At 37.9% G+C, this 135,174-nt stretch overlaps 4 protein-coding genes across 17 annotated transcripts; 1 reads left to right on the top strand and 3 right to left on the bottom strand.

The window, feature by feature from the left end:
* Positions 1-14,003: 14,003 nt before the first annotated feature.
* On the bottom strand, positions 14,004-41,842 carry fah (fumarylacetoacetate hydrolase (fumarylacetoacetase)). The gene is made up of 14 exons (XM_007258155.4): positions 41,649-41,842; positions 40,098-40,208; positions 38,238-38,359; positions 36,237-36,286; positions 34,644-34,734; positions 27,431-27,528; positions 26,332-26,384; positions 24,617-24,716; positions 21,309-21,439; positions 18,439-18,514; positions 18,194-18,240; positions 16,446-16,547; positions 15,923-16,040; positions 14,004-14,446 (listed from the first exon to the last, which is right to left on the bottom strand). Exons 1-14 carry the CDS (start codon positions 41,820-41,822, stop codon positions 14,370-14,372), a joined length of 1,350 nt encoding a protein of 449 aa, XP_007258217.3. The 5' UTR covers positions 41,823-41,842; the 3' UTR covers positions 14,004-14,369.
* Positions 41,843-43,887: 2,045 nt separating this feature from the next.
* Positions 43,888-65,267, bottom strand: zfand6 (zinc finger, AN1-type domain 6). Of its 9 annotated transcripts, none has more exons than XM_049465471.1 (9): positions 65,184-65,202; positions 63,409-63,452; positions 55,426-55,542; positions 53,696-53,853; positions 52,049-52,133; positions 49,982-50,070; positions 46,453-46,599; positions 45,148-45,252; positions 43,888-44,133 (listed from the first exon to the last, which is right to left on the bottom strand). In XM_049465471.1, exons 3-9 carry the CDS (start codon positions 55,440-55,442, stop codon positions 43,985-43,987), a joined length of 750 nt encoding a protein of 249 aa, XP_049321428.1. In that variant the 5' UTR covers positions 55,443-55,542; positions 63,409-63,452; positions 65,184-65,202; the 3' UTR covers positions 43,888-43,984. The 9 variants fall into 9 exon arrangements, 8 of the variants coding, with proteins under 8 accessions (XP_049321428.1, XP_022525217.2, XP_049321429.1 ...); XM_022669496.2 differs by lacking the exon at positions 65,184-65,202 and adding an exon at positions 64,101-64,322; XM_049465472.1 differs by lacking the exon at positions 55,426-55,542 and having other exon boundaries at positions 65,184-65,267.
* Positions 65,268-66,989: 1,722 nt separating this feature from the next.
* Positions 66,990-88,382, top strand: mthfs (5,10-methenyltetrahydrofolate synthetase (5-formyltetrahydrofolate cyclo-ligase)). Its single transcript, XM_022669494.2, has 3 exons — positions 66,990-67,366; positions 70,098-70,362; positions 85,553-88,382. Exons 1-3 carry the CDS (start codon positions 67,256-67,258, stop codon positions 85,774-85,776), a joined length of 600 nt encoding a protein of 199 aa, XP_022525215.1. The 5' UTR covers positions 66,990-67,255; the 3' UTR covers positions 85,777-88,382.
* A 28,393-nt stretch (positions 88,383-116,775) lies between these two features.
* Positions 116,776-127,074, bottom strand: LOC111188806 (SH2 domain-containing protein 4A-like). 6 transcript variants are annotated; one of them, XM_049465477.1, is made up of 6 exons: positions 126,885-127,074; positions 126,586-126,647; positions 119,966-120,056; positions 119,052-119,185; positions 118,717-118,927; positions 116,776-116,987 (listed from the first exon to the last, which is right to left on the bottom strand). In XM_049465477.1, exons 1-4 carry the CDS (start codon positions 127,021-127,023, stop codon positions 119,163-119,165), a joined length of 315 nt encoding a protein of 104 aa, XP_049321434.1. In that variant the 5' UTR covers positions 127,024-127,074; the 3' UTR covers positions 116,776-116,987; positions 118,717-118,927; positions 119,052-119,162. The 6 variants fall into 6 exon arrangements, 2 of the variants coding, with proteins under 2 accessions (XP_049321434.1, XP_049321433.1); XR_007424796.1 differs by lacking the exons at positions 126,586-126,647; positions 126,885-127,074 and adding exons at positions 121,037-121,109; positions 122,846-123,111 and having other exon boundaries at positions 116,776-118,927; XR_007424795.1 differs by lacking the exons at positions 126,586-126,647; positions 126,885-127,074 and adding exons at positions 121,037-121,106; positions 122,846-123,111 and having other exon boundaries at positions 116,776-118,927.
* Positions 127,075-135,174: the final 8,100 nt, after the last annotated feature.

Here is a 135,174-nt window from a genome sequence, read left to right as displayed (position 1 = left end):
AGTTAGTTCATGACTTTTGCGCTTTTGAGCCACGCAAGGCATATTTTTTACCCCCCTGATACCCATGACACACCGACACGAACTAAATTAAGCAAATGGATTTATCAAACAAGAAATCAAATAAACAAACAAACCAAAAATCAGAACAAAAACAACAAGGAAACATGGAGTACTGAAAAAAAAAACGAGAAAAAGCGAAGATACAGTACATGACAAGGGAACACAGAAACAAAGGGGCTATATATATGGATGGAAGGAGACAGGAAACACCTGGGAACAGGTAACAAGGGGGCGGATCTACAAATAGTCACAAGAGGAATGTAAGGCTGGAAGAACTACTTAACTAAGTAAAGAAAATAAATATTTTTAAATGAGTCGCAAAGACCGTCACAAACGTTATTATGAAATGGGCTCTCATCACATCAGGAACGACCCAGAAAAAGGAAGACTGAGAGTTTCCTCTGTTGCACAGGATAAGTTTGCCTGAGTTACCAGCTTCAGAAACCGCAAGTTAAAAAGCACCTAAATGCTTTTGTTGGTTTGTTTTACACTTTTAAGTTACTACATGATTCCTTATGTGTTTCGTCAAAGTCTGGATCACTTCAGTGTTCATTTATAATGTAAAATTAATTTACAATGTAAATGAAAATCTTTGGAAGTTTGTCTGGGATGGTAAAATCACTTGAAATGTTGTTTACTGAAAGGCATTTGTAAGCACTGACCGGGAGCAAACCTGAGTTTTATTGCTTCTCCCAAGTTCGCTATTTGTTTCATCATTCAGTCTCTTTTCAGACTTTCTCTCTTATTCTCTCTCTCTTTCTCTCTCTCTCTCTCTCTTCACTTCCTTCCTTCCTGTGGCCTTAACTCAACTGAGCTCCCAGCTTCAAACGAGCCGCTCTCTTTCCAGCGGTAGGCAGCCCCCTGATATCTCCCACCTAGGTGCAAAAATCCTCCAACCCCCTACAGCAAAAAGAGCTCCACAGTAAAGAGGAAAATGAATCCACTCAGCTCCAGAGTGGGGTGAGGGTGAGGTGGGGGTGGGGGGCGGGGGGCTCTGACATTTCACACTGGTGTGGAGCTGTGGTGGCTGTTCAAGCACAGGGCTAATTAAAGCATCTGGCTTCTTGATATGCGGGTGAGCGTTTTACGGCTAACCTCGGTGTCTGAGCTAATCAAGGCTCCACGCGGTGCGGCGCTTGTGAACTCCACAGCACTCTACAGAGAATTCACACCCTGCATTAAAAACAGATGGTGGGTTTTCACTCATCTGTCAAACAAGGGAAGACTGTAGTGGCATTAGGAGTAAATAAACTTACCTAGATAGGCTAGCCTGGCAGTTAGCACAGCAATTAACATGTTGAACATGTGTGTAATTAGCTGTAATTGTTAAAGATTCTGTCAGAATGTGTTATAATGTCAAGAACAGCTGGTAAATTACTGTAAACACTCCAGAGCCGGGTTATAATTAATGGGCTTTCGGGGCTTTAGCCCCGAATAATTTTCCTGTAGCCCCAAATCAGCTGTATTGTATTATTAATGAGGAGACAGGCTGTGTAAATGAAAAATCTCTTAACGTGAATCATGGAGACAGTTCAAGGATAAAGTTCCGCCTTTCAGGAGAAACATACCCAGGCAACGCCTCTGATGTAGGCACTGAGTGGTCTAGCGGTCTAAAGTGCTGCCACTATGATCAAGAGATTTAAATCCCAGTCATGCAGCTTGCCCGAGAGAGCACAATTAACCTTGCTCTCTCTGAGGGTGGGTACATGGCGCTTTCGGTTTCTTAATTATTACTGTATAATTAGCACCCTTTCAATCATCTTTTTATCAAATGCCACATGCCCTGTCATACAGATGAAGTCTTAACTCTTATAAATATGATGAATAGTCAAAAGTTTTTTTTTTTTTTTTAGGTTTTGAGGTTTAGATAATGACCCAGCTAAAATGGAAAATGGATTAAAATCCTTTACAATATCTTCCAGTCTTCCCTGAAAGTGCAGACTGACTCACTAGGCTTCAACCCTGCTGATGAATAGCGAAGTTCTGTACGTGAAAGTATTTAGCGGTTGACGCTCTCGCTCCTTCTCTTGAGGCCCTCATATAGATGGTCTAATTTCTGCCAGCTGCTTTCTTACTTCTTCTATCAATGAGTGTATTTGTTTCCTCCTCGGTGGAACGATTAATCAACTTAAGAGGGCCTCAGGTTCCCCTGCCCCGTTCAATTCGTTTAAACGCCCCGTGTCATTTTCTTGGCAGGCCTGTTGACGGTTCACTTAACCCCGGCCAGAGAGTTTGTTTGGATTATAAAATGTGTTTGGAAGTCATGTTGGGGAACATATGCAGATGTGGAGTTTTTTACGTCTCCAGAAAGCAATATTCACGCAGAGCCACTCTGTTTCAAGGAAAGAAAGGAAAATTGAAGAAATATGGATTTGTCGTGAGAAAAAGGTTGCAAACAGACATGACATATTAAGGGTGGAGTAGTTCAGGGGTGGGTTTCCCGAAAGCTTCGTAACGCTAAGAACTTCGTTAACTCATACTTAAGATTGATCGTTAATTAAAGAGTGTTTCCCAAACCCGTGCGTAACTAAAGTACTACGTAAACTCACTCGCAGATTAACGAGTGCTCTGACCCAGTCGTTATTCTTAAGAGCTTCTTTAGGGGATCTCGACTTGCAGTTCAGCACCTTAAACACCAGGGACCGCCAATTTTGAAGAAGAAAAAATATTATTTCCGTGGTTGAACAATTATATTATATTACTATTAATTATAATCAATTATATTATTATATAATTATCAATATTATTATATTATATTATATTATATTATTTTATGTTATGTTATGTTATGTTATGTTATGTTATGTTATGTTATGTTATGTTATATTATATTATATTATATTATAATGCCAACTTTGTCTGTGGCTTGTAGTATAACTGGGCATATTGGAATTGACCAATCAAACCCACGAATAAATCATTAAAATCCAGATTAGCGATGCTGGAGTTCTTGACATTAATGCTGCAAGAAATGCAATCAGTGAATTCCTGCAGATGATGCTCACGGTTTAAGCAAAGCTGCAAAGTAGGTCCGGTGCAGGGGACGCCTGCGGTGTCTTTAATCCCACCTATACGTATTGTAAAGGGTATCGGTGAATGTGCAGGTAATATTTAATAATATTCCTTATTCAGGTGCTTCTAACCAACATTGTGGCCGTTCATCTGGGCAAACTCTGGGGTGTGTCAACTCGCAAATATATAAGTACCAGTCAAAAGTTGGACACGTCTCATTTAATTATTTTATTTTTTATTTTTTTACATTGGCGATTAATATTAAAACCATGAAAACGATTAATTGACGCATATGGAATTGTCTAGTAAACAAAAAGTTGCATGGCCTTCACAATCCCCTGACCTAAACTCAACTGAGTGATTTAGGATGAGCAGGAGCCTCATAGAGTGTATATAAAACATATTTTTATATACGTATAAGTATATTATTTATATTATTACGTATATATTATTATATTATTTTTATATAATTTATTTTTTATATATTTTATATTATTTTTATATAATTATTCATAATAATAATAATAATAATAATAATAATAATAATAATAATAATACATTAATATTACTATCAATATTACTATTAATAATATTAGTATAATATCTATTAATATAATATATATTAACTATAATAATTTTAAAAAAGTAAGAAAAGTTTAATGTTTTAAAATAGATTAGATTTTTTATTATTTATTTAGTCATATGTATCTTTAGGAGTATTTTATTAATGCCAAAGTACATCCTTTTGTAATTTAAATTTCAGAATATGTATAATGTTGATGATTACAACACAGTTCTACGTTTTTATGGTCTAATAGTGAATAAATACTGCATATATGCAGTTGAATCGATATTTGTGGATCGATTGAGCGCGCTGTGTCGGAGGAGGAGTCAACAAAGACGTTCTTTAAACTTGTTCGTTAATTTTCACTTTGCGAAGCTCTTTGGGAAACACTCGCAGAACTGGCTCGTTCTTTACTCACGTCATTCGTTAGTTCGTTCGTTATTCCCTAAGATTGATCGTTTTCGGGAAACCCACCCCAGTTCAATATTACTAAATAATTCAGTTATTCATTATTATATTACTTTATAGAATTATTTATCAAGTTTAGCCCAAAATATTCTGCTGTTTAGGTTTTACTCTTTTGCTTTATATTGCATGATCTACAATAAATGATCTACAATAAATATTAACATGGTTAGCTTTTAACCAGTATAGATAAAAACCTTTTTTTCAGCCTGGTGGACTAATCAGCATCCTATACAAACATTAATGTAATACATTGATCTTAATTAATCTGCTTTAATTGCTGATTAACCCTTTCAGACCTGAATTATGCTCCACTGATGAGAAAAATACATGAACATATATGAAAAGATATGAATGCTACCTGTAATGCCACCTTAAATGTTCTAAAAATACATATATATTTAATTAACTTTTCATAGGAAGCCTTTTTATTTTGCAAACCATTCCTAAGCGTTCAAACAAACATGGTTAAATGTGTTCTAAATCACATAAAGTTAGGTCTCCCCTAACTTAAAATCTCAAGTTTTGAGGTTGTAAGGTGACAAAGTTCAAGGGTATGAATAGTTTTGCAAGCCACTGTATTCCAATTTTAAAGATTGAACATCTCTGCCTGAAGGAATATAAAACAGCTCTTTTTTCTTTATGTTCTGAGTTCACAGATATTAATAGGAATCAGTTCTCCTTAATTTGCTGACATTTACAGTAGGAGCTGAGCTTGCGTCAGCATTTTTCCCTCTGTTGCCGAAAGCTGTGTTTGACTATGGATTTCTTTTATGCCGCTGTCGTCTGGGAGACGTAATTGATTAGCAGCGTTTCGGAACAACAGCGCACACAGACCTGGATGGCTTTAATATTGCATGCTGTGTGTTCTCCAATGCACAGCAGGACCATTGTGTGAAAGGCAGCAGGAGCTCTTCAGTCAATAACTGTAAACAAGCCAGGCAGAAATGCGTTCGGTCCTTCGGCTCTAATTCACTGTGAAAATCTGAATTATTGCACCTGTATTTTATTTTATCTAACCAGTAAGAAATACCTAAGGTGTTTGTACTAGAAGCTAAGACTGTGAATATGGCTAACAGTGAATGTAATAATAAGATAGTAGTAGCATTTTCTCTTCTTAGCTGGAAAATACATATTTACTGTACTTTCAGTATTTGTTGCACTATAAGGCACACCAGATTATAAGGCCCACTTTTAATGAAGGTCTATTTTCTGGTCTACTTTCATATATAAGGCGCACTGGATTATAAGGCACATTATGTGACACTAGTAAGGAACAGGGGTGTCGCCATGTTTTCCTTCCAATTCAGCAGGTCTCGCCGCTGGGTGATGGGGGGGAGGCAACTAAGTTAAGTAAAGCTAAGTTAAGTAAACAAACCTGTAATTCTAAGTCAAACAAGTGCTGGATATTAATCTACACAGATTTCTCTCCTGAAAACAGTTTATTCGGGTGAATAAGGCACATCCGTTTATTTACAGTAACTCTAGATTTCTAGATTTTTCACTAAGGCTGGGTACAGCAGCATTAGCATTAGCATTAGCAGCTAACCGCTCAGTAAAGCTCCCATGGCCATCCAAGAATCCTTTTATTGCTTAGAACTTTTTAGGAAACCCAGCCCTGCTTTGTTGGAATAGAGTTAAGAGAGTTAAGAGAGAATTAAGCATGCAGAGAAACATGTAAAATGTACTGGTGCATTTTAATATTTAAAATAAAAAATTTATATCATTAAAAAGTTATGTTATTTCAGTAATTTAATTCAAAATGTGAAACTCGTATATTATATAGATGCATTACACACAGAGTGATCTGTTTCAAGCTTTTATTTATTTTATTGCTGTTTAAGATTATGGCTTACAGCCAATGAAAACCCAAAAATCAGTGTTTCAGACAATTAGAATATTATGTAAGACCAAAAGTACCAATTGGTCTCATATAATATTAGATTTTTTTAATTGGCTGTAAGCAATAATCATCAAAAATAAAAGAAATTAACGCTTAAAGTAGATCACTCTGTGTGTAATACATCTATATAATATGAGTTTCACCTTTTGAATTGAATTAATGAAATAAAATAACTTTTTGATTATATATATATATATATTTTTTTTTTCTTTTTTTTTTTGAGATGCACCTGTAACTAACATGCTGGGGTTAGGTTTATGCACTCGGCAGCCATCTTTGCAATGTCAGGTGGCAGTTATATGGCAGTTATAACTCACAATCTGTTTGGTCTAATTACTATTACAACAACATATTTTAAATCCTTGATAATATCTGACAAAAAAAACATAACTAGTTTGTAACATTTGACTCCATAATGCACAAGAAACATGATTTTCCAGTTTAGTGTGGCCTCATAGAGGTGGAGCTTCCCACTTGTACACTGACCCTCCTCAACTGGCAGTGTAATCAGTTCACTGATTGGTTCTTTTTTATTTTTTTAAGGGCAGGACTTTATCCTTGAATGGATGATGGGTTGATCATTATGAGAACTCCCATTTATATCTGAACCTGTGATTGGTCTCCTTGTTAATAACGTTTTTGGCCCATATTCATTAGAAGAGATGTTAACAAACATTTAGACATACAGTAAAGTAAAATACAGTGTCTTTCTTTTCATTCTTCTCTTGATCTTTCTCCTTCATGCAAGTTTAAGGTTATATCCACCGTGAGCTCTCCACCTGCAGCATGCACCCGGGAACATCAATAACAGAGTGAGAGAGAGAGAGAGAATGAGAGAGAAAGAGAGAGAGAGAGAGAGAGAGAAAGAGACTCAGTCTCAGCCTTAAATGAAACCATCTAACTCTCCCCATGACCCTAGAAGATCCATGCCACCTAAGTTCATCACCATCTGTTCACACATTAAACCCCAATTTCCTACCAAGACCCAACACACACAGTGTGTGTGTCATCCTTACTGTGCCCAAATTTAGACTGAGACACACAAAAGTTTTTAGACACCTGCTTATCCATTGTTTTCTCGGAAATCAAGGGTATTACTGGGGAGTTTGTCCTTACACATCTGAGAAGGCATTAAACTAGATGCTGAAACTTTGCCGTGATGAGGATTTGATTGCATGCAATACAATAATAATACCTTTAATAACTGTGATTCCAGCACCTATATCTGTGCAGAGTAAAGCTGTTTTAACACTGAACGCTGAAACATTGCGCTTTTACAGTGTTTTTAATAAGACTTGCAGCGCAGATGTACACATAGTAAACAGAGTCGTTTGACTGTGAGCAGTGAACACAGCACAGACAGCGCATGTGAACAACATGGAACAAAAACAGCTATTGTTCATAGCTGTGGTAATTAGCGTTATCTGGCTAATAGATCAGATTAAACTGTGCCTAATCAGCAGTTTAGCTCAAACAAAAGGAGTATATTTGATAGTTGGTTTGTTGTTTTCACACCTGCTCAATCTAACCACACTGAGGGTACAAACGAATCAGTCTGTTTGTACCAGCCCAAATAAAGCTGGTTTGAAAAGGCCCCCCAAAAAAAGACCATTAAAATATTTTTTCCGGATTTAGCTTAGCCAGTTGTGATCCTTGTGCCATTGTATCAATGTCCTAAAGCATTTTCACGCTCATTTTTTGTGCTTGCTCTTTTAGTTTAGTACGTTTGGTGTAGAAACAAGTGTGTTTTTTAGTCCAGGAGTTGTCCAGAGTACCAAGCTTTGGTCCTCCTGAAATTAGTGGTCTGGTGATCAATTTGATTCCACCAGACTCTGAGTCGGATTGCTGCAGGTGATTGGTTCATTATGTGACGTGACTGCTTTCACTTATCGCGTTACCTTCCGTTTTCATCAGTATATCCTAATAAAGCACAGTGTGATAGGACTTTAGCCCTATCTGGACCGGATTAGTTTCTCAGGGGAACGTCTGTGAAAAATATTTCACACTTCTACTCAGTGATAAAACTCTTGCATCCGGACTGCAATTGAAAAAACAGGATGACGAGTGAGTTTTTTGGATTTCTCGGTCACATGACATCACGTTCAGTAGCTCCTCCATTTCCTCTTACTGTTGTGTTTACGTGGATAGCTATTTTATTAAACGCAAAGTGACGAAACTCAGAGATGTGAGTCCGGACGGGACTAAAACTACCAGGGGTCAGCGATGAACAGTAGGTAATTGTGTCTGTAACTTTCTCAGAGAAAAAACACATGCATGGTAATTTCAGATGTGAATAAAATCACAGAGGATCCCAAATAAAAGAGAAAATTATCCCAGGACCCCCTGAGAAACTAATCCCATCCAGATAGGGCTTTTGTGTAGTGAGTAGAGATATTGGAAATGGCAATAGCCTTAATTGTTTAAGAAGTGGGCTTGGGATCAAACAATCTCAAGTCCAATCCCTTGGACTTGCAGGAATCTCTACCATTAACATTCCCAACTGTGGTGCCCTTGGGCAAGTGACCTAATCCACAGTAGTGCTCCGCTCTGGATGCATGTTTGGTGGACATTTTTGGTGGAGTACCTGTCACACTATATGCCGCAGGAAAGGTGACCTTAGTCATTTGGCTTTTGTTGGCTGGCCAGTTCTCTAATATGCGAGATATATCAATGTGCCTAACTATGGATGAACTGCTTCTCTGTGACCTCCAGCCTTGGTTTAGCCTAAAGCACCGGAGAAAAGTAACTAATCACTCTTTCAGAGGCTTGTTTCTGAAATGCAGGCAAAAGTTACTTAATTAAAGTGGCCTCCGGGCAGCAAGAGCAAACTCTGGGTTACAACGATGGGAGCTGAGAGCGGAGGAAGCAGTTTGTTGGCAGTTGTTTGTGTAATTGTCAGTCTAAATGTGGTCCCAGTGCGCCTATACCTTCTGTGTGTGTAACAAAGCGATGGATTGCTGGATCATTATGGGCCATTCAAACCCAGCAGGTGAGTTTAAAGTGGAGACAGGCCAATCGATCTAATGATGCTGCTTTTTGCACACTCACTCACTCACACACACACTTCTGTCCTCTTGTTTAAGAATTTTAAATCGACAACACACACCAAACACACACCAGTGCAGTGCATACAAGTGATCACACAGATACACTAGGCCTGTATGGATTAAAGTATTGGGACTTTTACTCATTTCTTCTAAAAACCAACTGTCCAGCGAAAACCTTCTACTAGATTTTGAAGCCTTAGTGAGGTCATCATCATACCAACTCATCCCTGACTCATCCCAAAACTATTGAATGGAGCATCATTTGAGCTCCAGTGAACCTAGTTCCCATTTAGCCCATGTCTTTAGGTCAAGACTTAGCTCACTGTAGCTCTGGCTGTATCTTTAGGGTCATTGTCTTGCTGGAAGGTGAATGTTCTTCCCAGTCTCAAGTCTTTTGCAGCTTCCAACAAATTTTCTTCTCAGGATTGATATGTATTTAGCTCCATCCATCTTCCCATCAACTCTAACCAGCTTCTCCGTCTCTGCTGAAGAAAAGCATCTCTACAGCATGAGGCTTCCACCACCATGTTTCACAGTGTGAATGGTGTATTTAGGGTGAGGAGCAGTGTTTCCTTTTTCCGCCACATGTAGCGCTTTGCATTGAGGCCAGAAAGATCAACTCTGGTCTTATCTGACCACAGAACCTTCTTCCACATGTTTGCTGTTTTCCTACATGGACAGATTCTACTGATCCACCTGAGCTGTGGATTTCTGCACCTCCTCCAGAGTGACCATGGGCTTCTTGGCTGCTTCTTTGATCAGTGCTCTCCTTACTTGATTTGCCAATTTGGGTGAACGTCTTGCCATGACTTGGTAGGTTTGCAGTTGTAGAATACTTTTTCCACTTTTGGCTTATGGATTGTGGAACAGTGCTCCCTGAGATGCTCCAAGCTTGGGATATATTGATTTTATAACCTAATCCTGCTTTAAACTTCTCCATAACTTTATCTCTGACCTGGCTTGTGAGTTCCTTGGTCAAATTCTCTGCTGTGCACTGAGCGTGCACACGCACACAATATTACAGCACTACTTCTGCTGTTAATCAGCCATTGTCCACTGTTCTGTCTACAGAAGCTAGTCACTATGCTGTACTAGCACTGTCTGTGTTTGTGTCACATAATTAATGTTACAAAATAATAAGCATTATGATGAGACAGGTTATGGCCCATAGCTAATATATCCACTGTGTGTGGGCGGCCAATTAGCCATGGATATTGGATTGTTTTTTTTTTCAAAGAAAAGAGCAGGCTGTTCAGTTCCCCTGAAGAGTTGATACATAGTTTTGAGTAGCTTCCTTCTTTTTAGCTATTTAATTTTGATGGGATAATGGAGAATGCAGCTTTGGGAGGAATGTTTGATAATATGCCCAACAGTTTAATCTTCTTTATATTCTAATCTGCTGAAAAGATGTTTAAAATGAAAGTAACTTAACTGTCCCTGTACATCATTGTTTGTGTCTCACTCCTCGTGGGAACTGTCCTGAATTTAATTTACGTTCTATATTTGATTTTAAAGGGGCAGTGTGGCTGGGTTGGTTGGCTGATCAGCACCCCTACAACTCTGATCCTAGAATAACCCCTGATGTGTGCATTTGCACATCTATGTCAGCAATAAATGCAACAAAAAAGCATCTAGTGCAGCTTTCTGGTTGTAAGCTAGATTACGAGGGCAACTAAGCTTAATAAGCTTGAACTGGGCAGTTGAGACACACAAAGCACCACACTGTTAAGATAAGAACGCCCCAAAGGAATGACAACTGGCACATTGACTGGTTTATTCCATGTTACGCCCAAAACACACCCTAATAGAATTAGTACATGCCTTTTGTACGTTTCGTGCTGCGTAAGGCATATTTTTTGCGCCCTCACGATACCCGACACATGAGACACTCTAAATCAGGTCGGCAATTAAGTTTGGCCACGGGCCAGATATTTCCCAAGCCATTATGTGGTGGCCACAAAAAATATATCTGTTTTGGAAAATGAAGTATAATGTGATGAAGTGCTAGTAGCTCTTCGGCCCAGAGGGTTGTTGAACCCGATTGCAGAACAGTTGATCTCAAAGCAGGTAAACCCAAGAAGAAAGGAAAAAATAAATAAATAAGCACACCACTCCCCATGGAGGATCGAACCGGTGTTGTTAGGGTCGTGCTCCAATATACTACTGCTGCTCCGGCTAGTGAATTGGGACATAACTGGGAAAAAAATATTATATATAGATAAGGAGCCCAAGAACGGGCTGAAAACGAGTCATGCTGAGCACGACAGAGAGACAGGGAGTCATGTAAACAAAAGCTCGCCAGAGAAGCATTTAATATATATATATTTTTTTATTATCATTCTTTATAGTTCTAACAACCTCTTGGGCCAGATGTTTCATGCTTGTGGGCCACATCTGGCCCGTGGGCCGCCTATTGCCGACCCCTGCTTTAACTCAAGCTTTATGATGCTCAATTGAACGGTGCGCTATAGATTGCTAAGAAAGGGCCACTAGTATGGTGTCCAGTGACTTCTGCCATGTCCAATGGAAACTACAGAACGTAGAACTGACCAAATTAAAAAGATCAGCTTTTGGTTGAAGACAAAAAGTGTTAAAACATTCACTCAAACGTTTATAGAGCTGCTCTGACCATTTGTGTTAGCCTGTAGAAAGCTATAATAGGACCCTATGACTGTTTTATATAGAAAAAAAGGCATAAGTGGAGATCACATGGGCAAATTAAAAATTTAATAATAAGCAAAATACAAATCTATATAGCATAAACATGTTTTGGCTTGGCTTGGCCAATAGCGTTTAGAGTAAGAAGGACACTGTGAATGTAAATTTTGCTGAAGTGTTCTTTAATTACAGTAAAAGAGCTTATCTCCATTCACATGGGGACAGTGCACTTGTGAGGACTTTTGAAACAGGCAGAAAGGAAGAGCATTAAAATCGGCTTAAATCAAAAGCATGAAGGGCTTATTAAACCTGAGGCACTCAGAGAGAAGTGTCTCGTTCACGAGGACAATGATGAAGTCACTTTAAAGTCTGACCTGTTCAAAAAAGGGTAAAGCTGAATGAAGCGCTCTATCAATACACTACTCACTGAACTGCATTCATTACTCAGAGGCTTTGATGCACAGGAACAGTTGTTTTTAAGAGAGGTGAGGGGTAATTACTTTTAGCGCTTAGTTTAAATAGAGACATCATTGTCTGACCAACTCAATATTATTACATGACCGATATCAAGTATATATTTATAGTTTAAACTGCAAATTTTGTGGACAATTGAGATTTTATTTTTATTAATTTCCCGACTCATCTACATCTGTGTGCATCTACAGTGTATCACAAAAGTGAGTACACCCCTCCCATTTCTGCAGATATTTAAGTTTATCTTTTCATGGGAAAACACTAACAAAATGACACTTTGACACAATGAAAAGTAGTCTGTGTTCAACATATAAATTAGAAGTGTAGTAATGTAAATTTATTCTTCCCTTAAAATAACTCAATTATACAGCCATTAATGTCTAAACCACCGGCAACAAAAGTGAGTACACCGCTTAGTGAAACTTCCTGAAGTTTGGACTCATCAAACCATAGGATAGAATTTCAGTAATCCATGTCCTTCATTGACATGTCTTCAGCAAACTGTGTATGGGCTTTCTTGTGTACAGACTTCAGAAGAGGCCATCCTTCCGTGGTGACAGCCATTCAGACCAATTTGAAGTAGTGTGCAGCGTATGGTCTGAGCACCGACAGACTGACCCCCCCTGTCCTTCAATCTCTGCAGCAATGCTGACAGCACTACTGTGTCTATCTTTCAAAGACAGCATTTGGACGTGATGCTAAGCTTCAGTGCACACAGCTTCTTTGCACGTCCAATGCGAGGTCTGTTCTGAGTGGATCCTGTTCTTTTAAAATGCTGGATGATCTTGGTCACTGCGCTGCAGCTCAGTTTCAGGGTGTTGGCAATCTTCTTGTAGCGAAACAATTTGTCTTTAAAGATCCTCAGAGAGTTGTTTGACATGAGGTGCCATGTTGGAACTTTCAGTGAGCAGTATGAGAGCAGTGTGAGAGAGCTGTACTACAAAATTTAACACATCTGCTCCCTGTACATACCTGAGACCTAGTAACACTAAGGAGTCACATGACATTTTGGAGGCAAAATAACAAGCATTTAGGGGTGAAGTCTCTTAGGGGTGTACTCACTATTGTAAGCTAACTCACAGCTAACTCAATGTTACTGTGTTATCTAGCTTGCCACAGCTAGCTTTCCGCTAACCTTAGTTCTCTCCCCGGTAATGTAGCTCGCTGCCAATGTTATTATGTTAGTATGTTAGCTAGCTCTCTGCTAACCTTAATTCTCTTTCCAGTAATGTAGCTAGATAACTCGCCGCTAACGTTACTATGTTATCTAGCTTGCCACTAACCTTAGTTCTCTTCCCGGTAACGTAGCTAACTCGCTGCTAATGTTATTATGTTAGCATGTTAGCTAGCTCTCCGCTAACCTAAATTCTCTTCCCAGTAATGTAGCTAGATAACTCTCTGCTAATGTTAGTATGTTAGCTAGCTCCCTGCCAATGTGAGTTAGCTCGTTGTTAACCTTAGTTCTCTTTCTGGTAACGTTAGCTAACTCACCGCTAAAGTTAGCATGTGCTTTCCTATCTGCATTAAACGCACCGTTTGAAACTTTAATACCTACATCAAAATTACAGTAAATTTAAGACATTGTAAGACATTGTAAGTGCTTTCACCTTAAACCATTTGATATTAAATTACTTAAAAAAAAAACAATTACAAAAGCAGATAAAACTTACTCTTAAACATAGACTTGGCTGAATAAGGTACATAAGAGGCCTTATAAACATTTAAAATGTTAGAAAACATTTTAGAAATAAGGCTTTTAAAGTAGTCAAAGCCAGTTTTTCAAGCTTCTGTCAAGAAGACAACAGAGAATAAACGAAAAAAGAATTCAGTAACTTTTATTAGCTGACGCTGGGTAACAAACACACAAATAAACATAATACTGCTGTAGGTAAAACACACACACACACACACCAACCACAGACTCAAACACACACACACACACACACTCTGCACTGAGAAACAAGCTTTGATATATTTAAAAAAAATGAATCATTAAAAAGTGGAAGCTTAATAAAAGCAGCTGGCCTTCAGTTCTGAACTCAGTGTTTGGCCTCCGTTAAGAGAGATTTTAAAAAGGTCATGAATATTTAAACATGACTGATAAGACTGAATCTGGTGCAGGATGAGCCCTGGAGGTTGTGTGATGGATGGAGGGATGGACAAAGAGAGGGAGAGAGGGTTAGCATCACTGTTGCAGGGCAGGAATGATTTTCCCCTGGCACTGACCAAAACCAACACGGTAACCCCGGCCTTCACAATAACCTGGAGAGAGAGAGAGAGAGAGAGAGAGAGAGAGAGAGAGAGAGAGAGAGAGAGAGAGAGAGAGACAAAGAGAAGAAAAAGCAAAGAGAGAGAAGCAAGAAAGAAGGAAAGGGAAAAAGGACAGAGCACAAGTGAGGGAGAAAGAAAGAGACAGAAGTCAGAAATATGCATAAAAGGAAGAGAAAACAGGAGAAAGAAAAATAAGTAGTGTGTGTGTGTGTAAAAGAGAGAGAGAGAGAAAGAGAGAACGAAAAACAAAGAGAAGCAAAAGCAAAGAGAGAGAAGCAAGAATGAAAGAAAGAAAGAAAAAAGGACAGAGCAAAAGAGAGAGGGAGAAAGAAAGAGACAGAAGTCGGAAATTTGTATAAAAGGAAGAAAGAACAGGAGAGAGAGTGAGAGAGTGAGAGAGAAAGAACAAAAAACAAAAAGAAACAAAAGCAAAGAGAGAGAAGCAAAAAAGAAAGAAAGGGAAAAAGGACAGAGCAAAAAAGAGGGAGAAAGAAACAGACAGAAAAGTGCATAAAAGGAAGAGAGAACAGGAGAAAGAAAAATGAGCAGTGTGTGAGAGAGACAGCGAGAGAGAGAGAGCGAAAAACAAAGAGAAGCAAAAGCAAAGAGAGAGAAGCAAGAAAGAAAGAAAGGGAAAAAGGACAGAGCAAAAGAGAGGGAGAAAGAAAGAGACAGAAGTCGGAAATGTGCATAAAAGGAAGAGAGAACAGGAGAAAGAAAGTGAGTAGTGTGTGTATGTATTTGTTTGTGTGTGTGTGAGAGAGAGAGAGAGAGAGAGAGAGAGAGAGAGAGAGAAAGAATGCATTAAAATGAAAAACGGTTTACATGTGTAGTAAAGAACGGTGGTAAAGTACAGTAAGAGTTACAGCTTCACATTCACAGATGGTCGGTCAATACAGCTGTAAATCTGCAGCCAAACCATTCAGCGAATCCTGAGTCCTCACATTAACTTCTCTACTTTAACACAGATTGATTCCATTTGATTCTTTTACTCTTATTCCTGAATACACAAAAATGAAGGTATTTGTTCCTTTACAAACATTAATCTGGCTTTTTATGTTTCTTTGGAATTATTGACTTCTTTTTGGCAGAGTGGCCAAAAGGAAAGGTTTGTTTTGTTTTCATGTCAGACAGTGAGGAAAACATGCATATGTGTCTTTTTTCATACAGTGTATTCGTCGCTTCCAATAAAAAAAAACCCCACATATCTCCATTTTTGTCGATTTTTAGTTTACTACATAATTTGAACAGCTAAACTGTCCATTACACTATGCCAAAATATCTTGATAAATGGACCAATAGAAACTCTTTAAAATGACCTGAAATAAAGTATTTTTACATTGAATTCCATTGAAAGTTTACAATGTTTTTTCTCGCTCCTGTAAAATTGCTGTTTTGGAGATATTTGAAGTATTTTTTTGATTGGACAGCGACGATATACACAAACACACCTTTCAGACCCCCCACCTGTAATGGTGACCTCATCTCCGTCTTTGAGGAAAGTCCTGCTCTCTCCTCCACCCAGATCAATCGTCTTCGAGCCTCTCCATGAGAGCTCCAGCATGGAACCAAAACTCTCAGGATCCTACACACACACACACACACACACACACACACAGGAGTCTTTAACATACAGAGTATATCTATCCATCTATCCATCCATTCATGCATAAATTGTAAAACTATGTTTTACAATATCTGGTTCGAAATAAACGGATGGAAACACTACATTTGTAAGTATGAAATCTTAGAACATTAGTATCTCTTCTTAGGACTTCAGAGCAGAACCATGGCAGTAGGCCATCCGACACTCAGCTAACATCATTGTACACAGTGTGAGTGTTTGAGGACAGATCTGATATCTGTTCCAGGTACAGGGTGTTCTCACTGGCTCGTTTTGGGAGCTAGAAAGAAAAGCATGGATCACCTGGGATTACCTAGAGCTGTTTTTTTTTTTTAGAACAACCTCTAAATACAAAAACAAACTCACTGGTCCACTGATGGTCCCGGATGCCAGAAGATCTCCTGGACGGGCATTGCAGCCGTTGACTGTGTGATGGGCCAGCTGCTGCTTCATTGTCCAGTACATATACTGGGGAAACACACAGTATTGATGATTTAATAAAGCTAGTGCATGATTATAGACACACACAGGTATTAACCTTGTTAACTCCTTGTAACCACCATAGATCATGGCTTTTCCCTTATTGGTGTAACTTAGGGTTAAACTTGATACTACACTTTCAAATGTTTGTGGACACACCATTTACAAGCCTTAGGGTTGGGCTGGGCAAAATCCTACGAAGAGGCAAAAGCCTGTGGCTGGGCAGAAGCATGTGGTTGGGAAGAAGCCTGTTACTGGGCAGAGACTTGTGACTGTGAAGGGGCAAAATCCTGTGAAGGGGCAGAAGCCTGTAAATGGGCAGAAGCCTATGAATGGGTAGAAACCTATACCTCAGTAAAGACCTGTGGCTGGGCAGAAGATTGTTGCTGAGTAGAAGCATGTAAAGAGACTAAAGCCTGTGGCTGGGCAGAGGCTTGTAGCTGGATAGAAAGCCTGTGAAGAGGCAAAAGCCTGTGGCTGGGTAGAGGCTTGTGGCTGGGCAGAAACATGTGGCTGGGGAGAAGCCTGTAAAGAGGCAAAAGCCTGTGGCTGGGCAGAAGCATGTGAATGGGCAGAAGCCTGTGAAGAGGCAGAAGCCTGTGAAGAGGCAGAAGCCTGTGGTTGGGCAAAAGCCTGTGCCTGGGCAGAAGCCTGTGGCTGGGCAGAAGCCTGTGAAGAGGCAGAAGCCTGTGGCTGGGCAGAAACATGTAAATGGACAGAAGCATATGAATGGGCAGAAGCATATGAATGGGCAGAAGCATATGAATGGGCAGAAGCCTGTGAATGGGCAAAAGCCTGTGAATGGGCAAAAGCCGGTGGCTGGGTAGAAGTATGTAAATGGGCAGAGGCCTGTGGCTGGGCAGAAGCATGTGAATGGGTAGAAGCCTGTGAAGAGGCAGAAGCATGTGAATGGGCAGAAGCATATGAATGGGCAGAAGCCTGTGAATGGGCAAAAGCCAGTGGTTGGGCAAAAGCCTGTGCCTGGGCAGATGCCTGTGGCTGGGCAGAAGCCTGTGAAGAGGCAGAAGCCTGTGGCTGGGCAGAAGCCTATGAATAGGCAGAAGCCTGTGAAGAGGCAGATGCCTGTAAATGGGCAGAAGCATATGAATGGGCAGAAGCCTGTGGCTGGGCAGAAACATGTGGCTGGGCAGAAGCCTGTGAAAGGGTAAAAGCCTGTGGCTGGGCAGAGGCCTGTGGCTGGGCAAAAGCCAGTGGCTGGGTAGAAGTATGTAAATGAGCAGAGGCCTGTGGCTGGGCAGAAGCCTGTGGCTGGGCAAAAGCCTGTGAATGGGCAGAAGCCTGTGAATGGGCAGAAGCCTGTGAAGAGGCAGAAGCCTGTGAAGAGGCAGAAGCCTGTGACTAGGCAGTAACCTGTGTCTGGGCAGAAGTATGAACATGGACAGAGGCCTGTTACTGGGCAGAGGCTTGTGGCTGGGCAAAAGCCTGTGAACAGACAGAAGCCTCCTGCATGTTGTATTAAGCTTTTTAAAATAATAAACGCTTAAAATTATTGCAATACCGCAAAGTAAAATGTTGTTTTTTAGCTAAACTGTAATAATTGTGTAATAACTGTGGTCAGTAATGAAGTTGGTTTATCTCATTCACACAATGCACAAAGCAAACTGGTCTCCTACCTTGAAGTTGGACTTGCAGATGGTAGATGCCTTACTCATCTTCTCACCTAGCAGAGGGTGAAATACTTTAGTGAAGATAAGTACAAATAAACTTCATACATATCTTATTCTGTCTGCAAGGTTTTCTTCTAGATTTAAAATTTAACCTGATGTGTTCATCTCAGTATAATGCAACATTTTTTTGTATTATGTAATTCAGGCATTAGTGTTTTACAGTTATGTAGTAGTGAATAGATAAAACATACCTTTTACTGAGACAAAGAGGTTGATGTTGAAGGTGTAGGGATCTTGGTGGCAAAGATATGGGAGGGGCTCTGGGTCCTTAAAAAAAGTCAATAAATGTTTAATTACAGGCCAGTGAACTGATGCACAAGGTAGTATGTGTTTTTAATAAATTAGTCATTGAGTGGATGCAAAAGGTCGTAGATGTTTCTACTAAAGTGGCCAGTGAGTAGAAGCCCCTAATCAGTAAGTGGAAGCACATGTTAGTAGGGACTTTTTTCGGACACAAAGTTTTTTCGGTTCCCAACATTATTTGGAGATGACATTTTTCCGGTTCCCAACATTTTTCGGAGATGAAGTTTTTTTTTTGGTTCCCAAAATTTTTCAACCTTTTTCGGTTCACGAATTTTTAAAATATTTTCCGGAGACGACGTTTTTTCAATTCCCAAATTTTTTTTGGAGACAAAGTTTTTTCGGTTCCCAAATTTTTTTCTGAGAAAACTTTTTTTCGATTACCAACATTGTTTGGAGACAAAGTTTTTTTGGAGACAAAGTTCTTTTGGAGACAAGGTTTTTTTTTTGATTCACAAAATTTTTCAACATTTTTCGGTGCACAAATTTTTTTACGATTTTCCAGAGACAAAGTTTTTCCGGTTCCCAAAATTTTTCGGAGAAAACGTTTTTTCGGTTCCCAAAATTGTTCAGAGACGACGTTTTTTTCGATTCCCAACATTTTTTGGAGACAAAGTTTTTTTGGTGACCACGTTTTTTCGGTTAACAAAATATTTCGTAGAAAACGTTTTTTCGGTTCCCAACATTGTTTGGAGACAAAGTTTTTTTGGAGACAAAGTTTTTTCAGAGACAAAGTTTTTTCGGTTCACACAATTTTTCGGTGAAAACATTTTTTCGGTTCACCATTTTTGGAGATTAAGTTTTTTTTTGGTTCCTAAAATTGTGCGCATGTTAGTAGGTTTTTCGAATAAAGTGCAAGGCAAGTGTTTCTGATAAAGTGGCCAGTGAGCGAATATTCCCTTCATTCACAGTATGATTCTATATTCTGCAGACAGCAGGTAAAATCTCCCTGAGCTGAAATGAACATTACGAGCGTGTAGAAGGAGTGAACTGCCTTGCTCTGCTGGGTCCGGCTGGAGAGAGCAGTTGGTAATAACTCAGGAGAACAGACTTCAGCACGTCTCATTGCCCCTAATATGCAAAGTCTGCAGTCTGCTCTGTTCCCGTCGTCACTCTGAAGAATCTCCTTCAATGGGGCCTTCACTAAGATCAGCCCAGCTTCTCCTTTTAACCTCAGATAAGAAGATCATTTTTAAACAAAAAGAGCTACATCTGCAGAGTTTCCTACTAAATGGTTTCTGGCTTGGCTGCACAGTTCTACACTCTTAAAATAAGGATGTTAAATGGTTCTTGGTTCGGTGCAATTGTGCAAATGTAACAATAAGCTGGTGAAAAAAGGATAAGCCTGGATACATGATAAGATAGAGCCGGGCATGGAGGCACACATGTACCATTTGGCATCTTGTGGCACATTTGTTGTTGCAACACAGATGTTGTAGCTGGAAATGTAGCTCCTGCACACTCATAGGCTGCTGAAACTGGCATCCCAGCTGGTCCAATAATCAAAAATCAACTGTTGCAAACAAAGTGCCAAGAACTACCCAAAAATCTCTGAGAGCCTTTTTATAGAGCACATTTATGTTTTAAATCAGATTGGGGCACATTCGTTTTAGACAACAAGTTACACTTATAAAATTAGGTTCTTCAATGTTTGGTTTGGGTATACCACTATACTATCTTAAAATAAGGTTCCTAAATGGTTTTTGATTTGGATATACAGTTCTACACTTTGCTAAGAAATTCTACACTCTTAAGATAAGGTTCCTAAATGGTTTTGGTTTGGGTTCACAGATCTATATTCCTAAAAAAGATTCCTAACTTGTTCTTGGTTTGATTATATAGCTCTACACTCTTAGAATTAGGTTCCTAAATGGTTTTTGATTTGAGTATTTTACATTAAGGTTCCTAAAGGGTTTTTGGTTTACATGCATAGATCTATACTTCTAAATAGGTTCCAAAATAGTTCTTGGTTTATATGTGTAGATCTATACTTTTAAAAGAGGTTCCAAAATCATTTTGGTTTGAGTATACAGTTCTACACAGTTAAAATAAGGTTCCTAAATGGTTTTGGTTTGGGTATACATTTCCATACACTTAAAATAAGGTTCCTAAATTGTTTTGGTTTGGGTATACAGTTCCACACACTTAAAATAAGGTTCCTAAATGGTTTTGGTTTGAGTATACAGTTCCACACACTTAAAATAAGGTTCCTAAATGGTTTTGGTTTGAGTATACAGTTCCATTTGTCTGGAGTTCTCTTGAGTGTCTGCCAGAGATCATCTTCACACTAGACTACATTCGTCTGCTATGTTCTAGTGTCGGAATGGAATTTGTTTATACTTCTCTACATCCAACCACAATCAGATCCATTCAATCTGGATGGAGAGATTTATCTGGATAGGCTTTTTTAATGACAAGAAACCGGAATGAAAAACGAGCTGAAATGAAATAGGAGTAACAAGGCTTTTTTTAATGTAAGGAGTAGAAAGTTCAGATCATTGTGTGAAAATGTAGAGTAGAAGCCTTAAAAATAATTCAGCAAAGTATAGAAAAAACGTTTTTCTAAACCTAAATAAGATAAGGTATTTGTGCTTCCTTACTTGACAACTCTAATTATAAGTGCAGTCTAATGTACAAAGTATCTGAAATTACATTTCAATAGAAATTATATTTTATCATGATTTTGTGCCTTTTTCATTGGTTCACACAAAAAAGTGTGATGTAATTAATTAATTAACACATTAGGTGTGGTTGTGTTTACCTGAACCACATTTGGCTCTGCAAACGGCATTAGGGCCTCCATTGGAACGACCCAGGGCGAGATGGTGGTCCCAAAATTCTTCCCCAAAAACGGACCTAATGGCACATACTCCCAGGCCTGGATATCCCTCGCTAGAAAGAGAGAGAGAGAGAGAGAATCAAAGAAACAGAGAGTAGGTGAGTCCGCTGTGCTCACAGATAACTTCACAATAATCTCCTCCATTATACCTTCAGCTTCTTCTTCAGTCGAGCGCTTTAGAGCTGCTCAAGTACATAGAATCAAACTACCCAAAACGACACGGCAGAAAAGAAACAGCAGTGCATCTCCTTTCCCCATCAGGGATTGGCATGCTGCTAACTGCACTATGGAACTGGTAAAAAACAATAATTATGCTTTATTTAAATAAACCTGTAAACTAGCATTAAAATGTCATTTTATTTGTGTTCCTTAGTTCCAAAGGAGTACTAGAGGATGATACACAGCTGTTAGGACTGGACAGAAGTCAGACACATGCAGATTTAAAAAAGGAAAGAGGCTTAATAAAAAGACTAGGACAAATGCTACATAGAATCATACCAAAAGCTACAAGACCGGATTACTGAGCAAAAAAGTGCAAGGCAAGAATCTGAAACCATATAGAATAGCAAAATCATACACAAAAAAACAAGAATGAGAAAAATGATAGTAATTCTAGGTGGCTAGTCAAAACTTGGCAAACAACTGAACAAAGGAGATGGTATATATAGACAGGAAAACAGACGAAAACAACCAATAGTCAGGTGAGTGAGATCAAGAAGGTGTAATGTGATGATGATTTAAAAAATGAACAAGGCTTTATTACAAGACTAGGACAAAATGCAATGCAATAGAAGCATACCAAAAACTACAAGACTGGATAACTGAGCAAAAAAGTGCAAGGCAAGAATCTGAGTCCATATAAAGTAGGAAAAAAGTCATACACGAAAAACAATCACAAAAATGCTATTAATTCTAGGTGGCTAGTCAAAACTTGGCAGACAACTGAACAAAGAGACGGTATATATAGACAGGAAAACAGGTGAAAACAGTCAATAGTGAGGTGAGTGAGACCGAGGAGGTATCATGTAATGATAATTAAGAGCCATTAAAAAAATTGAAAAAATACAGACAGATTAAGAAGTATAATGCTTAAATTAAGCCATAGTCATAGTAAGTCATAGTAAGATTTAAAATAAGCTAAATTAAAGTAAGACTGAAATCAAGCCAAATCCCTGATTTCATCTCTTAAATTTGGACACAAGAATCAGAATGACTTTTGTGCTCATTTTTGAGTTCAAATGACTTAAAATAAGGTAAGAAATAAGTAAGAAATGAGACTGATTAAGTTCATTGTTCCAACATTCAAGCAAAATACACTTACACTTGATGATTTTCTGTGAAAAAATAAGAATTATTGCCTTGATAATATTAGATATTTTCACTTAATAATATTTTGTTTATTTTTACATTGTACAATTTAAGCAAGTATATATTAATATCATATATTTAATTAATGATTCATTCATCTACTCCAAACAGGAGCTACACAAACAGGGTTGTTCGGTAAGGTCTCTCTCTCTTTGTCTCTCTCTCACACACACACACATACACAACAGACTCCAACACACCACCAGCTCTTTCAGAGTTTCTCATTACCAGGGCGTCCTTAAACGGTCATAAAGCAACGATATCGGCCGCAGCGTGATGTGGAAGGTGCCACTGTAGACTGGCAGTGCAGGGGTAACGGAATAATAAAAGAAATTGACGGCGGTGGTTATTCTGAAGGGCCATTTAGGCATGACCGGGAAACAGCAGTAAATCACAGCCACGTCGTCCGGTTCGGCCGTCAGGGCCTCTGTGAAGTTTTATAGTGGCCCTGTGTGAAATGCGCCATATTTCAGAGCCAACAAGAGGCGGCTTCAGCTCTCCACCTGCAGCAAATGTAATACCTAAAGTATAATACCAGAGTCTAAAGTATCGACACCCTGGTCAAAATTTTCTGTTACTGAGAAAGTGAATAAAAGCCCATCTGACTTCCAAAAGGCAAAGGCCTACAACTAAAATATATATATTTTACAGTTTCAAAATAACAAGAAAAAACCCAAGGTTAAAGTTTCATCACGCATTTTCATCATAATCTTACTGCAGTGCACCAGATAGCCCGGAGAATATATACACACACCGAGCAGCTCAACTGAATCCAAGTTACAAGTTACCAATATTTAATTTACAATATGTTATTATTGAAGCCAGTAGAGGCATCAAAGTTTTTAAATAGCTGTTTATCAGTTCTTCACAATTCACTTGGTTCTCCAGGTAACAAATACATTCAGTTTAGTGTGCATTAATATGATCCTTTAAGCTACAGTATTAATATATTTAAATAGGGTTATAGTTACTCGCACGCATGCGCACTATGGGTATAACCCAAACAGGTTTGTTATAATGGTAAACTTATTAAATTTCTAAAATGTCTTACACACTCGTTAATACTAAATTGACAACGTGTAAAATGCACAGTTTATATATCAACTGCTCAAGGACAAAGACAATTATTAATAATTATTAATTAATAATTATTATTAATTATAAATTATTTTCTGGTTGATGTTTGTATTTTGTTTGTAATTTATTTCCCACTCTATCTAGATTACAGAAAGATAAACTAATAAAATGTGAAGTAGTTTAGACTCGGTATGTAAAAATAAATAAATAAAAACACCACAGGCTTATACATTTTAACAGAATTATAATCAGTTTAAACACCGTCTATCTAGAATTCAGGGATCTATGCCCCCTGCTCATTTTGCAGTGCGCATGCGCGGCAACCGTCAGTGTGTTAGCTTGTTATGCTAACTGGCTAGCGTTAGCTAAGCAGCTCTTCTAATGTGTTTCTTTAGCGGTGCTTTCCTACACAGCGCTCCACAGCGCCTCTAGTGGTATGGCGGTATGAGAAAAATGCATACCAGTTCTAAATTTTCCTCCGGTATACCACATGAACTGGTATACTGCCCAGCACTGCTATATACTCGAGTCGATTTGGCGTCACCTGCCTAAAGATCAGTTTTGTTCAGTGCATTTTTGCATTATATTGTGTAAAGTAAATGTTATAAAATCTTGTTCCATTAACTTATATTAAGCGTGTGTTTATTATTCTGCTGGTTTGGACAAGCTTTTGTTCAGACAGTCAGAGTTGGAGCATACTGAGCCATGCTGAAATCATAAATAATGTTATTTTCTATACACCCAGCTGTTGAGGGACTGCTGATGGAAAATAGGAAAACACTCACCGCTCCAGTCGTTCATCAGGACCATGCCAAAAATGTGCTCGTGGGCTTTCTCTATGGGGATTGGCTCTCCCAGTTTGTTCCCAGCACCCACAAAGAATGCCTACAAACCACGCACGTATCCACACACACACACAACGAAATTATGAATGTTATAGCTGCAGCAGTGCATATTGACTAATTCCAACAGTGTAACCAAGTGTGAAGTTTAAATAATGTGTATGGTTTTATGCGGCATTCACAAATGACTGTTATATAAAAGTACATTACAATGCAATTGCTTTCTGAAAAATGAAATTTGCTAATGTACTCAAGGTGAAACAAAAAAAACAAAAAACTGAACAGTATAGGGTGGGCAATATACAGTGGCATTAAAAAGATTTTTTTTTACTTTATTTACATATTTTATACATACATTTTTTAGATTATCAAACAAACAATAATATTAGACAAATATAACCTGACTAAAAACATAAAAAGCACTTTTTAAATGATGATTTCATTTACTAAGGAAAGAAAAACTAATCAAATCAATATAGCCAGTGTTCTCAAGTCACAGGCCACACATGGCCACACACATTCTCACGCTTGCCAATCCATCGGCTGCATATTATAATGTTCTCTCGTTGAGCCAATCAGAATATAGATCGCTCTGTTGTCAGGCAGACCTAGTAAGAGGGTGGAGTTTTAACCAGAGTGTCAGGCGAGAATAACTGTCCGATTCGAAAGTTCTGAAACACACGTCGGTGAACAACTGAAGCAAATAAAATATCTCAAAAAGTAATACACTATGCCACGATCTGAAGAAATTCAAAAACAGATGAGAAAACAAAGTCACTGATCATCTATCAGTGAGGAAAAGGTTACAAAGTCATTTTTAAAGCTTTGGGACTCCAGTGGACCACAGTAAGAGATTTCATTTACAAATGGAGAAAACGTGGAACACTGATCTTCCCAGGAGTAGCTGGCTAACCAAAATTACTCCACAAGGGCATGGACAACTCATCCAGGAGGTCACAAAAGAACCCAGAACATTTAAAGAACTGCAGGTCACACCTGCCTCAGTTAAGGTCAGTGTTAATGATTTAATAATAAGAAAGAGACTGGGGGAAAACAGTATCCATAGAAGAGTTCCAAACACTGCTGACCAATGGTGAAACCAGTTATGAGTTGTTTATGAGGAGGCTTGTGGGTTGAAACATGACTGGGAGTTTTCCTATGGCTTATAACAGAGTCTGTTCACAGATAAAGACACGTCTTTTAACATAAAGTCAATAAGAGGATGAGGGGCATATAGTCAAGAAAACTAAACAAAGTAAACAAAACTTAAATAAAAAAAACAAAACTTTGTCAAACGAGCACTGAATATTAATCTACACAGATTTCTCTCCTGAAACCCATTTATTTGGGTAAAAAAAATAAAAAAAATAAAGCGCTTCCACCATTTCCAGCATTTATTTACAGTAAGCTTAGATTTCCAATATTTCCAACAGCGTCCAACAGCAATATGCGTCAAGTAGCTATAAATTACGCATTATTCTTTGCACATTTTTTGTAAAATCCTTAAATAGCATCATGATTGCAAACCCCTAGGAACTATATCAGGACCCCATTGGTCTGTACTGATGTTAGCCAAAAAGTATGTGTAAGGCGTGAAATACTGTGTCAAGAGAATAGTAATATATCACAACATATCATATCGCAAAAGAGCTCCTCACCATTTCCAGCTCAATATCCAACTGCTTTGAAGCCCCAAATACAGGTGGTTTGGCTGGAAAACAAAGAGAACAAAGCATAATAGATAAATAAATAATTACAGTCAGCTTTGACAAGTTGGCCTGACGTCCACTCCAGCACGCTCCAGCAGACACACAACGCCCCTGCTGTATTAACATTCAGCTTTGTAACCCTGTTGTTTAGATCAACCGAATTGTCAAGCTGCAGCCTCGTTCGGGCCCGGGCCGGATGACAGCATAAGGCGGCTGATCAAAGGCTAATATTTGGGGATATAATAAGAGCACTAACCTTGTAGTCCTTTGAGCAACTTAACGCAAGCCAACCGTGCAGAGTTCCTTCAGACTTTTACCATTAGTCAGCGTCTTGTGGCCACGGGGCTGCGGTACTGCGGTTAGAGCAATTAAGGTCTATTGACATGGCTGCTACTGAAATGTGCTGGGTCATGGTGCTCAGTGGTGAAAGACAGGGGGGATAAAGTAATTTACTGGAACCACAAACTGTTCCTTACTTTACTTTTGTGATTTTTTGGGACTTGGGAACTTGTTTAAGATGAATATACTGTATACTGTATTGTATGGAGTTCCACAAGGTTCTATCTAAGGGCCAATAAGATTCATGTTAACTATGGCAATATTGTACCACAATTTCTGGGCAATAATCCGCTACTTTTTTTTTCACACGCTTTGAACACTGCAGCTTATTTAACAGTGCGGCTAATATACAGCTTAGAGAGCACTTAAAAATTATGAGTTTGTTTGATTTTACCAAATTGAAAACCTCTGGTATATAATCAAGATGAAGATGAATGATCACAACCATCAAACCAAGCAGAACTGCTTGACATTTTGCATCAGTAGTGGCAAAAAGTTACCCAAAAGCTGTGTGTAAGACTGGTGGAGGAGAACATGCCAAGATGCATAAAAACTGTGATTAAAACCAGGGTTATTAATCTAAATTGTATATATATATATATATATATATATATATATATATATATATATATATATATATATATATATATATGTGTTTAATATGTGCCTAAATTTATATGTGTGTGTGTGTGTGTTTGTGTGTCGTTACCTGGGTCTGGCCTCATCTGGCCTTGAGGTCTTCTAATAGGGGTTCCTGACACTACCACAGATGAAGCTCGGCCGTGATACCCCACCGGCAGCCTCAGCCTGTATACACAAATAAATAAATAAATAAATAAATAAATAAATAAATCACTGTATCACTCCATCATTCCTTACATTATGTTACTAACTGTCAGCCTGTTCCTCCAGAGCCAATAATGAGTGGAGGTAGCTCCCATCAACCATCCATCCACCCGTCTCCTTCTTCACGCTTGAAGGACGGGGCCACGCGCTATCTATCTCTCCCTCCACCTGTCTGACATTATCCTTCACTTAAGTAACAGTTCTGGCAGAAAATCAACTTTGCACAGCTCCTCCTCCACAGCTTCCCCCCAAAATACAGGCAATCGACAAAGATATCTGAAGTTTGGGCACCAAAGTTTCTATTATATATCATTGGTTGTTCGGTTCAGCAATTTCAGTTAAATATATCATAAAGCAGATGAACACAGTGATATTGAGAAGTGAAATTAAGTTTATGAGATTTACAGAAAGTGTGCAATAATTCTTTAATCAAAATTAGGCAGGTGCATAAATTTGGGCACCCCAACAGAAAAATTACATCAAAATTTAGTAGATATTTCGGACCATTCTTCTTTACAAAACATCACCAGTTTAGTCAGGTTTGATGGTTTCTGATCATGAACAGCCCGCTTTAAATCACACCACAGATTTTAATAATATTCAGGTCTGGGGACTGAGATGATCATTCCAGAAATCAAGCTAAAATAAGTCCTACTTTATGTCTCAGGTTATTTTAGCTTATGTTAGCTTTTTCTGAGGTTAGCATTATTAGCAAGACTATGACCATGAGTAGAAATTGGACATTTTTTTCTAATCTGAATTGTGGGGGTGTTTCAATGAAAATGTCCTAGTTTAGAAAAGAAATCTCAACTCTCCATAATGCTGCTTTAAAACTGTACTACTAGACAATTCTGCAAGTAGATGTAACCTAGAGGTCTGCACTCTAACGTCTATGATAAGTGTTTCCAATAAAATGCCTGCTGAACTGAATTTGTAAGGAAACTTAATGAACTGGTCACTCAGTTCACTGTACTTATGCAGACTGATGTAAATTAAAGGTGTCAGTGTTGTGCAGTAAGCGAGCCAATGCAAATGTGGCAGCAGAGCCCAGACACAGCAGCGACGTCCATCAGGTGGTCAGTAATGGGTCAGCTGGGTATTAGCTTGGCAAAACATTAATTTAATGCTTCACATTATGCTAAAACATAAAAATGTTGTAAGCTTGAACTATGCTAAGCTTAATGGCTTTATATCAAAACACTTTGTACTTCTATAATTTCAGACTAGCTAGAAGCTTGAATGCTAGTCCTTCAGTTTCTCTGCATACTTTGTTAGCCTCCCTTGACCCTGTTCTTCAATGGTCAGGACCCCACAGGATAGACCACCACAGAGCAGGAATTATTTGAGTTTGTGGGAAATTCTCAACACTGCAGGGACACTGATATGGCGGTGGTGGGTTAGTGTTTGTTGAACTGGTATGAGTGGATCAGACACAGCAGTGCTGCTGGAGTTTTTAAACATGTGTCAGTGTCACTGGTGGACTAAGAAAAGTCCACCAACCAGAAATATCCAGTTAACAGCGCCCTGTGACATGTGGCCCATAAGCATGAAACATCTGGCCTGTGAGGTTGTTTGAACTATAATGATCGATAATGAAAAACAAAAACTTCTCTGGTGAACTTTTGTCTACATTCCTCCCCTGTCTCTCTGTCACGCTTGGCGTGACTTTAGTTGCCTGTGCTTGGGCTCCCCAGCTTCTTATAAATGTGTTTTTTCCCGGCCGTGTCCCAATTCACTTGCCGATGCAATAGTGGATCGAATAGCGTATTGAACTGCGATCCTGATGACACAGATTTGATCACACGTGAGGGGCGCTATGTTTATTTATTTAATTTTTCTTTTTTCTTGGGTTTACCTGCTTTGAGATAAACTGTTCTGCAATTGGGTTCAAAAACCCTCTGGGCTGGAGAGCTACTAGTCTGTAGCACTCCATCCCAATACACTTCATTTTCCAAAACAGATTTTTTTTGTTGTGGCCCACCAACGGCTTGGAAAATATCTGGCCCGCGGCCAAACTTAATTGCCTACTCCTGCTCTAGGCCATATCATACACCCTGCGCAAGGTGCGATGCGATGCTCTTTGCTACCTTACACCCTACCCAATGACAACAAAAGCCTCTTGACTTAAATTGACTTGACTTTGTTCAACAGTCTATTTTCACGAGTCCATTGCGCCAAATTACTTTTATGGTACAGAAAATGTATTCTGCATGGTGATTCTGGAGAAATCTCTGAAGAAATATTGGTTCAAATATAAAATATTGCATTTTAGTTCATGGTAGATTTTGGTGCCACTAACGTGGAACACCTCCACCCTCTAGTTCCCCTAAACCTCACTGACTTTAAGCACAAGTTCAACTGCAGCAGAATGTAAACCACTTCTAAACTCATGTTCCGTGAGACGAATACTCCCCTCCCCACAGGAGTGACACCAATTCCGAAAGTACGAAGGCTGATTTAGTGACCCTGGAGGAAACTGCAGTGGGTGCTGAAGCTCGAACGGAACTGAAATGAATTTTGTAGCTTCTCTACCTGTCCTCCTTCCATCAATTCGATCCACCTGCAGGCAAATAACTCTCCGTCTCCGAAACGAGAGGCTTTGGAGGCCTGTAAGTAAGAGCGGAGGAAAATTACGCTGCACTGTATTTCTGGGCACAATTCATCGCAGGGTGTCAGGGTTTTTTGTCCCTCCGCAGCAGGTAAAAAAAACGTGCGGGTGAATTATTCTGGCATAGGGCCGTGTGTCGAGGATGAATAAGGAGGGGTGGGGGTTTCGTGAGAATAGCTACAGGGACTTCTCCGTGTAATGAAAGCTGCATATTTCTCTCTGTCTTTTTCTTTCTCTCACCCTCCCGCCAGCAGAGGTGCAAAGCCGCCAGGATGTCAGAAATGTTCAAAGTGAAGTGGAACCAGTGAGTCAGCTTTCCTGAAACTCCTACATCCCACTGGATAAAGACATATGAACAAATCAGCTGCTTCTCATAAACCCTGGAGGCATTAAAGCGATAGTTTGGCCAAAATTTGAATTTACATTTTCTGCTTATCCTCTAATGTCAAGATAGCTGATCAGTTAAGACATGGAAGTAGGAAAGAGATTCTTGTTGCTAATGTTAGCTAGCTCGTCACTAGCTTTAGTAGTCTTCCAGGTAACTTTAGTATTTTAGCTAGCTCGTCGCTAGGGTTAGCTAACTGGTCACTAACGGTAGTTCTCTCCCCAGTAACATTAGTATTGTTTGCTAACTCATTTCTAAGGCTAGCTAGCTCATTTCTAAGGCTATCTAGCTCATTTCTAAGGTCCTGTTAACATTAGTTGTCTCCACGGTAACATTAGTATTTTAGCTACCTCACCCCGAGACCGAGACAAGACCGGTTCCATACAAGGTCGAGTGCAAGACAAGACCGAGACCACTCGTTTTTGGTCTAGAAAGCGGTCTTGAGACAGTGACCAGAGTTGAGTACTACAACATTACCAATTAGCATTATGTAACTTTCCTAAACTGGTGGTAGGAGATAAGAAAAGCTTGTGGACACCAGGCACAGATATTAACACTACATACACAGGCACATAAAGGGTGCACCGGATTATAAGGCAAACTATCAATAAATGTCTGTTTTCTGTTCTGTTTTTATACATAAGGCAAACTACATTATAAGGTGCATTATGTGACACTAGTAAGGCACAGGGGTGTCACCATGTTTTCCTTCTAATTCGTCCCATGTAGCTTGTTTTAACACAGTAAACACACAGACTACAGGTCCATAATACTCACTTCTAACAGCGAAAAAGCTGGCACTCATCGTGGTTAGTGGGTAATGCTAATGCTGCTCCAGCAGTGCTAGCTGTGAATGGCAACAGGCTACAGGCTAATAATACTCACCTCTAAACGACAAAAAAAGAGCTAGCATGTAGTTGCTGGAGATCTAAACTGAAACTCCTGTAGGCACACCGGATTATAAGGCTCACCGATGATTTTTGGGAAACTTAAATGATTTTAAGTGCACCTTATAATGCGAAAATATGGTAAATGAAGCTTACGTACACCAAATAGCATCATGTGATCAAGATATCCCTGTATAAAAAAATCCATCTTAAGACCATCTCGTCATCCAGAAAAAACATATCCTATGCTGGTCAAGGAAGCTGGTAATGGAAGCTTGCGTACACCAATTAGCATCATGAAATCAGCATGCATAGCAACTAAAAAGAAACCAGACTGAACAAGTAGGGAGTCATATACAGAGTCATATACAGGTTATATACACCAATTAGCATATATAACGGACATGTATGCACAGGCTCTAACACCGTAACTAGTAACATTGACTTATTACTTACACCAATTAGAATCATGTAAAGAAGAAGTAAGAAGTAATGGAAGATTACATTAAACAATTAGCATTGTGTATCCAGCATACACAGGTCCTAACACCCTTACCAGTAATGTTAACTTATGTACACTGATTTGTATTCTGTTATCAGTCTACACAGGCACTAATGAGAAATGGAAGCTTAATGTAACTTTAATGCACAGGTGCTAACAAGTATAGGTAGCTAATGTGAGACAATTAGCATTGTGTATCCAGCATGCACAGGTCCTCACACCACCAACTTGCAATGTTAACTTATGTACAACGATTAGTATTGTGTTATCAGCACACACAGGCCCAAGAGAATAATGGAAGCTTATTTACACCAATTAGCATTGTGTAACCTTAATGCACATGTGCTAACAAGTATTGTTTACCCAGCATGCAAAGGCAATTAACAAAGAATGAAATCTTATGTACAGTAATTAGCATTGTGTAATCAGAATACACAGACACTAACAAGTAATGGACACTTTTGCATCATGTAAGCAGCAAATACTGATGCTAATAAGTAAGGCTAAGCTACGTACACCAATTAACATCATGTAAACAGTATATACTGAGGCTAATAAGTAAGGCTAAGCTACGTACACCAATTAACATCATGTAAACAGTATATACTGAGGCTAATAAGTAAGGCTAAGCTACGTACACCAATTAACATCATGTAAACAGTATATACTGAGGCTAATAAGTATGGCTAAGCTACGTACACCAATTAACATCATGTAAACAGTATATACTGAGGCTAATAAGTAAGGCTAAGCTACGTACACCAATTAACATCATGTAAACAGTATATACTGAGGCTAATAAGTAAGGCTAAGCTACGTACACCAATTAACATCATGTAAACAGTATATACTGAGGCTAATAAGTAAGGCTAAGCTACGTACACCAATTAACATCATGTAAACAGTATATACTGAGGCTAATAAGTAAGCCAAGCTTATGTACACTGATTAGCATCATGTAAACAGTATATACTGAGGCTAATAAGTAAGCCTAACTCATGTACACCGATTAGCATAATGTAAACAGTATATACTGAGGCTAATAAGTAAGCCTAGCTTATGTACACTAATTAACATTGTGTAAACAGTATATACTGAGGCTAATAAGTAAGCCTAGCTTATGTACACTAATTAACATCATGTAAACAGTATATACTGAGGCTAATAAGTAAGGCTAGCTTATGTACACCAATTAGCATCATGTAAGCAGCATATACATTACATTACATTACATTACATTTCATTCGGCAGACGCTTTTGTCCAAAGCGACTTACAATAATGAAGTACAAAAGTAATAGGAATTAAGATAACCCATTTTTAGATAGGGCTAAAAGGAGGTCGAAGGGAAATAAAGGGATAGAGAAGTGAAGGAGGGGAGGAAGGAAATGGGGTTAGAAGTAGTTAGTGTGTTAGAGGTGTTAGGAGAGTAAGTGCTCTTTGAAGAGCTCTGTCTTCAGGAGTCTCTTAAAGATAGCGAGAGATTCTCCTGATCTGGTAGTGGAAGGTAGTTTGTTCCACCATTGGGGAACTCTGTATGAGAACAGTCTGGAGGCTGGAGGCTCTGTATGAGAACATATACTGAGGCTAATAAGTAAGGCTAAGCTATGTACACCAATTAACATCATGTAAGCAGCATATACTGATGCTAATAAGTAAGGCTAGCTTATTTACACCGATTAGCATCATGTTAACAGATTGAACAGACACAAACAGGTAAGGGAATGTTATGTAAGCCCTAATTAGCACTGTGTAATTGGTTCAAACTGGGGCTGATATGTAAGACATATTAACTCAAATTTGTATTGTGTACAATACTTGCACAGGGGCTAAAATAAGAAAAACATGCAGTACCAGTCAAAAGTTTAAATGTAACTAAAATTCTTTATTGCTCTTTAAAATTGTTGTAGTTTAATACTAAGGTCAGTGTAATGTTTGTTAATTTCATTTTCTGACCGATAGAGGCTAAATGCAAAACTAGAAAATTTGATTTAAAAACTGATTATTTCATTACTTTCATTATTTTTTTTATGTAATACATTGTACAAGAAATAAGTTTCATCCATTTTTCAAATTTAAATTTTTCATCTCTGCCTCTCACAATTAAAATATCATTAAAAATTAAAAACGTTTTTTTCCCCTGATTTTTCAACTTTGCAAGTTGGATAATACCATCAGATTTGTGTTACAAAATACAAAAAATGACTAATCTTAAAATCGAGAGAAGATTCAACTTTTTTTTGCGAAAGGCTGAAATGAAAAACAAGATAATTTAAAATTTGAATAAAAAACCATTTCTTCTTTACAATACTAAATGGAAAAAAGAGGGATTCATTAAATTTTCAAACCCACTTTTCTATTTTCAATTTTAGATTGATGCGGTCAGAAAAATTAACTGCTAAACATTACACTGACTATACTAGATTCATCCAAACTATAAAGACCAACGTACTGAATTATTTAGTAAACACCTCTTCCTTAGATGACAGCTATGCGTATCTTGGTTCCATCATGAGTCCTTCATAGTCTGGATGACTTCAGTATTCATTTACAATGTAGGAAAATGAATGTGTTCAAAAAAAAAAAAACTTAATGGTACTGTATTTACAATAATTAAAGAATAAATATGTAAACAACTGGTGTAAATGCAAATATATATGCTTTGGTATGACTATGGCTGTAATCGGACTACATACCAGTTGGGCATCAGGGCATTCTCCTTGCCTCGGAACATGATCCCAACGTTAGTGGCATGGTCTCGAGAGGAGTAGAAGTCGGTGTAGTCTCCTTTTGAAAGGAAAAAGTGGATAAAGGTAAAAATTAGAGAGAAAGAAAGAAATAGAGAAAGCTTTCCATAAAATACATTATACAACTACATCACTTCTGCAGACACAGTCAAATGTTTACTCTGAAACATCTGAGCACCATTAACTTTAGTGGAACAGAGACAACAGGCGCCAGAGCCTATGATGTTTTTCCATGTTAGTGCACAGCTCCCTCTAGTGGCAGAGAAGTAAAACTGATTCAAACTATACTGTGTGTAAATAATAGGAAAACGATGTGCAGAGTATTAAGTGTCTGATTTTAATAAGAGCTAAGTCAAAAATTGGTGGGAGTTATAAGGAGTTATTTGCTCTGGAAAAAAATGAGAGACCACTAAAAAAAGTTTCTTTAATTTTACCAAATTGAAAACCTCTGGAATATAATCAAGAGGAAGATGGATGATCACAAGCCATCAAACCAAACTGAACTGCTTGTTGTTTTGCACCAGGAGTGGCATAAAGTTATCCAAAAACAGCGTGTAAGACTGGTGGAGGAGAACATGCCAAGATGCTTGAAAACTGAATAAAAACAGGGTTATTCGACCCAATATTGCTTTCTGAACTCATACAACTTAATGAATATGAACATGTTTTCTTTGCATTATTTGAAGTGTGAAAGCTTTTTTCTTATGTAAGCCATTTGTCATTTTCTGTATGTAAATGGTCTAAAGGGCAATATTTTTATATGGAATTTGGAAGAAATGTTGTACCTTATAGAATAAAACAACAATGTTTATTCTAGTTAAACATATACCTATAAACAGCAAAGAGAATCTGATTCAGAAACTGAAGTGGACTTTTAATTTTTTTTTAAACTCTATATATATACAAAAAATATTATTACATTTTAATTGACATATATTTATTGTTAAATATACAATTCATTATTATTTGATCCCTTGCTGATTTTGTAAATTCGCCCACTGACAACAACATGAACAGTCTTTAAATTTAAGATTTTATGATTAGGTTATTTTAACAGTAAGAGACAGAATATAAAAAACAAAAAACAGAAAAATCATATTATTTCACCAACAGTTGTCTCCTTCTCACCCAGCATCTTACTTATGATTTTGTGGCCCATTCCAGCCTTGTACAGGTCTATTATCTTGTCCCTGACATCATTAGAAGCTCTTTGGTCTTGCCCATTTTGTAGAGGTTAGAGTCTGATTGATTAATTGAGTCTGTGGACAGGAGTGTATATATATATATAAACCTGGCCTTAAAATTGTTGTTTAAGGTGTTTAATACAGGACATCCAATCAGAACAGACCTCAGTTCTGCATGAGCAGTAACAATGAAAAAACAGCCTGGTTTGTTATAATAGGTAAAGACAGGCTGGAAAACGGTTGTATAAAAGGAATTATTCATCTCTATGGCTTCCATAAGCAGAGTAAGCAGAATGGAGGATGTGTGACAGTGTGTGTCACTGTGAGTCAGGCGTCCTCTCTCGCTCTGAGCACTCACCTATCTCAGCTGGCAGATGCATTGCTGCAGATCTCTGATCCACGAAGGCTCTAGAAAGTATAAACACACACACATGCAGGATTTGAGGAGTTTTAAATGTAAATCTTCTTCTAAAACTTTTATACACTATGAAGCACTAAGAGAGTGTCATTGTCTACAGCAGTGCTTCCCAGCTCTGCACATTTTAGTGTTTTCCCTAGTACTGCCAAAATACTGGATCCAGCAAATTAGATAATGACAGCAGTTTTTCACAGCAGGAAAACACTAAAATGTGCCCTAGAAAGCAAAATCTAAACTTGGAGTACTAAAGCTAAACTGGTAGAGGTAAAGCTAAAAGCTCTCCCAGTTTGCACTAGTTCTCCAAGTTTAGCTTTAGCTCTCCAGGAATAGCTTTAGTTATCCAGGTTTAAATGTTGCTCTTCATGTTCAGCTTTAGTTCCCCAGGTTTAAATTTAGCTCTTCATATTTAGCTTTAGCTCTCCTGGGCTAGCTTCAGGTCTTCCTGACTTTACCTCTACATGTTTATCTTTAGCTCTACATGTTTATTTAGCTCTCCAGGTTACTTTAGCTCTCCAAGTTTAGATTTAGCCCTACAACCTAAAAAGCTAAATCTAAACCTGGGCAGCTAAAGATAAACGCTCTCCCAGGTTATATTTAGTTTTCCAAGTTTAGATTTAGCTCTTCAGGTTTATTTTAGCTCTCCCAGTTTAGATTTAGCCCTACAACCTAATCCTAGAAAGCTTAATCTAAGCCTTGACAGCTAAAGCTAAAAGCTCTCCCAAGTTCTATTTAGTTTTCCAAGTTTAGATTTAGCTCTCCAGGTTTAGGTCTAGCTCTCCAGGTTAAAGTTTAGCTCTGCCGGATTAGATTTAGCTGTCCATGTATAACTTTATTTCCCCAGGTTTAGATTTAGCTCTTTGGGTTTAATTTAGGCTCTAAAGGTTTAACTTTAGCTCTACATATTTAGCTTTAGTTCTACATGATTAGCTTTAGCGCCAAAGGTTTAACTTTAACTACAGGTTTAGCTTTAATTCTACAGATTTAGCTTTAGTTCTGTAGATTTAACTTTAGCTCTAAATTAAAAGATTTTGGTTCTACAGATTTAGCTTTTGTTCTACAGATTTAACTTTAGCTCTACAGGTTTAACTTTAGCTCTACAGGTTTAATTTAGGATTAAAAGGTTTAGCCTCAGCTCTATAGATTTAACTTTAGTTCTACAAGTTTAACCTAGGCTCTAAAGGTTTAACTTTAGCTCTCCAGGTTTAACTTTAGTCCTACAGGTTTAACTTAGGCTCTAAAGGTTTAACTTTAGTTCTACAGGTTTAACTTAGGCTGTAAAGGTTTAGCTTTTTAGTTCTACAAGTAAAACTTAGACTCTAAAGGTTTAACTTAAGCTCAATAGATTTAGCTTTAGTTCTACAGGCTTAATTTTAACTACAGGTTTAGCTGCAGTTCTAAATATTAAGCTTTAGTTCTATGGTTTTAACTTTAGTTCTACAGGTTTGGCTTTGGTTTTACAGGTTAAGCTTTAGTTCTACAGGTTTATCTTTAGCTCTACAGGTTTGGCTTTAGTTTTACATGTTTAGCTTTAGTTTTCCTGGTTACATTTGTTCTACAGGTTTAACTTTAGCTCTATGGTTTAACTTTAGCTATCCAAGTTTAGCTTTATTTCTACATGTTTAAGCATTAGCTTTAATGTTTGCTTGTCATGTTTCTCAGACTTGAAGAAAGGGCACTGTGCTTGGCTAGGAGTGATAACATTAACAATAACATTTTCAGGTCTAGCAGTTAGTCAACCAGTATAACGGAACTAGCAGTATTGAACTATTATGACCAACTTGAAGATCAAATGCCAATCTGAGTTTACTAGTGTAGGCTACGTTTCACCTCTGTGACCAGCTTTTTAAGCACCTTGGCCATCTAATACCAGCTTAAGCCATTTAAAACCAGCAACTAGCATATATCCTGGCTGAGCTCCGATCTACAGCTGTGTGTCTTTACCTGGTCCTCAATGTCACATCATCACGCAGTGTGGACTCGTTGGCAGCCAGCAGCTTCTGCAGGTATCTTCTGGCTTCCTTCCAGGCGTCATAGCCCAGGCCCATGAAAGCATTGAGTGTAGGCTATGGAGAAAAGAGCTCATGTTTTACATGAGTTCTACAACTGGGATTTTCAGTCTGGTGCACGTGGACCTTCAGCCTGGTCACATTTAGCTCTCTCTCTGCATATTTTTTTAATTTTATTTATGCACAGTACATCAAAAACATAATAAAGGCCAAAAGCAGTAATAATAATAATAACAGTGCAGGGAAAGTACAAAAAAGCCAACAGGGCTTGTACTAGGCACTTTCCCATTGTATTTAAATGAATTACATTTTAAGTTAATATACAAAATATGAAGTAAAGGAAATAGAGACGTAAAGGAGATAAGGAATTAGAAGAAAAAAAGAAAGGAGGGAATAATAATAGTGTCAGTAACAAAAACAATAGCATCAATAGGTAGTCACAGATGGGTGCAGGATGATTAAAGTAAAGTAATATATTTTTAAGTAATAACTGATCCTTGTAAAAGAAAGTGGTCTTTAGTTAGCTTTTTGAAGGAAGTTAGATTATTGCAAGTTCTTAGATTGTGTGGTAGACAATTCTATAAAATGTGGGGTGTAGGTTGTCAGAGGCTCTGGTAAAGAGGTGATGGATGTCAGAGTTGAATAGGAATACGTTTTGGAAACAGTCTGGTAGAAGGTTTTGTTTAAATAAGAAAATGACTTGACTTGTTTGGAAAAGGTTAATTTCATAAACTCCCTGTCAGCTTCCACCACTGCTCTCACAGAAAGCATTATTGACTGTTTGCTTGAGGCATGCTGGGAGCTGCAAGATCAATATGGATCATGTGATTGTTAAAGATCTAAATACTAATATTTTTTTTTGTATATAAACTAAAACATAAACTAAATAACTGAATGATAGATATATATTTTATAACTGGCAGGAGAAAGAAGATATTATTAAAGATAAATTGAATAAATGAAAAAAAGTTATAAATCTAGAATTAACATAATTAAAGTTTTTATTCTAAGAATAATAATGTTCATAAAAAATAATAATGTTAATTTTATTTCATAAATAAAATAATAAAAAAGCCATTTAGGACGTCTAAGCTCTTTAGATTTTTCAATTAAATCTGGAATTTCTGTATGTAAAATCATATCCCAAGGTATTAGTAGACAAGCCCAATAAATTGGATACATCAGCATTTGAAAAGGAAAAAACAGAAGAGCAAGATCCGCAGTTCCATATTACAAATTATTATATGGTGATTTTGTAAGCAAATAAAAACATATAGATTGGGCTTATGAGTACAGTAAAGATATATATGAGAAAATTATAAATAAAACGTATCTTGGGATGCAAAACCTGTTCCTGTTCCATGACTTTTGGCATGTCATATTAGGTGCTAACATTCCCATGAAAGTAACTGTGTTACTTTTAATTTACTTTAAGTTACTGCAACCTCAACATAACAGATTTACAAAAATTCACTTTATTGGAAGCTTCACTCCATCTTTGAGATTTGAAATTGTGTTTTTGAAGCTAGGTAGCAGTGTTTCACCAGCACAGAGTGAACAAAAAACCTTGATATTGTCATCTTTAGTTGATACTAACTCAGAATAGTTTCTGTATTTCCAGCTAGAAAACGCACATCTCTCTGCTCCCTCCAGTGTTTGTGTCGCTGCGTGATGTTACGTGTCTGTTACATAGGCCAGACATCACCTTACTGTGACTCAAGAAGAAAAATGACAAAAAAATATGGCCTATCTAGAGGCCTATCTCCAAGGATTTGAAAAAGAGGGTAAAGCTTACCTGGTCAAACACATCCTGGTGCTTCCCAAGTGCAGGTCCATTGAAAAGGTGTTTAATGACAATGAGGTCCAAAATCTGGTCTCCTATAGCAACACCAATCCTGTGCCGAGGCTTAAAAAACAAATCATATTTATACATATTGGTGAAAAACAATATAACATGCATTTTATGTCTGCAGCATAATTTTAAAAAAATTATACAAACACTGTAACAATACATTTTTTAAGATTTACTTATTTTTAGGGAGTTTTTTAGAGAGTTTTGCCATGTCCACCGTGCTGCCTGTTGAATAAGCTGGATAATTAATTTAAGTGGTTAAATAACCCATTTTTTTTAAAGAATCTCAAAATATTTTAGATTTTTTAATCATTCATTTAACTAAATAATTTGTAAAAAATTTTGAGTTGTTTAAAGTTGTGTCCAAGAATCCCTGACCACCCAGTCATCTTGGACTAACTCTGCCTCTTAAAAAAGTGATGTTTAACATCAGTGATATTCCAACTTTTATACTGTTTCTTTTCAAACAACTGAATATGACCCTCGGGTGTATTATTGCGATTATACTACAGTTCCATTATCGCTGTTTATTGAAAGATTTTGAGTTAAGGAGGATGAGAAAATACAATCGGTTTGGTTATAAACACTCCACAAGTTAAAATAGTGTAATTGCTGTTTGGCTTGTAAGCGCTGCATCGTTGCTAGGTTACCTGTATGTGGCAGAGTACTACATGGAGAGCTTCGGTTACAGTGCATTACCGGCTGATGATGGCACTCGCAGAATGCCTCTCAGCCAATCACATTGCAGGGTCGGAACTAACTGTGGTATAATTCATAATATTTTACCTAATATTGTATTTTCACACCATCTTTTAGCCCTTAAAATGTAAAAAAAAAAAAACATATTTTTCCATCTTAATCACTTTTTATTTGCACAAAAAGCTGCATGACGGAATGGACAAATTTAGTGAAAATTGGCATTTGGCATAAACCTTAAAATTGTTTCATTTTCAAGAAGACAAATACTTTGATATTTTTATGAAAAAGTTATATAAAAACAATTCAAATGCCTAAATTATGAAAAAAAGCAATCTTTGACACTTTGACAAAAAAATATATATATATTTTTAATGGTGCTTTTTACACTTTAACAAAGTATTATTAAATTCAATCATGCAGCACTGTGAAGGTGGTGAACAAAATCAAAAGAAAATCCAAGAAATCTGTATAAAATGTATAAAAAAAGTTTTTCTAAGTTTTTTTCTAAGGGAATGTTAATTTTCCTCTGTAGTTTTAATAATGTGTTAATTCAGAGTAAATATTGAAAAGTGTATTGTTCCACTATGTTTGTATGAAATTAAAAATTATACAAATATTCTGCATGCAAAAACAGGCTCATTATATTGATACTGATCCAGACCCAGTTATCATAAAGACAGCAGAGTCATGCACACACTGCACATCTGGAAGATCATTGGCCTCCCATTCATTCCACCCAGTTCCCCCAGTAGAAAGCAGCAGAAAGTAGCCGCTGGTAGTTAATATTTTACTCACATTGTCCTGGGTGGAGAAGACTCCATAGGGCAGGTTGTGGTAAGAGAAGTCTGAATTTTCCTCCACTTTTATAAAAGACATGTTTAAGCTGCAGTGAGTTTCAGGAACACTTCTCAAAGTTACCAACAGCAGAACTAAAGCTAAACCCTTCCAGATGTCCTCCACTGCACCCATGTGAGCTTACCGCCTCCTCGCTTTAGGTTTGGCGCACCTATTTTCCGCCAGGCCACGCCCCCAGGTTGACTACGATTGGCTAAAAGTGTTCTACCCCCTTTTTCTGGATTGGCTAAAAGTATTCTCTCCCACTCGAGCGCTCGGATTGGCCCTTAGGGTATACTTCCACACAGTGCTTTACAACCAGCCAATCCTAGCAAAGGGGGCGTAGCCTGTCTGAAAACGGGTGTGGACCAAAAATACGTTTCTAGGCACGAACAGCTGGCCAATCACACGCGCTGTCAGGCATCCTCCCTTCTCCCAGTAAAAAGTCCACCAGCAAAAAGTAAAGTAAGGGAAATGACTGGGAATGACTCAGCACTTCTGTTCTGCTGAAACTTTAAGTTCTTTATGTTCTTATTATATCTTATTAAGGATTTTTTTCTGAAGTTACATTGATTTTAATATATTATTTTAATGCACAATAATTCCTATACCAGCACAGTACCAGAGAACATGTCCAAAAGTTTGTGGACACCTTCAGCACTTTTCGTTCAGAAGTTAAAGGAGAAATCCGGTGTAAAATTAAATGAAGTTGCAGTGAAATATGATAACTACTAACTGTGGTCGAAATGCCCACCTGTGTTCACCAATAGCATTCTAAAATACAGGGCTTTAAGCCGATGCTCCCAACAGGCTTACAATGCTAGAGATAGGGGCATGCCCATGCAAAGCCAATGTGCTCATGGCAAGGCAACATTAATTATCTGTGCCAGCTATTAAGAAAGTTGGGACATTTCATTTCTGTAGTCTTGTGGGAATTTTATGTTTTTATTATCCTCCTTGTGCCCTGTTCTTCAAAAGTCAGGACCACCACAGGCAGGGCAGTGGTGCAAAATGGAATCACCCCTTTGAGGGGAATTCTGATAACAGTGTTGTTGTACTTCCTGCACTGACCATCACAGAATTTATAGTAGCGCTTACACAGGTTGTTGTTGCATTTAATTCATAGCCCGTCGTTCTCTGTGGACCCCAGGCAATTGATTGGTTTGCTTGCCCTGTTGCAACGGCCCTGGCCACTGGTGCTGTATCATTTGAGTGCTGGATCATTCTCATGGTGTGTTTTGAGTGTGTTGTGCAGATACAAGTGGATCACATACAGCAGTGCTGCTGGAGTTTTTAAAAACACTCCGCTCACTGTTCACTTTATTAGATATTTCGACCTATACCTGCTTTGAATCTATTGCTGTACAGTTTGTGTTGGTCGGCCTCTGGTCCTTCACAGTACAATGTTGGTGGACTATTTTCAGTCCAGCAGTGTTACTGAGCTGTTTAAAAACTCCAGCAGCACTGCTGTGTCTGATCCATTAGACAAAATCAATGGGACCCCTATTCACTCATTGGTTTTTCCAAAATGGAAGGGTATTAAAAAATGTTTGTCCTACTTTTGTTGTACTGTCCAGAGATGTCTACTGCACTACAGAGAGATATAACCTTTTTATAGAAAGATGTAAGACTGTCTACAAAATATGTCAGAAATGTCAAAACATGAATACAAAAAACACATCTGGTAATGAATTATTTTAGTTCACAATTATCAGATCACTCTAATACTAACTCTACACAAACCCCCCCCCCCCCCCCCCCCCCACACACACACACACACACACTTTCTTACATTCACATATTTACATAAGCGCACAAACACCTTCCTGAAATATTAATTATAGACCTCCTTTAAACATAAGACAATTTTACAATTTTAGACGGCTGACAAGAAGCTAAAATTGTACTTTCACTGATTAAGAAATCACACTAATGCAAAGAGAAACAATATCACTCATTTAACCTGTGATGATCAGTTACAGACTCCAGAAAAGCCCAGCCCCTCAAGTAGTCTCACCACTTTAAAATAATATAAGCCCAATTAATAGTTCATCATTAAAATTAAAATAGAATAAAATAATATACATTTCTTAACTTCTATAATCTCTTAGACAAAAATAGATTTAGACTGAGGATATATACGTAGAAGAATGATGTCAAATCAATCTGCAACAATGGATTTCAGTCAGGCATGCATCACTGAAGGGTCTGTGATGGTTTAATTGTTCAGAGTCCCAGTGGTAAATTTGCAAGAGGAGATAAGTGGAGAAAAAGGATTGTCCATGACAAGCCACAGCTCAGATCTTCTGTATCTTCTCTCCAGCAACGACGGGATTCTCCTTCCTGATTTTCTCAGCCGCTTCAGCTTTGTAGTCGTAGGGGCAGTTGTGGTCAATAGTGCATCGGTGAACACCACAGAAATAGTTCCCACACCGGCAGTTGTAGTCTGGAACACAAAGACGCAGATTTAAGCCCAATCCCATTTTACCCTTTGGCCCTACCACTTACCCTTACCCCTTCTTTTTGAGTATAACCATTCCCAATGGAACAGAGTTAGAAGCGGAAGGTGTTCAATCCTCCACCGAAGAAATGGGACAACTCTTCGGCCACCCGATACGTCATCAGTAGCGCTAAAGTTCAGTAACCTAGCTGCTGCTGGTTAACAAGTTAACTTTAGGGCTTTATTGTATGTCTTTAGAAAGGGGGGAGATGGTGCAGAAATTATTTATTATTGTCCATTTCTTAATTTCTCTGTGAAGGGGAGCTGGAATTAGCTTTGATTAGCATTTATTTTATTTTATTTTTCCATTCCACCTTAAATGCTGTAGCCCTGCCATCTGTTGCACCATTTAAGGTGGAACGGGAAAGTTAGCTAGCTAGCTCTAGCTAGCTACTGAGACAAACTACTAGCAATCTTTTTTATGCTTGTTTTGAAGAATTTAGCCATAAAACACTGAAACTACACATTAAACTATGGTAATATAGAGCTAATCTCACTTTTAACAAGGAACATATTTACATTTGTTACATTTATTTGAAGTGTGCCTCTGAAAATCTCTGTATAAGGGCTTACAAGCCCTATCCCTTCCCCCTACCCCTCCAGCTTAACAAGAATCGAGAACTACTGTCATAGTAGTGGTAATGAACAGACAAGCCAGAAATCACATCCACATTCAATACAGGAGCCTCATATGCACATCCCACAAATCAGTACTGTGTTGTTTAGCTGTCATCAGACAAAACTCATGGGACATTTTTAACAGTCATGAAATCCTTATAGTAGCATTTATGTTGTTGTTTTTTCACTTTCTTTTTTCACTTTTAGAATGCATCTAAAAAAATGCATTTTAGAAAGACAGTGTAAAGCTTTAATTCATGCTCATAACAACACAATCAACCCCGTTCACACTGAAAATAAACCAAATTAATCACAGACTTGCTAGAAGCAAGACATTCTTACCAGTTAAGGCCAGTTTCTTGTTACAGATGAAGCAGCGCTTTTTTTTTGGTTTAGAGTTCTCCACTACAGGGGCAGAAGACTGCACTGAGACGCATGATCCCGAGGCTGTGGACAGTATCACAACATGTATGAAAAACATGAGATACTTAATCTATTACAGTACCAGTTAAAGTTTGGACACACCTTCTCATTCAATGCTTTTCCTGATTTATTTGATTTATTTTCTACATTGTACATTAATATTTAAGACATGAAAACGATTAAGGGACACAAATGGAATTACGTAGTAAACAGTAAAAAAAAACCTTCCCAATCCCCTGATCTAAACCTGACGAACTGAGATGGTGATTTGAGGTGATTTAATTGGGATGAGCTGGAGCTTCACAGCGTGAAGGAAAAGCAGCAGCTATTGTTCAGCACCTCCAGAAACCCCTTTCAAGGCGCTGAGAAAACTATTCCAGGTGATTCTTCCTCATGAAGACACCAAGATTAAAATACCAAGAATGTGCAGATCTGTCCTCAAAGCAAAGATAAAATGTGCTACTTAGAAAAATTTAATGTATAAAACATATTCTGGTTGAACTATTTTAGTTTATAGAATAATTCTGCATGTGTTCCTGTATAGCTTTAATATAGACTTTAATATTACATTTACAATGTAAAAAAAAAAAACAAAAAAAACAGAAAATGAAGGAAAACACATTGAATAACAAGAGATGTGTCTAAACTTTTGGATTGTACTGTATGTAAAGTGTAACATTTAACATAGTGTACTGTATCAGGGTATTGTGATTAGCATGTTAGAAATAGTTTGAGCTTGAGTTCAATCCTCATGTTACATCAGAAACATCACTGCAAAACACTAGAGGGCAGGGAAGTCCACAATGAACCAATGATAAAGCTAAACATTAAAAACAAAAAACAATGTATTTATGTGTTGTATTTATGTAAAATACTAATAGAAATATATAGCAGTTCTCCTAGCAGCTACAGTGTTAGGTCAGATCAATGATTTAATAATAATATGTTTTTAGAAATAAAAAAATTAACAAATTCGAGACATCACTCGACTGCATTAAAATTAACTGTTCCTAATAAAGACAATCACAATTCTAATCTGTGTGGTTCAGGTTTACTTTACCTAATGGTTTAGCATCTTATCATCTCAGCATCACAGCTATAGAGCTAAACTAAAGAAGTACACATCTTGGGTGACTTATGAAACTGAGTAATTTAGACCTTTACTAATGATGGCTAATTATTCTAGCATCACAGTTAGCCATATTCTGCTAATGCTACACTCACCACCTTCTCCATCTAGCTGAAGCACTTCATCCAGTTTTCTCTTTCTTACCCTACCTAGGACCTCTGCTGATGATCCAAATGATCCTGACATCTCACTCATGGTAACTCTCTCCTGAACACTAGCTACCTCTGCACTGTTAGAGGGACCTTTTACACACACACACACAAACACAAACACACACATACACACATTTCTTATATTGTTGATGATTATGTCTTACAGCCAATGAAAACCCAAATGTCAGTATCTTAGAAAATTTGAATATAAGACCAAATGGTACTTTTGGCAGTGTGCCAAGTCCTGCTGGAAAATGAAATCCACATCTCCATAAAAGTTTGCAGCAGAGGTAAGCATGAAGTGCTGTAAGATTTTCTGATATAAACACTGGACTGACTTTAGACTTGATAATAAAACACAGTGGATCAACACCAGCAGATCACATGTCTCTTCAAACAATCACTGATTGGTGGAAACTTCACACTAGACCTCAAGCAGTTTGGACTGTGTGTTTCTCCACTCTTCCTCCAGACTCTGATCACTTGATTTACAAACGACATGTAAAATTACCTGATGATCAGTGATGGTCTGCTGACAACCTTTATGGGGATGGGGATTTCATTTTCCAGCAGGACTTGGCACACTGCCCACACTGGTCCTTTATAATATTCTACTTTTCTGATACATTGATTTTTTTTATAGTTTTATATTTGTGTAAAATGAAGCTTTTTGTTTTATTCTATAAACTACAGACAACATTTCTCCCAAATTCCAAATAGAAATGTTGTAATTTAAAGCATTTATTAGCAAAAAATGAGAAATGGCTGAAAAAACAAGAGCTTTCAGACCTCAAAGAAAACAAGTTCATATTCATAAAGTTTAAAGAGTTCAGAAATCAATTTTTTTTTTTTAGAATAATCACAGTTTTCATGCATCTTGGCATATTTTCCTCCACCAGTCTTACACACTGCTTTTGGATAATTTTATGCCTTTATGCCTTTGGCTTGTGATCATCCATCTTTCTCTTGATTATATTCCAGAGGTTTTCATTTTGGTAAAATCAAAGAAACTCATCATTTTAAAGTGGTCTCTTATTTTGTTCCAGAGCTGTATACTAAACAACTAACCGTATTGAAGCTACACATTTTATTTATATGGAAATAGTGTTATGTTGGAAGCTGGAATGCAACAACATTCAATCATATTTAATCAGAGGATTAATTACTGCTTTTCTCATTAAAAAAAGTGATTCTCAGGCTTTTCACTGGACTTTGTCCATTTGTTGGACCGTTCTCAAATCAACTACAGGCAAACAAAGCAGAGACGAGAGTGGGTGTGAGGGTGTGTGGGACGAAGCGAGGCCGTTTCTATGGGATTCTGCTGAACTTTTATCCATGCGTGTCACAGCACCCTTGATAACCTGCCACTGCCAACTACTGCTCTGAGCTGGAGAGGCCTGTGAAGAAGCTGCAACCAGATAAACAGACAGTTGACAACGTGTCTCTAACACGCTGTGTCATTTAAAGCTCACATAATAAATGTGCCCAACAGCGGTCAATTATTTGCAGTTTGAGGACAATATGATTTTCTCCACTATGACAAAAACAAATACATGGAAAACAAAGACATCTCCTAATATACAGCAACACTATATGTCCAAATGTGTGTGGATACTAATTTTAAAGAATTAAAAGAGTTCAGCTTCTTTAAATTGTTTCTAGGGTAGTCTCAGAACAGCTTTGTTGTAGTTTAAGCTATAACACAAGAGTTTTGGTGTGAACAGAAAAAAAAATTAGGATGTTTTCACACCTGTAATTGGTTTCTATGGTCCAGATTAGCTGATGATATAGTTTACTTAGAGCGTTTACTCCCTCTGTTTGGTTTATTTTCACACACGCACTAACCTAAACACACCAAAATGAGCACCAATAAATCCTCTGATTGGTCAGAGCTGTCTGGAGTGGGACTCTAAACACAGAACACTGAAATTCTGCACTTTCAAACACAGTGTTTTCAATAGAACGTGCAGAACAGATGTAAACATGGTAAACGGAGTTGTGCGACTGCGAGTAGTGAACGCAGCACAGACAGCGTGTGTAAACAGCATGGAACAGAGACAGAGTTTGTTCATAGTGGGGGGGGGGGGGGGGGGGGGCGGTATGGCCCTAAAATAATATCATGATATTTTATGGTATTTTCGCAATGACGATACTCTTGCTGATATGATAAAACACTGAATTAAAATTTAAATAAAAAATATTTCAAGAATACACTACTGCAAAAATATTTAAATTACATTTTATTATTGCGTACGATATATGTCACACTCCTAACCGAGATATAAAAAAAAAATACAAGAATTTGATTAGATTTGTAACAGAAATCAATGATCCAGAATGTCATGTTACTAATGTTACTAATGCACTAATGCAATATATCTCCATATATCCAGGATTAAAGTAAAATAAATGATACTGGACAGATATAATCTGTCTCTAGTATATATAATAAGAAATGAGAACAGTGTGAATTTTCTTTTGCTAAAAACAGTAAAAGGTAGTACCCTGATGTGATAACTAGGGGTGGGTGATAAGGCACTATATTTCAGAGTATTATATCGTTCACAATATTCGAAAATGTTGGCGATATTTTTGCGTAGACAAGATAAGGCGCGCCCCTAGTTCATAGCTGTGGTAATTAGCATTATCCGGCAAATATTTCAGATTAAACTGCGCCTTATCAGCAAAAGTAGTATATTTGATAAGGTTCTCACCACAAACAAACCGCTTTAGATTTCGTTTGTTTTGAGCCGCACCCAAGTGGGATTACTGTTTTCACACCTGCTCAATCAAACCGCACCAAGGGTACAAATGAACCAGAGTCCGTTTTAACCAGAGCAAATAGTGTTGGTGTGAAAATGCCCTTAGACCACATCTTAAAGTGGTCTCAGTCTGTGGTCTCAGTTTGTTCATTATTTGAAGTCTAAAAATGGAGCAGTGGTGGGAACAACAAAAAAAAAATTTATTGAAATTGTCTCAAAGAAGTTGCTCATGGCTTGCACTCTGAACTATGCTTTAAACGACTCTAAAAAGACGATGAGATGTGGAGTGAACAGAAAGAATTCAGACCACTTCATAAAGTGGTCTCAGTCTAGTTCAGTCAAGGGTTGATGTCAAAAACTAAATAAGTCTTAAAGAGGTTGACTGATGGTCTGTGCTTTGAGAATCGAGTTGTGGAAAGATCTCAGAACACCTATTGAAGTGGACTTAATTATGTTGGCTCCTGGTTTGAGCTCGGAAAAAGTAATGGTGGTGTCAACAGAAATAATTCAGACTACATTCAGAAGTGGTCTCAGTCTGGTTGATTTATCGTTTGAGCTCTGAATTAATTAAGATGTGAACAGAAAATAGTGTGGTCTGAATCTGATCAGTGCTAAAATGGACCAGAAACAGAACGAAGACGTCTGTAAAGTTTGTGTGTGTGTGTGTGTGTGTGAGAGAGAGGGAGAGAGAAAGAGTGAGATTGCTGTACCTGCAACTTCTTCTGTTTTTAGCTCATCCTGGGCTTCTCCTGAAGTCAGCTCCTCTTGTGCTCTTTCTGTTGCTGTTACGATGCTTTGACTATTAAAAGAAATTCATGTTTGTAAAAAACAAAATGACAGAGTTTGCCCTAAATCTAACTGTTCAGCTAAGACTTTTGATGTACCAAGATTGCTTTTTATTAGGGGTGTGATGAGACACTAATATCACGAGACGAGACACAATACTGGGTTCACGAGAACGAGACGAGACGATATTTAAAAATAAAATTTTAAAGAAAATGTCAAAAATGAAAAATGGCTTGAAAACTAGAGTTTTATTTGACAAAATCATATAACGCAAACTTAACAGGCTGGTTTCTCTCACACATTGATTCTATAAGAAATAGAAATAAGTAAAAGAATTTAAAAAATAATAATTTTCTAGGTCTTATATAGTGCAAACAATAAGTGCAAACCACAACCAGTCATATCTCTTGTAATTTAACCATGCATAACCACAACCAGTCATATCAAGCCTATGCTTGAAGTGCAAAAAGAGACAGAATTTTTTTTTTAATACAGTACAGAGCTAAGGCATTAGTAAAACTGCCTACAATGCATAGGGGCAGTGCACTAAAGGGAGCACCAAATGAAAGCCCCAAATAAATTTTCTCGCAGCTTGCTGGTTCTGTCATTACTAGCGTGGTGGATCTCCTCCACCCCCTCCTCTTCTGGGGGCGCTAATACTAGTTGCACTCCTGCTGTGTTGCCAGATCCTTGACAAGAAATATCGTCACGTTTTAATATCGCGATAATGCCACGAGATCTCGTCACACCCCTACTTTTTATGTTTTAAACTGGAGCAACAATACAAACATCCGATAGCTGACAAAGTTATAGGCCATTATTATGTGACACAGTGAATCGATGAATGCTAAATGTCTGCACAACTTCAAAAATGAAACATCCCATAAATCTAATACACACTATCAGGAATTACTCGAACTCGAACTGCAGTATGTAAGTTAAGGTGGCCGCCATAACAACAATCATTTACCACCTTGACAACAAAACCCTGCACTGGCCACTATACAGTCTCACTCCCAAGATACCACCTCATAATTTATACCTCACAAAACACAATTGTGGGCATTCCCGAGCTGTCCCTTGAGGTTATAGTTTAGGATCAATATGCATACTGCTATCCCATGACTTTTGGGATGCAGGTGTATTTTAAACAGTGACAGATCTCTGGCTTGGGGACCAATAAAACAGATCTCAGTACCTCAGCTGAACAAGAAAATGACAGTATGGCGCTAAAATCATGTTTTTTTCCCCCAACAAGCCAGAAATAGATCCATGTCAGCTGTTAAATAAGTACTTTGTTTGAAAATAATTATCTCTTTTTGTATTTTTTCCAAACATGTGAGCCCCACACAAGCATGTTGGCCGGGTCTGTTGGCTGATGTACTGGAACTGGGGATTCAGTGCTTTCCTCTGAGCACACTGGCTGCCTGGTGATTAAGCATTGATGGCATTTTGAGAAGACGTGAGCTAGCTGATTTAACTTGTGTTAGGGGAGGCATACACTTGTCCTCACCCTCCTAGTGTCAGGGGTATTGGGGTTAATGATAGGGGGAGTCTTAGTGAGTGGGTGAGGCCATTTGGAAACTGATGGAGAATAAAAAAAAAATAAAACGTGATTAAAAAGCCTCCCTTTGGTCAATGATTCTTAATAACTGCTGGTCATAAACTGCACAAGCAAGTCTATTACATAAGCATGGCAGCTCCATTGTAAAACTAAAGACACAAACTTCATGCCTCGTCTGATCAAAAACATGAGGATGTAGTGTGCAAATTTGATTTCTGTTTAAACCAAAAGCTGATGAAATGAGTCACATTTAAATCATGGAAAGGTGTGGGCAAAATGTTAAGGTTATTCAGTGGAGTGTAGAGGTAAACCAATCAATTCAATGCAGCAGGGGCAGAGACTGTGTCTCTGCAAGGTCTGAACCAGAAATTGAGCTGAAATCAACCCAGAAATAGGACAAAGTGAGGAGAATGGGTGTGCGCATTACCTGTTTAGCTGTAGTGCTGACGAAGCCGTGACTGTGTTGGACTGTGTTGAGAGTGATTCTCCTAAAGTGCTGAATCTAGTCGACACTGTGGGCAACAGGAGCAAAGACAAAATTATTCCTCACATCCTGGATATCTCAGCAAGCAGGCATCTGACATCCTAAATTCTTCAATTCAGAGAAATATTGCTCTGTGCTAAGCTAATTTACACATAATCACAAAATTATTACACATTAAAACACTAAAAAGGACATGAGATGTGAGAGCAGGAGCCAGAAATGTGTTATACTTAGAGAATAGTAGAGTGAACACTGCATTATCAGGATTAGGTTTAAGTTACTAATACTGAACTTGTTTAAATTAAAAATGCTCAAAGATGATTTTCTCAAAAATAATCAGCGCACCTTATAATCTGGTCTGCCTTATGTATGAATTTTACCAGTCAGGTATTAAGGAGCAGTAAAGCCACTCCACTGAAGTACAGTGTTATACAGGTTTCAGTTTAGTTCTCCAGCACCAGGGCTGGAGAAGTATTAACATTAGCCACTAACCAGGCTTAAGCTCTACCTCTGTTCAGGGGCGAGTATAGGGCTCCTCAGTGTAGTGCTGTTGGGCGGCATTAGACTCTAACTGCGGCTGGTGCTTGTGGTTAGCTAGTGCTAATGCTGCTGCACCCAGCCATAATGGAAATCTGGAAATCTAAGCTTACTATAAAACCAACAGAAGCACTTTACTCACCCAAATAAATCATTTTCAGAGAAATCCCGAGAAATATAGTTTTGTTTACTTAGCTAAGCAGGTGAGACCTGCTGAATTAAAAGGAAACACGGCGACACTCCTGTTCCTTACTAAAGTCGAATAATGGGCCTCATAATCTGGTGCGCCTTATTTATGAAAATAGACCAGAAAAGTGACGTTTACTAATAGTCAGCCTTATTATCCGGTGCATCTTATACTGTGAAAAATACTGTATACTCAAGTGTTAAACAAACCAAAATACTCTGTGAAGCATTTAGGTGGCTCTTATATGTGGGGTGCTGTTAACTTGTGGTTTCTGAGGCTGGTTACTCTGATAAACTTATCCTGTACAACAAAGGAAACTCTTGCTCCTTTTTTCTTGGGGTCCTGATAAGAGCCAGTTCCATTGGAACGCTTTTGATAGTCTTATAAGGTGCACTGGCCAATTTTGGGAAAATAAAAGGAAAATACGGTAAAATAAAAATCCAAACACATCCTAAATAAATATTATATAAATATAATAAAATAAATGAGTCTACACCCCAGACCGATAATGGGTTTGTGTGGGGGTGGAGCTTATTATCACTGATTTGTTTTTTTAGACATAAGTACTCTAGCCGAATCGTGGATCAATTGCACAATTACATTTCCTTGAATCACTTTTCTGCATGTAGGATTGCCAATGCTAAAGCAGCTTGCTGCTTAAAGCGAACCCCACACCACAAATATCAGGAAGACCAGAGATCAGTAAAGGCTCGAAAACAGCTTTCACACATGACCAAGTGTACTTTACCCACAGAGCAAGCCCACACGGGTCCGGATAAAAAAAAAAAAAAAAAAAAAAAACTATGTAATAATGTAAAAAACACCCTAAATCTTAAACAGCTCATTCTGTGCAGACAGTATCTGACCTGGGTCGCTGACTCTGCTGCTGGAGTTCTGTCTTTGTAAAGAGTCTTTGTAGCAGATGGAGCACATGCCGTTGTTTCGGGGGTTGCCGTAGAAGCCACAGCCCGCGGTACACGGAATAGGCACTTGGGTTTGGTTGGTCTGCTGAGCCATGTCTTTCCTGTGGTTCAACCAGAGACAGAACAATGAGCAATCCTGTTAAAAATGTGGGGAAAACTGATAACACTGGAATATGGAACACGAAGAAGTCATAAAAACTGAAATACACAGTGACATGCCAAATGTCATGGGATACAGTACAGTTGCAAGAAAAAGTATGTGAACCTGCATAAATTGGATTTCTGCATAAATTGGTCATTAAATTTGTCACAAGAATAGACAAACACAGTCTGCTTAAACTAATACCACACAAAAATAATATGTTTGCATGGTTTTATTAAACACAACATGTTAACATTCACAGCGCAAGGTGAAAAAGTATGTGAACCTTTGGATTTAATAACTGGTTGATCCTTCTTTGGCAGCAAGAACTTCAACCAAATGTTTCCTGTAGTTGCAGATCAGACCTGCACAACAGTGAGGAATTTTGGAACATTCCTCTTCACTAAACTGTTTCAGTTCAGTAATATTCTTGGGATATCTGGTGTGAATCGCTCTTTTGAGGTCATGAGGCCACAGCATCTCAATTGGATTCAGGAGGTTAGGACTCTCCAGAAGGCGTATTTTCTTCTGTTGAAGTAATTCGGTTGTTGATTTACTTCTATGTTTTGGGTCGTTGTCCTGTTGCATCACCCATCCTCTGTTGAGCTTCAGATGGCAGACAGATGGTTTTAAGTTTTCCTGCAAAATGTCTTGGTAAACTTGGGAATGAATGTTTCTGTTGATGACGGCAATCTGTCCAGGCCCTGAGGCAGCAAAGCAGCACCAAACCATGATGCCCCCTCCACCATGTTTCACAGTTGGGATGAGGTTTTGATGATGGTGTGCTGTGCCTTTTTCTCTCCACACATAGCGCTGTGTGTTCCTTTCAAACAACTCAATTTTGGTTTCATCTGTCCACAGTATATTTTGCCAGTAGTGCTGTGGAACATAACAGTGTGCGGTATTAGTTTAAGCAGACTGTGTTTGTCTATTGTTGTGACTTAGATGAAGATCAGAATACATTTAATGACCAATTTATTCAAAAATCCAAGTAATCCCAAAGGGGTTTACATACTTTTTCTTGCAACTGTTTATAAATTAATCATGTATTACCTCTGGAGATAGCTTGGAAGTGCCCGTACCTGTATAAGTTGTGAGGAATTGTCTTTAAAGTGAGGTCAAATTGAATAAGTTTATATTGGATGTGGCGGATACGATACTAGTCCAAATCTCTTATGACATGTGGTGTGTCAATGTGATATAACTAGTGTAAGATATTTTTGGATGACAGTCAATAACAAAACATGTTATTGTTCTCACCATGTTCTCCCATGTGGCGGGATTACATAACAATATAATATGTCATAATATTAACAATACCCTAACAGTCTGACATTTCACACAAATAATACACTTCAATTCAAATGCAATTAGGCTGATTAGACTGTATGATTAGGTTTTCAGATTTCTACTATCGTTCTGTAAAGCTTGAAAATGCATTTGTGGCTCCCTGCGCAATACTAATAACTGGAACTTATATTTATATTATTTCACAGTTACTAAAAATAAACAGCCCTGCATGACACTCAACTCTTCTTCCTCTGCCATCTTCCTGCTCTATCTGACTCTCCTTGGTTTATCTGCTCACTGCTGACTGTCCCTGCTCTCCTCCCTGCTGCTTTCAAAGGGGCCGATCCCCTAGTGAAGCCTGTGGATGGTTAAACACATCACTAAAACAATTCATGCATAAGCTCATTTCTGCAGTTTAGTTTCTATCTACACTTTTAGCCAAAACATTAAAACCAGGGCTACCCAATATTGAAATAAACTGACATTGCAATAACGTATCTGACTGCAGTATATTCTGCAATATTTACAAATTTAAATATTTAAGAAAAAGGTAATTAAAAGCTGTAACAATAAATTAAATATATCTTACAGACATTGCACATACTGTAGTATTAGTATTGTGCATGCTCACATTGCGATGGCAATCCTGAAACAATAAATGTGAAGCTCTAATTAAAGCTACTGACAAATAAAGTTAATTAAATTGACCTCTGTAAGGGGGTGGAAATATTAGGCAGTAAACAAACAGTCAGTTCTTGATGTTTATGTGTTGGAAGCAGGGAAAATATACAAGTGCAAGAAACTCTAGAAAGTCTTGTACAAGAGCAAATCTGTGATGTCTAGACGACTGGGTCAGAACATGCTGAAAAAAAATCAATAAATGTAAAGAACCAAAGAAAAAGCAATAATTTACTATAGCAGAGCTACTCTACTCACACATTTAACTCAGCAATGCCATCATAATTTACTATAGCAGCACTATTGTAGTTACACATTTACCTCAGAAGTGCCATCATAAACTTACTTTAGCAGCGCTACACTAGTCACACATTTACCTTAGCAGTGCCATCTTGAATTTTCTAAAGAAGCGCTGCTCTAGCCACACAATTACTTTACCAGTGCATTTCTAATTATGCATCTACCCCATACTGCTATTGTAATCAACAATTTATAAGTTACTATTCTAGCACAGTACAGTTTGTATTTTTCTGGTGGAAAACTGGCAATTTGTGAAAAGATAATAAACTGATGCTACACTAATTAATTAACTAAGCGAGTAGAGAGCGGTACTGTATACTGTATATGTCAGCACTCTGATACGCAGTGCCGCCAGAGGTTGGGGGAAGAGGGGGGAATGAGCGTGAGCCACCCACCACTGCTGAAAAAACTCTAATGTTACAGGAAATATTGCCTTTTGACTACATTTGATCACTGTTTGGTATAAATTATGCAGGTTTTTTTTACAAATACATTTGGCAACTGAAGTCTTAAATGTCAAAAAATATTTTTTTGGTGTTTGGCTGAAAAACTATGGTTGCCAAATATTTGGAGCATCCCTTATTAAAAGGACCTTGCTATTTAAAAGGATGTAATTGCATTAGAATGCTATTATACTATGATTATATCAGTGTATAATATATAATCATAGTATATCACTATAAATGGTCTTAAAATGACAATAATCACAACTATTTAAGTAGCAATATATCGTCCAAAAATAACAATATATTTTGACAGGACTATTTCAATGGACATTTTATAAAAGCAGCTCTAAGTTTAAAAGACTTTCCAGTGTAGTTCATATGGTGAACCATGAGAGAGAAAACACTGAGTGATTAAAGCAGCCATCCAAGTTCCTGACACAGCACTACTTGTCAAGATTCTCAGGAAGATTACTCTGTAATTCAAAGCATCCCTGCAAAACAGCTGATTTTCCAAGTTTTCTGAAGTGTAGCTCTTTTCTCAGTTAGGCAGACATGTGGTTTAGTATAATCATGCCAAAGCATTAAGGCATGTGTTCAGGCCTTCTATTTCAGACACACTCTCTGGTATTAACATTGTTGACTGTGAACAAATCAGTTCTAAGTTAGCACTTCTGGAAACACTAGAAGTTTCTGGAAATACCTGGCAGCTTCTGGAAACAGCCACATTACATTGGTGCAATTTGCAGATTTAGAGTTACAGACTGTAGCTCATTTGTTGCTGTGGGGTCTACAATAGAAACGGACCACCATAGGAACCTCAATAACCTGGTATTATCTGAGTGTAGTGGTCTGTGACATAGCTGGTATCGTTTGGATGATATTGTCCCAGAAAAATTTGGGAAAAACTATAGTTTTAGTTAAAAAAATAATATAAAAGTATACTGCATTTACAGTGATAATACCAGTTAATGCACATTAAAACCCTCATATTAGCCAATACTTAGCTATTTATGTTCATATATTGTACGATAACTCAAATTAAAAATGCAATTACTGTTACAGGCCTATTACTGATACTGACAAGGTACAACATTTGGGACACTACTAAGATAGTAATGGGTTCGCCACCCAAAAATATCCAACCAAAAGCAGCTTTGCGGTTAGAAACTGACCTCTGATAGGTTGAGATTTGATACCACAAAGTGTTAATGGCAAAGAAGAGTTACAGTCAGAAACAGGGTGATTGAGTCTGAAATGTGGCCATTAGTGTACAAAAACAATTTTCACCTGTAGAATAACACAAAAATAACTTAAAGACCCAAAAACTGGTTTGTTTTAATTTTGGTCAATATGCTATTAATCAGATATTGATATGAACAATATAAAACCCACATAAAAACAAATTATTGACCTTTGCTTTCAGTATCTGCAGCGAAACGTTATTGATAACTTTCTTTTTGCAACCCAGTCACACAAATAGGGCTGCCACGATTAGTCGGTATAATAGACATTGTCGATTATTTAAATTTGACGACTACAAATTTAATTGTCGACTAATCGTTAATTTGTAACAGTACCGCATTACACACAGTGCTGAGGACAGAAGCACAATGGGAGATGGGTAAAATGGCTAACTTATACAGGTTATACTCAACTTAGTCTGTGCCCAAACTCAACAGATCAAAAGAAGCGGTGGCTGACTTCACATGTATCGGAGGAAGCATGTGTTTGAAGGGCCAGTCTTCACCCTCCTGGTGTATTGGGGCATTACTAGTGATAGGGGGAGTCCTAGTGAGTGGGTTGGGTAAATGGCTGTGTAAATTAGGAAAAAAAAAAATACAATTATTTAAAAAAAAAAAAAAAAAAAAAAAAAAAAACAATGGTCTTGAATTTCCTCCATTTGTACACATTCTCTTTAGAGAAGATTTTGTACCCATTTTAGACCTGATGAGCATCAACAGCTCTTTCTCTGCACTTCTCAGAAATCTCAAATTCGTGCTATGATACACTTTCACAAAACATGTGTTGTGAAGAGAAGTTTTAACAGATCCCTGTTCTGATGCCCACTCATCGATTGAAACCACCTGTCTTTAAATTGACCTTTAAACTAACTGCTAATCCAAGACGTTCTCATACTTTTCCCTTTCACTAATATAAAATATTGAGTCATTTCCTCAATAAATACATGAACAAGTATAATATTTTTTGTCTCATTTGTTTAACTGGGTTCTCTTTATTTCCTTTTTCGAAAAATTGACAATTTATGCAGAAATATAGAAAGTTCTTAAGGGTTCACAAACTTTCAAACACCACTATAAATATTACACCTTCTCAACAGGTGTTTTTTACAAAAATAGCAAATGATAATTTAATATTATATTTAGAATTATTTATTTATATATTTATTTATATCTTATATAAATAGCCAAGACTATTTTTTTTTGTGGGGGCTCCATTTTCATAGAAACCCCCTGTGCAAAACAAAAGCTAGGAATCACTCTCTGCTGAGTAACTGGCTAATTTAGGTGTAGTGAGTACACAAGCCTAAATGAACACCCTACATGGGCCTAGGCAAAAAAAAATAACAAACGACGCCAGGAAACACCTCCTTCTAATACGAAGCTCAAATAAAACACTCACTAACCAACAAGCTACAACCTGTAGATCACGTCTTATCAGCACAAAAGAGCTGCTAGGTCAATGTTTAAGCCCCTAAAACATCAACACAGCTGCCTAAAGACTCTGACATTCGTCAAACAAACAAGACACAAAAAGCCATATTGTTACTCACCAAGTTACAAACACATTCACATGCAGGCTCGTCCGCTTGTACACTAGGCTAGTGAGTGGAGTAAAGCTCCTGTCATTCACTCACACTCACACGGGCTGCCCTGTGACCAGCCTAGAAAAACCCCATGTCTTGGCACAGGCATCTAGCATGCTGCTCGGGAGGCTTGACAGAAACTGTGTGTCTAAGCAGCGGGATTACAGGGTTTGCCGGCTTTACACACCAAGCTCCTGGACCAGAGAGTCAGCCATGGAGACTGAGAAGAGCCAACACTCCAGTGGCTCCCATAAAAAAACAGCTAGCCTTAGCAACTCTAATCCTCCGGCGCTGCTTGCCAAACATGCGAGTTTCGGCTTCAGTTCTGGCTACCGCTGGTCTCTACTTAATTACTTTTGTCAATCTCTTTTTCTTTTTCATACTTTGCAATGGCAGCAGCGTGTCACACTTTTTGTTTTGGTCGAGAAATTCATGCTTAAACTGTTGCTAACCGTTATATTAGTAATTTAGGAATCTACCGATCATTTTCAGTATTTATTGAGTATATTTTTAAATAGGCCAAATAGAACTATTAGAAACTTCAATACAGTTCTCTTGTATAAAACTAAATCAGAGTGCATGTATTTTCTTTGCATATTGTTTTATTTTGCATGTAGTGTCTTAGTCTGTAGCTACTGTTTTAACTCAGGCTAAAGTGTCAGCTTTAGAAGTCCCAAGTCTCCAGGAAGTTGCGTGAATCTAACGCATTTCAATCACAGCAAGTCAGATAAAATCATCTGGAAACCTTATGTGCACGTTCTTCTCCACCAGTCTTACACACTGCTTTTGGATAATGTTATGCCACTCCTGGCGCAAAAATTCATTAAAAACCAGTGTTATTCCACCAAATATTGATTTCTGAACTCTTAAAACTTCATGAGTATGAACTTGTTTTCTTTGCATTATTTGAGGTTTGAAAGCACTACATCATTTTCAGCAAATACATGGTCTAAATGACAATATTTCTATTTTAGATAAATGTTGTCTGTAGTTTATAGAATAAAACAACAATGTTAATTTTACTCAAACATGTACCTATAAATAACAAAATCAGAGAAACTGATTCAAAAACTAAAGCAAAAACTTTTATCTTAGGTTTATTGTCCACTGTCAGAGACATCCGGAAAACACAATGCATGATTTTTTTTTTTTATAATTTATTCGTGTGTTACTGCTGCAAATAAGTATTTGAACACGTATCAGCAAAAATTCTGGCCCTCAAACACCTGTTAGTCCACCTCTAAAAAGTCCACTTCACTTATTATTCTAAATTAGAAGCACCTATTTGAGGTCGTTATCTGCGTAAAGACACCTGTCCACCCCACACAATCAGTAAGACTACAACTACTAATAATGATAACTATTGGCTAAAGACCAAAGAGCTGTCCAAAGACACCAGAAAGACAATTGTAGACCTCCACAAGGCTGGAAATGGCTACGGGGCAACGCCAAGCAGCTTGTTGACAACAGAACGACTGTTGGAGCAATTATTAGAAAATGGAAGAAGCTTAACATGACTGTCAATCTCCCTCGGACTGCTTGTTTGCTTGTTGTAACTCTTGCAAATTAAACTTAATTTTGTATATTTTTTCAAATCTGAATCTGATAACACATGTATTTAACTATTCAAAACATGTACTGGTCAATCTCAGACAGCTTTACTGGTTTCTAAGCTGAAGATGGTTACATGTTTCACAGTCCTGTTACCAAAACTCATGTGGTATTTAAAAAGCATGTTTAAAAGCAAGTCCACCAATTCCTTTTATCTTCTCTTAAAAAAGTGTTGTTATATAATTGATGTTCAAATAACTGATATCTATGACAAAAAAAAACACTATATGAATGAACATTCTACTTTTCTAAAATATTATGCAATTTATTAAATAAATGGATAAATGATGAACCAAATCGAATTGGAAATAAACAGAGAATTTAAAAATGATCAAGTTGATAATAGACTTGAAAAAAAAAAAAAAACTAAATTGCGACTAGGCTAATAGCATGAGGACACTGAGCACATTCTAGTGATTTTCCCAAAATTTGTCATTTAAAAAAATAAATAAATAACATAAAATTTAGGTAACAGGAATGAGTGTTGAGATTGACCTTCTCAGTCATATTTACCAAAAGATCAAAAATACAGAAAAACAAATAAGGGAACTTAATTTTGGTCTTCCCATGGTCTACAGAAGAACCAACTGATGTCACTTCCTGTTGTAGATGTGAATTTTAGAGTGTTTTTAACTTAAATATTGAGGATTTATTATGCAAAAAAATAATTGTGTTTACTGTGTTACTTTTGCAATTAGGACAATGTACAAAACAATATGCTTTTATATTTTATATTATACAATTATTTTTTGTGCAATTTTTTGGAGACAGAAATGGCACTGATTCTGCAGAATGTGCCCTATATTGTGGCTTATGTGCTGACACAGATGTGCAAATACACAGGCACAGCTTGTTTAGTCCCTGTAAAAAAACGTTATACAATATTACAGTAGAGCAGATAAACACAAAACTATTGGGACCACACATAATGTTGGGATGAGTTGGGGAGTTGGAGATAAGGTGTGTGTATATGGGGAAGTGATCATTCAACATCTTTATTACACTTTTGTAGCTAAATGCACCTAAATTCTCACAGCAATGCCCTGACTTCTTTAAAAAGTACAAACAGTATTCCAACGAAAGCTCCAAAAAAATTGTGTTTCAATACTTTTGTCCATGTATTAAATGTGCATTATCATCATAGATTTACATACCACTAATTAATGCTGTTTAATCAGAAGATTCACTGTTCCTATAAGGGCTAGGCTTTGTATGAATAAGGTGATGAAACTCATAGTCAACAACCAGCCACAGTGCAAAAAAAATCACACTGGCATAAGCCTATTGTAGTCCTTTCCAAAACACAGACCCCCACCTGACAACTGGTACTGATTACAAGCAATGCCTTATTATCTGCCTCGCAATTGTAAGGTTACACAATCATTTCTAACTCATATATCAGGAATTAAAATCTGATTTGTAAATGGGTTTAATGGAATTGCATTAATAATATTAATAATAGCTGGCTGTCATTTTTACAAGTAAGTAACTTTATTGTAATTCAATCACTTATCTGCCTCTATACATACATGTATATAATATTAAATATAAAATATATAAAATTATTAAACTTAATGCACCTATTCGTTAGGATAACATTTATATTTGTATAAATGTTATCCTAACGAATAGGTGCATTAAGTTTAACCTGAGGAGTTTTTTTTTTAGCTCAATAATTCGAACAAAGCTATAACGTTACATCATTTAAAAGGCATCTGAATACATATTACATGCTAATTTAGACTGTTTTTTATTTTGTTTGTTTTTAATTTTACCCTATTTACATTCTTAATCTTATAGTTTCCCTACATAAAATGAGTTTACACTAGCAGGTTATGGTAGGTAGTGGTATAACAGATCATATTTTATTTATGGGTATATTGTTTAACCTATTCCTTTTTTTGCTTTTAAAGTGCTTTGTGAAGCTTTTTTAAGCTGTATTTATGCATGAAAGGTGTTTTACAAATAATAATAATAGCAACACTGATACTAATAACATTTTTATTATTATTATTATTATTATTATTATTATTATTATTATTATTGTAATAATTACTATTATTATTATTATTATTATTATTATTATTATTATTATTATACTCTATGAGGTCCACCTTACAATTAACTTCACTATGGACTGTACTTTATCCATTTTAAAGCAGATACTGTTGTTAATATAACGTTAATAAAGTATATGGTCAAACTGAGAGTAAGTTTAACTAACGTTACTTTTAATATCCAATTTATTTTTAAAAACAGCTAACTAGCTATGTTACTGTTGTGACAACAACAATAACAACATTCTAACTTACATTAAAATATTACTTTTAATACTAAAATACGCTTATAAAAAGTGTCAACTTACCTTAAAAACTCTTTTTTCTCAGTTGTTTCTGCCTCTTGAGTTGTCTAAGTAAAATAAAATACACGAAATATTAAAAACACACAAATACTCCACATATATATACAACGCTACCTATGTGACTGATCCAAATCTAACGCGAAAGCCCGCCCACTTAAACAATGATTGGTCAGTCCTTCACAAACCACGCCCACTGGCTATCTGCGATTGGACAAACGCTGCGTCAGTCATCACTTCAGCGACAGCCAAGTTTCAGAGTTAGAAAACGTCTGAAGGAGTTTAACGCAGAAAAGGGGGCTGTATCTGCAACATTTCCCAAATATGTGCCACGTAGTTTGTTAGAGAGTAAGATACAGGCTTTATTTAGTTAATCAGAGCTTAATTATAATCGCTAATCCGTTAAATTAAGCAAATATTAGCTAGTTACAAACACAGGGACCTGCTAACCGAGCAGGAACCCGTAACTGTTGCTCCTGATTGTTTAGTTTAGTCAGCTAACCCAACGCTAGATTTTTTATCTCGTTTCTCCACTAAATGCAGGTTAATTTGTATATAAACAATGCAACACTTCACGCCACGGTTTAAATAAGCCTCTGTAAAGCTAAACTCCTGAGCTAACACTATTTATTCAGCTTTATCTGCCTTGGTTTGCCTTAAATATCCGAAACTAGCTGTAATAATAACAGTGAACTCACCGCCTCTGACTCTCACAGCTGTTTCACAGCCCAACTTTCCTCCCGGCGTCAACAAGTCCGGCTAATTCTCTCCGTTTCCTTCAGTAACTTAAGATAAATGTGGCTGTTAAACGGCTGTTAAGCGACTGTTTTTCCTGGATGTCGTATTTCAGCAGCTCCCCCACCCAGAAACTGCCTGTTTGTCACTGTTGTCACCCTCCATCCCCCCACTGTAATATCTGCACTGGCGTCATATGGCAACCCGTTTAGTCTAAAATCACACCAGCAGAACTCAATACTCAGCTCTTAAATCAGGTTTTACTAATATAAACTCTAAACTAATCACAGAGCTCTGTAATAACTTTTAATGTTTTGTTTCTAGTATAAACAAACCCTCAATATCAGATACTAAATGTTTTAAGAAATAATATACAGCTCTGGAAAAAATGAAGAGACCACTTAAACATTATGAACATTATTATTTTTTTATTTTACCTCTGGAATATAATCAAGAGGAAGATGGATGATCACAAGCCATCAAACCAAGCTGAACTGCTTGAATTTTTGCACCAGGAGTAAAGGCATAAAGTTATCCAAAAGCAGTGTGCAAGACTGGTGAAGGAGAACATACCAAGATGCATGAAAACCAGGGTTATTCCACCAAATATTGATTTCTAAACTCTTAAAACCTTATGAATATGAACTTGCTTTGTTTGCATTATTTGAGATCTGAAAGCTCTGCATCTTTTTTGTTATTGCAGCCATTTCTCATTTTCTGCAAATAAATGCCCTTAATGACATAATTTTACTCAAACATATACCTATAAATAGCAAACCAGAAAAACTGATTCAAAAACTAAAGTGGTCTCTTATTTTTTACAAAGCTGATATACTAGTAAATCTCACAAAATGTGGATATAACTAAAAAGTTACTTTATTTCAGTAATTCAGCTCAAAATGGAGAAACTCATATTATATAGATGTACAGACAGAGTGATCTGTTTTAGTGTTTATTTCACTGTTGATGATTATGGCTTACAGCTATCAAAAACTAAAAAATCTGTATCTCAGAACATTTGAATATAATATAAGACCAATTGGTACCTTTCACAGTGTGGGCCGTGTGCCTGGTCCTGCTGGAAAATGAAATCCACCTCTTCATTAAAGTTGTCAGCAGAGGGAAGCATGTGCTGTAGGATTTTCTGGGAAAACACTGCACTGACTTTAGACTTGATAGAACACAGTGGACCAACACCCGCAGATGACATGTCTCTCCAAACCATCACTGACCATCAGTAAATTTTACATTTCATTTGTAAATGAAAGGAGACCAGAGTCTGGAGGAAGAGTGGAGAGACACACAGTCCAAACTGCTTAAGGTCTAGTGTGAAGTTTCCACAATCAGTGATGGTTTGGACGAGACACATGTACATTCAATTTTGGTTTTGGATAGTAATTGAAAAGCTGATAATGGTTTGATCATTTTCAGTGTAAAATAAATGAAAAGAATTCTTTCTTTGTCAAATGTGTTTATAATAAACAGCAAAGGTAATAATAAACGGCAAATAAACAGTATTTTTCATTAAAACGTGTAAAGGTGTTTTCGTGTTTTTTTTTATTAGAACAGTGGTGGAATAGGGCAAAGAGTGCAGCCATTGCTTGATTTTATACTTAATTAAATACATTATTATGCTAAACTCAATTCTTTTAACCTAAAAAAATAAAGGTTTTTTTTTTGCATTTACACCTCGCACACTGAGCAGTTCCTGCAGTTACTGACTGTATTAGACCCTTTAAAGAGAGTTATATTTTATACATATTTGAGCTCTTGAACGTCATTTTGATAAAGTATTAGGTAATAATGTAATAAGCATTCAATACTATATAAACAATAAAAGAACGTATCATAAATAATAATTAATTACATAAAATAAAATGTAGTAACTCTTTTCTGACACCTTGTGGAATATCTGTGTACTGCATGCACTATTAATATTTAAAGGGTTAGTTTTGAAGACGTATTTGGTTTTTAATTATTTTTATGAACCAACCCTTCTGCATTAGAATGAAGCCTAATCGTCTAATTTGTAATTAATTTATTGGTTAGTAATATATAAAAATAATAAAATGTATAATGTTATATGATACTGGTTGATAGCCTAAAAAAAGTTTAAATATCTAAAAAGTAAAAGTAAAAAAAATTATAAATAAATAATAATATTCCAAAAAAAAAAAAAAAAAATATATATATATATATATATATATATTGCCAAAACGATGCAATAAAAGAGAAAAAAAAAGTATTGTGTGTTTGTCATTCAATTTAAATTCTTTATTTTTTTATTATTTTATTATTATTATTATATTTATTTTTATTGTTTTTATACAGTGCATCATGCCATTAAAATTATTAATTAATCAATGTTTATTTCCAAAAACACAAAAGTGCTCCCGTTAAAGTGCCCTAGATTTCGGATTGGAGCGTGCTTCCTCACTCGGAGCTGGTTAAACGCAGTGACTGCACACTTCGAGTGAATGGGGGAGAATGGAGCTAAACGGCTAAAAATCTTAAATTAAAAAGAGTACCTAACTAACTAACAATCGATATTGCTTTAATTTAATTAAGAATTTACAATCTTCTTACTAACAAAAAGAAAACCTACCTGGAATTTTTCGTTTTTCTACAGGATGCAGGTTTTTAGTAGTAAACTAGGAGTTTAAAGGCTTTACACTTTTTTTATATATGCGGTACGTTTTATATTTTTCTGTGCTTAGAAAATTAGTAAATCCTGCAGTATAAATGTTAATAAACATGAATAAACACTGATTTTGTTCAGTTGCTCCATAGGAACCCATTCATTTTGCTCTCCCTCGGCAGCGCCCTCTGGTGGTTCAGACCGGAACCCCGGGCTCTCATGCAGTGGGAGTTCTGCTCTGTGGAGCTGCTCTGAGTCGCTCAGACTGAGCGCACGTGTTTCCAGCGTGTCCAGCAGCCGCTGCTGTTCTCTCTGAGAGCGGAGCTGCGGGTTAATGATTAGCGCTGAGCTTCAGTTTGATTTTATTTCAGTTTGTTTACTGACTTTTCCCCCGGAGCTGCTGCTGTAGCTGTAGCTGTAGTAGCAGTAAGAGTAGTAGCTGCTCTCCGGTCGCAGCAGCGGGTAGCAGGAGCTGCAGGTATGGCAGCGCTGAGAGCAGCTAAACAGGCTCTGAGGAAGGAGATAAAGAAGCGGGTAGCGACTCTCAGTGAAGAGGAGAAACTCCGACAGTCCCTGCTGGTCTCTCAGAAGGTGAAGGACCTCTTCTGTTTTACAGCTGCTGCGTTTAGCTATACTACACCTCGTCTGCACAACAGGGGCGTCCCTATACCTTTTTTTAAAGAGGCACTAAACCTGGGTTGCCAGGTCCAACAAAAATATCCAGCCCAAACTCTAAAGCCTAAAGTGTAAAACCCGCCCTTAAAAAGTCTAATCTAGCCCAAAATATATGTCTGTCACACGTTTGAAGCAAAGTGCATAACAGCTTTATAAGGGATTTTTTTTATTAGTATTGCTATTTCTCTTGAATCATTAACAATATTGTAACAATAGTGTTTTATTAGTTATGTTATAGTAGTTTTATATCCCAGTAAAGAACATTTAACACTAACATTTTTTTTTACAGCTTTGTTTATTGAGTTTTTTTTAAGTACTTGGCATTTACAACAAAGATATGTTCATAACTTGCACAGTGCACCACCATGCATCAATAATTAGTGATAAACTAATATAAATAACAATAGGCCAAAGTGCAAAGTATTACAAAGGCTAAAAAATCTAAAACAAAGGTAAAAAAAAAAAAAAAATATATATATATATATATATATATATATATATTTCCTTAACAAGCAAGTGCCAAATATCTTTTGCATCCATTAACTTTATCATCCAATCATGCATCCAGTCTCCAATATTATTTTAAAATATAAAATTATAAAAATAATAAGAACGGTTCTCATTCCGGAATTGCAGGTAGATTCAGTTGTCTTACATAAGAGGGGGTCCCAGATTGCCCAAAATTTTTTTGTAGACCCTTTAAGTGTGTGATTATTATTTTTCAATCGTACGCACTTTAAGACTGTTTCAATCCAGAGAGCATGATGGGACTTCCATCTAAGCAAGATCAATCTTCTTGCCAACAAAGTGGTGAAGGCAAACAGATCTTTGTTTGATTTAGTCAACTGTAGGATGGATAATGGGACCCCAAATAATGCAATAACAGGGTCTGGATTAATCAGTGTATCAAATACAGCTGATAGCGTACTAAATATTTCAGTCCAAAAACCTGTAAGAGCGGGGCAACTCCAAAACATGTGCACATGATTAGCAGGAGATTGGCCACATTGTACACAGTTAGGAATACTAACATAATTAGCAAAACAAAGAACTCTCTCCTTTTCATTCTGTTCTCTATGTCATTATGTTCTCTGGACTGGATTTTCAAACAAGCTCAATTTGGCAGGAAAACCGCTAACCTGGCAACTCTGCACTTAACCCCCTGATTTTAGCTGACTCCACCCTCAGCTTAAATTTGAAAAGTGCTAAAAAAAAAAAAAAATGGGAGGAGTATTTGGGAAGGGCACTGGATGATGTATGGGTTTAGGTGCAGAGCATAAGGGTGAGCTGATTGGTCTGGTAAGACGCAGATGGTTGGACATCAGCAAGGGGTGATGTACCAAGTTTTTCAGACCTTAAGAATTTATAATCCTTTAATTTTCCCAAAATTTAACAGTGTGCCTTATAATCTGGTACACCTTGTGTATGAATTTTACCAGTCAGGTTGTAAGGAGCAGTAAAGCCACTCCACTTATGACCAGGCTGGAGAAGTATTAGCATTAGCAGCTAACTGCAGTGAGTATATCGGACCGTAGCCTGTGTGTTTACCTTGTTAAAACAAGCTTTGTGGGATGAACCACTAGCTAATATCGCCCTGGGTACCGGAACACTAAGGGTTCCTCAGTGTAGCGCTCTCAGGCGGCATTTACTAGCGCTAACTGCTGCTAACAGTGACTAGTGCTGCTGCTATCCACGTCTAATTTTTCTCCGTACACCTACAGACAATACTACCATAGTATGAAGAAGAATTAGTGCCCAATTGAAAAAAGCAAACACTACCATGGAAAAATCTAAAATACAACCTGTATAGAATATTCTGCAGGATTTAGCACTGTAAATAGTGTGGGACGTCTATGTGGACTTAAGTGACATAGTGAAACATGTTATAACTTCTTATCAGACTACATTTTGTTGTCTTACTAGGTAAACAGAGCAGATTAGCATGCTTGCAAAAGCTTTGCTTTAGCTTTTCACAGAACTGCAGACAAATCAGTTTAGTGTAAATAGATTAAAGCGAACACAGACATGCACAGTTATAAGCTAATGAGAGTCAGCACTAAGTTATAAATGAAGCATTTTAAAAAATGTGTTACTAGGTTAAACATAAACAAAAGCCTTTACTTAACAAGTCCAGTACATACAGTGGTGTGAACAAATATTTGCCCCATACAGATTTCCATTGTATTTGTTTTTTTGTCCTACTGATATTTTTCAGAATTGTTTTAATTCAGCCACACTGTAGGGTTTTTGAGCATAAACAGCCTTAACTTAGAACTTAGTTAAGTTCTGAGTAACTGAGAACTAAGTTACGCGGAGAGCTAACTTACACTAGCGGTGAACTAGCTAACATTAGCTTTGAGCTAGCTAACATTGGCCATGATCTTGCTTACATTAGCCAATAGCTTGCTAACATTAGAAAATATGACACATTTTTGGGTCTAAAATTATATTTATTGAGGTCTTTAAAAGGAATAAATTTGACTTTTAAAATGGTGCGAGAACCCTGAGTAATTCCTTGCTCATGTGATTTTATCAGCTACTGTCTTGTTAGCTGTTATTAGGGATCTAGCGGGAAAAACACAATGATTTTGATATTGTGATAAAGTGGTAATAAAGTAATGAAAAATCTTTTGCTGTGTTTCTGCAGCTGTTTGAACACCCCAGGTATAAGAGCAGCCAGCGCGTGGCTGTGTTTCTGAGCATGTCTGATGAGGTGCGCACCGAGGCCATCGTCCAGCACATGTTCAGCAGCGGAAAAGTCTGCTTCATCCCAAAATACCTGAGCAACAGCAGCCACATGGACATGCTGCGGCTCAACAGCCTGGAGGACATCAGCTCACTGCCTCTGACCAGCTGGAACATCCGCCAGCCGGGCGAGAACGACACAGAGAGGGAGGAGGCTCTGGATACAGGTGGGTCATTCATGAACAAATGTTAGAAGGTGGAAAACCTAAATGCACAGTTTTTTATGTTCTTAGATTCAGGGAGGTTTCTGGCATTAACAGCCTCATGAGGATTACAACAACTGCCTACTGGCCTTTCAATGATTATAGTTCTTTGCCTTGTAGTGTTTTAGTTCATTTTTTTATTCTATTTGAGTAATATTATGTATGTACACCTAGTTCCAAATTATTATGCAGGTGACATTTTTCTCAGATTTGTAAGAAAACACTTTTTTGTATTTTTTGTATTTATCATGATCTTTTCTGGTTTGTGAAATGTGCCATCGTTTTTTTATTCCACACCCTGGTGTATAAATGTTTAAAGAGCCCTCAGAAAATTATGCCCATTGAATATAGAAGCCTTGGACCACTAGATGGCGCTCTTTGACAAGTCTAAGTTCAAGTTTAATCCATAGAGTCTTGATTACATAACCTTGTTTCACTCTAAGCATGGGCCAGATAGAGTCCAGTAATTAACTCTAGGTGATGAGCTTTTGCCATTTTTGAGCACATTACGGTGCAATTAATATGCAAATGCCTTTCTGTGTTGATGTATGACTGGGTGCTGCACCAGGGTTTTGTGTTTGTGTGCTGATGAGTTTTGCCTCCGAGCATCTGGGCGTCTTGTTTCTTCTCTGGTTAATGAGTGCTGGAGGTGCCCAGGCGCTGTCCGAGTGCCGGACCGTGGCAGTCCTCGCCCACGTGCTCTGCTCTTCGCTTCTGTCGGTTCGTGAGGCTGTTAAGGCGCCGACAGGCTGCAGAACTCGTGAGCAGCACCTGCACCCCAGTCTAATCCTAATCCTTTCACTTTGAGCATGACATGTAAGCCCCCCTGCCAGGCTTCTTCTGGTCTGTCTGTCCACTTAAGTCTTAAGATCACAAGTCCAGCAGATCCAGTCATTATTATTCACCCCTGAATTGTAATTCTGTTATACAATCATGACTTGACACAGGGAGGCATATTTAAAGGTCACATTTAGAGTGTAAAAGAGTATTTACACCAAAATTTCATATTCCATATATGCTTATCAGTGCAAAACTGTGAATAAATGCTCAATATAACACAATTCCTCTCTAAAAACAGCACAAATGTGGCTCAGTGGTTAGCACGTTCACCTGCCAGCACTGGGGTCTTCGGTTCAAGTCCCTATCTGAGTTGAGTTTCTATGTCATCCTTGTGTCTATGTGGGTTTCCTCTGGGAACACAGTTTTTCTCCTAGAGTGTATGTTTATGTATGTTTGTGTGTGTGTGTGTAAATTTATGTAGTGTATTTTAAGGTGCACTATCAATAAACGTACATACATAAGGCACACCGGATTTTAAGGTGTATTATGCAACACTACTAAGGCACAAGGCTGGGTGGCGAGACCTGTAAAGCTAAGCCAAGTAAACAAAACCGTATTTCTTAAAAAATAATTCTTCTTTGGCCGAGTGTTGGATGTTAATCCACACAGATTTCTCTCCTGAAAACTGTTTATTTGGGAAAATAAAGCGCTTACGTTTGTTTACAGTAAGCTTAGATTTCCAGATTTCCACTAAGGCATTAGCATCTAACCTCTAGCGCTAGCCACCTGACATCACTACACTGAGGAACCCAGAGTGTTCCAGTAAGCCAGAGCAATATTAGCTAGTGGTTTGTCCCCCATAGCTTGTCGTAACACAGTAAAAGGCTAAAGTCCAATATACTAACCCCTGAATGGTGAAAGAGCTAGTGTTTAGCGTGGTTAGCGGGCAATGCTAATGCTGGTCCTGCAATGCTTGCCTAGGTTAGCAGCAGGCTACAGGCCAATAATACTCCCCTCTAAATGGCTAAAGACTTTTAACAGCTTAATGTTTAACAGCTAGTGCTAATACTGCTGGAGAGCTTGTGGCTTTACTGCTTCCTAACAACCTGACTGGTAGAATTCATGCATAAGACGCACCGGATTATAAGGCACACTGACGATTTTTGTGAAAATTAAGTGATTTTAAGTGTGCTTTTTCTTATAGTGCTAACCGCAGCTTGTGCTGCTGCTAACCGCACTGTTGAAAATACTGGAAATCTAAGCTTACTGTAAATAAACAGAAGCGCTGTGCTTAGCTAAATAAACAGTTTTCAGGAGAGAAATCTGTGTAGATTTAAATGCAGTGCTCGTTTGACTTTAAAAGAAATTGTTTTTATTAAAAATTAGTTTTTGTTTTTTTTCTTTGTCGCTTCCCCCTACTTCCACATTAGAAGGGAAACATGGTAACACCCTTAAAATGCACCTTATAATCCAGTGCACCTTATGTGTGAAAATAGACGTTTATTGATAGTGCATCCTATAATATGTTGCTCCTTATAGTCCATAAAACTCTTAATATGACTAAATTAAAGTCGCCTTGCAATGAGCAAACTCACTCACAAAATAAACCCTTCTTACATACAGGTGTGGTGATACCCAGGCTGTCATGACAGTTTTTTAAATATCCTGCTATTCTATTACTTTTTCATTTTAGGATAGCCCTTATTTTCAAAAATACCATGCAGAAACGTGGCTTTGCTGGAACTGTAAAGTATGGTGGTGGTAGTTATATATTTTTTTCATCTAGGGAGATGAGTGAACTTTTTCCTGTAATATAACAGCAAATAGCAACTCCCAGATCAAGTATATTAGAATGAGCTCCATAATTAAACAGGTTCATGTTTATCGGCCCCAGAAAGTTCTAATCTGTTGGATTTTATTTCTACAGGGACTAGACAAGCTGTCGTACATTCTTTATCTTCCATGTGACGTGACCAGAATAATGGAACAAGATATACACACTACTTCCTTCCCATGACATTTGGCATTGCAGTGAATGTATATTGTGCTATTTATTATTTTCATATACGATAAAACTGTAATTATGTTAGAGGCACTTTCTGTGCCCCCAGAATGCATTAGGAGATGCAAAACACAGGTAATGTTGTCTCTGATGAAATCCGCCTTCAATATCCACAGCATTATTTCAAATTGCAAATTACGTGGTCTAATTTCAATTTGTACCTCAGGTGTATCTCAACAAATTTATCCCAGGTTAAAGCTTAAACAAAGCTTCTCATGAGAAGGTTAACATTGTTTTGGTAGAATTTCTGTTGTTCTGTAAATGGAGGAAGGTCGGCCCCACTACTGGGCTTTGGACTTGTGTAGAATTCAAAGTAGGCAAGAATGGTTGAGCCTCAGATACAACTCTGTGAACAGAAAAAGAGAAAGAAAAGGAATGAAAAAGTGAGAGAGAAAGACAGGATACACTTTCTTACCTGTGCTGTTAATGTCCATTTCACTACCGTTTTTTATTGACTATATGGGGCACCTTATTTTAAGGTGCACTGTCAATAAACGTGCATTTTCTGGTCTATTTTCATTAGGGGTGCAGAACAAAATCGTTTTGAGCTCGAATCGCGAATCTAACATTGAACGATTCCGATTCGATTCTCATTTTAAAAAAAACTATTTTTTGGGTAACGCTACTGTCGCAGTTAAAAAGCTCCGCGCCATAGTATGTGAGCTCCGCGGTACAGTTAAAAAGTTCCGCGCGACAATAGGTGAACTCCGCGGTACAGTTAAAAAGCTTTGCGCGTCAGTGTGCGACTGCCTCTCCCTATTAGGCAACAGAGGGGTGTGCATGCTAAAATCTAGTGTATTTAGTATCTTCTCTGATTGTTACGTAATTATAGCCTATCTAGTTCCACTCTTGACCTTGTGGCTGTGTTACATTGATAAGTGTTTTCCAGTTTTAATGATGTCTTCCTTTTAGAAATGAATTCTGGATTAGTTAACCATGCTAGAAATTAGCCATTCATTACTGTGGCACTGTCACTATGTTGCAAAAAGATTTAATACAGCAACCTAAGTTTATTATTTTAATATCTATTTATCTATTTGTTTAAATTGTCCTTTCATTTTTTTATCTTCTCACATAATTTAAACAAAAGTTGTAGGCCATTTTTATTGAAAAATCGTTCCAGAATCAAAAATCATTTCTGAATCGAATCGTGACCCCAAAAATTGGAATTGAATCGAATCGCCAGACACTGAGAGATTTGCACCCCTAATTATCATACATTAGGTGCACCAGGTTATAAGGCGCATTTTAAGCGACAGTAATAAGGAACAAGTGTGTCGCCATGTTTCCCTTTTAATTCAGCAAGTCTTGTTGCTGGGGGCACCTAAGTAAACAATCAGTCATGTCAGTAACGCGTAACTTACTCTAATTTGACCCTTTTTTTCAGTAACGAGTAATCTAATGCGTTACTATTTCCAATCCAGTAATCAGATTAAAGTTACTTATTTAAGTCACTGTGCGTTACTCTCTCTCTCTCTCTCCACCTCATCTCCTCCACACACACACACACACACACACACCGCTCCCTTACCCATTCCCCCTCCGCTCTTCCCCAATCACACGCGTCTCGCTTTCTCCCCTGTCTCTCTCTCTCGCGCTCGGCGTGTCTTTAGTTTCCGCCCGTTTTCGTTTTCCGCCAGTTCTCGGGCTCTTCTCTTTATAAAGGCGTTTTTTTTTTTGCGGCCGCGTCCCAATTCACTAGCCAGGGCAGCGATCTGCCACAAATTTGATTGGCAGAGGAGAGCATTTAAAGATTTTACACCACACGTGATTGGAAGTTCACTGTGGCACAGAGCGCACACACCGTAAAGACAAGAAAAGTTCCGGTGCTTTAAATGAACACTGTCAGAATGAAATCCTTCTCAGTAGTTGGGTCCGGTATGGGTCCGTATTGGACAACGTCTGGGTCCGGACCCGGACCGCAGTCTGCAAATATGTGATCCCTGGTCTAGACCATATACACGGTTCTGTTTTATAAAACCACTCCTTGCTGCCCTGCAGAGAACAACAGGTTCAATATTCAGTTTTACAGTGTTAAATATGTCAGGTCAAGAAAGACTTTTTTTTTTATAAAAACAAGTATTTATGTTTAGTAAAATCAAGAAAGACCATATTTTATTTTTTATAAAAAAATATTTATGTTAAGTTAATTTTCTTATTTTTATAAAAAAATAGAAAATAGTTCAACTTAATAGAGATAAATTGTTGCTGTTAAAAATGCATTTTCCAATAAAGGGAGTATTGGCAAAACTGGTTATAATTTAAGTTAAGGCGGCGGGACGTGGTGTCTGCAGCTGCTGAAAGTAACTAATAAAGTAACTTGTACAGTAACTTAGTTACTTTTAAAATCAAGTAATCCATAAAGTAACTAAGTTACTTTTTAAAGGAGTAATCAGTAATCGGATTACTTTTTCAAAGTAACTATACCATCACTGTAAACAATATATATAAATATATGTATATAAGTCAACGAGCACTGGTTATTAATCTACACAGATTTCTCTTCTAAAAAACATTTATATGGGTGAGTAAAGCGCTTCCATTTATGTCCAGTATTTTAGCGTGGTTAGTGGCGCTTAGCGCTAGTAAATGCCGCCCGACAGTGCTACACTGAGGAACCCTGAGTGTTCCGGTAAGGCAATATCAGCTAGCGGTTTGTCCCATGTAGCTTGTTTTACCACAGCAAACACACAGACTATAGTCCGATATACTCAGGCGCTATCTACATGCCAGCTAGCTGTTTGGGAGGCGTGCAGCACAGAGAAAGCCTTTTCTGAGTTATAATCATAAACGTAAACGGGTGGAGTTTGCCAAGTGGTACTGGGATTTTAACTGGGACTATGCGCATTGGTCAGATGAGACCAAGAAGAGCTTTTTGGCAACAAATACTCTAAGTGCGTCTGGTGTAACACTAAGTATGAGTACGCAGAAAAACACCTCATGTCCACTGTTAAGTATGGGGGGGGATTAGAGATGCTGTGGGTCTGTTTTTCCTCCAAAGGACCTGAGAACCTTGTACAGATACATGGGATCGTGAACTCTATATTTGTAATATCAGGACATTTTGAATCAGGATCTGGTGGCCTCTGTCCGACAGCTGAAAATGAGTCTTCACTGGGTCTTTCAGCAAGAAAATGACCCTAAACATGTGGCCAAATCTACTAAAAATCAACTCAGTCCCCAGACCTCAACCCAATAAAAAAAAACTGTGGGATTAGCTAAAAAAAAGGAGAGTGCATAGGATTTATTTGCATTGTTGTCCTATATTCTATTTTTAAAAGAGAGAATTCATTAAAAGCCAAAGAACACTTCTTAACCAGGGGTGCCACGTAATTATAGAGGACGCTGTTTGCAATAGCAGGGCAGTCATTTTTATTAATACCATTCATTTTGGAGGAACAATAAATCTGAAGGGGTCCCAATACTTTTGTCCATTTAGTGTTATAATGTTCAAGTACAAGTTCTGCCTTAACCCCTCTAACCTTTAGCAGAACTGAACCCGAGTACACTGTGCTGCAGTGAGCCGAGAGTAAGAGAAGGAGAGAGGGGAGGCTGTACAGACACAGCAGGAGGGGAAAAAAAAGAATAACGAGAGAAACACAGACAGCCACGGGCCAGTTTGACCCTGCCAGGCGCCGCGGGGTGCGAGGGTGTGAGGGAGAGAGTGTAAGCGTGGTGATACCACCTCAGTGTGAGAGTGTGATAGTGACCTTGAACTGAAGCTCTCTCTCTCTTCCTCTCTTACAAAAGGAGACTTTACCTTTAAAATGCCCCCACTGTTACAAAACGAGTTGTGTGTGTGTTTGTTTCTGTTCAGCTGTCTGATCAAATATGTGCACATGCTGCGTGTATAATGTGTGTGTTTTTGTGTGCGTGTGTGTGAACACATGCTCCATGCCTCATTACTACTGTGAGCTGAGCTGCTTTAACAAGGATTGATGTGTATGAATGTAAGTGTGTGTGTGTGGTTGTGTGTTTCTCCATTCTTTTCAGACCGTTATTTAGGGCTGGACAATAATTTGATATTGATATTTATTGCAATAGAAAATATTTCTATAATGTTTTTAGAACCTTTAAACACATTTTTGTATTTTGTAAGTTTCATTCCTGTTTGTTGATTCCTTCTGAACACAACTGTTTTTGATCACATGTATTAATTAACTAATAAGACTGTTTATAGGCAGTTTTTCTGTTTGTAATAGGTTTCTATTTAAAACAAAAAATATTTTTTTGCCAAAACTGTCCCATACTAGGAGACTTATGATCAACAACCATTTTTATATTTGAAAATAGTGGTGTGCCATATTGTAACGTAGGAGATAATATCGCCAACATTTTTGAATATCGTGAACAATATTATACCCATGCCATATCACCCACCACTTATCACATCAGGGTACTACTTTTTTTTGCAAAAGAAAAATTCACACTGTTCTCATTTGCCATTATATATCTACTAGAGACAGATTTACTAGTATCATTTTTTTTACTTTAAGCCTGGATATTTGGAGTGCATTATTAGTATCATGACATTCTGGATCATTAACTTCTGTTAAAATCTGATAAAAATAGGCGTGTGCCGTATCATATTGAATGCAATAATAAAATTTAATTTTCATTTTGTTGCAGTAGTGTATTCTTGAAAAAAACTTTTTGTAATCCAGAGTATCGTGTTCAGAGTATCGTTATTGCGAAAAATACCAGGAAATATTATGATATTATTTTAGGGCCATATTGCCCACAGCTATTATTATAAGTGCTGCCACTATGATCGGGAGAGTGCTGGTTTAAATCCCGGCCATGCAGCTTGCCATTAGCTGCTGCGCACAATTGGTCTTGTTCTCTCTGGGTGGGTAGATGGTGCTCTCTGTGCCATCTGGGAATGATGAGGGGACGAGCACAAGGCATCTGTTTGCTGATCTTACTCAAAATGCGTACCTGTTACCCGAACCTGTTACTCAAACCTGTTACTTAAAATGCGTACCTGTTACTCAAAATGCGTACCTGTTACCCAAACCTGTTACTCAAACCTGTTACTCAAAATGCGTACCTGTTACACAAACCTGTTACTCAAACCTGTTACTCAAAATGCGTACCTGTTACTCAAACCTGTTACTCGAACCTGTTACTCAAAATGCGTACCTGTTACTCAAACCTGTTACTCGAACCTGTTAATCAAAATGCGTACCTGTTAGAAAAGATTTTGTGGCAATTGTGAATCCATACAGAATCGTCCACGTCCAAATGGAGATGCATCTAACAAGTCAAAATTTCCCCCTACCCCTACTGTATATTTAAATAGTAGATTTCTGTGTATGAAAGTAATATAATTTTGAAAAAATAAACTTGACAAACTCATCATGTTATTATTCTGACTCTGCAATATGTTTACAGTTTGCATAAGACTGTACATCTTCTGTAAACTCAGTTTCAATATATAAATACATTACAAATATATTTTTATGTTTATATATTTTACATTTGTTTTACAAATTGTTGGTCATACCATCCAGCACTGCTCTGAAAATCAGACTTTTTTTCTCCCCCATTTTGCTTAGCCAATTACACAACCCACTCATTAGGACTCCCCCTAGCACTAGTGATGCCCCAACACACCAGGAGGGTGAAGACTAACACATGCCTCCTCCGATACACGTGAAGTCAGCCAACGCTTCTTCCCGGCTGCTGCTGATGCAGCATTGCCGAGTAGCATCACAGCACACTCGGAGGAAAGCGCAGCGACTCGGTTCCGATACATCAGCTCACAGACGCCCTGTGCTGCGGACATCACCCTTTTGTGATATGGGGAGAATGTGCCATCTACCCTCCTGGAGGGAGCAGGGCCAATTTTGCTCCCTCTGCACTCCGGCAGCTGATGGCAAAGCTGCATGAGCGGGGACAAATATACATTTTATGTATATTTTTGTGTGTGTGTGTCTAAACATAATAGCTCATGTTTTATCGCTGCTCTGACCCAGGCTTCCTCATCATGGATGGATGCGTTTGAATGGATTTAGAAATGCACCCTGTTCATGGCTGGAGGACTAAGTGTGTGTGTAGTGTATAGTGTGTGTGTGTGTATAAATGGGTATGATGAGTGGGTATAGCTGTGCCCTAATGTTGACGGATGCCCTGAACCCGCTGCGTTTGCTCTGTCGCTGACGAGGAGCGTTTAATCCTGCAGTAACAGCCTATTCCTCACTGTCCGTCTTTAAGGTCAGCTGCAGAGTGCTGCTAAATGAGGGCGCTGTTCCACAATGCCGGAAAACATTCGGAGCACAGTGAGCTGTAATTGCCTATTCAGCGGGGAATACACACATCACCTCATCCCACTGGAGACACACTGTTCAGTAATAGAACCAAGATTAGCCAAGCGTCAGCCACATCACCTCACACGAACCTCGTTCTGTATATGGAGCTATTTCTGATTTGTGTTTGTCTGTACATGTTGTGTGTAGAGAATATCACTCACTTTTGGACAGGGTTGTCTGGGGAAATATGCCCAAATATATGCACTATACTGTACTCTATCCGCCCCCCCTGCTTCTGTCGTTTTGTACTAGAGCTACAGTGATAAGCTATATGTAGCTAAAAGGAGTTGTTCCAAAAATCAATGATGTTGAATAGAGCTAATCTGTCTTAATTGTCAGATAGTTTATTGACAGTTGACTCTACTGTCCAGGAAAGTATTTCTACTAAATTTTATATATATATCTTCAGTACTGTGCAAAAGTCTTAGGCACCAAAGCATTTTTTTTACCTGAAAAAAATAAGCGAGCGAGAGCAAGAGATGGCAGGAGTGAGCGATGGCATGAGACAGCGAGAATAAGCAAGCAAGAGCAAGAGACGGCATGAGCGAGCAAGAGCACGAGAAAGTGCGAGTGAGCAAGTGAGAGCAAGAGGCGGCATGAGTAAGCGAGCGAGAGCACGAGACAGTGCGAGTGAGTGAGCGAGCGAGAGCACGAGACAGTGCAAGTGAGCGAGCGAGAGACAGCGCAAGTAATCAAGCGAGAGACCGCGTGAGTGAGAGACGGAGCGAATGAGAGCCCAAGACAGCGTGAGCGAGAGACACTGTGAGTGAGAGCACAAGACAGCGTGAGTGAGAGCAAGAGACAGCGCGAGTGAGCGAGAGCACAAGACTGCAAATGAGTGAGCGAGAGTGAGAGAGCTAGAGACAGCACAAGTGTGCGAGCAAGAACGAGAGACGGTGCGATTAATCAAACGAATGTTATCCACAATTTGAATGATGCCTGCATGTGTACATGAATGTTAATGTGTTCTTGTAAAGTATCAAAAAATGGGCACCAAATTCTTTTAGACCTTTTGGTACTTGGTAGTACTGAGACATTTCGGCCATCGACTTTTTGGTATCGAATCTCGATACCCAGCCCTACTGGCACCCGCTATCAGACATCGCTTAAACTTGCTTGGAAAAAAAAAAAAAACACCTTACAACTTTTACAAGTGTAGATGTTTTTAAGCTGTTTCAGAAGTAACACTTCTTTATAATGAGTTTATGTATCACTGTCCCATGAATTTCAGCAGGTTCTAGTACCTGATGGATGTGTGATGCTTGTCAGTTTCCAGTCACTTTGTCAGCCTGCACAGTAAAGAAAGAATAATCCAAAAAGCTAACAACAGTGATGGCCCCCACCTTTCCTCCTGCTGTGTCTGCAATATCACACTCACTCTCAGGCTGATCCTGGATCAGTGACCTGCTGGAGCCTCCCACAGCAGCTCTGAGCAGCTCCTGGCTTTTCTTCAGCTGCTGCCTACACTACAGAAAGAGAGATAGAGGAATACGTTGATGATGAAGAGAGAAGACGAGCAGTGCCGTCTCAGACAGGATGGATCGCTTTTCGGATTGAGAAGGGCCTAGTCGGATATGGAACACTTCTCCCGATATTGTACTGAGATGGGAGAGGCCTGGAGGAGCGCTGAAATATTTCTGAAAAGATAGAGAGAGATAGTGAGGAGATAATTTAAAAAAGATTACGATAATGATTAATGAAGACAGAGGCTTGATTAATGAGAATTTTCGCACAGGGCAAGGGCAAGTGAAATCTGGCTTTTTCCAGCCTGCTTTTTCCAACGGGTTCAAATCAGGTCAGGCCAATTACCGACTTGCACGCTCCCATCTGCCCCTACAGTGCATATTAAACCCTGATATTTGATAACGTGCTTCATAAGCCATTTTTCTTCACTCAGTCTACATCTAAAAGGACTTTTCCCAGTTCCCTGACAGTGTTTACGTATCTGGGTCATTTTGATAATATATACTTAATAAATCCCAAAGACAAGCACATCATTATATTAAGGGATAAAATATTAAGAAGACAGTGAAGGAATGGGCTGCTGATCAGTCCCCACACACAATGTTTGTGATGTTTTGTTGCCTTGCTCTGAGGCTTGATGTGTGACTGCTGCCGCCTCTGTCTAACCTAACCTTATGCTCAATTAAATATAGTCAGGTTTTAAAGATGTTTAGTAATTGTGACCATTGTGAGGACGATAGAATGGTCAAAATGATGAGTTTCTTTGATTTTACCAAATTGAAAACCTCTGCTATATAATCAAGAGGAAGATGGATTATCACAAGACATTAAACCAAGCTGAACTGCTTGAATCTTTGCACCAGGAGTGGCGGCATAAAGTTATCCAAAAGCAGTGTGTAAGACTGGTGGAGGAGAACGTGCCAAGATGCATGAAAACTGTGATTAAAAACCAAATATTGATTTTTTGAACTCTTAAAACTTTATGAATATGAACTTGTTTTCTTTGCATTATTTGAGGTCTGAAAGCCATTTCTCATTTTCTGCAAATAAATGCTATAAATAGCTATATTTTTATTTGTAATTTGGGAGAAATGTCCATATTTATAGAATAAAACAACAATGTTAATTTTACTCAAACCTATACCTATAAATAGCAAAATCAGAGAAACTGATTTAGAAACTGAAGTGGTCTCTTAATTTTTTCCAGAGCTGCACACAATCCATTGCTGTTCTGCAGAAACCTTGCATCTCTATTTTTGCGATTATGGGCCATATCATAGGCCCTGGGCAAGGCGTATGGCGATGCTCTTTGCTATCTTTAACCCCGTTAACAGTCTATTTTCACACCTGCACACAATGCGCCTACGCATTTAAAATAGCGCCGGAGTTAATAAGGAATAAATCTACACTGATACTGATGGGCGTGGTGGTCTGGAGGTGGGGTGTGTTCAGGTAAATATCTGGATTGTTGCTATTTTGGCATTGAAAAACACAGGAGCTGCACTGACTGAAATCTAGTCAATAGTCAGTCGTCAGAATCCATTCCTATAGGTGCACGCTGCACCCCTGCTCCTTATACACACACACACATACACACGCGGTACAGAGCACACACCTGAATTTTGACTCAACAATAAACAGAATAAAGAATAAAATAACATTGTCGTTCCCTTAAATGAGCTTCTGGCGCACCTTCACAGTGTGAACGCACAGGTCAGTATCTTCTGTTGATACGCACAAAAGCCCCGTGCTGTTAAGATACCAACACGCCAAAGAGCACACCTACCTCTTAAAGGGAATGACAACTGGCACACTGATTGCTATATGTAAAAAAACATTAGGCATAAATATAATGCTTTTTATTGACTTCTCTTTTTAAACACTAAAATATAATGTTATAGAATAACAAGTCCCATGGAAGCTACATCCAAACCTGACCTTACTGTGGTGTCCTTGTGCATGATTGCAGTGAAATCCTTCTCACAGTGGCTCATATTCATCAAACTTCTCAGAGTAAGAATGCTGATCCTGGATTGGTTAAACTTTATTCAAAGTTTATTCTTTTAGACATTTAATGAGAGATGATTTAGATCAGTACTTATACTCTGAGAAGTTTGAAAAATTAGGTCTAATGTTCCAAAATCTACTTTAAGGGCTTTCCAGAAGAATAGAGGCATTTGCTGCAGTAAATGGGAACAAATTCTCTCCCTTTCAGCATTTCAGCAGTAATGTGGGTTTGGGTCATTGGTTATTGAATGAGTGTTCATTGAGAGCCTAAGACACTTGATTTATATGGAGATGCAGTATAAGAATAAACCACTAGGTGGATCTTGTTCTTCATTTTAGATGTTCAGACTCAGAGTCAGTCACTGTGCAGCGCCGGCAATCCATTACAAAATAAGTTGGGGGTTAAATCATTTATTTATTGATGAAGCAGTTGAGCTTTAAACCTCGGCTGCTGTCCATCTGCTATTGGTCCTGGCATTGTGCAATATTATCATCATCCTGCCAGAGCTGTTTTATTCAAAGACTGATTGTATTCTGAGGACCAATAATTCATTACCTCTAATGTGTCATTATCAGAATACTCTGCTTTTGGCCTATTTTAGTTGTTATTCTTTTGACTACGAGGGTTTGTACAGTCATGAAAAACCCGGAAAAGTCATGTAATTTGAAAAAGGCAAATTTCCAGGCCTGGATCAGTTTTGGAAAAATAAAAATACCCAGAAAATTTTGGTACAGTCATGGAAATTTGCAATCTACAAACGTGTGTTTCCATTTATTGACTGCGAAATGCAATCAATGTTTTTTTTTGTCTACAGTTTTAGTTGTTTTCTGTTTTATTGTCCATGTCCACACTCATGTTTTAAAAGATTGTATGGTCATGAAAATTTGCATTGAAGACCCTGAAAAGTCCTGAAAAAGTCATAAAAATGTTTTTTTTTTTTTTTTTTTTAAAAGTGTATTAACTCTGGACTATACATCACCTGTCAAAAGTTTAGACCACTCTTTTTATTTTTTGGCATATGAGCTCTTCAGGTCCAACTAGTAACTGAAAATGGTACAAAATCCAGTGTATAAAATATATCCGTGAACTTCCAGGGCCTTTAAAGAAAAACAAATTGACTAAAAATCAGTATATTGTAAAAATATATTGTAAAAAAAAAGAATCATATATTGTTAAAGAAAAAAAGATGGGGTGATTTTTAGCAAAAAAGCTTACAGCTGAAAATGTCAATTTTTGTCTGTAGTAAAGCAGTGCTGGAACAGATGGTGTTACTGTACTCTCTACTGCAGCCTTTACACACTTACACACATTGTACTCACACTTTCATCATAATAACTAGAAAAAAAACAAACACTGAGAACTTTATAACTATTAAAAGTACCCTGAGAGCGGATAGAACAGCGGTTTCCTACACCTTAAAAATCTTGTAAACTGAAGAAAACCAGTACAGGAAGAGTCAGGTTTGGCTGACCCACATAGCAATGCCCTTTAGATCAGATTAACATGATTGGACTAAGGGTGCATTCACATTACCACTCTGAAGTGACTCAAATCTGATTTCTTGCTCAATATGGCTAAGATCTGATTTTTTCATGGCTGTGTACATGCCAAATCTGATTTTTTCAAATCAGATTTGAATCAATTTCATATGTGGTCCTAAATCGGAAACATATCTGATCCAACATGAATGGAAACGGGCAAATTGGAATTTATGCTTTTTTTTTTTCTTTTTTTTTTTGCTTTTACGTGTAATGTGACTTGTAATGTGAACGTAGCTTTAGTCTTAGGTTCAGCAGTGAAGAGAAAAATTTGAGGTCTGACAGGTGAAGTTTAGTGATAGTCATTGCAAAGATGAGAAAATGTCTTTTCTGAGCACACGCCACAAACAGAGTCGATTAAGGTATGCTAAAGCACATTCGGACAAGCCAGCTTCATTTTGTGCCGGGGCTGGATACTTCAACAAGACAACGACCCTAAACACTAAACACTGCTCTAAATCTACGAAAGCATTCATGCAGAGGAACAAGTACAGAGTTCTGGAATGATCATCTCAGACCCCAGACCTGAATATTATTTTAAATCTGTGGTGTGATTTTTTTAAAGTGGCTGTTCATGATCAGAAACCTGAATCAAACCTGACTGAACTGGAGATGTTTTGTAAAGAAGAATGATCCAAAATACCTTCAACCAGAAGCTAGAGTGTCATTAGACGCTATAGGAAGAGTTTAGAGGCTGTTATTCCTGCAAAAGGAGGATCTACAAAATATTTGTCATTTTTTTCTGTTGGAGTGCTCCAATGTATGTACCTGCCTAATTTAGTTTAAAGAATTTTTGCACACTTTCTGTAAATCCTATAGACTGTGTTCATCTGCTATATGGTATATCTAACTGAAAGTGCTGATGTGAACAACCAATGATTTATAAAGGAAAACTAAAAGAATCAGGTTTTTAATAACACTGAATGTTAATGTTGACACTGATGTGCTGCTCTTGATGTCTTTTCCCCCCCTCTCTCTGATGTGTGTACAGGTGGATTAGATCTGATCCTGATGCCGGGGCTTGGCTTTGATAAAGGTGGAAACCGTTTGGGACGAGGTAAAGGCTTCTACGATACGTACCTGCAGCGCTGCGTCAGACATCCCAAAGGAAAACCCTATACCATCGCGCTGGCCTTCAAAGAGCAGCTGTGTAGAGAAGTCCCTGTGGATGACGGAGACATGCTGGTCGATGAAGTGCTTTATGAAGACGAATGAACTCCTCCAGCCTCGGCTTAGTCTCAGTAACAAGACCTGAACTGTCAAGTGTTATTATTGATAATTTATATAATTGCTATTAAATTTATTGATAATTTATAAGAATTCATGCACCCAAGCTCATGATAAGCAGTAATTGTCAAAGTTTACACTAATCACAGATTTATATGACTTTACATGCAGTATAAATGGTAGTGTCACTGTGGTGTTAGGCTAGAGATATGCTTGATGTTAACTTTTCACGATGTCGCTCCTTTTTAAGGGTTCAAAATTTTTCAACTGAATCAGGTTGAGTCAAAGAGTCGAGTAGAACAGCAAATGATTCAGTCTGATCCAGTGAAAGGGCAATTTTGTCCACAGAAGGGCTGCAACTGCAAAAAATGCACTGTAAGAATTATATCTTAGCATGTTAAATTATTTTAAATGTAGTCTACAGATCTAATGTCTCATTTTGAGATTATTATGGTAATATTATATTATTATTACCAGATTTCTAAATTACTAGAAGCATCTTATTCTATTAACAGAAAATGTTGCTTAATTTATGAACATGTGTGAAGTTAGTAATCAGATAAATGATCTCATATAAATGATAATATTCTGTCAAACATCAAAGATGAGAAATATCGGGCATGTCATCTGTTGCCTCCCTCTGCTTCCCTCCCCTGATTTCATTTTCCAGCAGGACTTGGCACACACACTTGCCCACACTGCCAAAAATACCAATTGGTCTGAAATAATATTCTAATTTTCATTGGCTCTAAGCCATAATGATGAACAATTAAATAAGTAAACGTTTAAAATAGATCACTCTGTGTGTAATACAGCTATATAATATATGAGTTTCACATTCTCAAATGAATTACTGAAATTAAGTAATTTTTCGAATTATTTAAGATGCAACTGTACCTTCAGGACTTAGCCAGTTGTCAAGTACAGGGGTTGTACAATGAAACTAAAACACCTGTCATTTTAGTGTGGGAGGTTTCATGGCTAAATTGGAGCAGCCTGGTGGCCAATCTTCATTAATTGCATTTTGCACCAGTAAGAGCAGAGTGTGAAGGTTCAATTAGCAGAGTAAGAGCAATGTTCTGCTCTAAATATTGCAATGCACACAACATTATGTGTGACATACCAGAGTTCAAAAGAGGACAAATTGTTGGTGCACGTCTTGCTGGCGCATCTGTGATCAAGACAGCAAGTCTTTGTGATGCCTCAAGAGCCACAGTATCCAGGGTAATGTCAGCATACCACCAAGAAGGACCAACCACATCCAACAGGATTAACTGTGGATGCTGTAAGAGGAAGCTGTCTGAAAGGGATGTTTGGGTGCTAACCCAGGTTGTATCCAAAAAACAAAACCACGGCTGCTCAAATCACGGCAGAATTCAATGTGCACCTCAACTCTCCTGTTTCCACCAGAACTGTCCATCGGGACGATAAGTTATTGTGGTCTAAAGCCAGGTGTTTCAGTTTCATGGTCCAACCTCTGTACATCTGTAGTATAAGAGATTATTGTATTGGTGATGGTATACGTGTAAAGAAGCCATCATAAATCAGAGTGACTGTCATCGATCTTGCTTTACAAATGAACTCTCTACTGATTACTTTTACATGTTAAACCAAAGCTGAGAGTTGCCAAACGTTCTTACAATCAGGAATCACATATCTGTACCAAACACAAATAGTGACTGAGTTGGGTTTGTTTAATTAGTTTTAAAGTTAATTAGTTTACTTGTGTCTTGTGTTATTGATCCCCAATGCTTCATTGGACACATGCCTGCTGTGTTTAATTGTTGCTCTTTTAGCTTTTGACTGCACCCCGCTGTTCATTTAAATTGCACCGTCCTATTCATTTGGCTCTAGAGATCTTTTTTAAAACCACTATCAAATGTATTGATTCTTTTTGCATTAATATGTGTTGTGAAAACAAAGTTTAGACACACGTTCCCATTCAGTGTTTTTCTTTATTACTTTAATACTAATCTACAATGTAGAAATTATACCACTTTAAAATAAGACTACCTTTATAAAGTGTTTATAAATGGTTTACAATAAGTTTTGTAAATGGTTACTAATTAGGTTGTAAATTAATAATCAGTTATAACACATCATTAGAAAGGGCAACAATATAGGTGGCTGTTGGTTTACTATTTGGCAAACAACAGGTCATTGTTGCCCTTTCTACGTATGTGTTATAACTGATTAATAATGCTTAATTTTTAAGGCATTTACAACTTAATTAGTAACCATTAATAAACTAATTGTAAACCATTTATAAACCCTTTATAAAGGTAGTCTTATTTAAAAGTGCTACCGTAGAAAATAAATTAAAGACATTAAAACAATTGCGGGAGACCTATGGAATAACATAAGAAAAAAAAGAAAAACAGGTGTTTATCAACAACAATCCCCTGAATAACTGTGTATATGCTATCCAGTTAAAAATACTTTATCTCTTTTAGTTTATAATTTTTTTTTTACTTTCTGAAAATTACTAGAAGTTGTTCTTTGTATTGTGTATTTTTTCCGTGATGTAATGATAAATAGAAAAATGATGAAATAAAATCTTTATGCATTGACTTAAAAAAACAAACAAAAAACACTGACTGGTGTCAAGTGGTACTGGTGCGTGCCATGATTATATTTTAGCATTGTTGGAGACTTCTTTATGCCTTTTGTGTTTCTGCTGTTGAGATTAACTATCAAAGATGTATCGAAGGTGTTCACAAATTTTTGGTCATGAGTCCGAGTTGAGTCTCAAGTCTCTTCTGGTTGTAATGACCTTTTTTATTGTCGTCTGTTCTTCAATCTTTTAAGTATACTGCACAGCTATATGTAAATAATCAAAGCATTTACTGATTTATCACTCCTTTATCTATTAATCAGAATTAATATCATAATAATACAAGATTATAGTCTTATTATTTTGAGGAATTTTTTTATTATTTTGGCTGCAGTTTAAGAAAAGCATTTTCCACTAATCATCTGTTACAGGGCTGCTGTGATTATCATCAGTTATCTACGTTTATAACCTACTGATTAATAATGCTGTAGTGTTACAGTTAAAAAATACAGTGTCCAAATTTTCCCTTGGTGGCATCCCGGTTGCCACGAGAAGGCTCATGTGTGGTTAGAGAGCGCACGCTGGTTGCTGCATAGACATTTTCCGCCTGCCTTTTAGATCGGAAATTTCCTGCTCCGTTCTTTAACTGCAGCTCAAGCATTTAGAACTAAATGACAATTAAAAGAACTTTACATAAACAAAGAAAAATAAAAAAACTTTATGTAATGTAATGTTATCTAGTTTTCCAATACATATTTGATATAACTGCAATTACTGTAAATGACACAAACTAACAAAGAGTAACATTAGAGCATTAGGTGAGCGATATTTTTATCCAGTAAGAAGAATCAATAGCAAATATGTATCTGCTTTTTTCATATGTGGATAGTAAATCTAGGGGTGTATTAACTTTTTTCCACAATATGTAATTTATTTTTCGTTTAATTAAAAAGATACATTTGTTAAGACATCTCTTCATCTTTCAGTCTTGTTCAAATAAAGAGTTAATGTTCATTTGTTTAAAAATATCGAGCTTTCAAAAAGAACAAATTGAATTGAAGTTTTGCACCAGGAGTGGCATAGTTATCCAAGTTATCCAAAAGCAGTGTGTAAGACTGGTGGAGGAGAACATGGCAAGATGCATGAAAACTGTAATTAAAAACCAAGGTTATTCCACGTAATAATGATTTAGGAACTCGTAAAACTCTTAAATGAATATGAACTTGTTTTCTTTGCATTATTTGAGGACTAAAAGCTCTGCATCTTGTTTGTTATTTCAGCATTTCTCATTTTCTGCAAATAAATGCTCTAAATGACAATATATTTATTTGGCATTTTGGAGAAATGTTCTCTGTAGTTTATAGAATAAAACAACAATGTTAATTTTACCTAAACATATACCTATACATAGAATAATAAGAGAAACTCTGATCTCTTAACTTTTTCCAGAGCTGTATATAAAGACATCTAATATTTTGCTTATTTTTCCGTCTCTGTGTTCCAAACGCAGCGACAGAAGGGCTGTGACTTAACTAAGAACTGACAACAATGACTAACAGTGCTGGATATGATTTAGTGGTCTGTCACCAGCTTTGTTATAATACCAAGCTCTCTCTGCTCTGTCCCAAATACCAAATTCTCAGCCTCCCCAACTCAGTCACTTCTTTTTTGAAGAACAGTTTTCTGCCTTTTGCCCTACTTTCATCAAATGATTTCACCTTACCTGATGGCCTTTGCTTCCCATGTGTATTGATTAAACTGATCACATAATCACTGCACTGTTCTCCTTTTTTGGAGAACTTTTGGTAAGTACTTATCACAGCATACCAGGAACATCCTACAAGACCTGCCTGGTGTCTAGACAACTTGATCAAAGCATCACCAAAACATCACAATTTGAAACCAGATCATTGGTTTTAATTTTCCCAATAGAGATGGCTGTATTGATCAGCTATATTGGTTTTAGGTGATAATTGAGCTAATCTGGTCTGTCACTCCACATTTCTTAAGTAGTTGCAGACTTGCACAAGGTCACAGAATTCATTCAGTGCTAGGTTCCAGAACCCCATTAAAACCAGGGCTGAAATCAACGTAATATGTTTCAGATATATGGTCTCAATATACAGCTCTGAAAAAAAATTAAGAGACCACTTCAGTTTCGGAATCAGTTTCTCTGATTTTGCTATTTATAGGTATATGTTTGAGTGAAATGAACATTGTAGTTTTATGCAATGAACTACAGACAACATTTCTCCCAAATGTATAAGTTCATATTCATAAATGCATCTTGGCATCATGTTCTCCTCCACCAGTCTTACACACTGCTTTTGGATAACTTTATGCTGCTTTACTCCTGGTGCAAACATTCAAGCAGTTCAGTTTGGTTTGATGGCTTGTGATCATCCATCTTCCTCTTGATTATATTCCAGAGGTTTTCAATTTGGTAAAATCAAAGAAACTCGTCATTTTAAGTGCTCTCATTTTTTTTCCAGAGCTGTAGCTTCAGAAATAATGTTTTCGTGCTCTACTGTAAAATAGGAAAATCATTAGCCTTTACCATATTTACTATAGTACGCTAACACACGGAGTTGGAGAGAGGGTAGGCTCAGTTCTTAACTTGTTTACTAGTGAATACTGATGGTGTTCTTCTAGGCGGAGTGATACCCTGACGCTGGCCTACAAGGCAAAAAACGGACCAGCACCTTCATACCTGATGGCGATGGTCAAAGCCAGATCTGCACCAAGAGCTCTTAGAGCTTCCAGTACGGCTCGGCTCGAACCTCCATCACTCAAAACACACAGAAAACAGACATCCAGACTCTTCTCTGTGCTGGCACCAAGGTGGTGGAATGAACTTCCACTGGATGTCAGAACAGCAGAGTCACTCACGGTCTTCAAACGTCGACTGAAGACACATCTTTTCAAAGAGTTCCTAAACTAATTAAAAAAAAAAAAAAAAAGGTTCCTAGGGTTCTTAACATGATTAAGCTCTATGTATCTCTTGATCCTAGTCTACAAACTAGCTTTGGATATCTTAAGTAACTTTGAAGCACTGTTGTAAGTCGCTCTGGATAAGGGCGTCTGCTAAATACCATAAATGTAAATGTAAATGTAAATGATACAAAAGCAGTAGTGCTGCGCACAGCAACATATAGTGCCTTCAGGTACTTTTGAGAAATCCTAAATATATGACAGATGTAAGTACTTCAAAATAATCTATCACAATTAAGCATTAATTAGCTTGTTCGTGTTTTATTTTATCATTGAACACAAGCTAACACTAATGTATGGTAAAAGGGCAGCGTATTTGCATAAAAGTGACAGATCCCTTAAATGGCTCATACTGAAAAAGACCAGACATCTTCATATGCAAAAGTTGATTTCAGGGAGGTTAACCCCACAACCCCCGGCCAAAAAAAACCTTGCATACACACCAAAGGATAACAAAACTTTTATTTAAATTCATTTTACTTTTTTTAAATTAAATTTAGAGTACTCAGAGGTGAAATGAGTTTTATATTTTTTCTTCCAAGCCTTTCCTCTGCTTTCCCTGCCTCCACCATGATCTGCTTTCTCTCACTCACTGAACAAACCCCATACGGGAGGGGGGAAAAACACTGCCCACCCACACTAAAAACTGATTGGCTGTCTCACAGACTCTTTGCAGTGAACAGGCCAATCAGAACCCTCTCTGTTTTCTCTCTCTCCTTCCCACACGCGATTAGAGAAAAAAAGTCTGTCGCCTGTGTGCACATTTGGGGCGCTCGGGAGATTATATGTGACTCGCGGGCATCAGGGAGCCACTACCGAAATACGGGAGGCTCCTGCAGCTTCAGGGAGACTTGGTTTGTCTGAAAAGTCTGAAACTGACAAAGCTGGTGAGATCTCTTTATGTGAGAGTGATTCTAATTCAAAATAACTTTATGAACCTGTTTTTTTTTTTATAGCCCATAGATCTATGCATACAAAATGCCCTGTTTAAATTGCCAATAACTAGACTAGTCTCAGTAGAGTGAGCATTGGACAGACAGCAGAGCTAACAAACACCACCAACAACACTCTGAGCTCCACAATACAGTTCTGTAAAGGAATTAACAGACTCCATATATTGCTTTGAGTTGGACAATGTTTAAAAAGTTATTTGAGTCCAAAAAAGTAGTATACTAAAGTAATGATGCGAGAGCCAATCGTGATTAAATGAAAGGAATGCAGCGATTGCTATCGGCCCTGAAAACACCGATCAGTCCATCTCTTGTTACAACAGTTCTATTCGTGCAGAATCGGTCAGATTGAGCCAGCGTAGGCCTTCAAAGATTGTAACTCCAGTATGGGAAGTCGTAATCATCCCAGGCTCTTATCTCTGGGTTGTTAATGGGAGCTTTTTAATGGTCCGTTTCTAACAGAGTTCTGTTATATCTGTATCAGGTAATGACAGGTGAGAAGGGTGATGGTGGAATGCAGAGTCTGAGAAAGGGAGGCGGATCTGGTTATAATTGCAACGAGAGCCATGCAGATTGCTTCCGTCTGACAAACCGTGGAGTCGGCGGGCAATTAAAATGCGACTGCACAGAGAACAAAAAGAGACAAAAGACTGGGAAAGCACAATGCCGGAGAGGAGTTTCAGGCTTCCCATCTGAAAGGGAACGCGAGACCCCGTGTCTGATTCTGGCCTTTGAAGGTGATGACAAAGAACCAGCGGCACTGTTTCTCCGTCCAGTCTCTCCGTTTACCCCAAAAAAAGAAGAAGCCGCATTAGTCCGTCTGTGATTGGGCTTTGTAAAAGGTTATGATGATCTGCATTTATCCAGCATTGATTACTTTTCTAAAGCCTCTGATTTCTATCAGCAGCATTGTGTGGCCCAGCGGTTGGTGTGTATCAGCACAGGACTGTTAAGAGCAACTGATGGCCTCTGTGCTTATAACTGGCAGACAGTTAGCAAAAATTGATGTGGATATTTGAATTATTGTTGATTTTAGCTGATTTCCACCTGAAATTACCCCAAATTACCCAAATATTAAGGCCTTATACTCAGACTGAATATGAAATAGAGGCAGTTTTATACAGTATTGCTTTTAAAAGTCCTAATGTTTTATTAGAAAATACTTAAAAATATTGAAATGAATCTCCAGTGGTCAAAATACGATAAAAGCAAAAAATAAATAAAATACAAAATACAGCTCTGGAAAAAATTAAGAGACCACTTTAGTTTTTGAATCAGTTTCTCTGATTTTGCTATTTATACAGTACAGGCCAAAAATTGGACACACCTTCTCTTTTTCAATGCGTTTTCTTTATTTTCATGACTATTTACATTATAGATTCTCACTGAAGGCATCAAAACTATAAATGAACACATGTGGAGTTTTATTTACTTAACAAAAAATGAGCTGTCCTCCACAGTCACCGGACCTGAACCCAGGTGGTGAGCTGGACCACAGAGTAAAGGTAAAGGGGCCAACAAGTTCTAAACACCTCTAGGAACTCAAAACTGTTGGAAAACCATTTCGGGTGACCACCTTTTGAAGCTCATTGAAAGAATGCCAAAGAGTGTGCAAAGCAGTAATCAGAGAAAAGGGTGGCATATTTGAAGAAACTAGAATATAAAACATGTTTTTTAGTTACTTTACCTGTTTTTGTTGAGTACATAAAACTCCACGTGTTTATTCATAGTTTTGATGCCTTCAGTGAGAATCTTCAATGTAAATAGTCATGAAAATAAAGAAAATGCATTGAAAAAGAGAAGGTGTGTCCAAACTTTTGACCTGTACTGTAGGTATATGTTTGAGTAAAATGAACACTGTTGTTTTAGTATTTAAAATAGTCATTTAGAGCTTTTATTTGCAGAAACTGAGAAATGTCTAAAATAACAAAAAAAAAAAAGATGCAGAGCTTTCAGACCTCAAATAATGCAAAGAAAACAAGTTCATATTCATAAAGTTTAATAAGTATCACAGTTTAATCACAGTTTTCATGCATCTTGGCATGTTCTCCTCCACCAGTCTTACTCCTGATGCAAAAATTCAAGCAGTCAAGCTTTGTTTTGATGACTTGTGATAATCTATTTTCCTCTTGATTATATTCCAGAGGTTTTGAATTTAGTAAAATCAAAGAATCTCATAATATTTAAGTGGTCTCATTTTTTTTCCAGAGCTGTATAGGCACTTTTAAAAATTTCTTTTTAAAATCTAGATTTTAGAGCCTATGAATTGAACAGTTGTTTTTCATGAACACTTTGTGCTGTTAAAACCTGTTCGATCGGGGCTCCTCTTTCAGCCTGTAAAATTAGGAAGGAATATCTGGAAAAAATATATTACACCTAAAGTAACTATTAAACAGGCAGCTTCTCCAAGTCTCTACTACACTAGTAGTGGTGACAAATTGCCCAACTATGATTAGCAACCTTACTGATGCTCAGTGATTACCTGTTCTCTCGGAAGCTATGGTGAAATACCACACAGTTCAAATGAAAAATGACTGGCTGAAGCTCTGCCAGCTCTGAAGCGTCTCTGGAAGCATCCTGAACACACTCCAGGCTTGTGACCAGGGGAGGTGTCAGGTTAGATCCCACCCTTCCTGGATGCATATCTTTAGAGCCTCTGATTGGCCTGATTGGGAAGTTTTTTCCAAGTACTTTCCACAAAAATGAAGATTACTAGCAAATGGATTGAAAGAAAAACACAAGTCTAATGTGGTTTTGAAGGGAACAGTTTAGGGTAAGTGCTAAGTAGTGTGTGTGTGTGTGTGAGAGAGACGGTGTGTACTTTCGTTTTCTGAAAGTTTTTGGAATAATTTGTTCTATTGCTTCTAATTAAGCTGTATTACCTTTTACAATATAATGACTAGCAGCATCGTAATTGGTGTATAATTATGTACCCATTGGCAAAATACGGCTTTATAAAAAATATGTTCATAGTGTAACAACATTTTTTTCAGACAATCTTTCCTTGCAAGGTATTTGTAAGGAGTAGAAGTAAAAAGTATTCCAGTAAAGTATAAATAAGCAAAGCCGTATTTTTTGTACTATAAGGCGCACTTAAAATTTAAATTTCCCAAAAATCCGCTGTGCCTTATGTATGAATTTTACCAGTCAGGTTTTAAGGAGCAGTAAAGCCACTCCGCTGAAGTACAGCATTATATAGGAGTTTCAGTAAAGTTTCTCCAGCACCAAGACTGGAGCAGTATTAGCATTAGCCACTTACTGCAGCGCTAGCTCTCTCCCCGTTCAGAGGTGAGTATATCAGACTGTATTCTGCATGTTTACTGTGTTAAAACAAACTACGTGGGATAAACCGCTAACTGATAGTGCCGTGACTTACTGGAACGCTCCGGGTTCCTCAGTGTAGTGCTGTCGGGCGGCATTTACTAGCGATAAGTGCTGCTAACCACAGCTAGCGCTGCTGCTAACCATCCTAAAATATTGGAAATCTAAGCTTACTGTAAATAAACTGGGATGAGCGCTAGCTCTTTTGCTGTTCAGAGGTGTGTATATCAGCCTAGCCTGCTGCTATTACTCACTAAGACTGCTTAGCCGCTAACCATGGTAAGAGCTTGCTTTTTTGCCATTTAGAGGCAAGTATATCAGACTGTAGTCAATGTGTTTACCTTGTTAAAACAAGCTATGTGGGACGAACTGCTAGCTAATATCGCCCTGGCTTACCGGAACACTCAGAGTTCCTCAGTGTAGCACTATTGGGCAGCATAGCAGTAAGCCACTAATGCTAATGCTGCTTCACCTAGCCTTAGCGGAAATATGGAAATCTAAGCTTACTGTATAAGTAAATTGAAGCACTTTACTCACTCAAATGAACAGTTTTCAGGAGAGAAATCTGTGTAGATTCATCCAGCACTCGTTTTACTTTAAAAGAAGAGTTTTTTTTTTTTAAGAATTACAGTTTTATTTATCTGCCTCTTATTAGTCATGTAGTGTGTAAAAAGACATTTCCCAATTACAAGACAATAAGACAATAAAAATATAATAATATAATGAATGTCAACTCTGACAGTAATGTAGTGTGAACCTTTAAATATATATAAACGATAACATCTCACCCCATATTCCACTCTGTTTATGTTTGACAATCTAACCCAGCCCTCATCAAGTCTCAGCAATCAGGGTAGATAGATACGTGTGGATTTCCAGACACGCAGGTGAATCGTATGATTGTTCGCACCTGCAGAAGAGAAAGAGAGGGAAGAGAAGGAAGAGATAACCAAACAAACCTCTCAGACCATCTTTTGAGTATGGAAATTGCTTTCAGGCCTCGGCAAAAGAAAACAAATCATTAGGAGTGGAATTAAGACGCTTCCCTCCCACAATCTGATGTCGACCGAGCACAGCAGAAGGTTTCCTCAGCCTGGCCTCTGTTGATCATCTCGACGTGTCTCCTGCTTCATCACAACCAGTGGGATGCTGGAAATGATTAATTAGGAAAAAAGGGGACGGGGTGCCAGCTCTCAGCATGGGCGCTCATTATAAGGAATTAATAAGGCGAAGTGCGGGACGCGTGCTGGATGGGCCTGGCCGGGTGACAGGTGGAGTCGAATGACACAGGCTTCACCCCTCCCCACCTCACTCCACCCCACCCCACCCGCCAGAAGGTTACGCCTGGAGCTCACCCAGCTCCTTCCAATAATAGCCCCCTTATTCATCAGCGCTGATTCTTCAAGCTTCCAATGAGAAACGAGGCTGGTGTTTTCTGACTAACTTGCTCGACTCTTTGTTTTTCGGCTCTCTCTCTCACACTTTTTGACATCTAGAGTTTGTCAGCAAGGTTGGAAAAAGTCGATATGGCCAAAAGATCAAGCACAAGTTCTGAGGCCTGCGTGCTGCTTTTAAGCCGGCCGTTAATTTCCACCGCTAGCGCAGCTTTATCGGTTCTTCGCTGGCCAAAACGAAAGCCGTCGGACTGAACGACCCCTGTGTTTTTGCTCATTCACTCCTCCCCTGGTCTCCTGGCTGCTGATGTGAGCTTTTCTTTATGCCTTGAAGAAGCGGTTGAGCTGTACAGTGTAAAGAGGGGGCAGATGCCACTCATTCAGCGCCTGGTTTTACAGAGGAAAAGGTTAACTATCTCTGCACACGTTCACTGTCAGATGAAATTAGTCTTGACATTTACTGAATGTCAACGATCACATCAATAAAAAAAAAAAAAACACACACACACAGAGAAAGAGTTTTCAGTGCTAAACGATCAAAACCAGGCATTCATGTTATACTAGGGCATCTCAAATTTAATTTAAGATACATTAATTCAGTTCAAAATGTGACACTCATGTATTATATAGATGTATTACACACTGAGTGATATAGTTAAAGCAGTTATTTATTTTATTGTTGATAATTATAGCTTACAGCCCATAAAACAAAACAAAAAAATATTTTGGCAGTGTGGGCAGTGTGCCAAATGAAATGAAATGTAAAATTTACTGATGATCAGTGATGGTTTGGAGAGACATGTCATCATGTCATGTTGTATCAAGTCAGAAAATCTTACAGCACTTCATGCTTCCCTCTGCTGACAACTTTTATGAAGATGTGGATTACATTTTCCTGCAGGACTTGGTACACTGCCAAAAGTATCAGTTTGTCTTATATTCTGTAATGTTAAAATTTTCGGAGACACTGATTTTTGGGTTTTCATTGGCTATAAACCATAATCATCAACAATAAAATAAATAAACTCTTAAAATAGATCGCTCTGTGTGTAATACCCCTATATAATATGAGTTTCACATTTTAAAAACTCCTCTGGTTTGAGGGAGATGATTCAGTTGTGAAATTTGTATCAATATTCAGAAATGGGTCTGGGCTCTTATGGGTTAATATGCCACAATAATGCCTTTTGTCCTAAAAATAAAAAATACGTTTTTTGAATGTCAAAATAATTCCACACTTTCTTCTCAAAGCATTGTATAGCAGGGCAGTACACCAAATGACTACATTGCAAAATATAATACATTGGGTTACAACACAAAGATAAAAACCAAATCAAACAAAATATGAGGCACTTTGAATTTCGTAATTGCCTGCAAAAAACAAACACTCGAAAAGCTTGTTTTTAGAAGCTGAGTGCTGGATTGATAATCACTCATGTGGTTAGCACTCTATAGTCTCTCCACTAGGCCTTGTTTTTTAAGGCTCATTTATTTAGATTGAATATGTATACAGAGTACAGACAGAGTTTTCTGTCTGTACTCTGTGTTTGTTTAGTCCTTAAGCAGTGGTGTGAAAAAGTGTTTGCCCCCTTCCTTTTTTCCAGATATTTTGCATGTTTGTCACACTTAAATGTTTCGGAACATAAAACCAATTTAAATATTAGTCAAAGACAACACAGGTAAACACAAAATGCTATTTTTAAATGAAGTTTATTATCAAGGGAGAAAAAAATCCAAACCTACAGGGGCCTGTGTGAAAAAGTGATTGCCCCCTTGTTAAAACATACCGTTACTGTGGTTTCTGACACCTGAGTACACTGTCTCTAGCCACACCCAGGCCTGATTATTGCCACACCTGTCCTCAATCAAGACATCACTTAAATAGGTGCTGCCTGACAAGGTAAAGTCCACCAAAAGGTCCTTAAAAGCAACACATCATGGTGGGATTCAAAGAAATTAAGGAACAATTGAGAAAGACGGTAATTGAGATCTATCAGTCTGGAAAGGGTTATAAAGCCATTTTCAAAGCTTTGGAAATCCAGCGAACCACAGTAAGAGCTATTGTCCACAAACGGCAAAAACATGGAACAGTGGTGAACCTTCCCAGGAGTGGCCAACCTCCCAAAATTACCGCAAGAGCGCAGCGACGACTTATCCAAGAAGTCACAAATGACCCCACAACAACATTCAAAGAACTGCAGGCCTCACTTGCCTCAGTTACGGTCAGTGTTCATGCCTCCACCATCAGAAAGAGACTGGGCAAAAATGGCCGACATGGCAGAGTTCCTAGACGAAAACCACTGCTGAGCAAAAAGAACATTAAAGCTCGTCTCAGTTTTTCCAGAACACATCTTGATGATCCCCAAGACTTTTGGAAAAACATTCTGTGGACCGATGTGACAAAAGTTGAACTGAAAAGAAACAATGCATTTCAGAAAAAGAACATTATACCAACAGTTAAACATGGTGGTGGTAGTGTGATGGTCTGGGGATGTTTTGCTGCATCAGGGCCTGGAAGACTTGCTGTCATAAACGGAACTATGAATTCTGCTCTCTACCAAAAGATCCTGAAGGAGAATGTCTGACCATCTGTTTGTGACCTCAAGCTGGTTCTGCAGCAGGACAAAGATCCAAAACCCACCAGAAAGTCCTCCTCTGAATGGCTGAAGAAAAACAAAATGAAGACTTTGGAGTGGCCTAGTCAAAGTCCTGACCTGAATCTGATTGAGATGCTGTGGCATGACCTTAAAAAGGCCGTTCATGCTCATAAAAACCTTCCAATGTGGCTGAATTACAACAATCCTGCAAAGATGAATGGAGCCAAATTTCCTCCACAACGCTGTAAAAGACTCATTGCAAGTTATCGCAAACGCTTGGTTGCAGTTGTTGCTGCTAAGGGGTGGCCCGACCAGCTATTATGTATAGGGGTCAAATACTTTTTCACACAGGGCCATGTAGGTTTGGATTTTTTTTTCTCCCTTAATAATAAACATCTTCATTTAAAAATAGCATTTTGTGTTGTCTTTGACTAATATTTAAATTGGTTTGATGTTCCGAAACATTTAAGTGTGACAAATATGCAAAAAATCAGGAAGGGGGCAAACACTTTTTTACACCACTGTATGCGCAAAATCATTAGCCCACTGGACCACCCAGAGCCCTGAATTTTTTAACAGGATAATGCCCACCCGCATACAGGAATGTTTCTGCTAGAGTTTCATCCCAAGTTTTAACTCTTTCTTAGTACTTCTTTTGTTTTCGTCAACGAGTACATTCAGAGTAAAGGTCCCACGTCAAAGCTGTGACAACCAACCAAGGTATTTTAATGCTCATTTACTCTTTTGGTCATGCACTGCAGTGCATAGCAATAGTGTGGGCAATGACCTATTCAACATACAGCCTGTTGACAAGACAAATGAAAAAAAGCCATTGACCATTTGAGACTATTTTTTGTTTGTAGAAAAACTTGGGGAAAAAACTCACTTTCACTGACAAAAGAACCTGACATGACCCATTACACCTATGCTCCTACCGCTACTCATTTACCTCCACACTTCCACAGAGGGGTATTGGACCTGGTTCCATCACTGTAAACACCCTCATGCACTCATGTGCTGGGTGTAACTGGGAAGTGGACATGAGTAATGGCGCAATAAATGAAGTTCAAAGTGCCAGAGTGCTTGTAAAGCTGACTAATGAAGGAGTCAGGACGCTGCAGCGAGTGGCACCACAGGCCGTGCTCACAAAGGCCTTCCCGAGACAGGGTCATTTGTTTTGTCCGTTGTAAACAAGACGCTCATATTCCGCTTGCGATGAGAAGTGAAATGAAACAGCGACCCTACCTTCAACTGGCATCTCAGTTAGCAATCTATCTGCTTCAGCTCAGTGGACTGGAGTGAAGAGCTTCGCTGTCTGTATGCTGTTAAAGGGGAATTCTGGCCAAAATAAAGGAAACAAAACAATTAGTGTAACTTGTGGTGAAAAGTATCGTAATTTAGAGCTTTCATTTGCAGAAAATGAGAAATGGCTGAAATATGCAGAGCTATTAGACATCAAAAATACAAAAAAAAACAAGTTCATATCCATAAAGTTTTAAGAGTTAAAAAAAAAACAATATTTGGTGGAATAATCCTGGTTTTTAATCACAGTTTTCATGCAACTTGGCATCATGTTCTCCTCCACCAGTTTTACACAGTGCTTTTGGATACATTTATGCCACTCCTGGTTCACAATTTCAAGCAGTTCAGTTTGGTTTGATGGCTTGTGATCATCCATCTTCCTCTTGATTATATTCCAGAAGTTTTTCCAATTTGGTAAAATCAAAGAAACTCATCATTTTTAAACAGGCTCTTATTTTTTTGTTTCCAAAGCTGTATATCATTATTACACTCAGATATAAAATGGTATTCTATTCCAACAACGTAAGCAGTATACGAGAGGGCACATTTTGAGCTTATCCAAATATCGAAGGTTACATATCTCTCTCTACTCTGATGGTGGACAAATGTTAATTTATTTTTAAAGAACTTTGCTTTCAGTGGTCTAAAGCACTTCCTCTATGATTGGGGGATTGCTGGTTTAGAGATTGCTCCCGGTCATGCAGCTTGCCATCAGCTGCCAGAGGCCATCTCTGGGTGGGTAGATGGCACTCCTAAGAGGATGTTGATGAACACAAGGCATCTGTGAGCTGATGTATCAAAACCTCCGAGTGCTCTGTGATGCTACTCGTCAACGCTGCATCAGTAACAGTCCAAAAAGAGGTGGTGGCTGACTTCACATGTATCGGAGGAGGCGTGTGCCAATCTTCATCCTCCTTGTGTCGTGGAATTACTAGTGATGGGGGATATACAGCTGAGTAGCAAATGAATTTGTAGGACAGTTGACCTAGATAAACTGAAAATGGGAAAATCAACAGATTCGTGAAGCCAAAAAATATATTTTAAAAGTACTTTTTTTAAATGCTTAGTGCAATTACACATTCTCACCAGAAAAGCCTGTGTGTGTGTTCACACAACAGATTAATGTAAACCAAATCCAGTCTTTTAAATCATATGTGATGTGTGTTGTTTGTGTGGCTGTGTAAACAGCAAAAAACTCACTGAATGTAATATTCTCAATTCTGATCTGAGCCACTTCAGTTTGTGGTATTAAAATCCAATACATATCTGATTTGCAGCAATGAGACTGTTATCAGCAATGATTTGAGGACTTTGGTGGTGGAAAAACAAGGTAACAGAGCTCTGAAATATTTGGAGTAATGTTTCTGTTCCAATAATAATAGAAGGCTATGTCATTTAGCCATGCAGTGTTCCTAATGAATCAGCTGAAAGTGAAACGTGACGCATTGCTGTTTCCAATGTATAAGTGATACTTACACAGCACGGACAAATGTTAAATATTGCTCACATTAAACACTTTCACAAATTCCCCCTTACTAACAGACTGTTACTTTAAAGTTGTTTTAGTTTTATTAAGAACTTCAAGTTTAAATTTACACTCATCATATAAGTAGGATATAAACTGAAGGAATGAAACTTGGTGAATAGTCGTGCCAGACTGTCATACAGTGACTCAGAAGGGAAGCGGGTCATCTTCAACAATTCTGTGTGTGTAGGTACAGTGGTCAGCGACAAGGTCAAGAGATTCTTCTAATGCGTCATACATCCAGAAGGCCTGGTGTCATGGTGTGCGTTACAATTTCATACCAAGCCAGCTCTTTTTTGATCTTCATTACAGGAATTTGATAACCCAACCCTGCAGTAATGAGGTCCTGCAATCTGTGAGCCTACCTTTTTAAAACGATCATGGCTAAATTGGAGCAGCCTGGTGGACATTCTTCATTAATTGCACGTTGCACCAGTAAGAGCAGAGTATGAAGGTTCAATTAGCAGGGTAAGAGCACAGTTTTGCTCAAAATATTGCAATGCACACAACATTATGGGTGACATACAAAAGCTCAAAAGAGGCTTTTGATGATGCATCAAAAGCCACGGTATCCAGGGTAATGTCAGCATACCACCAAGAAGGACCAACCACATCCAACAGGATTAACTGTGGACGCTATAAGAGGAAGCTGTCTGAAAGGGATGTTCGGGTGCTAACCCGGATTGTATCCAAAAAAACATAAAACCACGGCTGCTCAGATCACGGGCGGGATTCAATGTTCACTTCAACTCTCCTGTTTCCGCCAGAACTGTCCATCAGTACAATAAATGAGTGTGCTCTAAAACCAGGTGTTTCAGTTTCATTGTCAAACCCACTTTTCTCAATCCGCTTTATGAGGTAGAGTCATCTGGAGTCACCAGGCTTTCAGTTCACAGCTGTGCTGAACTTGTTAAGAGTTAATTACTTGAATTTCTTGTCTCTTAATGTGTTTGAGAGCATCAGTTGTAAAGTTGTGAAGAGGCAGAGTTGGTATACAGTAAATAGCCCTATTGAAGTAACATTGTAAAGCATATTATGGCAAGAACTACTCAACTAAGTAAAGAAATTAAGGCTTTAAAGAAAGTATCCTCAGGTCTAGATGGAAAGACTATCAAAAATCAAAAGTTTTTATGATGGAACTGACTCTCATCAGGACCGCCCCAAGAAAGAAAGTGTAACAGTTACCTCTGTTGAACAGGAGACGTTCATCAGAGTTACCAGCCTCTGAAACCACAAATTAACAGCATCCCTGATAAGAACGACTTAATGCTTCACTTTTTTACGTTCCTACATGATTCCTTATATGTTCCTTCATAGTCTGGGTGACTTTAGTATTCATTTACAATATAGAAAAAAAATAAATAAATATTGTCCAAATCCATGTGTTAATTGTCTCAATTTCACACTTAAGGACTACAATACTACAACCAGGTCACAATCAACGTATCCACTGAACTAAATCAAATCTCGTCTGCTAAATAAATTACCCAAGCTTTGAATATTCATTTTACATATTGAATCCAATTAGCATCGCGGCGAGTCATATCCCCTTACACCAGTCCGGGCTTCGAATGGAACGGCTCTTGAGATTACAGGCGAGCGGAAGCGACTGCCGGCAAGGTTGAGCCAGGCTTCGGAAGTGCCGCAGGCCTGTTGCTAACACGCTAAGTCTGCTTAGCAAATGGCCCCATTGAGCTGTGCCAGCATGGAAGCCCAGAAGGTAAGATTTCCGTGCCAGGTGATGAGGGAGGCCCAGCGTGGTTTGTGTGGCACTTAGCATGAGGCGTTCATGGCTAGAATTCACACTGCATCAGGCTGGCATACAGAGCGCTAGCTTCTGCCAGGACAGCAGGATAGTGGTCCAGCTTCTCCACTAGAACAGAACTCACAAAGAGGCGTGTGAAGGGTGACTGCAGATGGTCTATTGTCGGTTAAGACTGAGATCAGAATTCCACTGAAGACATAAAGGGAAAAGAATTATAACCCAATGCTGAAGTGGCAATTGAAAGGGTTGGTAAAGTCTTCTTCAGAAAACTTTGAATAGTTTAATTTACACCAAATTATACGCAACACATTATGCAACACTAGTAAGTAACAGGGGCGTCGCCATATTTCCTTCTAATTTATCAGGTCTTGCATCTTGCTGGGTGGTGGTAGGTTAACTAAGTTAAGTAAAGCTAAGCTAATGGATGTTAATCTACACAGATTCCTCTCCTGAAAACTGTTTATTTGGGTGATTAAAGCACTTCCATTTATTTACAGCTTAGATTTCAAGATTTCCTCTAAGGCTGGGAGAAGCAGCATTAGCATTAGTTGCAGCATTACACGACGGACAGTTCTGGTGGAAACAGGAGAGTTGAGGTGCACATTGAAACCTGCCGTGATTTGGGCAGCCGTGGTTTTATGTTTTTTGGATATCCCGAACATCCCTTTCAGACAGCTTCCTCTTACAGCATCCACAGTTAATCCTGTTGGATGTGGTTGGTCCTTCTTGGTGGTATGCTGACATTACCCTGAATACCGTACCTCTTGATGCATCACAAAAACTTGCTGTCTTGGTCACAGATGCGCCAGCAAGACGTGCACCAACAATTTTTTCCTCTTTTAACTCTGGTATGTCACCCATAATGTTGTGTGCATTGCAATATTTTGAGCAAAACTGTGCTCTTACCCTGTTAATTGAACCTTTACACTCTGCTCTTACTGGTGCAATGTGCAATTAATGAAGATTGGCCACCAGGCTGCTCCAATTTAGCCATGAAACCTCCCACACTAAAATGACAGGTGTTTCAGTTTCATTGTCCAACCCCTGTATATTTGGGGTGTTTCTTTCTTGGTGGCAGGTTTAAATTAAAAGTCTAAAGGTCTAGTTAGGTGTAAACAAGGTAGGTATGGAAGCACCTGAAGACTCTACATTCTTCTACCAGTAAATCATGCTGTAAGTCACGATGATTAGAGTTAATTCACTCAAATCCTATAAATGTACAGTAGTGATTCATTAAAAAGTGTTTGTTTACCCTGAATTTGAATGTATTCTTTTAATGTAAATGGCAGATTCAGCTCCTAAAATAGATGTAATGTCAAGAGTGAGAGTGAGAAATGCTGTCATGGGGGTGTCTTCCTGTCGCAGGTATAAGCAAATGTCAGAGAGGCATAGTCACTCCAGCTCACCACCTTTCATAACAACATTAATGGATAAGTTAGATTTTATCAGAGACTGTAAAAAAGATGGACGCCGTGTCGCCGTTCCCATTCATTCAATGAAAATGAAGCCAAAATCTTCCGCCATGTTGGCGGATCCTGATACCCGAGTCTCATATTACATATTATTAGGCTCATATTACACAAGGTGTCGTTCTTTTACACCTTGGTTTATTTAAAGTACAGCATCACAATGGTGATTGCGGGAGATGCATGCGGCACCTTTTCCTCACAGGGTTACTGCGTGACAGGAGGAAAGAGTACACACATACATCAGTGTTTGTGTTTGAGAATAAATCTTCACTCATTGGCTTTTGCTCACTGCAGAGAAAGACAGCTCTGGGACTGAGAACGAGCGAGAGATGGAGAGGGAGAGCGCGAGCGAGTGCAGAAGGCATTTGACAGATGCAGGCGGTTCCTTCGGGAACAGAGCGTAATTCACAGGATGTGCGATGAGAGGAGAAGGGAGGTGTGCAAATTGAATGGGTTTTACGGTGCGAGACAGCGGGAGAGGAGCGCGCCTCGGAGGGGCAGAGGGAGAGAAACGACGCACTCTTTCGCTAATAGAGCGACCAAACCTCCAGGGCCTCGCTGAGAAGGGCAGGTGGAATCTCGAACAGCTTTTTATTCAGACGAAAAAAACAATTGAACAAAGATTAAACTCGCACTGAACTCTGCTTTCAAGCGTCTTTACGCTGAATAAGAATGGGCCCATCCGATGGGGGGCTGTAATGAGGTCTGTAAGGGAACAAATTAATACACTGACATGTAGTCAATGACGGTGTAATGAACCCTACATACACATCAACACACATTCATTGTTCTGAGGATGTGGAGGACAATACACAGTTTTCCAGGATGCTCTGGTACCACTTAAACATGATGAGTTCATTTGATTTTACCAAATTGAAAACCTCTGGAATATAATCAAGAGGAAGATGGATGATCACAAGCCTTCAAACCAAGCTGAACTGCTTGAATTTTTGCACCAGGAGTAACAGGCATAAAGTTATCCAAAAGCAGTGTGTAAGACTGGTGGAGGAAAACATGCCAAGATGCATGCAAGATGAAAACTGTGATTTAAAAAATCCAGGATTATGCCACTAAATATTGATTTCTGAACTCTTAAAACTTTATGAATATGAACTTTTTGTTTTCTTTGCATTATTTGAGGTCTGAAAGTTCTGCATCTTTTTTGTTACTTTAGACATTTCTCATTTTCTGCAAATAAATGCTCTAAATGACAATATTTTTATTAGTGTCAGGATTGCAGCAGGGAGGATGCGAGGCGGACGTAAACGCAGGTAAATATATTAACAAATAAATAAACAAAAACTAAACTTAAAACAAGATAGATACATGAGCGCTCCAAAAACCTTCATTTTGCTTTTTTGAGTCATTCAGAATGACTCTGTCTTAGTCTCTTTATTTGTCTGTTTTCTGTCCGTCCATTGGTGAAACTATCTGTCGATCTTTTAATATATTTTAACCCTTTGAACCCTAGGCTGTTTTGGTGTTTTTTTTTTTTTTTTACGTTTGTTTTGTCAGTTCCTCTTTCAGGTCTTATAACACAGTAATTATATCAGACAGACACATGAGCCATGAGCTCTTTTACTTTTACGCCTGCTTTTTTATGTATTTTTGAATTTATAGACTTTAAATATATTCACACCTAAGATATCTTTTCAAAAATGGTTAGATTAGAGTGTTTATGAGTTGAAAGCATAAACATATTGATGATAGTTCATTACATGGATTATTAATTATTATTTTGACAAAATACATGAACAGCATCAAGCGGATTTATTTTTCTTGATAATCAATAATCACACCTCTAGGATACATGTAAATTATTAAAAACCTGACACTCAGAGCAGCCTATGCCTTTCAGTATTTTAATCAGGAAACACAAAAAGAAAACTATATACAAAAATGTACGAAAATAAGTAAAATGTTTAGTGCAAAATAACTACTTAGTAAAAATGTGCGAGTAAAATAAAAACTATATAAAGTAGTGCGCAGACCATACCTAACTTTAGTTTGAGTAAAGCAGGTAGTTTCACACTTTTTCTGTGGACACTTTTGAGTCTTTATTTACTGATATTATTTGGTTTGAAACATCATATAAATATGTTTGAAGCACTAAAGGAAAATAATATTGGTTGGGGAAGGTGATCTCACTTTTTTAGGTGTTCTTCTCAATGGGTTTCTTGTAGATTTAGCTTTACCATACTGGGATGTCATCACTATTTTTAGAAAGAGTAAGTTCCATCCTTTCTAACCATGTATGGATTATGTTTATGTGTGAAGGGATTCCTGAGTAATTAAGCTGTTTAATATAAAACACAAGGTGCGATTTTGGACGTAAAATCCGCCCGTAGGGCTCTAACCCTGCGTTCACACTGGAAAGCGACAAAGCGACAGGCGACCATTCATTTCCTATGGCAGGGCGCGATTTGTTGCCGCGACACGCGAGAGCCTCTCTGTCTGACTGTTGTTTTATCTGTCTGTCCTTCTCTCTACTTGTTTGTTGGCCTCTTTCTGTTCATTGATTGGTCTGTCTATTTATCTGTGTTGGTGTCTGTATCTATCTGTAGATCTGTCTGATGTTTTACCAGCCTGTTGGCCTCTCTGTTTGTCTGTCTGTCTGTCTGTTCATCATTTTATCTATCTGTCCGTGTCTGTCTGTATGGCACAGCTCTACACTCCAACAATGATTCAGGGGGAGAATCTCCTTACTGATGCCTTGGTCTATTTACCTACCTGCCTACTTGCCTACCTGTCTGTCTGTCCTTGGTTTATCTATCTATCTGTGTCAACCTCTCTGCCTGACAGCTGATTTATCTGTCTGTTGCTCTGTCGCCCTCTCTGCCTGTCTATTGCTCTTTCAGCATCCCTGTTGTTTTGTCCTTTGGACTGTCTGTCTGTGTCTCTCAGCCTCTTTATATGTCTGTTTTCTGTCCGTCCATTGGATGTCTATTTATCTTGGTCTGTCAGCCTCTCTGCCTGTCTATTGCTCTGTCAGTCTCTCTGTTTTGTCCTTAGTTCATCTATCCATCGATGTGTGTGTTTATCTGTCTGTTGGCTGTCTGTCCATTGGTCTATCTATATTTCTGTTGGCCTCTGTATCCATCAGTCTGTCTGATGGATTAATGGCTTCTATCAATCGCTGTCTGTCCATTGGCCTGTCCCTCTTTCTGTTTGTCCATCAGTCTTTCTATTTGTCTGGCCATATCTGCCCGTCTGTGTGTCTCTATCTATCTATCTGTCTGCATGTCTTTCTGTCTGTCTGTCTGTCTGTGTGACTGTCTGGCTTTCTATTGGCTTCTTTATCTGTCTTCATCTGTCTGTCTGTCACTGTACTTACAACTGTACTACTTACTACTTACTGTACACCTGCTCTAATAGGCAAAGTTTTCTATGCCCCTACACACACACACAGTAAGAGAGCAGCAATTAGAAAAAGACATTTCTACACTCTCACACCGGAGAGAAGAGCACTCCCAGCAGGCTGTGCTGTGTGTATCTGAGCTACAGGCCGTGAAGGAGGGAGGAGTGTTAGGAAGGGATGGAGGACGGATGATAAAAATGGGGAACTGCCAGTGAGAACGCTTGTGTGTGTGTGTGTGTGTGTGTGTATGTGAGAGACAGTGAGTAAGTGGACCTTGTAGGCCAAGATGAGTACTAGTGTCTGTCATATGGGTGGGTGGAGCTATTCTAGCTTGAAACAAACAAGTTTGTTTGTAAGTGTCTGTGTGTGTGCAAGTGTGTCTGTGTGTGGGTGTGGGTGGGTATGAGTGTGTTTGTTTCTCTGGTCTAGCACGCAGCCCAGCGCCTGAAAGTCTAGAGGTGAATGTGTCTAGACGCTGCAAACCACCCCCCCTCTCCGCCCACCCGATGTAGTTGTAATTGTCGTTTTTTTTTTCACCAGCTACAGAAAATGGATCTCTAACAAAACAAGCAGCACTGGTGGTAATGTGCAAAACTGCAAAGCCCCTGAAAGCTCACTATAAAACAGATCTTACTACACCCATTATCCATTTTTTTCATTTATGACACTTTGTAGTTCTATAACTACAGACTGTAGTTCAGTATCTGATTTTCTGCACACTTTATTATCCTCCATCCACCTTGTTAACTATTAACTGGGTTGTGGGTCATTCTCAGCTCTTCAGTGACTCTGACATGTTGACGATGTGTTGTTCTGGTATGAGTGGATCAGACACAGCAGTGTTGCTGGAGTTTTTAAACACCTCAGTGTCACTGCTGGACTGAGAATAGTCCACCAACAGCATCCTTTGAGCAGCTTCATGTTTATAGTGTCCTGTTGGCACTGATGATGGTCTAGACTCTAGAGCATATGTGTCAAACTCAAGGCCAAAAACTACGTTTCTCACAATGCATGCTGATTGTGTTACCCGCAAAGTTGCAGCAGTGTAGTCATTGATGTGGAAACGCTGCTTAATTTAGCAGACAAACGTTTATTGTAATCAAAGCATCTCATTAGTTTGATGTAAGGCTGTTGCAGCAAAAAAATAAAAATAGTGAATGCTACATCTGTCACACTAAGCCTCTTTTTTTAGTATGTCAATCGTTTTGATCAAAGTTAATATTATAACTTGTGTGTAACTTGATGTCTTTTTTATTCACTTGAATAGTTTAATCTTTCATTGATGGAGTTTGTGGATTTCATAACATGACAAATTAAAAGGATTTATGTTATAATCGAGCAAAAAGCAAACATATTTTTTGTTTTCATGCAACTGTATTGTGTTAATTAAATAAGTAATACATTCAGAGTTTTTTAACATTCATTTTCTATTACATTTAGTTATATATTGTTACATTTATAAGTTACATCTGGCCCTTTGAGGACGGCCATTATGCTGATGTGGTCCTCGCTGAAAATGAGTTTGACACCCCTGGACTAGAAAGGATAAACAACACCATCTGTGAAGCAACAGGTGTACTTCTATTTCTGTCTCTGACTTTGCATCTACAAGGTGGAGCAGCTATAGGTAAGACAATAAGAGTGTTTAAAAACTCCAGCAGCACTGCTGTGTATGATATACACCTACTAGCACAACACACACTAACCATGTCATATATAAATGTTCTAAGAGCGATAAATGTAACATTCAATAAACATTCTTCTAACAAAAAAATTGCTAGCTGGAATAATGCACCAGCAACAAGAGTTTTTGCATTTCAGGCAAACTGAACTGGGGTTCAATTGTTCCAGACCAAGACCACCAGTATAAGTTGGACCAAAACCTGCTAGTTTGGTTTGGACCAAACAGAAAAGTCCAAAAGTCCAGACCAAACAAGGTAGGTGCCCTGAAGTACTATTCTGAGGAGACTACCATATTTTTCGCACATTTAAAATCTGTTAATTTTCCCAAAAAATGACAATGTGCCTTTTGTATGAATTCTACCGGTCAGGTTGTAAGGAGCACGATGTACAGCATTTTTAAAGTTTCAGTCAAGGTTTTCTCCAGTACAAAGCCTGAAGCAGTATTAGCATCAGCTGCTAACCGCAGTGCTAACACTTTTGCCATTCAGGGGTGAGTATATTGGACTGTAGCCTGCTGCAAGGTTCCTCAGTGTAGCGCCGTTGGGTGCCACTTACTAGCACTAAGCCGTGTTAACTGCGGCTAGCACTGCTGCTTACCGCACTGTTGAAAATATTGGAAATCTAAGCTTACTGTAAATAAATGGAAGCACTTTACTCACCCAGATAAACTTTTTTAGGAGAGAAATCTTTGTAGATTAATATCCAGCGCTTCCCCATTAGAAGGGAAACATGACAACATCCTTTTCACTTAAAATGCCATTTATACTGTAATCTGGTATGCCTTATGAATGAAAATATATTATAGAAAATATTTATATAATATAAAATTTATATTTTTTCCAGAGTACCTCTCCAATGTCAGTAAAGATGCTGAAGCCTTTTATCTTTTTTAAAATGAGCCATCATTATATTAGTCCTTTACAGACATGTATAAAGGTCTATAGACCCAGACTTGAGTAAAAGTACAAGTGCTCTATCAAAAAAGTGACTCAAGTAGAAGTTACATTGCTCTTTGTGTACTAAAATATTGAACATTTTTTGTACTTAAGAACTGCAAGTAGTTAATTGTAAAATGTAGTATTGAAGTAAAAGTACAGTAGTGTGTTATTAGTGTAGTTTTTTTTACAGAAAGCAGTGAAAAGTTCTTAGAGTGAAAGGCAGAACTGGAGCAGCCTGATCTTTTTATAAGATCAGCTTGATCTCTTGATTCACGCAGTGATGAGGAGCTTCATCACACCCAGCTGTGACGGTGCGGAACATCTAACGCTCTGGCTTTAATGATAATGTGGGTTTGGAATTATTCCTATTATTTTTTTTATAAAAAAAAAATGTAGTCAAGAAAAAGTATTAAACTCAAGAAAACTATGCAGTGAAGTAAAAGTGGAATAAGGAGAAAAAATAATAACTACAGTAGATACAGATACTATAGTACTATAGTGCCTATGTACAGTAGTGAGGTAGAGCTACAGGGGTTGGACAATGAAACTGAAACACCTGTCATTTTAATGTGGGAGGTTTTTTAATGGCTAAATTGGAGCAGCCTGGTGGCCAATCTTCATTAATTGCACATTATTGCACCAGTAAGAGCAGAGTGTGAAGGTTTAATTAGCAGGGTAAGAGCAGTTTTGCTTAAAATCCTTTAAAGCACACAACATTATGTGTGACATACCAGAGTTCAAAAGAAGACAAAACTTGGACACATCTTGCTGGCGCATCTGTGACCAAGACAGCAAGTCTTTGTGATGTATCAAGAGCCACGGTATCCAGAGTAATGTCAGCATACCACCAAGAAGGACCAACAACATCCAACAGGATTAACTGTGGACGCAAGAGGAAGCTGTCTGAAAGGGATTTTTGGGTGTTAACCCGGATTGTATCCAAAAAACATAAAGCCACAGCTGCCCAAATCACGGCAGAATTCAATGTGCACCTCAACTCTACTGTTTCCACCAGAACTGTCCGTCACCACAATAAATGATTGCGGTCTAAAACCAGGTGTTTCAGTTTCATTGTCCAACTCCCGTACTTCCTTACTACACATCTCTGATTCTGTGCAAATCGGAATGTGGGTAATTATTCTAGCATATATTATTATGCTAGAGGCATTAGGCAAGTCCATGTGTAGCGTAGCCTATAGCCTTCATAAGTGGTGTGAACATGTAGCTACTAATTTTCTAGCTTAATTTATTTACTTAGTAATAAAACTGGGTTATAATTATTGCTTTTTGTCAGGTTTTTAAGTGGTGATTGCAGTGCAAGTTCGAGAAGTCAGTCCTATCTTAGTCATTCCTGCACATATTTTAGCAATTTCTCTGGATAGCACTTAAGAGTGTCGCTGTCTGCCTCTACAAGTCTTTGGAAAGAGTTTTTATGCGAGAATTGCTCGTCACAAACTTCTTGTTAAAATGAAATATTTGCCCTCCTACTCTACTGATCCCATCTCCACACTCCACACTCCACACCGGAAAGACAAATGCTGGTTGTATGTACGCCGCTTCCTGCACACCGCCCGGCGGATTTAATTAAAGGCCTGCGTCTCACTCTCTCTCCGCTGCAAAATTTCAAATTAGACTCGGCAGATACGCTCATTTAGGAGCGTTCTCAGCGCCTGGGGCCAGAGCCGCCGCTGCTGTGAAAAGACCAGCCACATTCCGGCGAGCCATCAGTCACCATCACGAGCCGCTACTGCTATTTCATCAGCGCTAGGTGAGGCGCAGATTGACAGGCGGGGGCACACAAAGCTCCGCTCAAATGTTTTCAGGAGAAGAAGAAATTACCTCTGCCTGCGAGCGCTGACAGCAGACATGAGGCAGCCATGCCAAAATATTTACATTACTGAAATATGAACGCTTCACACAGCAGCATTTAAAAACAGCACCTCCAATAAAATCTCAGACAAATCTTTTTCACAGCACGTCGGTAAGATTCCTCACTTGCAGCAGAAGCCATCCACGGGTGAGTTTCATCATTAATGCCAGTTTTCAACATTCACTGGCCACTTTAGTTGAAACACCTTCCTTGCTGAAGTAGATACTGTAGGTGTTTCTGATAAAGTGTCCAGTGAGTGGATGCAAAAAGTGTGTTTCCAATAAAGTGACCAGTGAGTAGAAGCACAAGGTAGGTGCTTCTAATAAAGTGGCCAGAGAGGGGAAGTAAAATGTGGCTGTTTCTAATAAAATGGCCAGTGAGCGGATGCAAAATGTTTTTGTTTCCAATAAAGTGGCCATTGACAGAAGCACAAGGTAGCAGTGATGGTATAGTTACTTTGAAAAAGTAATCCGATTACTGATTACTCCTTTAAAAAGTAACTTAGTTACTTTATGGATTACTTGATTTTAAAAGTAACTAAGTTACTTTACAAGTTACTTTATTAGTTACTTTAAGCAGCTGCACACACCACCTCCCGCCGCCTTAACTTAAATTATAACCAGTTTTGCCAATACTCCCTTTATTGTAAAAAGCATTTTTAACAGCATCAATGTATCTCTAGACATTTAAAGTTGAACTATTTATTTTTATAAAATTAAAAGACCATTTCTCTTGAATTAACTTATAAAAAATAAAATATGGTCTTTCTTGAGTTCACTTAACATAAATACTTGTTTTTATAAAAAAAATATAAAATAAAGAAAGTCTTTCTTGACCTGACATATTTAACACTGTAAAACTGAATATTGAACCTGTTGTTCTCTGCAGGGCAGCAAGGAGTGGTATTATAAAACAGAACCGTGTATATGGTCGAGGCCAGGGATCACATATATGCAGACTGCGGTCCAGGTCCGGACCCAGACGTTGTCCAGTGCGGACCCAAACCGATAAACTACTGAGAAGGATTTAATTTTGAGAGTGTTCATTTAAAGCGTCAGAACTTTTCTTGTCTTTACGGTATACGCACTCTGCGGCATGGGAAACTCACAGACCAATCACGTGTGGTGTAAAATCTTCAAACGCTCTCCTCTGCCAATCAGATCTGTGCAGACCGCTGCCCTGGCTAGTGAATTGGGACGTGGCCGGGAAAACCCGCCTTTATAAAGAGATAGGGAGCCCGAGAACTGGCGGAAAAACGAGAATGTGCGGAAACTAAAGACACGCCGAGCGCGAGAGAGAGAGACAGGGGAGAAAGCGAGACACGTGTGATTGGGGGAGAGCGGAGGGGGATGGGGAAGGGAACGCGGTGTGTGTGTGAGGTGGAGAGAGAGAGAGAGAGAGAGAGAGAGAGAGAGAGAGAGACAGTAACACACAGTGACTTGGATAAGTAACTTTAATCTGATTACTGCATTGGAAATAGTAACGCGTTAGATTACTCGTTACTGAAAAAAAGAGTCAGATTAGAGTAACGCGTTACTAACATCACTGCTTGGGACCCTGTGTCAGCGTGAGGCTGCCGTAAAAACAATGCCTTTTTAATTTATTTAGACAGCAGTCATATTCATATTGTTCTACCCAGCTACTGATGCATCTGTGACTCTTTACAATCAGGGTAAAAAATAACAGTACTTACGACTGTAATAAACATTAAGTGGTAATTAAGTGGTAAATATTATTTAACATTTCTAAATTGTAATGCTTAAGAATGTTGTAAATAAAGATGAATTGCGATATCAGTTTTAACATTTTGTAGGAATTAATATCTTAACTAGTGTCATAATATTAATTAGTTGAGGCATTCTAACATAAGTATGGTTAAACAATGTAAATTAATTGTAAAGTGCTACTGATGCATCTGAGGCCAAATATCTTAAAGCAGGATTCCTCTACTGTAATTGTATATTTTGGTTTGTGGTAGACAGATTTACCTCAAACCAAAAGGATAGGTATGTGGTTTTAGCAGGTGTCCATTTCTGTCATAATCAAGTGATCACCATGAATTTATTTTGAAAGTTACATTTTTTGTAGCTTTTATTTTTTTCCTTTTCAAATTTCATATTGTTTTACAGACCATTTTTACTAAAAGATGTTACTGATCTCTATGTATCACATGCAGAGGGGGAACAAAAAAAAAAGTTTTAGATTTGATTTGCTCACTTGGCATTTTTTGAAAGGCAAAATAATGTAGTAATATGCTCAAAATCATGTAACTTAAATATATAATTATATTAAATTATGGTCCTCCAACCTCTGTGGAGTTGTGGGTGCTAATTTGTAATTTGAACAAGTATTTCTAATAAAACAGATGTTTTATTAATGTATGATTTATGTTATTGGATGAATAAAGGGATACTGCAGTGTCTCATGGAACCTGGTAAGACAAGCAGACTGTAAGAACTGTGATTTTTTTTCTCTGTTTTTCTAGTGTGTATGCTGACCTCGGACAGCACTTCTGAAATGCTAATGCTTATCTTTTGGAATTTGATTCCTTTGATTCTTATTTTTTAAAGCATCAGAAAGTTATCAGTATATTTCTGTATGCAGGGCTTAATTTTGCACATGTAAATCCCAAAGCTTTAATCGTTTTAAAAGTTGTATATAGATATTGCTCAGAGTTGCACAGACAATTGTAGGCAGACCACCAGTCACAATAAATTTGAATGAATAACCTTCAATAATAAATTACTGGCCAATACATTGAGGTAACACTTCATGATCAGCCTCAAACCTACTATCCCATGACTTGTAGAAGTAATGTCAGTGTAATTCCTAAGTGGTCAAACATCACATAGAGGCGAGTTGTTGAAAATTACACTTTGGTTTTAAGTATAACAAAAAGGTGTAACAACACTGAGAGCCTTTGTATATTACCAGATACATTATTTATATAAATTCAATTAAAGGAATAACTTTCACTGAAATACAAAACTGAAATTGTCCTTGGAGCTGACATGACCTTATCAACCTTATCATATTTGGGAATATGAGACACATGGGATAATCAGCTTTTAACTTCAGAACATCTCTGTTCATTACATTAATAATAAATCAATCATTTCTGATTTATTCTTTCATTGTTTAGTTGAAGTGTTAAAAAGTGGTTGAATGTGGGCATCAAATCCACATTTAATAAAATATTTAAATTATTTTTTTTCCATAAACACATTTCAAGAAACTTAGCGATAGTGTGATCAAATAAACAGACAAAAGTGATAGCAATAAAAAAACATTTATTGACAAAGTTAAGAAACAAACAAAATTAAGAACAGTTAAAAAAAAAAAAAAAAAAAAAGTGTCCAAACCTCTTTTGAGTAAGCACAAAGGAGACAGCGGCAAAGAAAATTCTCTCAGAAAGAGAGATAGAAACCTTGAGAGGAACCCATACTCCTTGGGTCAATACACAAATTGAAAAATGTAAAAATCTGAAAAAGACAAAGAGCATAAACATTAAATGAAACAAAAATATATACAATGCAAATATAAAATCCCGTATAAAAGACATACAATTAATAAACAATGTAATACAATGCTGAAAGAAAATTAAATAAAAAATAATGTATAAATATCAGAATTAAGTACAGAAAGATTAATAGTAAAATAGTAAAAGGTAAGTACAATATTAATTGATTAAAGCACTAAAAGACAAACGTTAAAATGTTTTTAATGAATATAAGCCCAAAATAAGACTAAAACACCAATACAATAACCATTAATAAAGCAAGTAACTAAGCAATAAAAGAAATATATACAAAAAGTGTATGGATTAAAACACTAACAGTATACTACATAAAGATAAATACAGTTAAGTAATTAATAAACATCAAAAGATAAACAATATCAAGATAAAAGGATTAAAGCCTTAAGTACATGAACACAAATACAAAACAGGAAGCAATTAAAAGCATACAATACACAAAATGATTAAAACATTTATATAGTTAAAGAAAATCATTACCTTTTTAAAAGTATGGAATCAATAGCTTTATTAATACCTGCCATTTTCCTTAGGTGTGTTTTATAAAAAACCCTTTAAACTAGAGTATAGAGCTGGGCGATATGGCCGAAAAAAAAAAATAATCTTAGATTTTTTTTTTAATCCAATTTTCGATTTAAATCGATTTTTTCCCCTACTAAAAATCAAACTAAAGATGATAAAGAAATGGTTAAAAACTAGTTCTTATTTAATTTGTTTTCACTTAAAATGTTCCATTTGTGGTTAAAGTGCAACCAGAAACAAGCAAAAAAAACTATTGTAAACAGTGAGAACATCTAGTGACTTTTAGAAAGCTTTCTCCAACATAGTTTAGGTACTGACACAATGCACCCTCAAACTTAAAAAATAAATAAACACACCCTTAAAAACAAATAGAAATAAATGAAATGGTGCCCTTTTTTGATCAAACTTACAAAGTAGACAATAGAAAACAAGTACAATTTATATGCTCTTAAGTAAATACTTTTCCCTATTGGGCTAGAATTGCAAAACAAAGCTTTTAAATAAGTGCCAGTGTTCTATAAAATGAGATCTTTTCTCATGAATATGCAAAACATCTTAACTTGTAGTGCATACAAAACCTGGTACACGGTTGGAAGATGTGCCAGGGACAGTTCCTTGTTTAACGTTGAATGGTGAACTGGTGCTGCTGCTGCGTTCATTCCTATGGTAGTAGCACTTCTCCCACTCCGCTACATGCTTCTGTTTAAGGTATAGTGATAAATTGGTTCACCTTACAGCGAGGAGCTGTTTGGTCTACGTCCGACGCCGCAAAACCGAACCAACTCCAGATCACGGAGCTAGTAGCTCTTAAGCTCCGCCTTCATGTGTTTTGTGTATGTGTGTGTTTGTGCGTGCAAGGGAGGGAGGGAGGGAGGGAGGGAGGGAGTGAGGGAGGGGCGGGGGGTGCGCGCGCTGGAGGGAGGGAGGTATGGAGGGAGCTAGCTAAGCTCACTCTGTGCCCACAGAGGAGCGTCTGTGGTGAAAAAGAAAACTCAGAGAAAATCGATTTTCATAAAAACACATTGTCCTTAACTATAAATTCGAATTTATCGATAAAATCGATTAATCGCCCAGCTCTACTAGAGAACTCTCTAAACTAGAGATTGAAAATATAGATTTTTTTAAATTATTATTATTATTGTTTTATATGGTACCTGACTGAGGTGTGCCTGATGTGGTGGCTGTGTCGTGGTGTATACTTAGCCAGGGGTCATAGAGCAGATGGTGGAGAGATGATCTGAGACTTCTTTGAGGTGATCTCCGTGCTGGTGTTGAAGGGTCACCTCTCACACACAGCAGGATGATTCCTATCTGCAAAACTGTGGAGGATTTGGCCTCATGGGTAAACCACTCATGAGGAAGGTCCTGAAAAGTAAATTAGAGACAGTGACTGAGCGTTAAGGAATGTTTTTGACCTGAATCTCTATTCAGTAATGGTAGCTTCTACGCAGACAGTTCTCTGCCTGTAGTGTTCACTGAAAACCCATACCAGAAGAACAGAAGATGAAGGCGTGGTTCCTAACTGTACATCTGAACCAGGATGTTCTATGGCTTGAGGTCACAGTGCAGAACCCCTCTGGCATGGACCTCAATCACGCCTTCAACTAGCTGCCTTAGAAGTACCTGCAGAGTACACAGAGCACATTCTAGTAAAGTTAAATTGGCTGAAATTTATCCCAACATTTGCAATACCTGTGATTGTCGGCACGCTGCCACGTTCAATAAAAAAATATATATAAGTACCTACAGAGTGTAAGAAACATACAGAAGGAAATTACAGTCGCTATAGAACAGGCAAACAGTTATCCAGTGGGTAGCTGCTACATTAAGGGTGAAGAGAGAAGAGTGTTCAGGTACCTAACGATTTTCCAATGATTTCACAGTTGCAGACAAATTTCCAGAGTCAGGATAAAATCACGAGAGTCTGGCTAGAGTCGAGCTGCAGTTGAGTTGCGGTCGTGTCATCTCAATCGTTAAGTGTAAGGTGGTTACGATTGAAAGTTTTAGTCAGTCGGGTTTGGGTACTGGCGCTCCGATAAAATCAACTGTGTTTGTTTTTTATTTATTAGCAGTGTGAGCAGCAGCTGTAAGATCGAAAGAGCGTATTACACCTCTCTGTTCGGAAATATTTTAAAGTGGACTGCAAAGGCAGGATTTTACAAGATGGGAAGGAAAAAAAATGCACATTCAACAACAAACATGATTTACCACCTGAGAAACAATAAGCACCCAGCACAATCCTCCCAGTACACTGCAGACACTCAGTACAATTAGCAACAGCACTGCCAACACATTTCTCTGTGTGTGTTTCCGTCCCTTAATTAGTTCCCCCGGTAAGTCAGTAATAAGAACAAATAGAGTAATAATATTAAGCTATTAATGTATTAACATATATTCATCAACCTCTTTTGGGTGGGGATGGAGAAGGTGGAGTGGCCAGTGCTTCAGCTGGAGCTCCAGGACACTGAGGATGTTGTGTCTTTTGGAACTGGGCCTGATTTTACAGAACAGAAACAAAACAGTTCATGGTAGCTGTATCAATTTATCCAATAAAGTAGATCTACAGGTCTTACTTTATATAAATAAAACTAACCGACATAAAAAATATATTTTTTAAAACACACAGGCCTGCATGAAAATGTTCACACAGGCCTGCATCCAGAATGGCAAGTATTTAAAAACACGGTCCAGTGTTAATTTTTAGTAACATGTTTAAAGTCTATACTATCTAAGACAGTGAGACAAATACAGCAACTTTTTTAAAATTACACTCTTCTACTGCAGCACAGACGTACACTCCCTCCTTAAAAAATGCTCAAAACCAGAAAAAAACAAACAAACACACCCTGGGAGGTTAGCTCTTTAAATAGCTTTTGACCAGCATAGGTAATGTTTATTTCAGGATGATCAGCTGGACTCAGCAGGGCCAACATTAGTAGCCTAGTCTTTTAAAATTAATTAACTCATTTTTTTAAACCCATAAAGTCCAGTAACAGCTGTGTTTATTTGTTTTTTAAAGTCACTGGTTAGCTGCGGGTGTAACTTCACAGACCGCGATCTCAGTTCTCAATTATGCAGCAAATATCCAGCACAACAAACCCAGCTTTAAACCCAAACCATCGCTGTATAAACAGAGACAGAGGAGAAGTTTTCTTTCAGTGTTTTCTGACAGAAACTCTGAGGATTAAAAAAAAAGACAAGAGTGTGTTTACTAATCCGTTACTCGTTGGTGATGAAGTTAACGCTAACTTGCACGTACAGTGGATTCACGCGGTTAGTTTAATAGTATGCAAAATGCAGTGAATGCTGCTGTTTGGGGTCAAAATAAACTAAACACCTTAGCTAATAAATCATGGACTGCAGAAAACTAAGCCGGAGACACAACAAACGCTAGCTCTGTAAGTTAGTTGTCTAACGGAGTTACGTTAAGTGCATAAACTGCCTGCACAGATCAAGAACATAACAGCAGCTTACCTTTTCATGTTAAATCCACGACGAAAGCATTCTTTTCTCATATCTTTATAAAATCCAGTTGCAGCGTCACCTGCTCGTTCAGAAACAAAAACACCCAGCGCTGTTTAAGAGCTGATTCACGACCTTCTCTCCCAGCACAGGGTGTATTTTTCTCAATCAGCAGCAGCTTTTAAACCACGCTGTAGTTCAGTAATAAGATGGCGTTTCACCGAGAGCTGAAACAGCCAGTTGGCTAACGGTAGTTAAAATACCTAACAGGCCTGAGAGCTCCTGTCGGTACTCCGGTCTAATTCGGCAGGGTTTTTGTAGATATTTAATTTCTGAATCTTATTAATACTGAATTAAAGTATGGTAATCTGGCTAATGTTAAAAAGTCAACTAGCTTTTTACCAAAACACTTTTAGTTAATTTATACCTAATTTTAGCTGTGTTCCCACAAGACGAATAAAAAATAAAAAAAAGAGGAGGCGGCAGTCTGCGCATGCGCGAAATATAGCGGCCGTCTGCGCATGCGCGAAATATAGCGGCCGTCTGCGCATGCGCGAATATTAGCGGCCGTCTGCGCATGCGCCAATATTGGCGGCCGTCTGCGCATGCGCGAAATATAGCGGCCGTCTGCGCATGCGCCAATATTGGCGGCCGTCTGCGCATGCGCCAATATTCGCGCATGCGCAGACGGCCGCCAATATTGGCGCATGCGCAGACGGCCGCTATATTTCGCGCATGCGCAGACGGCCGCCAATATTGGCGCATGCACAGACGGCCGCTATATTTCGCGCATGCGCAGACGGCCGCCAATATTGGCGCATGCGCAGACGGCCGCTATATTTCGCGCATGCGCAGACGGCCGCCAATATTGGCGCATGCGCAGACGGCCGCCAATATTGGCGCATGCGCAGACGGCCGCTATATTTCGCGCATGCGCAGACGGCCGCCAATATTGGCGCATGCGCAGACGGCCGCCAATATTGGCGCATGCGCAGACGGCCGCTAAATTTCGCGCACGCGCAGACAGCCCTCTTCTTTTTTTAATTTTTTTTTTATTCGTCTTGTGGGAACACAGCTAAAATTAGGTATAAATTAACTAAAAGTGTTTTGGTAAAAAGCTAGTTGACTTTTTAACATTAGCCAGATTACCATACTTTAATTCAGTATTAATAAGATTCAGAAATTAAATATCTACAAAAACCCTGCCGAATTAGACCGGAGTACCAAGAGGAGCTCTCAGGCCTGTTAGGTATTTTAACTACCGTTAGCCAACTGGCTGTTTCAGCTCTCGGTGAAACGCGATCTTATTACTGAACTACAGCGTGGTTTAAAAGCTGCTGCTGATTGAGAAAAACACACCCTGTGCTGGGAGAGAAGGTCATGAATCAGCTCTTAAACGGCGCTGGGTGTTTGTTTTGTTTCTGAACAAGCAGGTGCTGCTGCAAGTAATCGAGCTAACTGTAGCTTAGCCGGTTGAGCTAACTGTAGCTAATTAGCTTAGCCAGCCATGCTCCACTCGCTAGCTCGCTAACGTTAGCTATCTTACAGCGTTATTCGCCATTAACACGCTTTAAATAGTCTTTAAATAGTGGTAAGACTATTTAAAGCGTGTTAACGGCGAATAACGCTGTAAGATAGCTAACGTTAGCGAGCTAGCGAGTGGAGGATGGCTGGCTAAGCTAATTAGCTACAGTTAGCTCGATTACCTGCAGCAGCACCTGCTTGTTCAGAAACAAAACAAACACCCAGCGCCGTTTAGGGTATCATAATAAGACCGCGCTTCACCGAGAGCTGAAACAGTCAGCTAACTAAATTACTCACCGGGACTTACAGAGCTCCGCCGCGCTGCTCTAATCTAATCCGGCAGGGTAATAATCACTATCGGTGCTGAAGGCCCGCTGGAGGCCCGCTAGTGCCGCTGTTTTAAGACTGAGGGGCTTTAAATGAAAACACAGTAAAGAGCAGCGCAGCGGACCTTCGGCACCAGAGTGAAGAAATACTGGATTATTTGACCCAATATTAATAACTGTTCCCCATAAAACACAGCGAGGCTTTGGACCCCTGCAGTCCCCATGCAGCTCCCGGAGAAAAGGACGTCTTTTTTGTGGCTACTGATTCAGTGGAGTGGAGCCACGACCATTCAAAACTAGGTTCGGGGGTTTTTTGTTGCCCGAAAGGTTTTTAATTTGTGTGTTTTAATATATTCATTATATGTTATATTGTATTAAAACGTGAGATATAAACGCAAATAATCATAATTTAATAGGAACGGTGAAATATATTATTTTAATTATATTAAATATCATGCCTCAAAATCTCAGATCTCCCCCTCTTTTCCAGTGACTTTGGTTTCTTCCAAAAGTCTGTTGATGAGAGGGCGGGCGGAGCTGGACTGGAGAAAGAGGGCCGGTGTTCTGTCGAATTCTGCTACCTTGTCGAACCGTGCTGCCCCAATGTATATTTAACTGTAAAAATACAAAAGAAGCACTATTTTAGGGCATGTACCCAGTGATATTCCAGTAGATGTACGTTATTAGATTTGGAGTGCATAATTCATTGTACAATGGCAAAGTTATAGTAAATATAGCTCTTTACAAACTGCTTTTGTATTTATTTATGATAATAAGTGTAATTTTTTGTTTCCATTTACACTTCTGTGCAATGATAGTGCGTCCAGGTTGTTTAATGCACATAACCCCCCCTAAACCAGATTAATTATACATAAAACACGAGAAAGAATTAAATTGTGTAGGTCGGCGCATGCGCAGTACCTTTGGGAAGCATGTATCGATGGGTAGCAAAATTCGACAGAACACCGGACTAAAAAAACTGTTTTTAACACACCTTGGGTTTGGGCTGTATTCACTCAGTCGCAGTTAAATAAACTCACTGGCCATTTAGGAATCAATTAGACCAGAATTATAATAGAATAAACAATAAAATAATAAAATGTTATATAAAATCTAAAAAAAAAAAATCACCAGTGTCAGTGGCTGTCTTTACACTACAAGCCAAGGGCATGAATACTGTCAAACAGATGCATGAAATCCACAAATACAGAAATATGAAATTTGCAGTGGCCTTTTTTATGCTCAATCAGTTTGAAGACTGAGAACATATGTCTGCACTCCCCTCCAAAGGAATTGGGCGGAAAAAGCATTATTAAAAGATGAATAATGAATACTGGAAATTGGAAATCAGTTAATTACAACTTTGTCAGTGTGTCCAGGCCCGGAGTGGCTAATCGGGAGATTCGTGAGGATTCCCGATGGGCCGGCTGTGTCTGCTGAAGTGTCTTATTGTGTACATTGGGGAAGATGTGGGCAGTTATTAAGGAGTATATCTATGCTGGTGTTTTACCGGAGTCAAGCTATCCGCGCTTCGGAAATTCCTAGTCAAGTCATCCGCGGTTTAAACTTTGATGCGCGTATACGCGCGATTTTACGGTAAACAGACGCGCAGGAGGAGAGCACGCTAAAAAACACAGAGAGAGACAGACACGTTTCAGTCGGTTATATTAATTCAGACATACATTAAGTCCAGAAACGAGAAGAAAACGGATTAAAATAACTCACCTCACTGTAGATTTAGTGCAGTACATTATCTATTTGATATAATACCATAACAATCCCATCGGTTTTTAAGAGAGAGAGAGAGAGAGAGAGAGTTTTATATTAATATTACTTTTTCAATCCATGCTTCAAATTAAATTTCTCATGAGTTTCCCAAAAGGCCAAAACAGATCCAGTACCTCTTAAAAGAGTCCATCCTAGACTATTACCTCTGCAAATTTGGGTAAATTGCACTGTATTGTTTATTTTATATTAATAAAAAAAATGTATGCATGTTTAAAATTAAATTTCTCATGATTTTTCCATAATGCCAAAACAGATCAGTGACCATTTGAAAGAGTCCAACCTAGTCTATGACTCCTGCAAGTTTTGGCAAATGTCACTGTATTGTTTATTTTATATTCATTTTTATTCATTTTTTCATAAAAATTTAATTTTTATTCATGCTTAAAATTAAATTTCTCATGATTTTCCCATAATGCCAAAACGGCTTCAGTACCATTTGAAAGAGTATGTTCTAACCTATGACTCCTGCAAGTTTGGGCAAATTTCACTGTATTGTTTATTTTATATTCATTTTTGTATTTTTTATCATGCTTAAAATTCAATTTCTCATGATTTTCCCATAATGCCAAAACAGGTCCACTACCATTTGAAAGAGTCTGTCCTAGGCTATGACCATTGAAAGTTTGGGTAGATTTTACTGTATTGTTTATTTTATATTATTATTATTTTTTTAATCCATGCTTTAAATGAAAATTCTCATGATTTTCCAATAATGCCAAAACAAATAAAACAAAAAGGTCCACTTAACTGTTCCACCATTAAACTGCTCAGCATATTTCTAAACAGTCTTGTCTAGAAATCACCTGTTAAAGACACCTGTGCTAGAAACAGGGGGTGTGAGTTTAAAACCATCACCTTAAATCCAATACCTCAAGTGCAAGGGGCTATCTATAGTGAAACCTGCAGAAATACGCAGTGCTGATAACCTGAGGAACTGATAGGACTGCCTCACAGTGGCCCTGTGCTGGCTTATTGGAGAATGAATTTACATCTGATACTAGCAAGTATTAAAAATAAACAAAACAGTGAAATTTGCCCAAACCTGCAGAGGTGATAGCCTAGGACAGACTCTTTCAAATGGTACTGGACCTGTTTTCAAGGATCCAAGGAGATTTTACTGTCATTCGTATCACATGTGGTTCATGAGGTGGAACGAAATTGTGATCTCACGATTCAGTTTACACCCAAGAGCTGTTGTTAAAATAGATATATAAATAAAGTAAGACAACAAAATAAAATAATACAATAAAAATAGAATATAACAAAATGAAGATAAGATAAAATAAACAAAACAACTTGTCATAGCCTAGGACAGACTCTTTCAAACGGTCATGGATCTGTTTTGGCATTATGGGAAAATCATGAAAAAAAATATTTTAAGCATAAATAATAATAATAAAAAAAATTATTATAAAATAATCAATACAGTAAAATTTGCCCAAACTTGCAGAGGTGATAGCCTATGTTGTACTCTTTCAAATGGTCATCGACCTGTTTTGGCATTATGGGAAAATCATGAGAAATTTAATTTTAAGCATGAGTAAAAAAAAATAAAAAATTATTATAAAATAAACAATACAGTGAAATTTGCCCAAACTTACAGGAGTCATAGTCTAGGACAGACTCTTTCAAATGGTCATGGACCTGTTTTGGCATTATAGGAAAATCATGAGAAATTTAATTTTAAGCATGAAATTTGCCCAAACTTGCAGAGGTGATAGTCTAGGACAGACTCTTTCAAATGGTAGTGGACCTGTTTTGGCATTATGGGAAAATCATGAGAAATTTAATTTTAAACATGAATAAAAAAAAAACAATTAATATAAAATAAACAATACAGTGAAATTTGCCCAAACTTGCAGGAGTCATAGACTATGTTCTGTAAGAAAGAACATATCCAAAGATCCTCTCGCTAACACGGACCAGGAAGCTTCCAGCGCTGCCTGACTTCAGCAAATCCTCCGCCTCCTCACGAGTAATAATACCTGTGTACAAAGAGAAAGAGCTCAAATCAAAAACTTTTAATCACGTATTTCAATTTATTGACTGTAAGATAATTATTTATTATGTTAGTAATATTGCAAACAAATATAAAGAAATAGCATTAATCCTTTGAAATAATAATAATAACAAACCCAGTAATTATAAGCAGAAGACTTAGACAGAGAGAGAGAGGTTTTTCTTGGATTAAAGCTCACAGATGGCCCACACTTTGAACTCACCATGAAACCAGGGGGCAACTCGACTCTCGCCTTGCTGTAAACAAACTCTGAGGGTCTGCTCCTCTTTAAACCAGCGAATAATTTCATCCCTGCTGGACGTCGACAGCGACCGGCGCATACCTGGCTTCCTGTTGATCATAACGGAAAAAAAACGAATTCAGAAAAGCTTTAAGAAAGACAAGCTGTCTGACTGCCTCTCTCATACCAGAAAATCCTACATGACATCAGCTCTACAAGCCCAGGAAACAATAGAGGGTTAAACTGATAAGCATATATGACACAGCCTAGAGCAGTGATGGTATAGTTACTTTGAAAAAGTAATCCGATTACTGATTACTCCTTAAAAAAAACTTAGTTACTTTATGGATTACTTGATTTTAAAAGTAACTAAGTTACTTTACAAGTTACTTTATTAGTTACTTTAAGCAGCTGCACACACCACCTCCCGCCGCCTTAACTTAAATTATAACCAGTTTTGCCAATACTCCCTTTGTTGGAAAAAGCATTTTTAACAGCATCAATGTATCTCTAGACATTTAAAGTTGAACTATTTATTTTTATAAAATTAAAAGACAATTTCTCTTGAATTAACTTAACATAAATATATTTTTTTATAAAAAATAAAATATGGTCTTTCTTGAGTTCACTTAACATAAATACTACTGAGAAGGATTTAATTTTGACAGTGTTCATTTAAAGCGTCAGAACTTTTCTTGTCTTTACGGTATACGCACTCTGCGGCATGGGAAACTTGCAGACCAATCACGTGTGGTGTAAAATCTTCAAACGCTCTCCTCTGCCAATCAGATCTGTGCAGACCGCTGCCCTGGCTAGTGAATTGGGACGCGGCCGGGAAAAAACGCCTTTATAAAGAGATAGGGAGCCCGAGAACTGGCGGAAAAACGAGAATGTGCGGAAACTAAAGACACGCCGAGCGCGCGAGAGAGAGACAGGGGAGAAAGCGAGACGCGTGTGATTGGGGGAGAGCGGAGGGGGATGGGGAAGGGAACGCGGTGTGTGTGTGTGAGGTGGAGAGAGAGAGAGAGAGAGTAACGCACAGTGACTTGGATAAGTAACTTTAATCTGATTACTGCATTGGAAATAGTAACGCGTTAGATTACTCGTTACTGAAAAAAAGAGTCAGTAAGTAACGCGTTACTGACATCACTGCAAGGTAGGTATTCTAATAAAATGGCCAGTGAGTGGATGCAAAATGTTTTTGTTTCTAATAAAGTGGCCAGTGAGTAAAAGCACAAAGTAGGTGTTTCCAATAAAGTGGCCAGTGAGTGGAAGCAAAAATTGTGTGTTTCCAATAAAGTGGCCAGTGAATGGAAGCAAAAATTGTGTTTCCAATAAAGTGGCCATTGATAGAAGCACAAGGTAGGTGTTTCGTTTAAAGTGGTCAGTGAGTAGAAGCAAAGGTAGGTGTTTCCAATAAAGTGGCCAGTAAGTGGAAGCAAAAAGTGTGTTTTTTTCAATAAAGTGGCCATTGATAGAAGCACAAGGTAGGTGTTTCCAATAAAGTGGCCAGTGAGTAGAAGCACAAGGTATGTGTTTCCAATAAAGTGGCCAGTGAGTAGAAGCAAGAGGTAGGTGTTTCCAATAAAGTGGCCAGTGAGTAGAAGCAAAAAGTGTGTTTCCAATAAAGTGGCCATTGATAGAAGCACAAGGTAGGTGTTTCCAATAAAGTGGCCAGTGAGTAGAAGCACAAGGTAGGTGTTTCCAATAAAGTGGCCAGTAAGAGAAAGCAAAAAGTTTGTGTTTCCAATAAAGTGGCCATTGATAGAAGCACAAGGTAGGTGTTTCTAAAAGAAGTGGCCAGTTTTGGGAAGCAAAAAATGTGTGTTTCCAATAAAGTGGACAGAGTGTGAAAATATAAGGTGGAGGTTTTTAATAAAGTGGCCAGTGAGTGAAAATATTAGGAAGGGTGTTTCTAATAAAGTGGCCAGTAGGTAAAAAATACAATGTGGAGGTTTTTAATAAAGTAGCCAGTGAGTGAAAATATTAGGTAGGGTGTTTCTAATAAAGTTGCCAGTGAGTAAAAAATACAGTGTGGGTTTTTCTAATAAAGTGGTCAGTGAGTGAAAATATAAGGTGGGTGTTTCTAATATAGTGGCCAGTGAGTGAAAATATAAGGTGGGTGTTTCTAATAATGTGGCCAGTGAGTAAAAATATAGGGTGGGTGTTTCCAATAGTGACCAGTGAGTGAAAATAGAAGGTGGGTGTTTCCAATAGTGACCAGTGAGTGAAAATATAAGGTTAGTGTTAATAATCAAGTGGGCAGTGAGTGAAAATATAAGGTGGGGGTTTCTAATAAAGTGTCCAGTGAATGAAAATAGAAGGTGTGTGTTTCTAATAAAGTGGCCAGTGAGTGAAAATGTAAGGTGGGTGTTTCTAATAAATTGGTCAGTGAGTGAAAATGTAAGGTGGGTGTTTCTAATAAAGTGGTCAGTGAGGGGAAGTACATTGTGGGTGTTTCTAATAAAGTGGCCAGTAGGTAAAAAATACAATGTGGAGGTTTTTAATAAAGTAGCCAGTGAGTGAAAATATTAGGTAGGGTGTTTCTAATAAAGTTGCCAGTGAGTAAAAAATACAGTGTGGGTTTTTCTAATAAAGTGGTCAGTGAGTGAAAATATAAGGTGGGTGTTTCTAATATAGTGGCCAGTGAGTGAAAATATAAGGTGGGTGTTTCTAATAATGTGGCCAGTGAGTAAAAATATAGGGTGGGTGTTTCCAATAGTGACCAGTGAGTGAAAATAGAAGGTGGGTGTTTCCAATAGTGACCAGTGAGTGAAAATATAAGGTTAGTGTTAATAATCAAGTGGGCAGTGAGTGAAAATATAAGGTGGGGGTTTCTAATAAAGTGTCCAGTGAATGAAAATAGAAGGTGTGTGTTTCTAATAAAGTGGCCAGTGAGTGAAAATGTAAGGTGGGTGTTTCTAATAAATTGGTCAGTGAGTGAAAATGTAAGGTGGGTGTTTCTAATAAAGTGGTCAGTGAGGGGAAGTACATTGTGGGTGTTTCTAATAAAGTGGCCAGTGAGGGAGAGTACTCATTGCGTGTTTCTAATAAAGTGACCAGTGAGTGAAAATATAAGGTGTGTGTTTCTAATAAAGTGGCCAGTGAGGGGGAGTACACATTGCGTGTTTCTAATAAAGTGACCAGTGAGTGAAAATATAAGGTGGGTGTTTCTAATAAAGTGGCCAGTGAGGGGGAGTACACATTGCGTGTTTCTAATAAAGTGACCAGTGAGTGAAAATATAAGGTGGGTGTTTCTAATAAAGTGACCAGTGAGTGAAAATATAAGGTGGGTGTTTCTAATAAAGTTGCCAGTGAGTAAAAAATACAATGTGGGGGTTTCTAATAAAGTGGCTAGTGAGTGAAAATATAAGGTTAGTGTTAATAATCAAGTGGGCAGTGAGTGAAAATATAAGGTGGGGGTTTCTAATAAAGTGTCCAGTGAATGAAAATAGAAGGTGTGTGTTTCTAATAAAGTGGGCAGTGAGGGAAAATATATGGAGGTCAGTAAAAGGAGTTACAATGTAGATGTTTCTTATAAAGTGGCCAGTGAATGAAAGTATAAAGTAGGTATTTCTAATAAAGGGGCCAGTGAATGGATGATGTATTGATATATTTTTGTTTTTCTGGGGTAATAGTCATTTTAATGTTTTGCAGTTCTGTTCTTACATGGATCCACATCTGCTGTGACCTAGTTTTCCTCTGTTTTGTTGTTGTTGTTTTCAGTCTGTTCAGCATTGCCCTCTCTGAGACATCTACTGAGATCTTAATTTAAAATATGAGGCAACCAGGTTTGGTATCAGAGTGTGGAATTGGGCGACTTGCCAATTTCTTCACAGCCTCTCTCTCTCTCTCTTTCTCTGTCTCTCTCTTACCCTTTCTCTGTCGCTCTATTATATACTACAGCAGACTGAAACACTGTACCTGGACTGTTAAAACCATAGACTGTATATGGCTGGACAGAGCATCGTCTCTTAAAAGTGAAGCCACCACAGGTCAGGCGCCCCCTGCTGTTCGGCTGCAGAAAGCTGTGTAACTCCACCCATCCCCATAGGTTTCAATAGCAAAACAGACAACTTTCAATCACGTTTTTTTCTAATATACTGTAATTCTACCTCCATTATTTAAATGCAACAGCTAGTGTAACCTCTGCTTATATTGTCAATTTTTTATATCCCCACAGAATTCGGTTTTTAAAACTTTATTCGGCTCTATTCAAAAAAGGTGTGGTTATTGTAAAAGGGCTTCTTATGGGCGGGACCAATAACAGACCGTCAGCTCCGCCCCGCCCCGCTCTGCAGTCTGTGACGCGAGGCAGCCCTCAGGGGCGGGGTTATTTAAATGAGTAGGCGGTCTCTCCACAGCCTTTCTCCCTCCTCTGGTCTCTACTGCGCAGACTCTGGTCTCTGAATCGCCAAAATGGCGGAAGATTTTGGCTTCATTTTCATTGAATGAATGGGAACGGCGACACGGCATCCATCTTTATATACAGTCTATGGTTAAAACAGTTAACTCTTAACACTAAAGTTAAGTCAAAGGGTTGAGGTTTCAGGCTATGTAATGATTATTTGATCGGTTAGAAAGGGAAAAAGCTAAATTTGATTTCCAGCATTTTATTTCATAAACTCAATTGTATTTTTACTAAAGTTTTAATTGTATAAAAACAACCTAATATTATAAAAAAATATTAGTGTTTACATGAAGAATTACATTAATTTTATTATTATTATTATTATCATTATTATTATTATTATTATTATTTAATTACACAACAACAGTGTATGTAATGTAAATATACACTTGGCTGTGGCTCCCAGCACTTCCACTTTACATCAGAGTCATGTTTGGATTTATTTTTTACTCTGAATGTAAGTGCCGCCTCATTTAAGGTGGAATTTAACTTTCAAAACTGCTGGTCGAGCTGCCACATTTAGCTTAAGGTGAAATTTAAGGTGGAATAATAAAACTGGGGAAAATGCTAAAGCTATATGCTAAAAATCTTGTTTAACTACTCTAGCTGGCTTTAGGAACATTGAGTGAGAGAAAAAAAATAGAATTAACTTACTACAAACTTACTGTGAATCTCATTCACCCATCGCTCTAACATGCATCCAGCTTAAAGGTGCTTAAAGGTGACTCACTAATAGCTAAAGGTCCCCCTAAACATTGAGTATAAATAAATGTCAAAAGCTTCACATGGGTCTCTGTAGTGTGAATGACTCCCTAATGTCCTGAAGTCTGATTCGTTCACGGCCCGTGCCCTGTGTGTATGCTTTATTCATTACATAGCCTTGAGCCCTGAGCGATCTGCAGAACGACTTGCTTAATCAGTCTGCTGTTGTGCAGTTGGGTGATGATGGAGCAGCAGCCGCCAGCCAAACGACCCCTTTCCTGAATTATTGACAGCAGTGCATTAGTATGCGCTGGACGTTCATGACTGCAGGGATTCTCAGGCATCATAGATACACTCACACTCACACACACACTTACACATAAAATACACATATAAAAAACACACATACATATATGTTTGTTTAAAATATGGGGTTGTACATGTGTCTCAGACAAGTAAGAATAAAATATTTCTCATAAATGTTGTATGAAAGTAAGAACCTAAAAGTTGTAATACTGTACACTGACAATTGTAGTCAGATGTAGGGGTGGGCGATATGGCCCTAAAATAATATCAAGGTATTTCATGGTGTTTTCACAATAACGATACTCTTGGCAATATGACAAAACACAGAATTAAAAAACAATATATATATATATATATATATATATATATATATATATATATATATATATATATATTTTTTTTTTTTTTTTTTTTTTTTTTTGTGACATTGCAGAAGCTTATTTTAAAACAATGCCACAGCGAACGGGTGCAGCAATCAAAGCCAAAGAGGGTCCAATGAAATATTAAAGTGTGTGAACCTTTTTTTTGGTGGCCAGTCAGTGTAAAAGTCAAAGTACATGCTAAGAAACTTATTTATTTTTTATTTTCATATGCTGTATTTAAGATAACATGTTTTTCAAGGATGTCTATTCATTTTTAAACAAGACATACATTACTATGGTGGAAAAAAAACACACAAAATATATTGGGTTTAAATGTATGTGAAACAGCATTTTGTATTTGTATTTTCAATATGTTTTACTGTCCCAACCATCGCAGATTTGGTGATGTACAATTTTGGCTTCTTATATTTCCACACACACAGTACACACACACACACGTCTGCCATGTCTAATCCTGAGTGTCTCTGGTATATTCAGCCACTGTCACTGTGCCAGGTGTGAAGGTGTCACCAGCCAAGCCCCCCTGCAGTGCAGCTTCCTGCCCTGAGCCTCAGCTCTCTCGCCCCCTGCAGGACTGCACTGCTGTGCTGCTTCTTCTCTGGATGCTCCAGCAGTAGCAGGTCCTGCGGGCTGGATAATGTTCCCCCTCGTGCCCACCATCTGCAGCACCAGGGGCTTCCAGTGTCAGGATCATCTCCACAGCCTGGAACATCCACAGGCCTGCCTGAGCAGCATGTCAACCTGTTAGGGTTCAGGCTGATTAAATACAGCCTGGAAGACCAGCCATGTGTGTTTACACACTCTCCAAACCCTTAAATATGCTCAGAACTCTTAAAAGTCCTCCATATAAAAAAAACATAATAAAAACATGTCAAAATATATTAAAAAATCAGCATCTGCTTTGTTTGAAAACAGATTTTTTGTTATTAAAGTAGTTACTGAATAAAAATGTATTATACTGATTGATCCAGCATAGATAGTGAATATTTAAAATGGAAACTGAATGATTTATAGAAGACACTAAATAATTATTTATAATAGATACTGAATAACTCAAAGTAGATGATAAATAATTTATAGTAAAACCTGAAATAACCTTTAATAATTAAAGGTACAGAAAGTGCATATTAAACCTCTAATAATTTGTAGGAAATACAACATTATTAATAGTAGATACTGAATAGCATATAAAAGAAACTGAATAATCCAAGGAAGGTACTTATTAATTCAAAGTGGATACTGAGTAAGTAGACACTCAAAACTTCATAAATCATATTGGATAATGATTTATTCATAGTAGATACTGAATAATTTATAAATCCTGAAAATCTATAGTGGTTAATGTGGTAGTTCATTCCACTGATTTTATTTATTTATTTATTTTTTGTTAGATTAATTGCTTTGCATAATAATTCCACTTGAATATAATAATCAGGTGAATAAAATAAATTATATTAAGTGAAATTCAGATTTGAGGAATACATTTCAGAAAGATGCTATAAATGAAAAATGCTATAGAAAGAACAGTACGCCATACAGCCTATGCAGAGATAGGAGCTACTTTTGACAGTGTGGGCAGTGTGCCAAGTCCTGCTGGAAAATGAAATCCGTAATCTCCATAAGAGTTGTCAGCAGAGGGAAGCATGAAGTGCTGTGGGATTTTGACTTTGGACTCGATATACTACAGTGGATCAACACCAGCAGATGAAATGGCTCTCCAAACCATCACTGACCATCAGTTAATTTTGCCTTTTTAATAATGGTTTGGAGAGTCATGTCATCTGCTGGTGTTGGTCCACTGTAGTATATCAAGTCTAAAGTCAGTGCAGTTTTGTTTTCCCACAAAATCTTACAGCACTTCATGCTTCCCTCTGCTACTGACAACTTTTATGGAGATGTGGATTTTATTTTCCAGCAGGAGTTGGCACATTGCCAACACTGCTAAAAGTACCAATTGTTCTTATAAAATATTTACATTTTCTGAGACACTGATTTTAGTTTTTTTATTGGCTGTAAGCCATAATCATCATCATCATCAATAAAAGATATCAACGCTTAAAATATATCACTTTGTGTGTAATACATCTATATAATAATATATGAGTTTCACATTTTGAACTGAATTACTAAAATAAATGAACTTTTCAACGATATTCAATTTTTTTGAGATGCACCTGTATATGTGCCTGCAGATGTTCATCTAATTTAAAATAGTTGAATAATGCTTAGAAATATAAAATTTTACAAATAACAGACTTAATTTGTTTGAATTCAAACTAAATGTTGTTTACAGTGTAGTTGTATGCTAGCAGTTAATTACGCCCTTGTTAGGGAGAGTTAGCTCTTTGTAGAAGGACACTGTGATATCTCTGGGTTATTTGGAGATGACCCATTACCAGCAGGCTCCAGCAGAGGTGGCTAGGTCTGACTGAATATTTTATGAACTGGAAGTTAAAGCACAGGGAGCCGG

Source organism: Astyanax mexicanus, chromosome 16, assembly GCF_023375975.1.
Source record: "Astyanax mexicanus isolate ESR-SI-001 chromosome 16, AstMex3_surface, whole genome shotgun sequence".
NCBI classification, from domain to species: domain Eukaryota; kingdom Metazoa; phylum Chordata; class Actinopteri; order Characiformes; family Acestrorhamphidae; genus Astyanax; species Astyanax mexicanus.
Note: the sequence above shows the minus strand (reverse complement) of the source record. Positions and strands in the feature narration are given on the sequence as shown.

Coding starts and splice junctions, on each gene's coding strand:
- zfand6 (XM_049465471.1), bottom strand. Junction 52,134..53,695: donor CAGCAGAGTCAGCGACCCAG/GTCAGATACTGT, acceptor TGTTGCCCACAG/TGTCGACTAGATTCAGCACT. Junction 45,253..46,452: donor TCAGCTAGATGGAGAAGGTG/GTGAGTGTAGCA, acceptor TACTGTCCACAG/CCTCGGGATCATGCGTCTCA.
- fah (XM_007258155.4), bottom strand. CDS start 41,822: ATGGGTGCAGTGGAGGACATCTGGAAGGGTTTAGCTTTAGTTCTGCTG. Junction 36,287..38,237: donor GATGTGACATTGAGGACCAG/GTAAAGACACAC, acceptor TATACTTTCTAG/AGCCTTCGTGGATCAGAGAT. Junction 24,717..26,331: donor TGGATATTGAGCTGGAAATG/GTGAGGAGCTCT, acceptor CGTGGTTTGTAG/GCATTCTTTGTGGGTGCTGG.
- LOC111188806 (XM_049465476.1), bottom strand. CDS start 127,023: ATGATCAACAGGAAGCCAGGTATGCGCCGGTCGCTGTCGACGTCCAGC. Junction 120,057..126,585: donor GCAGCGCTGGAAGCTTCCTG/GTCCGTGTTAGC, acceptor CTGTAAAATCAG/GCCCAGTTCCAAAAGACACA. Junction 119,186..119,965: donor TCCATCCCCACCCAAAAGAG/GTTGATGAATAT, acceptor TGTACTCTGCAG/GTACTTCTAAGGCAGCTAGT.
- mthfs (XM_022669494.2), top strand. CDS start 67,256: ATGGCAGCGCTGAGAGCAGCTAAACAGGCTCTGAGGAAGGAGATAAAG. Junction 67,367..70,097: donor CCCTGCTGGTCTCTCAGAAG/GTGAAGGACCTC, acceptor GTGTTTCTGCAG/CTGTTTGAACACCCCAGGTA. Junction 70,363..85,552: donor GGAGGAGGCTCTGGATACAG/GTGGGTCATTCA, acceptor ATGTGTGTACAG/GTGGATTAGATCTGATCCTG.